A 108,480-nucleotide genomic window follows, 5' to 3' on the forward strand; every position below is an offset into this window, starting at 1 on the left:
ATCCATTGTCAGATAGTCAATTAGTGTTCGACAAAGTTTCTCCTTTCCATTTGACAAGCAGTTAACAACAATGGAATGAAAGGTTACTAGGAGCACATAACTGTTTGATGGGGCACTGCTGTGAAAGGTCAGCTTACATGAGTACAGACGTTCTCCTTATCCAGAGGCACAAGAAAGTATTAGAATTATGTATATCAATGTAATACTGGTCAAATAAATAGCTAATGCATGACAACAATGTCGGGCTAATCACTGCGTGTAATTTAAAAGACTTGTAGTGTATTCCAGTACCACGGAGAGCTCCGTCACTTTGCTCAGATTAACCTTCTTCCACCAGGAGTCGCACTTCAGTCGTTTTTTCTTTGCGGAACTATCGAGCAACAGTTTCGCAGAACAGGGGAGTGGAAACAGTGTGACACTCATACCAAACAGTGATGTGTAAAGAAGGTAAAGCTATACTTTGTCATTCCTAACTTTAGCCGTTGTGTCTTTAGTCATATGAACGTATGAATGTGCTACTTTTCAGCGTCGTGTATACATTTATTCGGAAGGGTTTTGGTCGCTCTGCACGTAGTTTGGTCCGCGAGACTAATCCATGTTAGCGTCTAGGAGACTCTAGGTCAACACCGAGCGTCATTGATTTGTTTGAGCTGTCCTGCGACTGTAATTGCGCCGTAACCGCTCCCAAAACCCACGGCAACCCATAATGTCTACGTTGCGTAAGTGTGCTTCAAAACGACCTGCGGGGGTCCCTTTCTCTGTTGCACGTAGCACGCGCCTGTCACGAGCCCAGATCAGAGACGTGTGCAGATTCACACCGGAAGTTACTTGTGATGGAAGCCGCTAAATCCGTGAACACCGGACACGTGCAACACTGCTTTTATTAGTGTCAGTTTGTTGTCGCACAAATTCAACACTTAAACAATTGTCCAATTTGGTTTGTTTGATGTCTGCCGTGCACTGTTTGCATACAGTAGATTATCAATGTTTTTATTGTTGTATAGAACTTTTTCTAGAACAAGGAGCACTGAAACACATTAAAGTGACGCCAGTGAATGAGACGTAGATGGGACGTTAAATACTAATTGTTGGTATAAAAAAAATATATATAGTGTATAATAATTTTAATTAATTATGTTATTATCATACAATGTAACATGCTTTGGGATTAAAAAGTCCCATTAAATAGTAAATAAATTGATGGGGTGCAACGAAGACGGACCTCTGCCAAAAGGTACAGCACTGCAAAATGACTTGTAGATCTACGAGCTCAGGTTTTTCTGCACAGTGTCCTGCAGAAGGTTCTTGAAGAGGACACATGTGTATGCCAGACTTCTTCAGTCTTTCCATATTTTGGGTTTCTTTTGCTTTCCCCCCAAGGTTCTATGACAGCGGTGTGAGGGGTAAACCAAGATGGCCACCCACCGTGTTCCACTCGTCCTGCTAGCCTGTGGCTCCTTTAATCCCATCACCAACCAGCACATGAGGCTGTTTGAGCTGGCCAGAGACCACATGCACAGCACAGGTCAGATCCAGACATTAGCCATGAACGCACACATTTGGTGGCCTGTGACCAATTGTGATGTCTTTATTCCATAATATATGCTGATCGTAACATTGCATCGTACTGATTGCACCTTTTGATCAGTTGTAGACATATAGTAAATTACTTTAAAAGAAAAGGAGGTTTCTGATGTGTTTTGTCCCTCATAGTCTGTAGATAGCTATGCATATTTAAAACCACGCGTATTTATGACTCATAAGAACCATAGTACCTGATTTTATTCATCCACTATAAGGTTTATCAAGACATGCCACAATGATTGATGATGTATTGTTTGACTAGAAACATAAATGCACTCAAATTAAAACAAAATAGAATACACATAAATAAATATAAAAAATAAATACCGATGCCAGCTTATTCATATCACGTATATTAATGCTGTAAATTACATTACATCAAAGTTCTTGTTGTTAAAACCTTATTTGAGGCATATGACATACATTTACAGAATTAGTCAATGGCAAAAAAAACATTTTAAACTGTAAAATGACAGTGTATTGATGAGACACGTTTCACTAGCAGGGTTTTTCCTGGGTCAAAATGGGTCTTCGGTGCTCCCAAAAAAAATTGCACGTCGGACTGTTGAGTGAGTGATCAGCAGCTGGCCGCTCTGTCCATTCGCACACCTCACAGTTCCGTATTGATCAGACAAGAAGACACGATTATCAACTCCAGTGTTTCCCCAACCATTATAACAGGGTGAAATCTGACCACCCGTCACCCTGTAATTTTCGTCTACACCCCAAAGCTGCTCTGCATTAGTGTTTCTGGCCTGGTCACATGGTCACAACAACATCCTTATACTGGTCCTAAGTCAGCTCTATTCACAAGGCAGCATTTCACTGGGGAGGGACATAACTAATGCTCTGACCGTTTATCTTTGACCCCTCACCTATAAGACATCAGCTGACTTGTTTTACCATCAGAAAATTACTGAAAGCTGCATACATGAGCTGTTTTTATTTTCCTGTGAGTGTTTGTGGAAAACTTGCAAATACATGTTTTAAACTCTTTTATTAACTTAGTTTGCTTCTGTATTCCCTGATATAAGTTTGAATCTTAAAACTTTGAGTCTAACTCTCATTGCTTGAGGCAAAACTTTCTTTCATATCGCTCTCACTGTAAAATGCAATCGTCCGTGACGTGATGAAGCGCCTTCATCACCCTGTTTTAAAAAGATCAATGGCCTTCAAATTTGAGATCTGACGAAGCGCTAATAATATTAACATCACTATCTCAGAGTTTTTTTGTCAGCTTCTGATTTATATTCCGTTTCTGTACCGGCTACCATGACCCAGAAAAACTGTATTAATCTTCTTGTCTCCCTTCAGGCCAGTACCGGGTGGTGGGTGGCATCATATCTCCAGTGAGTGACGTCTATGGAAAGCAGGGCCTGGTCCTGGCAAGGCACCGAATTGCTATGGCAAAGCTGGCGCTGCAGAGCTCCAACTGGGTCACGGTGGATGAGTGGGAGAGCCAGCAGCCAGACTGGACAGAGACTGTGGTCACCATGAGGTACACAACAAGCTTGAAGCCACATTAGTGTTGCTCTAAAAAAAAAATGTTGAAAGAAGGTTTCCATGCAAGATCATGCTAGATATCGGATCATTTCAGCTTCTGGGCTATAACTGAGGGTGCATCTTGTGTGCAGTTAGTAAAGCATTGCGACCTTCATACTGATAGTTGTCCTGTACCTTTCTGTTTCTGCTGACAGAACCAAGCACATCTTGTCCCAGTTCGTATCCCACTCAGTAGCTTTTAGTATTACTCTCTGTTGTTACATCCTTTTTTAAATTCTTGATGGGGTATAAGGCACATATTTTGTCTTTGCTGACATGTCCTAGTTTTATCAGAGCTCCAGCAGAGCTCACATGGATGTGCTCACCATTACTGCTCCTCCACCCGTACTTCTTAATGCCAACCATAACTGCTTATGGAACAGTGTGTTGCCAGGTTCTGGTCTCTTTAGGTCTGCCAGACTGGACTGCATGTCAGGACTGGGTTTTTGATGAGGTGAAATCAGGAGTTCCTGCTGTTCATTTCCCACAGAGTGGGAATTGCGTAGTTGGCAAAGGCTGTCTGGGATATGAATATGAGTGAAGAGAGTAAGTGATGTGAATAAAGCATATCCATGAGTATTGGTCCACTCCATATTGCAGTTTATTGTGGAGGAATATGAAATGTATTTGCAGCTGGGCTTTGTCATGGATTTGGCCCAATGTAATGAGTTTTGGAATGGAAAAAAGTGTTCTTCACACTGAATCATGGCACACACCCACTGTATACCATATGTTTTTACACAATTTAAGCTGATTTAAAGAAGAAGGAAAAAAAGGTATCGCTGAACTTCTTCCATTTTATTCACTCTACTTCTGCCCCACTTTGCATTCTTCACAAATCCCCTCATGAGTTTTTTTTTGCGCAACACGGGTGCTGATCAAGGCATGAAGTGGCCTGTTGTTACCCAGAGGCTGTGAGCAGGCCACGTCTCAAGTCCTGTCGCTCCTTAACACTCACACACACATGCAAATGCACTGGAGCTTTTTAAGAAGCTTTACTTGGTAAGCTTAGTTTCTGTGACTCATCGATATTTCCCTTTTCCTAATCCGGTGTTACGTCCCGCCTCCCTACTCTGCGGTAGTGGCTCTTGAGGAGGCAGCAACATGATAAAAAAAAAAAGAAAGCACAAGCACCTAGCAAAAAACAAAAAGCTTTATTATCAAATCAAAAAATGTCTGAGAGAGTAAAAAAAAAAAAAAAAAGAAAGGGACTTGGACCAGCCACCCCCAGCCGCCAAACCCCCAGTCTTCTAACCTCCCCAACACACCAACCAGAACCGAACGGGCAAAACAAAACACAAACAAACAACCTATGTAACACGCGTCAAAAGAAAAACCCAACAGGCAAGCGCCTGGCCCACGCCGGCCTCTCTCCCCAGTAAGTCCTTCCTCCTCCTCCTCCTTCCTACCTCTGATTGGCTCGGCTGATTGATGAACACCTGCCTGCTGAGTGTCAAACACCTACACCTGGAGAAGAAGAGAGAGAGGCGGGCGAGGCAAAGGCCCCAGCAAAGAAAAAAAGAGGACAATAAGAAGGGGGAGTACGGACACCCCCACACTGAGTTAGTGATTTTTTTTTTTTTTTTTTTTTTTTTTTTAAAAACAACAAAACAAACAACCAACCGGCGTTGACACCCACCACCCTCATTCCATAACTATATAACTATGATAATACAATGCATGCTAAACACAATTATCACATTATCCCGAATGTGTTTGACCAACTGAGAATGATATGTAAGCATTAACAACAACAACGCATCAACCTTTATTTTTTTGTGAAACACAAGTGTTGAAATAAAAATGTGACGTGATGACAGGAATGCGACACTGATTGCATCAGCCAAAACCAAAAACAAACCATAGCGAGTGCAGTGCCTCCTTTGGGTGAGAAGTCAATGGTGGAATACACCCTTGAGCTTTTGAGACTTCTGACCCGATGATGCTCCACCCCAAACATCCTGCGCTGCAGGCAACCCAGCCCCAACCAGCCCCAACCCCAACTGATCAACTGCCAGTTTAAAGTTTAGCACGCTGATCGCGGCTTAAGCGCTTCTACATTAATGACATTATTAATTTTCTGGATAAACATCCTCCACATCTCCATAAACATAAGGAACTTTTGCAGAATAGTTCAGTTACATTAGCAGGGAGTTGCGCAGCACAGAACCCTCCCTCTGAAGTATCAAGCCCACCCGAAAAGCAGGTCACAGCTGGAAGCACGTCTGAAAATGCACGGATTGCTTCCACCTTATTTGCCTCCTGAACACCCACCTCGTCCCACCACACCGCTTCATCCCCAAAATCCGGGACCTCCCCAGAACAGGCGCACCAAAGCACTGGCAGCACCAGAGCACAGGCAGCAGGCACTCGAGAGACTGACAGCTCACACTAGAGAACAAGCACCAAACAGAACCCAGCTTGAACTAACAACCGTCCAGCGCCAGTCGCCTCTCAGTCCTGCTCTGCTCTAGTAACCTCGGCTTCAACATATTTCGCCTCTGACAACGCAGTCACCCCGGCCTGCGGTAGCGACATCGTCACCAACATAAGTAACACTTTCTTGGTAACAACACTTGGACCACTGAACCGGGCCACAAACTGGAACCGAGGATCGGCAACCAAGGGATCGGCAACTCAGCTGGAACTCTGATCTGTCCCCGCTCTCTGTGTTTCTTTTATTTCTCATTTTTAACTTCCATTTCTTCTACAGCCTCAGGCACAACTTTCCTTCCTGAACCGAAACCCACCACCACTCCCAGAGCGCACACACCCATCAACCCACCTCACCACCTGGCCAGGCACGCATACAAGGACCACCACAGCCAGCCGCACCTATCATGGGGACGACCAAACCTTTCTTATTAGCCAAACATCAAACATTGCAAACAATCTCACTTCATCGACCCTCTCACAACACAACATTCCAAACGCTAAGCTGATCTAAACACGGCGCCCACGCCGACTCCAAACACGGTTGTGCGACCCCCAGGGCAAATGCAACACTGAACTCTGAGCCTGAGATGTTGAGATGGACTCGATGGTCGATGCATGGCTGACATTTGATTAAAGTGAAATTCACCAGAATTGGAAAAACAACCCATGGTGCCAGGCCACTACCGACATGGAAAAACCTTGCACGGTAGGGCTGATGTTACGAAGCACTGGTGATTTGGTGTTACTTACTCAGTGGGGTTGAAGATGCGGATTTTACTTTGCACACGTCATGAACAGTCACGATCACCCAAGTTTCCACACACTCCACAAGGAAAGGGCCCAGTACGGCATCACGGTAGATACAGTTCACCATTTCATGACCTGGTTCACATGGCCCGTTTTACAGTATTGGTTCAGGCTTCCTACATGCCTGGGCTCTTAGACCAGGCGCAGAAGCCAGGGCCCCTCTTTACCACAAAGGGTTTATTAACACGCCAGCAACGTAGCCCGCCCCTGATGAGACGCCAGCATCCTCATGATCATCATCCAACCAGAAGACCCCACATCCTCATTCAAACCTACCGGTCATCTTTGATACGACACCGATGTCCATGCACCTGTGAGCGCTCAAATTTCGTCGTAGCACCACCTTTTTTCGACATACACCAAGTCTGATACCTCCTGATCGCAGTGATCCCAATATCCTATCCACTCACTCACACGCACCAGACACAGATCAGGGGAGGCAATCTAACAGTCGTGTACGTTTCACCTCGGGTAACAGATCCACCGTACTTTCAGCGGGAAATACATCTAATCTACAGTCTTCATACAGCCATAAAACTACAGATCCCATCACCACATCTAACAACCTCACAAGCCCAATCCACTTCATGCGGGTAGCCTCAATGTACACAGAAACCTCGACACTACAACCTCCCCACGATATATACTACACAACTCTCCTCAAAGCTCGACCCTGTGCCCCCTGCGGCTCATCATTCCCAGATCAAATCTACCCCCTCAATACCCAAAACCGAATATTCATTTCACATTGACTTAACTAAGAAGATATGAGAAAACAAGATTGAATGGAGATTCAATCCGATATTCAATTGACCAGGGCAAAGAACCCAAAATTCAACCCGAACAACACATCAGGAGGCAACAACAGCGCCACATGTCCTTTTGTGTGATGCCTCTGCATCCTCACTATTGTCACTGGAACCTGTTCTTCCCATTCTGACCGCCACCCGCCCCCACTGAAATTGAGAACATCACCTCTGAATTGAGCAGCGTTACCGCGCTGGCATTGAACATAGATTTTTTCTTCACATTTTTTTTTCAACCCGCATAAAATCAACATCTTTCTTTCTATATGACCTCTTCTTTCAACCTCTTGGTTTCTCCTCCGTCCATGAACTCGCGATTCCTCTCCTGCAGAACGTAATGCAGCCCGACCACCCCCCGTCCGTCCAGCGAGACCAACCTCCCACCACATGCTCCGCACAGGCTGCCGGCTTACCACACGCCAAAACAGGACAAACAAACCAAAACTCCTACAATAACTATCAGCGTCTATCTTGGTCAAATTACAAAGAGCCCTGAATTTAGCCCCTTCAATTCCCTCCATGTCCAATAGCACTACTACTCTTCCTCTCAACCTCGCCTGCATCTCTTTCCTCATCCCCTCAATAAAATTCCCGTCATTTCAATCTCTCTCCTTCTATCTCAGCCTCAGCTAAGTAGCTCTCTCTCTCCGCCACCATCCTGAGGCTCAATCTCTTCAACAACTCCCCCTGTCCCTCCTCCTTTTCTCCTCCTTGACCGCAACACAACCTCATGTGCTTGTGTCTGTGAGCTTTCCTTTGGCACACCACGTCAAACTCAACCTATTTTTGACTCAGACTAAGTTTTTGACTTGCCTGATATTTGCCCTAGTTGATCCCAACAACCCAATTCGCTTTCACATCCAACAAAAAAAACAAACCCATCAAAGCAAACAACTCTAAAGCAAAAACACACATACAGCAAACGCCAAACCTTTTTGCCACACAACCAGGCCGAAAGCCTTTGGCCACCAGCCGCCCCCAGCTGTCCGAACCCCCCTGAGCGCAAGGTAACAGAAGAAACCTAGGAAGGAAACAATAAAAAAACAAGAAAACTTTGAAATCCCAGAAACAAACAAAAAATAAAATAAAGAAAAAAAACAAAATGACCAACAAAACCACAGAAAAGCGACAAGCCAACCAACTTCACAGAAGCTACCATCAAACACACGGACAGAGTCTTCCTCCACTGCAAGTTACAACAGGAACACCCTAGAACCTCCCAAAGAGGAACCGACCACAACCCAACTCCGAGTCCCTCAACCGCTCCCCAGTCCTGCCCTGGCAGCCTCCTTCCCTGGTTCCTTTCTGACCTCCTCTTCCTCTCGGCTTCTCCTCCAACCCCACTCTCGGCTGATTCCAGGAGTGAACACCCAAGAGAAGGGCTGATGTCAGTGTCAAGACATCCGGTTCAGTTTGATGAGGCTTTATTGGCACGATGTTTAGAAAACATGTCGGCTACGCTTATGCAGAAACTAGCTCCTGGTAACAAAATGTGTTAACGGGAGAATTACAGAAAGGAAAAGTCTGTGTTTTACCATTACTTAGGTTTCTCTCTCATATCTTTGGTCTTTGGGCAGGTATCATTATGGGTGTATCCTGAAGGAGTATGAGCAGAGCACAGGAACGCACACCGGCCCCGGTGGAAACACTGTTCCCCTCTCAAGTAAGAACCTCTAACTGTCAGAAACACTTTGACTGCACTCAGGCATGTCTTCTCTCGCATTTTGGGATGGCATGTCGGTTGGTTAGTCCACCATTTTGGTCCGACTATCATTTTAAAAGTAATTGATTCAAGTGAAGGGATTATCTCAACAACTGTTTGTTGAATTTTTCTTTTGCAAAGATCTGTTAAACTTATGAAACATTGTCATGTGTTAAATAGCTAATCTTATCGTGTAAACAATGCTAAACTAAGGTGGGGAACCGGGTAAACATAGAACAGACTGGCCGTGTCTCCTGTTGGGGGACAGGATCGGGCTGTGACTTTAGGAGAGAAACTGAGAAATACAGAAAAGCTGTAGTGTAGCGGGTTATGAAACAAATAACCAGAGACTTTAAGCACATAATATATGAAGGTTTGCGTGTAAAATCTTGAGATGATGCTGGTGACAGTTCATCATACAGAACGGCAGCGTCAGTGCTCTACCTGGCGATTCAGTGAAACATGTATCACGTGGAAGGGGGGAGGACTGAAGGGGCGTGGCCGATCAACCTTAATCTATCTAGGTTCAGGCAAGGTCTAAAAAGATGCATGGGATAGTTTCATAATGAGCATGTTAGCATGCTAACTTTGGCATTCAGCACATCCTTAGAGATCCACTTGCATGATGGTTGGCTCTCTCCCATTGTAAAAAAAACAAAGTACTTGAATTATTTTCAGTAAATGACTTCCTCACGTCTTTAACAAGCCCTCTAACAACATTGGGGTTCAGGATTTGCATCGGGCCCTACGGTGCTCAGCATGTACAAAGCTTAATTGTGATCTGTGGACTTGAGTGAATGTGGTTAAAGAGTATTGGGGATAGGTTTAATAAATCATTTACACAGATATTTGTTTTGAGCCCCTTCCGCTTTTTCACACAACACAGCATAAAGATCTACGATTGGCTGTGAGATCTATCCAAAATGAATCAGATAAAATATGTATTTTTGCTAAATAAAAAGGTTTGTATGCTGTTTTGGTCTCTTTTATATTTTCTTCTATGTTGAGTCTTCTAACCACAAGTCAAAGTTTAGTTCGAGTGTTATTGGAAACATTTGAACTCTCAGTAAATGGTGTTGATGTGTTTTTATTTAGCCTCCAGCACCATGTATATCTAATTTGTGTTGGGTTTAGAAGTCAGTTTTATTAATGTTGTGATATTTTCTCTGCCCGGTCCAGAGACTCTACATGTTTACTTAATTTGTCATTGTAGATTTACACCACTAATGACTCAAGTTGTTGCATTCTCTCCCCAGCAATATGATCGCTCACTCAAGAAGACATTCCACTCCTTTGTTTTGGGTCTGCCAACGTGTGCAGCTTGGTAGTGAATTAGCCAGTTGGCAAACATCCAGTGGATTGGTCTCATGAGTGAATACCTTTTGGTGTTAAAAAGAAAGGATTTTTAAGGGTCTAAGTTTAGGCAACTTGTTATCATGAGGAATTATTTAAACCAACAAGCATTATACAGCAGAATTATTAATCATGGCCATTTTATATTCTCAAAATAAATCCTATGGAGCTGTAGCTCTGGCCCCTCACTGCATATCAATGTATCCCTTCTCTTAATATTGCCAGCTAGCTTGGTGAGTTCAGCTTCAGCAGGCGTCCTCCTCACCTCTCACCCCCCCCCTCCCCCCCAGGCCCCAGTCCTCAGGTGAAGCTCCTGTGTGGAGCTGATTTCCTGCAAACTTTCCGGATCCCCGGCCTGTGGCAGGACGACCACGTGGAGGAGGTGGTTGGACGTTTCGGCCTCGTCTGCGTCAGTCGAGGCGGGCTGGAGCCCGAGCGGGCCGTGCACGCGTCGGACACGCTGTCGCGCCACCGACACAACATATTCCTGGTGAGGGAATGGGTGAGGAATGAGACGAGCGCCACAGAGGTCCGCCGGGCTCTCAGGCGGGATCTGAGTGTGAAATACCTGATCCCGGACGCTGTGATAGAATATATTCACCGGCACAAGCTCTACACGCAGGACAGCGAGAGGATACATCAGGACACAGTGCTGAGGCCGCTCGCCAAGCATGCTGTGAAGAGTCTGGATGACTGATGGAGGGATGGCTGCTGCACCGAGCTGAGCGTTCGCCCACAGATTGGAGCTTCTCTTCAGACCAGAAGCTTTGTTCACTTCCACTGAAGTGCAGCGGGGTAGAGGTTTGCACAACATGCAAACGCGTTGCAAATACTGAGCCTCATCTTCGTGTCACGGTGCCAATGAGTATTTGTTTGCTAAAAGTGTTCATTCTTTGTAGTTTTACACATTTCACATCATCGCAGAGTTGGATAAATGGAAATAAAATGATGTATATTTGAAAAGTTATTTGTGGGGTTTTTCCCTTGGCTATCTAAATGTATAAAATAAAAATCATAACCAGGATTTTGGAGTTCATGAGTCCGAGGCCTCCCAGCATCCCAAATCCCCCCTGCAGAGAGACGGAAAAATAATAATAACACAATAATCCTGCACTTAAACATTTATTGTCTCACATTTAGATATTTTAGAAAATAAGAACTTAAAGAAAATAAAACCTTTGAGCAAATAATTTATTTTATTTTCAGAGAGCAGACAAAAAAGAAATAAAACTAAATCACCTCATAACAGACTATAGTTGTGATTCATAGTTCAAGGTGCAAATATCCATTTATATGTTCAGGAGTCTATAGGTGTGATATGCTGGTGGAGGAATATGGAAACCTTTTATATATTAATTGCTGGCCTTTATATGTCTAACAATCTAAGAAATCATCCCTAATAATAGTGCCATGTGTGTTTGTGAGTTTATTGTATTGTTGGTGTTCATCCTAATCACTAGAATGCCACATCTGCAGCTTTCTAATTGTAGAAGGCTACAATGGATCATCTCTTCTGAGGATCATTGTTGGTGTCCCTACTCTGCAGCAGCCTCCCAACAGCATTTCATTGTTGATCTATTCCGTTTCCCCATTATCATCCACACACAATGTTTGTGAGCCTCTATTTTTTCCACCAAAGGATTTAAAGTAATCCTTACAGTTGCTCAGCTACAGGAGGTGTTTTCTCACTGAGGCCGATGGCTGAAAGCACCACTGTGACTGATACTGACTGGCATCATTTCAAAGATGTTTGTGTGTGTGTGTGTGTGTGTGTGTGTGTGTGTGTGTGTGTGTGTGTGTGTGTGTGTGTGTGTGTGTGTGTGTGTGTGTGTGTGTGTGTGTGTGTGTGTGTGTGTGTGTGTGTGTGTGTGTGTGTGCCTGGGTATGTGTGCGTGTGTGTGTGTGTGTCCCAGTCAGTACAGGATTTAGACAGTGGGTTTCCTGCAAAAGAGAGATTATCAGATTAATTGAGTTATTTAGGCGAAACAAAAGATATGACAGTCCTGTTGTGCTACACTAATGTTTTCCAGCCGGATGATTTTAAGCTCAGGTGATTCTGCTGTTGTGCTTTGCATATTAACCACACTTTGTAGTCCACTCTAAGTTGATTGTTGATGACTTTGCATCATAATTATAAGATGATTAAAATGACCTCATTTTATACAACAGAACCAGGCCAAATCTGCCACACGTGGAACTCCATTTAAATGCATGTCAATTAATAAAAGAAGTGCACTCATACTAATCCCATATAGGTGGCATAAGCACTCTCCAACATAAAGCTCTTATACATTATGTATGCATGCAAGCATTCAATATGTAGGAAAAGCAGTGGGAGGCTTGAGTTGACCGAGGGAGGGAAGTGGGAGGTAATCGGATTAAAGTGAATTTGGTTTTGACAGCAGGTTCTGCACTCTGCACAAGTAGCCGTCAACGGTGGAGCTCTTCATCACTCACTGGCAGTTAGCAAAGCAGCAGAACAACAGCCAACATGCCAGCTGATCTGAACGGATATTGGAAAATGATTTCCAGTGATAACTTCGAGGAGTACTTGAAGGCTCTTGGTGAGTTTGTTTCAGGCGCTAGTGGCGGACTGGCCGTGGGAAGGATTGGGAGACATCGTATCATCATCAGAGCGCCTGTAAACAATTAAATAATCCTCTACTATGCATAGAAATCCTAATAATGTCACTGTTCTGGAGGCATTGCAGTTATTCAGATTAATGTATCATGTCTCACATTGTATGACAAATTTGAGAAATCCAAATTTATAGTATATTTTGATGTAATATTTTATTGTTAGGAATACCAGCTATTTTAAATATGTCACCAGGCTTGATGGAAACATGCCATACAAACGCTGCTGCACCTAACCATTTGTAAATCTACATATGTCTGAAACTTTCTTCATATTATTTTTCCACTTTCTTTTGGCACTTGTTGCAGATGTAAATGTTGCCATCAGAAAAATCGCCACCTTGTTGAAGCCCGACAAGGACATCGTCCACAATGGGGACCACATCAACATCAAGACCCTCAGCACCTTCAAAAACTACAACATGGACTTCGATGTGGGCAAAGAGTTTGAGGAGGATCTTTCTGGAGTGGATGACAGGAAATGCTTGGTGAGTATGAATCCAGCGGGGATTTAAATGAACGTACACATGATGCAATCCGGTTGAACCCTCCCAATCTCCCATATGTGCCAAACCTGTTACTGTCTATCTCACTTTTTCTCCGTGGCAGCCCTCTGGACTATAATGAGCATATAGTGTGGTGAGATTTTATACAAAACATACCACCTACTTGCAAAAGTTTCCTCAAACTTTTCACGCTTGTGTCAATGAATTGATGTAATGAAGAGCAGTGTCAGATACTGCAGGACAAGAAGTGGGAGAAGCAGAGAAGTACGTCAAGACTCACATTCTTTATCAGATTGCATCCCTGAATACTAAATAGGATCAAAGATTATCTGTGGTCCCCCTTGAAAAAGCTTTATTGTATGTTGAAAGGCTGATTATAACTAAGCTGTAAAATGAAGGGTGCCTAAGAGCGAAGGGTCACGTGCGACTGTATCGGCAGATTTATGTCAGAATCATTACTTCTAATAGTATTGCGAACACTCATCTTATATGTTTAAACCTATATGTGTGTGTATCAGCATTGCTACATTTAATAAATCCTTCACTGCAGCATCATCATTATAATCCCATTTTCTCCCTGACCTCCGACCTCATGCAGACCACCATCAGCTGGGAGGGAGACAAGCTGGTGTGTGTGCAGAAGGGAGAGATTGAAGGAAGAGGCTGGACCCACTGGGTGGACGGAGATGAGCTTCATCTGGTAAGAAAACAGCAGTCCCTGCCATGAATATTAATGCATGCAATTTGGATATTTTAATCCAAATCCAAATTGCCTATCTGCACTGTATGTGTGCTGTATTTCTATGTGTGACTCATGAATTGACCCACTAGTGTGAGGTTCATGTGTATGTAACTCTTTTATAGCCAAGTGAACGACTATTTCTGCATAAGGAACTTTCTCTAAAGGTACTGTTCTCAGGGGAAATACAGACTTATATATTTAAGTTTTCAAGCGTCTGAGACCCACAGTGGTCCAGCTCATAGCACTGCCATGTTATAATCTTGACTTTTCCAATCTAATTTCTGTTAGAAGAACTTCAATAACGTCTAGTTAATCTCCTCTGTGAAGTTCACAGTGTGGCCCACTGTTGCCTGAAATGAAACCATTAACATCTGAAAAGACTTTAAAGTAATGACGAGCACATTACCATTTTCATTAGCTCAGCATTATCAGATTTCCCTCTGTGTGATTACTGCTATCAAAGCTAAGCAGATATAATATGCCAAATGATTTGGTTCAAATGAGGCCAACAGATGTTTTCAATCAGCAGCTGTGAAATTAGTTATTGGTTGGAAGTCTCTGCAGCTGAAAGAGGGTTTGCATGTGAAGCAACAGGGGCCTCTGGTGGCAAAACATACTTTGCAAGGTAGATGCTGGAAGATATTCAATCAAAATATTGCGCATTTAATGTCTCCATGGATTATTTACTAATAATTTACCCGTCCTCAGCCTCTTGCACCCATAGTTACTGTTTCTAAATCTGGGAGTGTAGGCTCAGGTTTAAGGGAGACGGCAGGGATAAGCTTCTGTCATCCTCCTGGTTATTCCCATTAGTCAAACTTACATTCTGAGTCTGTATGAATCAAAAAAAATGTAAGTTGTCTTTTTCTCTCTGCAGGAGCTGAGAGCTGCAGGAGTTGTTTGCAAACAGATCTTCAAGAAGACCTAAGCTGCCTTATATTGAACGAGGCGGTGTCCCCTGCTGACATCGGTTTACCGAGAGACGGCACATCCCTCTCTCTGACTTACCATCCAATCTCGCTTTGGTCCATTCATGCATCACTCCACACGTCTCTCCAATGTGTTTATTGTTATGAATATTATTTTATACGAAACACTCATTTATATTCCATCAAGAATGTATATCATGTGACATAAACACATATAATACTATCTGTCTCTTTTGATTATCACGTTTAGACGTGTTGGACTCATGCATACCGCGACTGCAGGTGTAGCTGTTCTGATGGGTGAACCACATTCAGAATGCAACGTGCTGAAATGACCAGTGGGGAGGTGAAGGCTGTTGGTTAAGACCAAGGAGCAGTGGGTTAATCCTATTTTAGAGAATGCTGTGGAAGGAAAAAGAATAATCTGAGTGTGTTTGAGGCTTTACATTCCTATTACTGATGCCTTGTCTCCTGAACGGATATTAGATATGATGTGTGTATTTATCCCTCTTAGCTCCTTTGGAAATGTGCCCTTAATAGTAAAATCAATCAATAAAGTAAACAGTACTCAATAATGTAATTTGTCTTTTTCTGAGCGGTTAAAACTACCATTTTATTTGGTAAACAACAGACAAAGTATTAAACGGGTTGGTTGCTATTTACTGAAGTTTCGCAGGCCGACACATCAGCATTTTAAACCCTTTTTATCTGAAAATGCCTTTCCAGACATGCATGAAAAATTCAGGGGGCCTCTACTTGAGAATTTCAGTGAGTTTCAGTGAAGCCTGCGGAGCTCCGGCCAGACAGCTTGAGCTACGCTGTGCTCTGAATCTGTCAGCTCACTTTGTGCATTGCCAGTACGCCTGCATTGGCCAGTTTGTATAAACTGTCCAACTTATTGCTCATTCTTAGCCACTGGTGCTGCCGCTGCTCGCCCTGCTGTTCAGCCTCCTGCCGGCGCCTACCTGCAGACTCTGTTTATTTGTGGTTCCCCAGGGGGTTGGTATTGATCTCTCCCTGCTCTTGCTCTGGCTGGTTCAGAGAAATGATCTTCTCAGGGAGGGGTTGAAACAGAGTCTGGCACCATGGCAACTTCTTTATTCACATTTATTCTCAATAAAAACGTTTCTACGAAGTGCAGGAGTGGTCTGCAACTCAAATCTTATTTGGATCAGCAATCGACAGGCAAACAGCTACAGGAGAGGATGTTCCCATCATTGCATACTTTTGAAGTTACCCTTTGCTCAAACATTAGTTTTTCTTATTGTTCCTTCAATTGGCTGTTTGACCTTCACTGCGCAGAATGATTTATGAGCAGAATTTACACATGGGAGATTGTTTTCATATGTATTCACTAAAGGAGGAACTCTTCTCTGAGCTCACCTTGAATCTGAATGTTTGTATGTGGAAGATTGTGTAACATCACAACTAATTTGCAAAGCAGACAAAGCTTTACTTATCGTTGTGCAAAGAGAATTGGCGGTGAAGGAGGAGACATCTTGTGTTCAGTCGTAAAAGTTGTAAGCCGTAAGATTCTAGTCCTGGTTGATTGGGCCACACTTGTGGTCACTGCTGGTATTGATAAGAACATATTTATAACAGGAGTCCCTGAGTTCCTTCAGATAGGAGCACTGGATGCCCTTTGAGCAGTTACATGTATAGTTGACTCTCAATCTGTTGTTGATAAGCACTTTATTTTAATCCAGCTTTGGTAACTGCGGACTCTGCCACTAACAATGTAAAGTAAAGGTATCTAATAAGAATGAGCCTCATAATTTAAGCAATATAAATGCAAAATACTCTTTTTATAAAAGTGGGTTTAATGTGATGGGAATGTCAAGGATTATAACTTTAGACTTTTCAACAAAAAACAAAGTCAGCAAGTTCATAGATTCAAGACAAGAAAAAGGGGAAGATAATTTATAACTATAATCGAATAAAAAAATGTTGAGGACTTTATATGTATAAATAAATTCCAAACTTAGTCACAAATGCTGGTTTTTTTGAAAACTTAAAAATCAGTTAAACTTTATTGATCTTCATGCAAAAAGGTAAAGTATTCTGAACAAACAAAGAGCACACACTGTTGGCAGATGTTGCAAAATAGCTTCTCCTGTCTGTACATTGTACACCTACCATCATGTCAGTGCGTATTTGTGTGTGTGTGTGTGTGTGTGTGTGTGTGTGTGTGTGTGTGTGTTTGTGTGTGTGTTGTTCAAAAACAATTGCCCCTGCCAATCCTCTTAAAGTCACTTATCAACAGTTCTCTGCCCTAATGCCCCTTGACTTATATATAAGCAAGTGGACACCCTGCACCTTTTCCTCCATCCACTGTCTAAAGTCTACACTCACACAACAGCATCACCAGCCGCCACCATGCCTGCGAACTTCAGTGGGAAATGGTTACTGGAAACCAGTGACAAATTTGAGGACTATTTGAAAGCGTTGAGTAAGAAACTTTATATTTTGGTGGGTTTAATTTGGCTTAAGATGGTATGTGTTAAACTAGTTTTTTAAGGTGATGTTACAGATGTTAGAAAAGCTGCAAGTAACAAACACACAATTTAAATATTTGTGTTCAAATTGTTTTATTGTTCATCTATAGCCAATGCAAACGTGTTTTTGTTAGGTCATTATTTCACCAGTGAATATACAACAACTAGGATATCAAATACTAAAATGATTCAAATTATTATTTTTGTAAACATATCTTTATGTAAAATTGTTTGTGGATTGTTTGATTTCTGTATGAACATAAATCAAGACCTACTTTTCAATATATACCTTCAGTATACTCTAAGACTAAACACAGAGTGAGGAAGTCTCCACATTACTTGTGTCTATTCTTGTGAAGATTTGTATATATATGTATATAATACATACTAGAATATAGCTGTTCTGAAAAGATGACATCATCAAGTCTCTCTATTCTGGCCCTAGATATTGACTTTGCAACCAGGAAAATTGCGATCTCCCTATCTCAGACCAAAGTGGTCACCCAAGATGGAGACAAGTTTGACTTCAAAACGCTGAGCACCTTCAGGAACTATGAGCACGCCTTCACTGTCGGGGTGGAGTTTGATGAGTGCACCAAGGGACTAGACAACAGAAACCTCAAGGTGGGTTGATCTCTCGTATGGAGACATTAAGGTGAAAAGAGTCGGTCTACATCTTAACATACCTAACATCTACATGACTCGGCAAGGTTGCATCTACCTGCTGGCATTTAAGCCATAATTAAGCCATCATAAAAATATGGTTTACATTTTTATTTTTTTATTTAATTAATTAAATAACTTCAGGTAAAACGAAGCATTGTCATAAGCCATTAAAATATATTAAACATTTTTTTCAGTTGAGTCTTAATTTGAAGACATCAGACATCTTTTCAGTGACAATGTCTGAAGAGAGGTACACTGACATTCAGTACATTTATATGCCAAAAGAAGAGCAACTATAATAAGTAGACATGACTAGAAGCTGGTTTTGTTCAATGTTTCGTGCACATCAAGATAAAAGAGGTGATTTGGTGAGTCTTCATGACGGCTTTAACCTTCAGATTAGAAAAGTGAGCCTGGTTAAAGTAATCATGTGAGAGGTGGAGGCAGGGAAGTCTTGAGAGGAAATGAACTCACATGGTTTAAGTAAAATATACTTTAAATGTCTACTAAATAATAAATGAAGTGTATTGTTTAACGATTGTACTATATGTGGTATCTGGTAGTGTCTGGTGACCTGGGAGGGGAACAAGCTGGTGTGCACTCAGAAAGGAGAGAAGGCCAACCGCGGCTGGAAACACTGGATCGAAGGAGACACACTCTATCTGGTGGGTTGACGGTATTTGTTGTGTGTGGCAGTGGGGGGTGTTTAGGCTCGGCTGCTGAGTGGGTGGAGCGGGGGTGTGGTTCAGGGAACGGTGTCTGATTGTCATCAGCTGGACTGATTGCTAATCAGAGTGGTAATCAGTCCAGCTGATGATATGTGTTTGTGTATCTGAGGCGGTCTCCATAAAGGAGCTGGCTGGACAGCAGATCGGGAGTCAGCGTGGAGAGCAGAGACACAGTCTGCAGTGGCAATAAAAGCGCTTACCAAATATCCCTCTGGCTGCTCAGTCCTTATTGGTGCTTAGGGGGGAGGAACCTACTGGTGACGGCAACACGCCTGTCACACTGGAGCCAAACGTGGGACCCTTTCTTTTTTTGTGTGGAAAAAAAACCAACAACAAAGAACATGGAGTGCATCCAGCTGCACCCAGCTCCGCCATGGATTCAGCTGGGGCAGATGCTGGGAGGATAGCAGCGATGATGCAGGACCAGGCGGGGGCAGGTCGGCAGACACTGGGAAGCTCCTGGCCCAGGCAGAGGAGCAGACGCGCGCCCTGGAACGGCTCGCCGCCCAGACAGCGGCGGCCACACCTGTAGCTTCCCCCTTGGCGGGGGTGGAACTCCAAAAAATGACGGCGGGGGACGACCCGCAGTCGTTCCTGGAGACTCTTGAGACGGTGGCGGAGGCATGCGGCTGGCCAGGGGGGGAGTGGGCGATTCGTCTCCTGCCCCTGCTCACCGGGGAGGCGCAGACTGCGGCCCTGGGGCTTCCCCCAGCAGCACGCCAAAGTTACGTGGACATGCGGAAGGCGGTGATGGATAGGCTGGGGCTGACTCCGGAGAATCACCGGCGGAGGTTTCGCGAGGCCACGATGGGGCCCGACGACCGGCCGTTTGCGTACGCGCAACGGCTGAGGGACGCCGCGACGAGGTGGCTGCAGCCCGGGAGCACAGAAGGGGCGCAGGCGGTGGTGGAGAAGGCCGTCGTGGAGCGGTTCATGGAGGGGCTGCCGACCAGAACAGCAGAGTGGGTCCGCTGTCACGGCCCCACGTCGCTGGAGGCCGCCATCACACGGGCGGAAGACCACCTGGCGGTGCACCCCGGCGGCCAGGGGGACAGCGACAGCGCACTGGCTCCGGCCAGGCCGATGCGGCCCCTGACGCGACCCATACCGGCCCCAGTAAACACCGGCACCCTTCCCAACCCACAGGTAGTCCCTCAAACACCAGGGCAGGCGTGTTGGAGGTGCAGACAGCCCGGACACATCCGGCGGGAGTGTCCGCTGATGGAGGTGGGCCAGGTGATCCGGGTTGCCGGCTCTCCAACACCCTCCCCAGGTCCGGGAGCGACATACCGCGTACCGGTAAGAATCCAGGGGGGTATACATCAGGCAATGGTGGATTCCGGCTGTACACAGTCTATGATCCACCAGAGCCTGGTTCGACCAGGGGCATTGGTGGAGGCATTGTGGGTGAAGATAAGGTGTGTGCATGGGGACATTCACGAGTATCCCATAGTGTCAGTGGAAATTAGACATGGGGGTAAAAAGCATAACGTGAAGGTTGCGGTTAGCTCCCGCCTTACGCACCCCTTAATCTTGGGAACCGATTGGCCGGGCTTTGATAAGTTAATGGGGAAGACTGCGGGGGTGCGTTCACGGCAGACTGGGTCATGCGGTGTGTGCGCCGTGCTCAGCGGTGACGCGAGGTCGTCCGACACTGCAGACGGGGAGGGGGAACCGGTGGAGCCTCCTATGGCGACTCCTCCGGCTCCCGAGTTTCACTCCATGGAAGATTTTCCACTCGAGCAGTCTCGGGACGATACTCTACGCTCAGCCTTTGACCAAGTGATACGAATTGATGGTCAGCTGGTGCGCCCTGACGCAGCGCAGACATATCCGCACTTTACATTGATCAGGGACAGACTGTACAGAGTGAGCCATGACATTCACACAGGGCAGGAAAGCACCCAGTTGCTGGTGCCGAAGAGCCGCCGGGAAATGGTTTTCCAGGCGGCTCACTATAACCCGATGGCTGGTCACATGGGGTATGATAAAACTCTGGACCGGATAATGACCCGATTTTATTGGCCGGGCATCCGGGCGGATGTGCGCCGTTGGTGTGCGTCCTGCCCGGAGTGTCAATTGGTAAACCCTCCGGCCATTCCGAGGGCACCGTTGCGCCCTCTGCCATTAATGGAGGTTCCATTTGAGCGAATCGCTATGGACCTCATCGGGCCATTCCACCGGAGTGCACGCGGATATCGCTTTGTGTTAGTCTTCGTGGATTACGCAACACGATACCCGGAGGCGGTGCCCTTGCGCAACATTTCTGCAAAGAGTGTCGCGCAGGCGCTGTTTCAGGTCATCTCCGAGTCGGAATCCCGAAAGAGATTCTGACTGACCAGGGCACCCAGTTCATGTCAAGAACACTGAGAGAACTTTACGGGTTACTGGGCATCAAGTCTATTCGGACCAGTGTGTACCACCCACAGACCGACGGTCTGGTGGAGCGCCTGAATAAGACTTTGAAGTCCATGATCCGTAGTTATTAATGACGATGAACGTAATTGGGATAAATGGCTTGACGCCTGTTGTTTGCAGTACGGGAGGTTCCCCAGGCCTCCACGGGATTTTCGCCCTTTGAACTTTTGTTCGGCAGGACTCCACAGGGGGTGCTCGACCTCATTAAAGAAAACTGGGAGGAGGGGCCGAGCACCAGTAAGAACGAGATCCAACACGTCCTGGACCTGCGAGCAAACTCCACACACTGGGTCAGCTGTCACGTGAGAATTTGCTCCAGGCCCAGGAGCGCCGGCGGCGCCTGTCGAACAGAGGTGCCAGGCTGAGACAATTCACACCGAGAGAAGGTACTTGTATTGCTTCCTTCTTCCAGCTCTAAACTCCTCGCCAAGTGGCAAGGGCCCTTTGTGGTCACACGGCAGTGGGGAGGTCGACTATGAGGTGGTGCGTTCTGATAGGGGCGGAGCTACACAGATTTACCACCTCAACCTCCTAAAGGCATGGAGGAGGCGGAGTCTGTTTCTCTGGTGTCCTCGGTATCTGAGAGAGAGGAGCTGGGGCCTGAGGTCCCAAAATCCACCAATCCGCCTCGCTTCTTTGTGAAGACCGTCTCTCCGGGACCCAGAAAACAGACATTGCCCGGTTGCAAAGCAGTTTGCTGATGTGTTCTCTCTCCTTCCAGGACGCACAAACCTCATAGAGCACGAGATCGAGACTCCTCCGGGCGTGACAGTGCGGTTACGACCCTACAGGTTACCTGAACACAAGAGAAAGGTGGTTCAGCGGAATTGGCTGCAATGCTGGAGATGGGGGTAATAGAAGAGTCCCACAGTGCCTGGTGTAGTCCCATTGTTCTTGTGGTCAAGAAGGATGGGTCTATTCGGTTCTCGTGGACTATCGCAGGGTGAACGAGGTGTCACGGTTCGATGCTTACCCAATGCCCCGGTCGACGAGCTCCTGGACCGACTGGGCACTGCGTGTTTCTTTACGACACTGGATTTAACCAAGGGCTACTGGCAGATTCCTCTGTCGCCAGAGTCTAAGGAAAACGGCCTTCTCCACTCCGCTTGGGTTATACCAATTCACCACGCCTTTGGGTTGTTCGGGGCCCCAGCCACCTTTCAACGCCTCATGGACCGGGTGCTGCGTCCGACGCTGCATATGCTGCCGCCTACCTGGATGATGTGATCATACACAGCACCACCTGGGCGGAGCATGTGCAGCGGGTCGGCGCGGTGCTGGAGTCCCTGAGGCAGGCGGGCTTACGCCAACCCGGGAAGTGTGCAGTTGGACGGAGGGAGGTACGGTATCTGGGGTACCACTTGGGCGCCGGGCAGGTGCGCCTCAGGTGGACAAGACCGCCGCCATCGCAGCCTGCCCGCGCCCAAGACTAAAAAGAGGTGAGGCAGTTTTTGGGGCTGGCGGGCTATTACAGGCGGTTCATCCCGAACTTTGCGGAGCTGACCAGCCCCATGACGGACCTGACCCGGAAAGGTGCCTCAGATCCGGTCCAGTGGACGGAGCGGTGCCAGTTGGTGTTTGAGGAGGTAAAGCAAGCTCTCTGTGGGGAACCACTCCTTCACACACCTAACTTCTCTCTCCCTTTACTCTGCAGACCGATCGTCGAACAGAGGGCTGGGGCCGTTTGTCCCAGCAGGTGGAGGGTTTGACCGTGCTGTACATCAGCCGCAAGCTGTCGGAGAGGGAGGGCAGGTACAGCACGGTGGAGAAGGAGTGCCTCGCCATCCGGTGGGCGGTCGACTCCCGCGCTACTACCTCCTGGGACGCTCATTCACCCTCTGGTCGGACCACGCCCGCCCAATGGCTCCACCGCATGAAAGATACCAACGCCCGAATCACTCGGTGGTATCTGGCTTTACAGCCTTTAATTTCAAGGTGATCCATAGGCCGGGACACAGATGGTCGTGGCCGACTTCCTCTCCCGCCTCATGGGGGAGGGGAGTAGGTTAGGCGGATGTTGCCCGGCCTAAGTCGGGCGGTGGAGGTATGTGGCAGTGGGGGGTGTTTAGGCTCGGCTGCTGAGTGGGTGGAGCGGGGTGTGGTTCAGGGAACGGTGTCTGATTGTCATCAGCTGGACTAATTGCTAATCAGAGTGGTAATCAGTCCAGCTGATGATATGTGTTTGTGTATCTGAGGCGGTCTCCATAAAGGAGCTGGCTGGACAGCAGATCGGGAGTCAGCGTGGAGAGCAGAGACACAGTCTGCAGTGGCAATAAAAGCGCTTACCAAATATCCCTCTGGCTGCTCAGTCCTTATTGGTGCTTAGGGGGGGGGAACCTACTGGTGACGGCAACACGCCTGTCACATTGTGATAGTTTAATATGTATTTAAATATTTGAACCAGAACCAGACAATATGAATGTGTGGGATGTATTGCATAACATAATGTGATTGTTACATCGTATGAGGACAGTTTTAACACTGATATTGTTGTCATTAAAAAAGAATAACTACCCCTATTTCCTCCCACAGGAGCTGACGTGTGAAGATGTAGTTTGTATTCAGGTGTTCAAGAGAAAATAATAAAAGGCATAAATATGTTTTTATTTTCCCTTCCTCTTTGAACAAGGTCTTTGTTTGCTCCATAATAATATATTTTCCCAAATGTGTGAACTAATTGAATGAAGGTGCTTTTTCGACATACATATCAAGTTGTGAATAAAGACAAACATGTTTTTATAACTATTCAATTTCAAATGTGTCTGTTTACAACAAGTCTTGACATCAGAAGTATTACCATATACAAAGTGGCTGCTAGGCTGCTAGACAGCCAAACCAATATCAAAAGACCAGTGAACTGACTTTTAGAAGAGTTATAATTTCACATTGTTTAATGAGTTACACATTAATTGAACACATCTTACAGTCACTACAGAGGGATTTATTATTAACTTATGGTTTAAATTGCCATCTGCTGGGAAAACATGGTATCTTGATGGTGAGATGAGACTAAACATTACTTTATTTATATCAATAACACAAAATAATCTAAGCCTCAGATGTTATAACTTTGAAATGTAATTAGTGTGTAACTGGGAAAGTTGATACAACTGATTAGCATGATTATAGAACACTATTACTTATAAACAAACGCAATAATTGAAAGCGACACTTTTAATGCTTGTGTTTATTCTTAAGTTAATTTCTAAAGTGTTCGATTAATGTCATGACTTTTCAGGAAACTAGTTGGTGGTTAAGTATATTATTATAACAGTCTTTACTTGCTAGCATTAGTTTGACTGTACACTTGAGGTATTACAAATATGTTTTGTAAAGAACTGAATGACAGCCATTCGTAATCAGGCCAATTCTGATTTGATACCACACTTGGTTTTATAATAACCTCAATAATTCATGTGTGTATTGTTTCTTCTTTCAAGAAAGTATTTGTCACAATGACATCTTACTCATGATTAATAAACACAACTTATTCTATGTTAAAACATAATGGTTTCTGGGTAAAACAATATATGTTGGTATGTAGCTACAGTGAGAAAAAGTTGGGAGAAAAAGGAGAAAACGAGAGAAAGAACCTCTTTCACAAAGTCCATGTCAGGGCAGCCCCCTCCAGTGCCATGGATGTACTTAAATCAACTAGGTGGTGATGATCGTGATGCGCTGCAATGGTTCTATTGCTCATTAAATACCAGACACGTGCCAAGTAGAGCAAATTAATCATTTGAAAATATCTTGGTATAATGGCATCGTGACGTCACACAGAAAGACAAACGGTGCAGGTTTGTTTCCGGTCACCGACTCGCACGTCGACAGGAACGCGTCATGGCGCGTCACCACTTCCAGAGCGCGACTCGAACTCACGCGAGATTGTAATCCAGGAAGTTCCACGTCAGTGTCTAGCGCTCTGCTCTCCAGCAACTGATCATTTCTCATTTAACTGATTTCATTGTGACAACACGGGGATAAAACATGGTAAGAGACATTTACAATAGTCCGAGGTATGTTTGTTTCCGTACAGGCTCATTCTTTATGTTTATAAGGACAGGGGAATTGTCAAATAAACATGCACTATTGTAATTATCTTAGCGGCTATCTAGCTTGAGTTAGCAGGATAACCTGTCGCTAACAGATTTTTATATTTTAAACAACGGATGTTTGTAAGCTTACGTTATACGTGACTACATTAGTTTTAAGTCAGTTGTCGAATTCATTATGACGGGATGTTTAGGATTATTGGAATGAATGAAATCTATATGGCTTCATGTTAGCATGCTAACGGTCATTTAGCTACCTGCAATGTTATTGTCTTCACCAAACCATTAGCGGAATGACCACGTAATAAGGAAAAGACCCTGATGTCCTCTGTCTTTACAGCCTCTGAGGCTGGACATCAAGCGGAGGCTGACGGCTCGGTCAGACCGAGTGAAGAGTGTGGACCTTCACCCAACTGAGCCATGGATGCTTGCCAGTCTATACAACGGCAGTGTCTGTGTGTGGAACCACGAAACACAGGTGGGATCAGCCTCAACGGGCCACCCGCACAAAGTTGCATTACGGAACGCAGATTTACAAAAAATATCTATCCAAAACTGACTTGACAAACCTAAACAAGCAGGGATGATGTTGTTGCAAATGGATTCAGCGATGTTCTTTGTTTCCAGACTCTCGTCAAGACCTTTGAAGTATGTGACCTCCCTGTCAGAGCCGCTAAATTTGTGGCAAGGAAGAACTGGGTTATTACCGGAGCGGTGAGTTTCATCCATTTTTCCATTGGGTTCAGGACTGTGACCTTTGTCATCCATAACCCCAGCAGTTCAACAAACTATTCGTATAAACCTGAGAGTATGAGTTTAAATGTGTTTAATTAGTGTTGTTTGTGTGTTGTGTGGGCGTGGGCAGTGAACGCTTGGGCAGTGTTGTCTGATAGTCTTGCTTTAAATTGTTCTCATTGTGTTCGACTTTAATAGCAGATACAAACTGCTTATGTTGGAATGTATTTTACTCTTGTCTTTTGTTGTGTATTCGGCTAATATTCCATTTGTTTCTCTCCCTGTGCAGGATGACATGCAGATCCGAGTGTTCAACTACAACACCTTGGAGCGTGTCCACATGTTTGAGGCCCACTCTGACTACATCCGTTGCATCGCTGTCCATCCGACCCAGCCCTATATCCTTACCAGCAGTGGTAAGCTCGTAAACTTATCATATTATCATAGGTAGCATCCTCTTCTGCATCCTCAAATGCATATGTATTGATATACGTGTTTCTGTGCAGATGACATGTTGATCAAGCTTTGGGACTGGGAGAAGAAGTGGTCATGCAGCCAGGTGTTTGAGGGCCACACTCACTATGTCATGCAGATTGTCATTAACCCCAAGGACAACAACCAGTTTGCCAGTGCCTCCCTGGACAGGACGATTAAGGTAGGGGCCGCTTGCTGATGTCTTTCCTGCGACTAATTTTAGCTTGTTATTGGGATTGTGGGACACCTAGATGCTTTTGCCTTACAGCTTTTTAATAACTATAAATTTAGCACATTCTTGCCGTAAAAAAAAAATTATAGACATATCATTTTTGATATACTTATAACGAAAGGTATTTTGAAGTGCATGCATTAATTCTCTGCTGTGTTTCAGGTTTGGCAACTAGGCTCTTCGTCTCCTAATTTTACTTTGGAGGGGCATGAGAAAGGGGTCAATTGTATTGACTACTATAGCGGAGGAGACAAGCCCTACCTTATTTCAGGGGCTGATGACCGCCAAGTAAAGATCTGGGACTACCAGGTAAGAACACTTTTCATCACTTCATTCACAAGAAGGTAAAAATAATTCACAGAACACAAATCATGGATCTAATAAACTCTGAAGTAAAACACAGGCTAATGTCCTTTTGTTAAAAAAACAATTACAGCTTGCTGAAAGAGTTGATGGTTCTAAAAATAACACTTATTTTCTTAATTGACCAGCTCCATCCTTTCTGTTTACAAACTTTGGCGTTGTGTTTATATATACATGTTTAACTTTCTTCCGTTGTGTGTTGTAGAACAAGACCTGTGTTCAGACTCTGGAAGGCCACGCCCAGAATGTCTCTTGTGTCAGCTTCCACCCCGAGCTGCCCATCATCATTACTGGTTCAGAGGACGGTGAGCAGGAATCCCGCTCATCCTCAACTCTGTACACAAACAACCCCACAATGCATCTCACCTCATGGCCTCTTTGATCATTGCTTCATGCAACTTTACCTCCCTCTGTAGGTACGGTGCGTATCTGGCACTCAAGCACTTACCGCCTGGAGAGTACCCTGAACTACGGCATGGAGAGAGTGTGGTGTGTGTGCGGCCTCAGGGGCTCCAACAATGTGGCCCTGGGCTACGATGAAGGCAGCATCATTATCAAGGTGAGCAGAAGAGAGAGCGATTCTTATATGTGTTTTAATTGAAAAGAAGCCCTTACTATATCCCCTTACAAATGAATTTGATCCGTAAAAGATATCAAGATTAATTATTATGTATGGAATCAATTATCTCTGTCAACGTCTGCTGCGTAGGTGGGTCGCGAGGAGCCAGCAATGTCTATGGATACGAACGGAAAAATCATCTGGGCTAAACACAGCGAGATACAGCAAGCCAACCTGAATGCCATGGGCGACGCTGAGATCAAGGATGGAGAGAGACTGCCGCTGGCTGTTAAAGACATGGGAAGCTGTGAGATTTACCCCCAAACCATTCAGCATAACCCGAATGGAAGGTATGCTACACACAACCCGGACCCGTTGGCTGGTTATGAATATTTCAGATACGGTTCAAACATGAGCACCACCAACTGTTGTGCATCCCTGTGTTGCATATTTATATTTTTATTTATACATTTTTGTGTGCACCAGGTTTGTTGTGGTGTGCGGAGATGGAGAGTATATCATCTATACGGCCATGGCTTTGAGGAACAAGAGCTTCGGCTCAGCACAGGAGTTTGCCTGGGCACATGACTCATCTGAGTGAGTATGCTGTTGGAAATAGGTGCGACACTTCCCTCATGTATACCTCTGTATCAGAATTAACTGCAAATCTCTTTTTTTCTATAACAGATATGCCATCAGGGAAAGCAACAGTCTTGTGAAAATCTTCAAAAATTTCAAAGAAAAGAAATCTTTTAAGCCGGACTTTGGAGCTGAAGGTATTGTGAACATTGTTATGTAGTAAACTTGTTGTTTTTATGTGTTTGATAGCACTGTCTTCCTCACTGGGTGTGTTCCCATTCTTCCTTTCAGGGATCTATGGAGGTTTCTTGCTTGGGGTAAGATCCATGAATGGCCTGGCATTTTATGACTGGGAGAACACTGACATGATCCGCCGCATTGAGATCCAGCCCAAACACGTAAGACTTACTCACTTTTCATTTTCAAGCCCTAAAAAGGCTGTTGTCCAGTCACTTTAGTAACTTTGTTTCTTTCTCTTTTTTTAATAATTGACCCAGATCTTCTGGTCAGATTCTGGTGAACTGGTCTGCATTGCTACAGAAGAGTCCTTTTTCATTCTGCGTTATATGTCAGAAAAAGTAGCTGCTTCTCAAGAGAACAATGAAGGAGTGACTGAGGATGGTATTGAAGATGCCTTCGAGGTGGGTGCTTTTAACTTTCAAAATACTCCTAAATCCTAATTAATATTGGTTGTACCCGTAGTTCTATTCCATGTCATAGCTTCAACTCAAAGAATAAAGAAGTATTTTCGTCACATTAAATATACCTTACATTCAATTCAGCAACTTTGTATGATTTTTTGAAATGTTTTTATGTCCAGGTCCAAGGAGAAATCCAGGAGATTGTGAAGACTGGACTTTGGGTAGGAGACTGCTTCATCTACACCAGCTCTGTGAACAGACTCAACTACTATGTAGGAGGAGAGATCGTCACTATTGCTCACCTTGACAGGTACAAATACAGTTCAGCTTAAATTTATGTAGGTTAGGGTTGGCTGAATAAAATGTAACACCTGCCTTTTCAAGCAACTTTATGCTTTGCTTAATGAAGTAAATGAATCACAATTGCATACAATATCTAGAAAGATAACATCTGAGCTGTAAAAGTGTATTTGATTGCTGTGAAGGATGCTGAATGTTTTATGAAAACCGCTTTCTCCATGTAGAACCATGTACCTGCTGGGTTACATACCAAAAGACGACCGTCTGTACCTTGGAGACAAGGAGCTCAACATTGTTAGCTACTCCCTGCTGGTCTCCGTCCTGGAGTACCAGACTGCTGTTATGAGGAGGGACTTTGGAATGGCTGACAAGGTGCTTCCCACAATTCCTAAAGAGCAGCGGACCAGAGTCGCCCATTTCTTGGAGAAACAGGTAAGGAAATAAGTTAGCAGTTTATTTCCTCATTTATTTCATTCGTCGGTTTAATTGCAAAACCGTTATAGTTTATGTAATGTAATATTTGTTGTAACCAACTTGATAAGATGCATGGGGAACCATCAGTGGTCTCTGATGATATTAAATTGATGAAGGATTCAGGTTTAAGGTACAGTGTGTGCTTGTAAGCTGATGGGTTTTGTTTATTTGTCTCTTCAGGGCTTCAAGCAGCAGGCGCTGGCTGTGTCCACAGACCCAGAACACAGGTTTGAGCTGGCGTTGCAGCTGGGAGAGTTGAAGATCGCCTACCAGCTGGCGGTGGAGGCAGAGGTAGGAGCATAGGAGGGAAATTGAGGCAACTCTATCAACGTATCACAAGGCAAACGCCTTCTAAAAACATCAGTGGACAATTCACAATGGCTCACAAGAGTTTGACTGTTGTTGTCATTTCAGGCCATTACTGGTCAGGTTCTCTGTCCAGTACATTTCTAATATTTGTCATTTTAACCCCTGCAGTCAGAGCAGAAGTGGAAGCAGTTGGCGGAGCTGGCGATCAGTAAGTGCCAATTCGTCCTGGCCCAGGAGTGCCTGCACCACGCTCAGGATTACGGCGGCCTGCTCCTGCTCGCAACAGCCTCCGGTAACGTGACAATGGTGGGCAAGTTGGCTGAGGGGGCAGAGAAGGACGGCAAGAACAATGTGGCCTTCATGACCTACTTCCTGCAGGGGAAGTGAGTACCACATCAATTTGACATTGGTGGACAAATTATGGAATAGATATGTATTGATCACATTGAACATACGGTAACTGTTAAACGTGTCGTCTTTTCTCCAGTCTGGATCAGTGTTTGGAGCTTCTGATCAGAACAAACCGACTGCCTGAAGCGGCCTTCCTGGCTCGCACCTACCTGCCCAGTCAGGTGTCCCGTGTGGTCAAATTATGGAGGGAGAACCTGGCCACGGTCAACACGAAGGTCAGTTCTGTGATCAGCATTATCGTTTAATGAAAAAATGTTAACACAGCAAAGACCTTTTTAAAACTAAGATCAAGAAAACAATTGTCATCAATCGAGGTGGACGCAAATATAATTTACACTAACAGGATTCTTAAAGATATGAGTGAACAGAATATGAGTTTGATGATCTGTATATTTCCTCTTGACCCATTGTCCTGGCTCGTCATTACAGGCGGCCGAGTCTCTAGCAGACCCCACCGAGTATGAGAATCTTTTCCCCGGGCTGAAAGAAGCCTTTGCTGCTGAGCATTACCTCCGAGAGTCCTGCTTGGGCACCTCTAGGCCTGCTAAAGAATACCCTCTCGTCACGGTGAGTTGCACAAGTTTTACATTGACAAATGAGCTGTTGTGGGCTGTCAATATTTCTATAGTTTTCTCTCAATCCTATCTCTTATATTTGACATAACATTTCTCAGCTCAACGAAGACAGGAATATTCTTGAGGAGGCTCAGGGATACGAGCCCAAAGGAACCTTCATTCCTGCTGTCTCCAAGGTTTGTCTGCAGTATCCAACATTTTCATTTTAGCTCACGGTTTTCAGTCAAAATAAGATATTACAAATGGTTCATTAAAAGCGAGACTGTTGTGCTGTATGTTGCTCGACCCTCTGGTTGAACTGCTCTCTTTTACTCTGCACACACATCATACACAATCCTCTCTGTAAGCATACATAGCACATACAACACTACACTGGGGTAGTGACCGTGCTTTTGCTGTTAGAGCCCCTCGACTTTGGAACGACCTACCGGAGGGGATAAGGCTCGCAGAATCAGTAACTTCTTTTAAATCACTTCTTAAAACCCATTTTTATAGAGCAGCTTTTGAGTGATCCATTTAATTTTTAATTTTAAATATACTTGTAAATGTAATATTGGTTTCTTGCTGTTCCAATTGTTTGGCTTTGACTCTTTGTGGAGCACTTTGTAAACATTGTTTTTAAAGGTGCTATATAAATAAAGTTCTTATTATTACACTCAGGAATGGACAATTATTTTTTTAATTAATTACTTTATTTGTATTTGTATTTAATTATCTTTTGTGCAATCTATTCATTACCCTCTTCTTTTCATGGAGTGAGCACCATTTGATGTTTGTCTGGGTCTCTGTGTTGTACACTGTACCTGAATACCATGTGTACCAAGACATACAACTCAAAATGACTGTATGAAAATACATAATGTTATGTTGTTGAAAACTAAATTTAAAAAATAAGTTTTTATTAAAAAAAGCGAGAGGAACCAATGGGTATTAATACTCAAACTTCCAGTAAAACTTTATTTGACAAATTTTTTCGGCAGACACGGGATAGTGAGGAGTCGGCGGCTCCAGTTGCTGCAGTTTCACAGCCTGAACCTGCTCCTAAAGCAGTGCACGAGGAAGAGGAAGAAGAGGAAGAAGACGAGGAGGAGGAAATCCCTGAGTTATCACAGTCACAAAAAGAGGTTGGACTTGTATTTCTTCGCTTTGTCTTTTGATTATAGTGTTTGTTTCTCACAATGAAACAATATATATACAATTAGATTCTTATTGATCATACAATGGTTACTGCCACTTAATCAAATAAATTCATAGTCGATCCAATATTGTGTCGTGCAATTGGTTGATTGATTTCAAATAGAAAAACATTTGACAGTTGTGCCTTTTTGTTAATATAGGAGATACAGTTCAGTTGTTTACATCAAATGAAATAAAAAACAGGATTACGGGATAAAATATGATTAAATAAATGAAACATTTCAGAGAAAAATAATTCTAATGAAAACAAAATGATTTGTGTGTGTCTTTATGTAGACTCTGGATGAGCTGGAAGTGGACCTGGACAACATGGAGCTGGATGACATTGACACCACAGACGTTAACCTCGATGAAGACTTTCTAGATGACTGAGACGCCACTCTGTTCCCCAGCACTCTGCAGAGCTTATTTAAAGAGACCAAACTCCCCTTTCCCTTTTTTTGTATTTGTACGTAAACATATTATATTGTCATGTCCGCCTACTACAGTGGCAGGATTTAAGTAGATTATTATGATGATGATGAAGATGATATCAGTAATTCTCAGAAGAAGAGTAGACGCATGTCTATTTCAGACTCCATTTTGTACACCATTTGATTGTTTGAGAAACTGTCACTAACTGTCCATTGAGTGTTATAGTATATTTACCCTTTGCTTTGCAATGTCTGTAATGGCAAATCAAAATTCATTCAGTCCAATAAACTTCAGTTGCTGTACATATTCAGGTTTGTCTTGAGTGTTCTGTACTAGATGTAAAAACACGCTACTACAGACTAGGTGTCGAGCGGTCGCTCTAGGACAGATCCTTTGCTTGAAGGGGAATGAATGTTGCATCTTCCAGTTAACTCCATATTTACATGTTTATAGTTGCGTCATGCCCTCCATCTAATGTTACTAATTAGGGGTGAATCATATTTGTGTCAGCTTGTGTATTTCTTATTGTACAAACACAGTAAACAAAAAAAGATTAATTATTAAACTTAAGCAAAAACGAACTGAACTGTTGAAACTACATTATTACACAAGGAAATATTGATATTGAACAGTTTTATGAATGTACATGAGTGAATGTTCTACTAGGGGCAGTATTGCTTGGTAAGTGTGACAGCAGCAGGACGGATTAGGAAGGAGCTCCGGTTTCTCTCACCACGAGTGAGCAGCCTGTCACAGAAGGAATGTTGTATATTACCTGCATACAAATTTACAATACCTTTCATGGGGCTTTGTTTTAGATGCACTTTTTGTAGTCCTTCTCTGTTGTAGTTTCACCATGGCAAAACTGTGACTTCCACCATAGGGTTTAAATTAAGATTCTCTGAGCACCGTGTTGTCTTTTCCTGAATCCCTAGGAATTCTCCTTCACATCTTTCATTGACCACATGATGTTTTACATCGAGGTCAATGAAAATTGGCTTTTTCTCACCAACATGTATTTGTTCAATGTATCTCTGAGCCATTAATCCCACATTATATAATACCATTTCCCTAGAGGGTGGCCCCTCAGGCTGTAGGGGCCTCATGTCCTTTCCCGTATGACCGCCTCTGGGGGCTCATGCACTGCAGTGACTTTACAAGCTGTCACTCTCCTCCTCTCCTGTGGGTGGCGCCCCTCCGAGACAGGCTCGGACCATTTGTGTTTTAGTTTCGTGTGCAACAAAGTACCGAGCTTGGCAGCTAGCGAGAAGGGAAACGCGAACCTACGGAGACTGTATAGCTTTACTGCGTTTTCACACCGTTCCACTTATTTATCAGCCTTTATCACCATATCGGAAGTTGGATAAAACGGGAACTAACGCGAACCGCGGACGTTGGTCGGACGCTTTGTGGAAGAGCAAGGTGCCTTTTCTGTTTTTAATAGCGGCCAGCGTGCTAGCTAGCTGGCGCAGAGAAGAGAACCGGGGCTACGCAGCGAGTAGCGCGAGGTCAACAAGGCAGAGCCGGGAGGACCACTGCTCAGCCGCCGCTGCCATCGCCACGGGGAGTCGGGGCCCGAGAGGGAGCCTGTCAGGCCCTCGGCTTGATGCACCCTGCCTGCGTCGCCTTAGCCGCAGTCCGAGATGGGGGAGACCAAAATCATCTACCACCTCGACGGCCAAGAGACGCCATATCTGGTGAAACTATCGGTGCCCGCGGACAAAGTCACTCTGGCAGACTTCAAAAATGTCCTCAAGAAACCAAATTACAAATTCTTCTTCAAATCTATGGACGATGACTTCGGGTAACTGAAAGGGTTTATTGTGTTTAACATGGGGTCAGCACAACACCGGGGGGTTTTCTACGCTCGTGCAGCTGGATTAACGTTAACGTCGTTGTTACGTCCCTCAGCTGGTTGTCGCCGATGCGGTCACGTTACCCGGCGGTTGGTCGTTAGCTAGCTTCTGGCTTTGCGGTTCCTTTGTTCGCTGCTAGCGACGAGCTCGCGGCGTTAGCGGGTCTGCTCAGCGTCCCGACCCCGTTTGTTTACATTGCCTGTGTGGCCAGCCTGCGCGTCGTGTGCCTCCACTTTGTGTGACCAAGTTTGGTCTTTGTCAGTTTCACGAACACCAGTGGAAGGTACTGACGTACCTGAACGTATCTTCGGTAAAGTGGCAATAGAGGTAGTTGATAACACTGATAATAAGCCGTTTATGATGTCAGGTGGGGGCTAATGTAGGGGACATTTCTGCTAACAAGCTAATGTCAATGTACACGGACAGTTCAGTGAGTCCAGCGGGACCCCGCTGTTGTCGTCTGGTAGCCTGAGGAATGCAGAGTTGGACACAGGAATGCCTTGCTCGTCACCATGGCAGCTTTATGAGTGTGTCCTTTTGTGCTAAGACATTGGTGGAAAAGGGGACGTTTTATGTTCGGTCAGTGCCTTCTGCAGAGACAAAAGGGGGGAAATGTACTATTTAAAAGAAAAGTTGTTTGGGGCTAAACACAAACTAGGGTGGGGCAACAACAATGTAACATTTGCAAGTGGGAAAGAAGTGTTTGAAAAGACCCACAGCTATTCATGCTGTGAAGAGTTAATGGACTATTGAAACCTGTACTGCAAATGGTGGTATAGATTGACCAACCTGTCAGACTGGAATAGAGACTCATGGACCCTTTTACCAAGACTTTCAAAGAACGTCTCACTGACCATCCCTATTCATTCTTGTCTGAAAGGGCACAGCTAATCTAGTCATCGCCAGTCGTCTGAGGCACTCGTTAATACATGCATGCCTGATTTGGTCTTGGTTCTTTCAAGCATACAGTCTGTTGAAGATTGATTAACTGGGAAAGTTTAAATAAATAATACAGTTGAAATTATTAAAAACACACCAGTAGGTTGTTTCCTCAACTTGATTATATATTAGCTTAAAGTTAATTCTGATATCGGCCAAAAAGTAGGAAGGAACAGGTTTATCTTTGCAGGACAGTTTAAGGGATGCATTTGAATTGTGTTGTGTAACAACAGTGTAGTGAGTGGACTATTAAATCAGGATTGGGTTTCCCAGTTGTCGGTCCCTCCTGATGGAGGTGTTGCCTTTCTCCTGCCTCATGTTTATTACCCTGAGAGTGCCTTTGTGTTAGTTAAGGTTTATTGAAACGGCTTTGTTCTCTTTACAGGGTGGTAAAGGAGGAAATATCTGACGACAATGCTAAACTGCCCTGTTTTAATGGACGTGTGGTGTCATGGGTAGGTTCAAAATACATTCCATTTTATTCAATTATAATTTTCTGGTTTGTTTATTTGTTGTTGTAGCTGTGTCTTTGTTTGCTGTATGTTTGTGGTTAAGTGGCTGTGTGCCAGCTGTCTGCATGTGTGTATAACAATGGTTCCCATCTGTTGGCCAGGAAGCACATTCAGACTCCGTCTCTATGGAGATGCCCTATTCGTCTGCCTAACGGATAATGATCCCAGGAACATGCAAATACTCTTTTTTTTATTATTATCCTTGTCTGTTTAAAGCACTTTTAAAGAAATGGAACTGCAATCATTTAAAAGTAATTTTATATGAGTCCTCACCCATGCTCGTAACAGCACGCAACACTTGCCGACCTGCATACATGTACTTGCATGCAGTATCTCATTTAGAGGATCTGAGCAGTAATTCTACCGTCTCCACAACACAAGAGACATCTGGTGCTGGTTCTCCATTCCTCTCTCCTCGTCATTAAAATTGGGTTAAAACAAGTGAAATCACAGGATAGTGGAAAAATACCCCATAACAAAGAGCCTCACTGCATGTCCTCTAATAGGAAGATTGAATCTCACAAGCTGGGTGGAAATAAAGTTAAGAGTGCTCTGTATATTGATGTGAAAGGTGAATGTATTTGGTTAACTTACTACTGTGTGGTTATAATTAGCGGTTTTATTTGAGAGTCATGTGATCTCTCGGGTGTTGTTGAAATGTTTCCATGAATAATCAAACGTTATCTCTGTTGCAGTGTATCCATTTGTTTGTCTCTGCCATTTATCTGTTGTGATGTGATTGGTTGTTCTCTGGGGTCCATGGGCCTGGCTCACTATCACCACATCATCAAACAGACCAGCACCCTCAATCTGGCCTGTTCTTTATTGTCAGCTGATAAACCAGCTGTTGTCTATCACATTATTCTGTACACTTTATCTCAGTGCACTTCTTCCCTTTTTGCACGCCAACATCTTTTTCCTATGAACTGAAAATTAAACGGAACAAACACAATGGATTTCTAAACTGGATAATTACCTCTATAATATCTGTACAAATCCAAACAGTTGAGTCTTTCTATGCTGCAGCATCTCATGGCTCCAGCTCCTCAAATGTGATTTTAATTTTAAAGTCTCGGAAATAAAATATTTTGCATTTGGCCGGACAAAGAAAAAAGAATTTTGCAGAAATCATCTGAACAACACTTTTCACAATTATCTGACTTTTCATAGTCAAAATAATATATGATATATCATTTTATGATTTAAATTATAAAAACATTCATTAATTATCCCTAATGTGTGTTATGGACAAACATAGTGGATATAATATAAATGTGTGATTAACATTATGGTGATGCTGACATGATGCATCCTGGACATGCTGTGTATTAAATTGAACTAAATTAATTATAGTCTTACCCAGCTGTGTCTGCTGCTAATAGTGAGAAACAGTTTCACATGTTTCTAACATTGACAATATCCAATATGCCAAAGAACTACACTTCTATGGCAGAATGTCAAAAATGTTATGAAATGAGCAGGACTAATGTTCACTGCAATGAGCTACAAGTAAAAGAGAAGACGATGGTCCATTGGATCTCACTTTTTCCACGCTTTAGTAAAGTGGGCAACACGGACAGGTAGACGCATATGGTGGCACACAGTCGGTCTAAACTCTTTGAATCCACAGCTGCCTTTGGATAGCTTTGCTCTGTCAGCAGGAAATTAGTCGACAACAACTTGATTTTTAAATTGAGTGAGACACTGTAGTCTCCTAACAGTCCATAATTACTGCTGAGCCTTTCGGCAGTGTAAACACACAGTGTAAACCCACTTGTTCCATGTCGTTCAGTGTTGCTTTCTTCCGAGTGTCCGTCTCATTCCTCTGACTGACCTGGCTCTTGTCTGTTGACAGTTGGTCTCTGGAGACGGGGCCCACACAGATGCAGGCTCAGTGGCAGACAGTCCAGAGGCGGCTCCGCCTCTGGAGCGGACTGGGGGCATCGGAGATTCAAGACCGCCCTCTTATCAGTCAGTAAATTCAGAAAAGTCGGGTGTATTTCTTTGTGTGTGCAATAGTGAGATTTTGTGTAACTGTGTGTGTGTTTGTGAAGGAGAAAGATGCCATGCGTACTTTGTGTTTGGCTCTGTGTAAATGATTCCTGTGTTTCCTAATAACTGCAGTAACAGAGGAAATGAAAAAGAATGACACCTTTTTACTCCCTAGGAGGAAATAAAATGTTACCTTTTTTCTTCCAGCCTTTTATCATTAGATTATCTTCATTCCTGAAGTTGATGTAGAGCACTGATCACATATCACAAGTCATATATTTCCTAAAAAAGTGTATTGTCATTGACAGTTTTCACAATTGTAGGCGCATTTTGCTTCATCTGCAAATAATGCAAAGTGTGTAAAAGACACACGATAGAAGTGAAAAATAAGCCAGACTGAAATAAGTTAAGCAATGCAACAATCCACTCGGTGTGAAACTACGGTGTGCAACCTCAACCACACTGACTAAGAGAAGGCTTCATCCTCAACACAGTTTGTCATATAATTATAACTAGAAGCATTCGATATAAACGTTTGTATAAGTGGCTGTTAAATGAGCTAAATGCTCTTGATAACCATATAATAATTTTTTTAAACACTAACTCTTGATGTCTGTGCATCGTCTCTGTCTGAAGTGGGATAGCGGCCAGTGGTCGGGACAGTCTGGACAATGACACGGAGACCGGCTCCATGGTGTCGCAAAGGAGAGAGAAGGCGAAGCCGCGACGCAAACACACTAACGACCACGGTCAGAACGATGTTTTCTGTCTTGTGTTATTGTTTTTCTCGTACTGTATGTATCTCACAACCCGGCAATGTCATTTATCTGGTGGGTTAAATTAAGGGTTTTACCGTGGAGGCAGTGGTTAGCATCAGCAAAATGAGTTGCCACAAATTAAAAACTAACCCGAGTGTACGCATCGTGGCATAGCGACACATCGCCAGCCTGTCACTATCACAGATTCTGTAAACCGGGAAGCTTGTGCAGAGGTTTGATGACTGCTTTGAGTAATGGTCGGAGGAGGGTGAAGGAAAACAACAGGTGCGCTTCAGTCGCCAATATATCATTTTGATCCTAATGAATAAGCTACAATGATGTGGGAGTGTCACAATTTGTTGAGACAATTTGAAGATTCATCTAATGTTATTTTGAAAGTAGTTTGACATTAGATAGTGATCAAAGGGAACACGCGTGGTTTAAAGAGGGACGATGTTGGATGAGCACAAAGAGAAGAATCTCACACCTGACTGACTCGAAGCTCTTATCTTTTGAAATAAAATGTGTATCTGTCCATGTGCTTGATCCTGACTGACGCTGTTCACTGCAGGTGGGAAGCAGAACGGCTACTCGTCGCGTTCAATTGGACGCGGGGGCCCCGAATACGACAGCTGCTCGTCCTTCATGAGCAGCGAGCTGGAGTCAACTTCCTGTTTTGATTCAGAAGATGATGACGCAACCAGCAGGTCAGATGTCCTGTGTAACTGCCTGGCTTGTTCATTGAGTTCAGTTCCCAGAGAGAAATGGCATTTTGCATTGAGGAATGCATCTGCAATTACTTATGATGGGTTTGGCCAGGGATTAGCACAGTCTAATTGTCTGGTGGTTTTTGTGGTCACCCCCTCGAGTTCTCCTCCAGGAGTCGTTGTAAAATCTCCAACCCACTTTAGAGACGCTGCTGCTCTCAGTCTTTAGGCATCTGCCAGGATGTTTTTTCCCCGTTGATGCAGGTCTGGATAACAGCTTCATCCGTACATGTGGTTCCCTCCAACACAGAAATAAATGGATTTTTGCCTGAACAAAATGTCTCGTATTGGTCCCACTGATATCTGTCTGTCAGGATATAACTTCTAAACTAAGTGGGTTGGATTCCATTATACAGTTAAAGCTCTTCCTGACTCTTGGCAAGCACCAGTTTCATTATAAAAAACGTGTTTAAAGGGCGTTATTTATTTATGTAGGTACCATTAAATTAGATGCTTAGACCAGTTAAATGGGGGAATTGTCTCTCCAGGTATTTCTATATACATTAGGATAGGTTGTATCTTTTTAATTTTTTCATTCAGGTTTAAAAATAAAATAAAAGATTCTTCTGATAACTGAATGTATATGGTATAATATATTTCGTTAATATGTCATATAGCAGTACATATTTGGTCATATAGGACACATTTTCATATGTGTTTAATAGTCTCTAAAACAATGAGGTTTTCTTATTTTCTTGTATTTAGATTTAGCAGCTCCACTGAGCAGAGCTCCTCTCGTCTAATGAGACGACACCGCCGTCGCCGACGGAAACCTAAGGCCTCCAATATCGACAGGGTGAGACGGCACACGTGGACTGCAAATTTACCCCAGACTTCTTTGATTCAAATTGTGTTCTAGTTTGTGACTTTTGATTCTTCTTCTCATATTTAATTTCTTTCCTCCTTATTTCCATCATTCTTCTCTCCAGTCGTCGTCATTCAGCAGCATCACAGACTCCACCATGTCTCTGAACATCATCACTGTCACGCTCAACATGGGTAAGTCACAAAACGCAATTAGATTGGTTGGGATGAATTGAGTCTACATTTCTTGAGAATAACACCTCCTTATAAGTAAAAACATTTCTTTCACAAGACAGGGTAATATGCAAATGCAGGTCACTTCATCCATATTGATCACCTCTTCCGTCTTTGCTCACTTCACTTCCCTCTTGAATAAACATTGTCTGATCCCTCTTCACAGAGAAATACAACTTTTTGGGCATCAGTATTGTGGGTCAGAGCAATGAGAGGGGAGATGGAGGCATCTATATTGGCTCCATCATGAAGGGAGGAGCTGTGGCTGCAGATGGACGTATAGAGCCTGGAGACATGCTGTTGCAGGTGTGTGTCTGTATGTGTGTGTAAGACAAAGATAGACAGCGACAAGTGTGTGTCTGTGCATAACTTGGACCAACAGAGTCTGTCGGTCGGTCGCTTTTGCAGCGATTGCTAGTGCCACCTGCTTGAAGGATAAACATGCTGCATGAGGCAGTGTTCCCATCATTTGTCTTCCCACGGATGCATGTCATTTCAATAACATTACAGTAAACTGTATAAGTGTCTTATTCTATGGCAAGATGTGTCGGTCAGCTTTATGGCTTTAATGATAATTTACCTGTTTATTATTGCAACGTCATTTCCACATTTTTTATATGGCTCGCCATGTTGAACTTCCAGCGAAGCGCTTTGTGTCGTGAGAATCGTTGGAATAACTAACTCTGTGAAAGTGTTATACATTGTTCTATAATAGGAATATAGCATGTTGGTTGACTTAAGCCTGTCCCTTGTTCACATAATGAATCAAACTGTTGTGAAAATGCATGTTTACAAATCTTGAGGGATTGTTTTTCTGTCATTTCTATCCCTGAAGGTGAACGACATAAACTTTGAGAACATGAGCAATGACGATGCAGTTCGAGTACTGAGGGACATTGTGCACAAGCCAGGGTGAGCAGCGAACTGGCCCACATTATACAAGGATATCTGTGCATATACAACCATGTTCTTTCCTTAAAACACGGATGCAAAACATGGCTGAATCCTAGTAAAGTTAAAGCTGAGCTTGTTCTTTGTGTCTGCTGTTCACCAGTACCATCACTCTGACTGTGGCCAAGTGCTGGGACCCAAACCCTCGAAGTTGCTTCGCTCTGCCCAGGAGTGAGTGCTTGTCTCTCTTATTATTTGTTTCCCTTTTTAATTCCAATAAATGAATACATGTGGAACCATCAGTTTAAGTAAGTGTTTAATCCTATGCTTAATTCAATAGGTGAGCCAATCCGGCCCATTGACCCAGCTGCGTGGGTGTCCCACACGGCGGCCATGACTGGGGTATACCCTGCGTATGGCATGAGCCCTTCTATGAGCACCGTCACCTCCACCAGCTCCTCCATCAGCAGCTCTATCCCTGAGACTGAACGTGAGTCACCCCCTGCAGCCTCATGTTATTGCTTCTTATCAAGGCACTTTTATTCAAAACCACTTACACCTCACCATAACTCTGAGGTGACTAAGAGTCACGCTCAATGTTGCAATTGACATCTTCTGCCTTTTTAAAGACATTCTATTATGTTTGATAGGAGGCAAGAAGTTTTCCAGGATTATTGTTATTCCGGATTTTTACTTTAAGATCAATCAGCTTTCATTTTGGAGCCCCCCCCCCCCCCCTTCTGCTCTACAGAAGTGCAGTAATATCAGTATCGTCCTGAGACGTGACGGTAAATCTCTGTTTAGTGGGGCCCTGCCCTCTCACTGCATTCCTCCAACCTCTCTCTGTTCCAGCTTTTACTGTGTACGGCTTCACAGCTTCCATCTGCTCAATAACCCGTGTCAAAACTAGGCCATAACTCACCACTTTCATCTTCCCTATAATCTTTGGAAGAAAAGGGAAGTTGTTTCTTTCTCTCAGGAGAAAAGAATCTTTCCTCTCAACACACTTGACCAAATTGATGATTCACATTTCTGGAGATTTCCCCTTTCAGACAGAACATACATTTCCAGTGATCCATTTCTAGCTACAATTTATGGTTTAGTGGTGCATTTTTCATATGCTTTGCATAATTGGCCAACTGTGTTGGTGCCAGAAGGAATTATAAGTGCAGCAACAGTGGCGTTTATTTGGAGAAAAATGTCTGCAATCTAAAATATCAGTTCAGTTGGTGCTTCAATTGCTTCTGTCTACAAGCAAACATCAAACAGGGAGAAGTATGTCGAGGACAAGATCGGGTCAACAGTACAACATGCAGTGCAGTCACTTAAAAGGGCGAGTTTAGCATAAATGTTGCAGCGGCTGTTAATAATGTGAATTACCTGTAAACTAGGTGGGAAGTTGGGTTAATGTGCATATTTTTCACTGAAATATTAATGCGTTTGTAAATGCGAAAAGTATGGGTGAAAATGTAAAATACTGAATGTTGAAATGGAGTCAATAATGTACTTCTGCCTGTTAACTTATTGAAAACTAAAAAGATTAAATTATTAATATTAATGGACACTTTTATTGATCCCACAGTGGGGAAATTCTTCTCTTCATTTGACCCGTTCATTTGACCCGGGGAGCAACCGGGGTTCAGTGTCTTGCTCAAGGACACTTCAACATACAACTAGCGGGGATCGAACCGGCTACCTTGTAGTTACGGGACAACCCCTCTCCCCATGAGCTACAGCCAACCCCTAATTAAGTTTAAGTATAACATTATTATACAATAGTTACAAAAGAAGATAATCGTACCCTTTTTATTGGGAAATTCTTGGAAATAAAGGCAATCACTGATTGTGATGGATTAAACGGGTTGAGGGGAAACACCTAAAGGTAGATAACAACACATCTTTTCTTGCAATGCAGCTAACCTCCTAGAGATGATATGTTACCATGTGACATTGTTCTAAGAGGACATTTTATTTGTTATGATCAGGTTTTTATTTCGGTTGTGTGAAGACCAGCTCAGTTGCGTCCAGTTCAGACAAATATCCAGCTTAATCTCTCTGATTCATGACCGGTCGCATTACAGTCCAAACCACAGAAAATCAAACATTATTTTGGGCAAATTCAAAAACTGATCAACTTTTTTGGAATTGTCAAAGATACAGTGACGGCACAAAGCTGTGCTCTGATTACATTAGTAGGAAACACAAGAGAATATACCAGCAGTTTGGATATGTGTGCAATAAGTTGTTGGTGATTCAAAGCAGGTGCAGTGGTTTTGAATCAACTATAAAACAACTTCAACTCTGAGAGGAGGATATGGTTCAGCTCCCGTGACAACATGTCTTCTCCTCTTTTTCAGGATTCGATGACTTTCACCTCTCCATCCACAGCGACATGGGAACGGTTGCTAAGGCCATGGCCTCCCCGGAGTCAGGTCTGGAGGTGCGGGATAGGATGTGGCTCAAGATAACCATCGCAAATGCCTTCATCGGTACGTCTGTCAAAGCGTGATCCTGCATTTATTCTTTCCGTCATTAATATGCTCTCCCATCTCGGTTCTTTATTAGCTCAGCATAGTTTTCTGTAAGTGTCTCAGTGAAAGCCTCTCGTAGCAATTCAGAATGAATCATAATCATCCCAATAATCCATCAATGTAGTTCCAAGTTGCATTTCGTAGCAATAATACATTCTTTATTTCATCCAGAAAAAAAGTTGGTTTTGTTTCTGAGAAATAGTTCAAAATCAGCTGTGGAGAGATAAATGTCACATAAATATAGAAGTTTCAAATCATCGTGGATATTTATTCTATATCATGAAATAGTCATTGCCTGTGGTGACCCTAAGATGTGTGTGTCTTTGTGTCCTCAGGTTCCGACGTGGTGGACTGGCTCTTTCATCACGTGGAAGGCTTCTCAGATCGTCGAGAAGCCCGTAAATACGCCAGCAACCTGCTGAAAGCCGGCTACATCCGCCACACCGTCAATAAGATCACCTTCTCTGAGCAGTGCTACTACGTCTTTGGAGACCTCTGTGGCAGTAAGTGGATGTTAAGATGTGCCTCGAGAGTTGTCATTAAAAGCAAGTCTCCACACGGTGCTGTGGTTCAGTTGTATCTCTGTAAGTGGGGTGGCCCTGTGGAAGACTAAACCCGTTCTCCTTTCTCTTTCAGACATGACCCATCTGTCACTCAATGAACATGATGGTTCCAGTGGGGGGGCCTCAGATCAGGACACTCTCCCCCCTCTGCCTCATCCTGGGGCAGCCCCCTGGCCCATGACTGTGCCCTACCAGTTCCCCATTCTACACCCATACGACATGCAACAGCCCTTCCATGGCGGACCAGGCGCTGGCAGTGCAGGAAGCCAGCACAGCGGTGAGTGCCATGAGAACGTTGTGCTGGTGTTGATCGCCAGTAGACTCAACCCGTATTGAAGAGCAATTGGTGGGGTATTGTTGGAGAACTAAATGAATGCCATATTAAAGATTTCTGTTAGCTGAAAGTGAAAATCTAAATATATTATTGGTCTCCAATTCCTTAAGGCAGAGGTCACAAGAGGGTAATACAGAAACAATAAAAATATGTTTGTCATTGTAACTGATGTGAATTCATGCTCGCTACCGCGACATTTCTTGTTATGTGCAAACCACAGAGAAATTTAACATAATACTACTCGTTACTACTATTTAACATAATATAACATTATACATGTTGCTGCCTTATCCAAAAAGAAAATCAACATAAATTGTATCTGCACACTTTATTTTCCACTTGTAGGTCCAGCTTACTTCAAAGACATGAAGAGAATAACCTAGTTATAACAAGAGTAAAACATATTCAATCCAACCGCTCCAAAGATGCTTTATTCACGTGTGTTTTCTGTTGTTGATTTAATATGTGTAGAAATGTAAAACCAGACATTGTGGATTTTAGGAACAGTTTGATTACGCAATGGATATATTTACCGACCACGAACAGCTGGACCCACTTTCTGCACAAACATCACAGCCATCCAGTCGTCATTGTGTGGTTGCAACCTGGCATTGAATGTACTGCTAATAGTTAACCAGATTATGAGATGCAACGGGGATTTTGGAGTCGCTTTATGGTTATTTTATTGCATTTTCTCTCTAGCCTTCACAGTTGGTGCTAAACTAATCCCAGAACCACCTGTCTAAAAGCTGCAGATATTAATATGCACATTTTAATCCGTCTTTGGGTTTGATGGCAACAAGTATGAATACAAATCAAAATATCAGAGTGTTCCTTTAAGTGTAGAAGCAGTAGTGGTTTTGAATTGATTTGTCTGAAGAACTTGCCTCTGACAGCGGCAGGCTGTTTGTGGTAATACAATGAAAACATGTCATTGCCTTCAGTAACGACCGAGCTGTCCGGCCTGTGGAAGGCAGTGAAGGCTCCGTTAGCATGTCTGCATTCGTCACGCAGCTCTCCTGAGAGTCCCCCACAAACTGGGTCACGTCTGCCTGCGTACACTTCTGTCACCCAAATGGGAGTGAGTGGTTCATATAGGTCACGAACGAAATGTGGTGTACATGTGTATTACATTTAGATAATCATCATGTCTTCTGCTCTGTCTACAGGAAGCAGTGGCTCTAACTGCAGTAAAAATGAGGGGCGGAAGTCGGGCGGCAGTGGCAGCGAAACTGAGATCAGAAGCCAGCGAGCTCCCAGCGAGCGCTCGCTGGCTCCCCCTAGTGAACGAAGCGTCCGCAGCTCTGGCAGCCACCGCAGTGCCAACTCCCACTCAATAGCCTACGGTTCGGGGCTCGTCTACGGCCCCCCTGGCCTGCCACCCCAGCCCCCGCTGTCCACAGCTGCACCTGGCGCCCCACCAGGCAGAGAGCTTCCCTCTGTGCCCCCTGAGCTCACTGCCTCGCGCCAGTCTCTGCGCATGGCGGTGGGCAATGCCGGAGAGTTCTTCGTTGACGTGATGTAACGCAGGTTGTAGGCCAATAAGTAGCAGACTGGGCTTCATCGCGTCATTATAAAACTGAGAAGGATAGCATGACAGGACATGGGGGAGGGAAGATTGCAAAAACCCAAGGCCTTGATTCCACTCTCCTAAAAGCAGAGATGGAACCAGCCAACCCTGTTGTGTATGTTGAGAGAAAATGTTCCTCCTTCTTTGTGCTTTTCTTCCTCGCAGTAGTGGTTACCATACTTTCTTCAGCGAAGAAACACCCTCACTCAAGATGGAACCAAAGCCCCTTTCTTAGTTTCCGCTCCTCAGTGGGCAAGAGTTTGTGTAAGGAAAAAGAGAAAGAGAGGGAGTGAGGCGGCGTAAACGGACTACTGAGGAAGATGACGCAGCGCATTTCTGTGGATGTTTTTCATTTGTTTTTCTCTTCACTCTTCCCTTCTCTCTACCTCCCTTATCTTCACATTCTCTGCTCTCCCGCTGTGCTGTCCACATCAAAACTGAGAGGAAGAAGCCTCTTCCCCCTTCTGTTCTTTCAATTCTAACTCACTGACCTCTTAACAAGAAAGAAAAACCCTGAAATGAACACTAACTGTTAACCTTATTCAGACCTGTTAAATGTTTGCTTGACTTAAGAGAGAAAGAAATGGAAAAAAATGTATGTAGTGCACGAGAACCACAGTCCTTACTGTAAGAATGTGTTTGATTTATTATATACGTAGTTGGTCACAACTAGTTTCATTTTTAAACGCTAAACGTGAGCATCCAGCTTCAATAGTCATTTTTACACTACATAACTGCATTTTCATATTAACCAGAGCATTTTCAGACTCTGTCTTGTGATAATGTATGGTGGGGGAAAAATTCAGACCATGTCTTTCACACTACTCTTTTATCAAGTAAAAATGTCTTTTTATTTATAAATATAGTTTTATGACTTAACTTTGCTGCTTTGTGTCGTGTTTTTATTTGTGTGTGTGCATATGTTTGTGAAGCCATAATATGCAACTATGGTTTATTTCTTTTGGTTGTTTTTTCATGGTACGTGAGGTCACGTTTGCATTTAAAGGAAGTGGAATCCAGACTGTCCAAGATCAGGAATGTGAAGGTTAGGCAATCTGGTGCACAGATGTGGTTGCGTGCAAAATATCAGCCTGTGCTCTTTTAGATCGGCTTCAGAACGGAATGACCCTCTGCTAAATGTACCCTGTGCGTTGAGGGGGAGATTTCTGTAGAGTTTAGAAAGATAGATAGATAAATACTTTATTAATCCCCAAGGGGAAATTTGTCGTAGCAGTAGCAGCACCAATAAACTAAACACACGAGAATAAAAAATAGAATATAAAAAACAGGGATGATAGCTATAGATGTATACAAGAGTACTTAATCAGATGTACTCTGCATGGCAGAATAGAAAAAAGACAACGCGCACAACAATTTGCTAAAAATAATAAGAAAAAAATCCTGTTTCCCCACAGAAAAAAGGGTTCCTAATTCCATTTAGCGAAGGTGGGAGTTAAAGAGCAGCTGTCCGAGGAGCGAGACCGGAAGTGGAAAACACGCCAACACGGCCACTAATCAATTGTATAATGGCTATACCGTTAGCTGTAACACACATAACCATGAATGAACTCCCTGGAAATAAATAACTGACCCGTTGCCTCTGTGGCTTATCATAACAAGGCCTGGGTGCGGTTTACACATCGCTCCAGCCGCGCCTTTTCCTGTCACAACGCAACGGCTGTGCGTGAGGACGGCGGGTCAGCTGACAGCCATCAGAGGAAGCAGCGGAATTAGCGGGTGTGTAAAACTGGGAACCTGCTGGATCTTGACATAAGCTACATCCGAGGCCAGACGGGGAGCGTTACACTGGTGGCGGTCGTGAGAGAGTTCGGGTGAGTTCATCGAGGGCGACGCGATATCGCACGTTTCTCGACAAAATGGCCAAACGTGTTACGATAACCGTTACAAGAAGCCGGTGAAACGGTTAACGCTCGGGGGCGACGCTAGCATTCGCAAGGTTAGCTGCGTCAGCTAACGTCAAGCTAGCAGCGGAAAGTTGTATCACGAAGTCGAGGCGGGTTTTCTCAAAGTAAAATCATGCAGCGGCTCGTTTCTGCAAGTGAATTTCATATGTGTCGCAATTGGGGACAGTCCGTGTTCTACTTTTAAATTGTACATGTGTACGTTGTGGATAATTAATAACGTAAGTGGTTGCATGTTAAACGAACGTCCAACAAAAAAAGCCTTTTATTTTCTCCGGAAGTCGGTTTAAAATATTCGCTGTGCTCGTTGCTAGCTGGACGAACATCGCGTCAGCCTGCCTGCTATCTGAAGCTAAACTAGCTGTAGCTTCCTCTCACTCGGTCTGTTCTCCATCACTTTGACTCCGAGCTGAAGGTCAAGCCTCCGCGGACGGCTCTCTAAAGGAAAGTGTTTCACGCTAACATGCACCTTAACCAGCCTCGGAGCAATGAAGGAAATATGAGAAATGTATGGACATGGCCCGAGTGAGCAGACATCTTGACTTGACGGCCAATAAAAAGGGCGATGTGGCTCGCTCGGGTCTTGTGCACGTTTATCCGGTCTCGACGTGGTAATTTCCATATGTGTAAATCATTTTATGATCTTGAACATGCGGTAGTGTAGTGCACTTCTCTGCACCGTCTGTATTTGAGTTGTCTGGCCTCTGTCTTTCAGGAATTTAAAGCATGTCCTTCATCCCCTGGTTCCCAGAAGCTCCCTTTTTTCATCGAGAGGAAATTGTTTTGATTTGTTTGTCTAAGGCAAGCAACGCTAACAACTGCACTGCCTCGAAATGAATATGCTTATATTTAGATTGTAATCCTACTTTGCATTTCGTGCTTTGGCCAGATCTAGGTTGCACCTTGTAGGAAAGTGCAACCCAGCACGAGCTACACATTTGTAGCTGGCTACTTGGTGGCACTGAAACTGGGGACTGCTAATCTGCTCCTAATCTTTCTTGGGAAGGAAACGAGGATTTGACTGGTGCTAGTGGAATCTCTAAAGCCTATATTGGAGTGATTTTGTCTGTGTATGCACATGCACAGTAACACAAATGAGTCACCACAGTGGGGCAGCTGCAGAGTATATTCAATTGGCATTAGTGTGAGAAAGAGAGGGAGATGCACACGAAGGAAGCGGATGTGAAGGACAAGCGCTTCCCTGTACTGGTGGTCACTCCCTCACTTTTCACTGCCTTCACTTCTCTATCAGGCCTTTTTTTTTTTTTTTTTTTTTTGCTTTCCCTGTTTCCTTCCTGAAATCTCTTGCACTCCTCAGGCGGGGTTTGGTTTCGCCATGGCCAGTTGGGACTGAGAAGCAGCCACGATGATTGGAGGATTGTTCATCTACAACCACAAGGGGGAGGTCCTCATCTCCAGGGTCTACCGAGATGACATTGGGTACGTTTCACAGGAGAGATGCTGTAACCCCCATGACTTATGTGGAACTTCACGTCAGTGAGGGGGGCATGATCCGGGGCACGGGACAGGTTGGGATTAATTCCCAAGGGATGACGAAGGATGTCCCTCTTCCTGGTTGAGTAGTTTACATTTGTCTTTTATCTCCTATAAAATGTGTTTTTTTTAAAGAATAGCTAAACCAGGATTACATTTCGGACAATGCTACGTTCCCTTTGACAAGGAATACGAGTCGGTATGATTAGAATACATGGGATTTATTTACCAAAACATAAAGCAATGATGCAATTCTTCTCCCATTAAAAGAATAATACAACAACAGGGCGACTATGGGTGAGTGGGTAGCAGGTCCGTCTTTCAATCAGGGGGTTGGAGGTTCAATCCCCGCCCTAGTCGATGTGTCCTTGAGCAGACTACTTAACTGTCTTTCCTCCTGTAGTAGTCTAATGAAGTGAATGTATGTGTAATATAAGTCGCGCTGATAAAAGCGTCAGCCAAATGACATGTAATGTAACACAGGGGACTATACATTTTTTTTAAATGCAAAAGTGCCATTATACATAACCTGAAAAAAATAGTAATATTGTTCATGTTGCTTGAGGTAATGATGCTGTTCACTTTCATTTCGTGCTTATCAAACCACACCTTGTAAAAGATTTGGCAAAAAAAAAATTTGACCAATATTCATCCAATACTTTATCTGTACCATATGGAAATGAGATACTGATAGTAAGAACTTCTTTTTTTTTTTCTCCATACATTTTCTTAACTTTGGCATGGATGGATGGATGGGGAATTAATCATTGATTGGTTGGAAAAAGCAAGTTAAAATAGTGCAACGGTTAGTAAGTGTTATAGGCTAAAAATCGAGTGTCGCTGTAAACATTGTGTCGGCATAGTCAACACGTTTCAGGGGTGAAGCTACATCCACAAGTCAGTGGCTATGTTCTGGACAGGAACCTATAGCTGAGTGACCAGAGTCACGGGCTATATACTGACGATCTGACTTTCATACCGTCTGACTCTTTTCCCTCGTCCTTGTTTGTTTTTTGATGCTTTGTTCATGTGATTCACTTTGAATGGACGTACCGGGTGTCCATGCTTACATCATTCTGTTTTATGTAAACCAGCCCAATTCAGTGACCAGAGGGACCAGTACCTTGTAGTTTTACACAGTGAGGGTTGGGACGGGGCACGATGGTAGAAATAGATTTGTGTGTGTCAATTCTGTACACCGCAGCAATTCTGGGTCAGCAGGTTTTTTTTTTTTTGTCGATCCTTATGGTATTTCTAATCCTTTTGAATGTCTTTCTGTGGTTCTAGTAAGGTTAGAGGCACAGAGGAGATGAGGGCATAGAGGAATAGTGTGCTGCTGATTCAAGATGCCATTTAATAGTCAGTTTGAATTGGAGCAATGTTCGGTTTGCAGGTTTGTGTCATACAGACTTGAGTCAGGATTGCTTTCTTGTCCGGTTTCTAAGCAGCAATCAGAAATGTAAATGTGGTTTGCTTTATTTTGTTTATCAGCAGTAGCACAAACACTGTGTGGCTGCTTTCCTCTGCATCCCGCCCGTCTGGTTGAACCTCCTGTTGCTGCCACAGGAAAGAGTAAACCAGACTTATGGTGCTGTAATGTTGTGTCCACATCTACGGTCACACCTTCTTTTATATTGTAACACCTTTTAATTATAGCTGAAATATGAATGCATCCACTAAAAATAATCACGCCGCTTTGGACCGATACGAATGGATATACAATATACGCCATGCTGTCGTGATGACAACATGGATTAAAGAGCAATATGGTGCTACTAACTTCTTCCAGACATATTCAATCACAATGACGCGTCATAATAAACACCATGTTACTCACTCTGTCTGTACATGATGCATGACAATGTCTTGTGCATTTTTGTCTCTTTCCTCTCCTTTTACTTCATCATTTGTTTCCTCTCTATCCTCTGTATCACCATTTTCCTCCATCTGTCCATCTTGGCCCCTGTAGGAATAGGTAAGAGATGCTCCAGCCTATCAAGCATGACTCCTCCCCCTCTCATGGCCACCGATCAATGTCCCCCTGAAACCCTGACTGCATGCCCATTGATTCTACAGTCAACGTCCTGATCCTTCCTCTAAGCATGAGTCACCTGTCATGACATCACGGTGGTAAACGCGCCACCAGAAACCGAGATCAGCAGACGAAGCCCATAAATGCAGCGGCGAGCCCTTCTGGGGGTGGATGCTCACCAACGGCCCCTCGAGAGCCTCGGCATGGAGTCTTGAGCATGGGAAATGATGGTTAATGAAGTCCTTTCATCCTTGAACTCTTCTCAGGTCTTTCAGAAAGAAATTAAGACTATAGATAATTTTCGATGCATCTGATTGAGTCTGGTTTGTAGAGCTGGACTTTGACTTGCGTTATATCAACTCCGAGTCTGGGTGAAGTTAAAAATGGTTTAACGTTTCATTGAATACTTGTTAATATTGTGATCTGGCAGCAGGTGGACATCATGGCAGCCACTTAGATTGACATTATTAATTTTCTCATTCAAAAGATTCATTCAAATGCAGATGTTGTTGTTTTGATGCTTTGCTGACAGTAGAAATTGTATCTTTAAACGTATTTAAGTTCAACCAGGAAGGCTGCCCCCGGTGTCTCTGGGCTGTTATTCATGGTGCTACTTTAAATGGGAGCAATCAGTAAGCGGGGTTAAATTGTTTATCCACAGGCTTTGTTTTTCTACCATTCACATGCTATTAGAATAAAGTAGTCTTGAATATCACTAAGATCGACAGTTTGTTCCAGTTTCGACCTCTGGAAGTTGTCAGGAGGACTTGGTGTTCCTGTCGTAACGCGCGGCGTCTTCTGCCGTCATGTATATCGCCACGTGAATCGGGGCTGTGGCTCCTCAGAGCATCACGGCACCACGGTATTCCTTCAGGTAAACATGATCAAAACGGATCTTAACTGGAGCATGGTCAACTCCAGATAAATACAAACATTGCCTATCTTGAATCACATTTGCACAATACCCTGTTAAACCTTATTTGTGTTCCCATGGCGTCCGTATAATTATGATGCTGTTGCCTGCGTGCCAACCTAAACTCTCAGAGCCTCCCCCCTCCCTCCTTGTAATTATTCCCATGTACACAAAACGGCACTCGTTTTCTGTCAAAAAGCAGCAACTGGAGGCGTCCTTTTCCGTTTGGTCGGAACATCTTGTGATCGTGTCTTGAAATGTGCTGTTGAGGTCTGACGGTGATATTGACTTTGAGTCCAGCGCAGAATTGGACATCAAACTCGGCAAATCTGTTCACAGGGTTGATGTCATGTAAGCGACGGCCTGACTGTTGTGTGAAGTCCTGCCCCGCGTCTCTCGCCGCCCAACTCAAATGTCCGCCTCTCTGTCTCTCGTCCTCCCTCCCCGCCTCAGGCGCAACGCGGTGGATGCGTTCCGCGTCAACGTGATTCACGCCCGGCAGCAGGTTCGATCCCCGGTGACCAACATTGCCCGAACCAGCTTCTTCCACGTCAAGCGCTCCAACATCTGGTTGGCGGCGGTCACCAAGCAGAACGTCAACGCCGCCATGGTGTTCGAGTTCCTCTACAAGATGTGTGATGTCATGACGGCCTACTTTGGCAAGATCAGCGAGGAGAACATCAAGAATAACTTTGTGCTCATCTACGAGCTGCTGGACGGTAAACCACTATCATTGTGACGTTTGTCTGGAACTCATTGCAGCATCCAAAAATATAATGGCACATTGTATATGAAATATATATACGTGAGTCGTTTGTTTACCCTCCCAGAGAAAGTTCTATTGATATATCTCGCTCTTTCTACATGTCCGAGTTTTCTCTCCTCCCCATCTTATCTCTGACCGTCGGTCATCTGTTTGTGTTGGTACAGAGATCTTGGACTTTGGATACCCCCAGAACTCAGAGACTGGAGCTCTGAAGACCTTCATCACCCAGCAGGGCATTAAGGGACAGGTCAGTGAAACCAGTTCATGCTTGTGAAGGTTTTAATGTTGCGTTTGAAAACCCTGCGTACATGACGTATTCATAGAGGAGCCATTAAAATACATTTTTTGCAGAGCTGTTAAACTGCCAATCATGATCTCAATGTAACTTGTAAAGTTTTTTTCTTTCATTTCCTGTTCTCTCTCTCGTTTCCCTCGACTTTGATCTCGAACCCTTCAGCACCAGGTAATAAGCCCAATGCGTTGTCTGCACGTATGGAAGCGGGTCTCCCTGCAGCGCTAATGATCCCTTCTCACCGCCGTCTCCTTGTGTTGGTCGTGATGCGGTTTCTCTCCCTGCCTCCAGACAAAAGAGGAGCAGTCTCAGATCACCAGCCAGGTGACGGGCCAGATCGGCTGGCGCCGCGAAGGCATCAAGTATCGCCGCAATGAGCTCTTCCTGGACGTCCTGGAGAGCGTCAACCTGCTCATGTCCCCACAAGGTCGGTCCACACGGCCGGATGTTCACGTGCATATTTGTGAATTAAAAAGAATTGTTTTTCTTTCTTTTTTCGCCGTTGTGCTGTGCTTTGGGTCGGTTCGGAGGGAGTTTTGAGTTTCATTTGTTTGTGAAACCCGACTCAAAGTCTCGTCCGTCCGCCCAGGCCAGGTCCTGAGTGCCCATGTGTCGGGCCGAGTCGTGATGAAGAGCTACCTGAGCGGGATGCCCGAGTGCAAATTTGGCATGAACGACAAGATTGTCATCGACAAACAGGGCAAGGGAATAACGACTGACGAGACCGCGAAGAGGTGAGTGACCCGACGAGCAGACGCCACATTTAATATTAATATATAATGTATAACGCAACTCTGTTTTGAAAATCACTTTAATGATTTACAATTCTGACTCTTTAAGAATTGTGCTTTCATATTTTCACCTTGAAAATACTGACAATGAAATTCATTGTTGTGTTAAAATGTAAGCGAGCACCTCGTCTGTCTGTCCGTCACGAGTGTTTCTGAGCGGCTTGACAACATTTGTACTTTTTCTTTCCTTTGGATGCATCTCCTTTCTTTCCCTCTCTTTCTTTTCCATGTGCTGTACCTCAGTGATTTAGGGGGAGGAAGGTACTGTACTGACAAGTATCCTCGCCTTCTTCCGCCTACGCACACACACACTCACACACACACACTTGTCTTGTCTCAGCCCTTTTATCACATTTAGAATCCCCTCTTGCCCAAATCAAACGCCCCGTGGAACTCTTCAGTGTCCATCTGATGGTTGTTCCCCCTTCTTGTGTTTTGTTACCTGAGCTAACGTCTGACCGGTTGTGGTTTGTGTTGCTGCAGTCGTGTCATTAACCTCCACCAGGTCTTTATGGCTGGATACCAGCAGTCGTGTCCCTTGGTGTACTTAATTTTTTAACTATGGTCCTTAATTGAGGGAGAGTAATTTTTGTGGCTTTTGGTTTCATAATCATTAGATATAATTAATAATAAACAAGTGAACTAATGGTCTATTTTCTCTATTGTGTCTGATTGTGTGTATTTGTCTCCCAGCAGTGGGAAGCAGTCTATAGCCATCGACGACTGCACTTTCCACCAGTGTGTGCGTCTCAGTAAGTTTGACTCTGAGCGCAGCATCAGCTTCATCCCCCCCGACGGAGAGTATGAGCTCATGAGGTCAGTACATGAGTTTTACAAATATTTTCAAAACCTTTGTTGATTATTAAACTGTCCAGATGAGAGTGGGAGGTCACAGGTCACCACGAGTGAGACTTGTGTGTGTGTCCTCCTGGTATTCTGAGAAGGACATGGATGACCAACAAAACAACCAAAGGCAATAATTTGGTGGAGCTTCATCAAACAGAAGGATGTAACGTGAAGCCCTTTCCTCTTCCCTCTCTGTTCCAGGTACCGCACCACTAAAGACATCATCCTGCCGTTTCGAGTCATTCCTCTAGTCAGGGAGGTTGGGCGCACCAAACTGGAGGTTAAGGTGGTCATCAAGTCCAACTTCAAACCCTCGCTGCTGGCCCAAAAGATCGAGGTGAGCGCCGATCGATGTCCCGCAAACAGCCCTCACCGCACTCTGAGGTCATATTAACAAACCGTTCCTTTTTGCTCGCACACGGCCGAGTGTCATCCGAGTGACTCGTTAAACGTTGTGCTCCTCTTCGTTATCGCCTCCTCAGGTGCGTATCCCAACGCCCCTCAACACGAGCGGCGTGCAGGTGATTTGTATGAAGGGAAAAGCCAAGTACAAGGCCAGTGAGAACGCCATCGTATGGAAGTGAGTCTCAGAAGATACAAACTCAGTTCTGTGCTCCGTCAGGTTGATGATTAACGACTTCTCTTTGGTCTGTTTGTTTAACCCAGTCCTCTTCTCTTTGGTAATCCCTTTTTTACTGAAACCTGTACAACACTTACCAAGCTTGCAATGTGTGTGTGTGTAGGATCAAACGCATGGCTGGGATGAAGGAGTCTCAAATCAGCGCTGAGATCGAGCTGCTGCCGACCAACGATAAGAAGAAATGGGCCAGGCCTCCCATCTCTATGAACTTTGAGGTCAGGACACGTCATTTGTCTCATTGGAAGCTGAAGCCAGTGACCGGTTGTTTCTCACTGACATATTTAGTCAATATGAGATTCTATTGGCAAACTGCATCACTGAGCTTTGGGAGTTGTCAACCCAACAGACGCATTAAGTGTAATCCCAGTAGCAGCCGTGCAAATCACAACCCGCCTCCTGTAACCTCAGACGCACACACACCTAAAGATCACACACACTTAAAGGTCACGCCCAGAGTAAGAACGGCGCCCCTTGTGGCCACCGACACGTCTGCCTCTCATCTCCGCAGGTTCCGTTTGCGCCCTCTGGCCTGAAGGTGCGCTATTTGAAGGTGTTTGAGTCCAAGCTCAACTACAGCGACCATGATGTGATCAAATGGGTGCGGTACATCGGCCGCTCCGGCATCTACGAAACGCGCTGCTAAAGTCCCCCCCCCCCCCCCCCCCCCCCCCCTCAGGCAGCGAAGTGACCACTTTCCTCAAAACATTTTTCTTTCTTCTGCCCCTTCCTACTCTGTCTCTCTTGTCCCCGCAACCCTTATAGCTTCTCTCATCCGCCCCACCCTGCTCCACCCCTTCCTAACTAAGTGTTGGAAATTGAATTACATCGTTTAAAAAAAGTAAATATGATATGATGCACAGATATATGCAAAATGTGAACCATTATATCGTATATATCTTGTAGTGATGAGTCAACCTGTAAACCGACTGGTGTATGAAAGATGAAGACCAGTGAGGCAGATGGGGACCAGGGGGAGATGACTGGATGATGGGTGCTCTCTTGTGTTTAAGTGTTATTATTCCACTATCTACTCTCCAGTTACTTTAGAAGTCTCACAAGTCCAAGAGGTAATCCCTTGTAAGATTATTTGTAGCTGTTGTGGTTTAACTAAATCCTGATATTGTTCTTGTAAATTAACTTCTGTCTCAGAGCTGACCCTTCAAATTGAGACGCGTTGTCTGATTCTGTATTGTGGACTCGAAAGTCTTTTATGGGATATTAGGAAACGGAAGGACTCGATCGTGGCCGAGCTGTTTTTGTACTTTCTGGCGAGTATTGGTTCTGTCCCTTGCTGTTTTGCCACGACTAGTTTTACCAGCATCCAGAAAAGTGAAAGCATAGGGCGACATTACAGTGCTGAAGGCTGATCATCATCCCAATAAGATAGTTTATGATCCAAAACGTCCTGTTGAAGCACCAAGATCAACTTTGTCACTATTTGGTCTCAACGATGCTTCGGGGGAAATGTGGCAGTGGGCGTGTGTTTGTCGTGAGGTGAAGTCTCCCCCTGGTGTTCGCCTCCTCACTGTCTGCTTCTTCATGTTTGTAGCCCTGGTGACGTTCTGTCCAATAAATCTGACAATGTAACCAAGGATGACTCCCTGGGTTGTTTTATTTAGGTCGTCTCAACTGTTGTAGTGTGTATCGTTTCTGTCTGAAACGAAGGTGTGTGTGGGAACAGATTTGGGGCGATATGGGTTACTGCATGGCTCTAGTTAGTCAGATTTTCTTCCTGTCCATTCATTTGAGAAACGTTTGCTAAAATTTCACATGTTAAAGCTGACTTGAATAAACTCAACGGTTACATAACACAGGAGACAATAATTGGTCAAATGCTTTAGCCAACATGTTTAATACATTTTTCCTGTCTTGCCCTTCCTCTACATCCAGGACATTAAACAAAATAACCCCAAACCATAAAATACACGATTAAAACATTTACATTTGTCTTCTGCAGTCGTGGCCGTTACTGGCCGGCCACTCTGGGCTCGTACTGAGACGTTCACCGATTTGAAGGAACAGATTCCACAAGAATCGAGACGAGGGTTCCCAAACTTAGCTAAACACCAAAATCACTGCTGGTTGTGTTAACTTAACAGAAGTAAGAATTATTAGCCGAGTGGAAACCTTTTGATCATTTCCCAATCTTAAACCCAGATTTTCGCCCACAGGAATGGAGGCGGTCTTTGTGACTGCAGCAAAAAAATGTAAGCCATAAATTATTTTTGGGAAAGCGAGCCGAGAACAGATCAATCCAACAGTCAACAGTTATATTAGTCATCACAACAGTATTGCATTACATCTTCAGATCACCTGTGAAGTTTAATTGTCCAGTAGCCGAGGAGACGCAGCACATGCGTTGACCGCTGGAGGCCAGAGGAGCTCACACACGGGAGCCGGGCGCACGGCGGGTCAAAGGAAACCTAATGCGCATTCTGTGCTCATCTCGGGAAACAATCAGTTCTAGGAAGGAGGTAGCAACAAATGTTGATCTGATGCATCTAAAATGGGACCGTCCAGTCTGACAAAACATCTTTAACCCTTGTGTTGCCTTAGGGTCATTTTGACCCGAATCAATATTACACCCTCCCCCCGCCTTAGGATTAATTTGACCCCATTCAATGTTTAATGTCGGTGTTCTTTCGGTAGTCAACAAACAAACATAAAGTGCCTCACACTTAAACTTGGAAAACAATAATTCTAATTTTCTGGAGGTTTTAATTGCTGGCGTCAAATTGAACCCAAAGGGTAAAATGTTAGTAAATATAAAGGTAACAGGAGGGTGAAATATTGAATCGGGTCAAAATGACCCATAGGCGGGGGGAGGGTGTAATATTGATTCGGGTCAAAATGACCCTAAGGCAACACAAGGGTTAAACCGATGTGTCCTGCAGATTGTTGCAAGATCTAGAGAACAGCCGAAGCCCCCCGTGTTCTGGATGGCCTGGTCTCTCCTGTTCGTGTGCTGCTACCAGGCCATATTCAGAAAAGTGTGCTTATGACTTCAAGAGATGTTTGAGAATTGGGGTTCATCAGGTCTGCTTTGATATATGAAAACATTACATTCTAATGTTTTCACATGTGTATCAGAGGAAGATTATTACTTCCCTGCAGGCCCAGGTGATACAGGATCTGCATTTGAGTAATTATTGTTACACACACTTTTATATAACTCCGGCCTTGCTGATGTTGATTCATTGCTCAAACTGTCAAAGCACCTCTAAACAAAGTCGATTAAGATCATTACCTGTACAGAGAATGAAAGGAAATAAAAAAATAAGTAGTACATCAACATTTAAATGGTTTGTTGCTGCAGAACTTTCTTCTCACGCCACAAGAAAGGCGTCCAGTTCTAACTCGTCTTCCAAAGACTGATTCTTCTCAACAGACACAAACTTCGAAGAGGAAATGTATGACTAAATGCAGTAAAGTCAAAGCTGAATCTGTCAACGGATGGTTGACAAGACGTATGAACATGCTGACGCCGGGGCTAGCAAGCAAAAACATCCCATGCACGAACACGCAGAGCCCAGAAGCCGGCAGACAGACGTGGGAGGAGACTGACACTCGACTCTCAGGTGCAGCTCAAACTCTGTTTACAAAGAAAAGTCAGCTTGGTTTCTTTTTAGCATAAGCCGTATATGGGAAGACCATTTAAATATCCAGTTCTCAGACCTGCTCTGAAAGACAAAGACACACACACCTGTAGATGACAGAAGCCCTAACTCGCTAAAGCCATGAGACAAAAACTAAAATCACGACCTCATTTCAACGCCGGCCGAAAGAGTCCCGTCACAGATGGAAGCCCTGCCAATATTCCTAAGTGACAGTGAGCGACTCATGAAGTCAAAATAAAGAGATAAGAGACTAGTTTCAAAGAACTCTAATGAATAGTGGTAACTTTTACTGACCATTAAACAAAAACAAAGAGGACAAAGTTGGCAGTTAAAAGCAAATGCCGTGCAGAAACCGCCTGTTAAAGTCAACGTGACACTAAAGAGCTTTAAAAAAAAGTAAAATCCTAAACAAACAGGAACATGGAAGCAGGAGCGTGATGAACACCACGTGACTGGACAGCTCGGTCATCTCGTGGCCGACCGGCTCGACGGCGGGGGAGGGCCGCAAAGCGCTCTAGTTTCCGTCGTCCTCGTCGTCGTCCTCGCTGATGAGGTACCCGCGGGCCCCGCTGTGGTGGGGGGGCGGGGAGGTCTTGGTGAAGAAGGGCAGGCGGAAGGTGGGAGACGGGGAGCGCTCCTCGCGGGCGGGGCTGCCGTTGGGGCTCTGCCTCGGGCTGATGGCCTGCAGCATGCGGCCCTTCCCTTCCTTCAGCATGTGCTTCTGTGGAGGGAAACAAGGGTCTGGGAGGTCAGCCGCTGACGCACACAGTTTAACGCACGCGATGGGAACACAGGATTCAAATAGCTGCCGTCAGAAGTGTCGATATTATTTTTGTATTACCTTCGCATTGAAAATGCGGAAGGTTATGTTTTGATCGCCGTGTATTTATTTATTTGTATGCGTGTTACTCGCATAACTCAAAAAGTATTAAACCGAATCGCAGGTCATGAAAAGGTAAAAATCTTCTTTCTACCAATTGGCATGCAACTAATGCCAACATGTTCATAATTCAATGCCCAATCTTGTGATATGTGAAGGTATGCGCTCTACCGAGTGCCCGTTCTAGTTCATATTTGGCTTTATCCTTTTAAATTGAGCAACATTATTCAAGCCAGACCAGCCGTTCCCTCGCCAGTATCCTAAACTAAGCTTGTGCTCTGCTTCGGGGTTATTAGGCAGAATGTGTGATTGCGTGTGGAAGCAAACTTTTCATTTAACAATTAAGCAAATAAGCATATTTTAGAAAACGTCAACCTATTCCATTAACAAATGTGATTGTATGAATACAATAAGACAAAAAAAACCTTCTCAAATGTGGGGGCATTGGCATGAAATCTTATAAAATGTGGGTTTGTGACCGAACCAAGATCTTAATAGAAAGTAGTTCCGTGCACAGTGCTTTGCATGTGCAGTAAACATACCAAAGGTTTTTAGGTTGACGAAGGTGTTGTATCCTCATCGTGCAGTCAGTGGGTCAGGTCATACGAGGACAGAGGCGGAGCAAAGTCCCTGGAGGCAAATCACAAGTATGTCTCAAGTTCTGCCTGCGGGGTCCTTTATGTCTCACTCACGAAGAAAAGTTATCATGGGCACTTCTATGGGATGTAAAATGGGTACTAAATGTAAAGCAGTATAGTTGGGGACTAAAATAATAAATCCTTTCCAAAATGTGTATGTATTACTATCAAATGCAAAGTCATCAGGTGTGCCATAGTATGTTATTACATTCCAAGTGAAGTGCATCATGGGTGGTTGCGTCTTCCTTCCCTCTGCAGCACGTCTCCCATGCCATCGACAGTGTGAACTAGAACGGGCACTCAGAGCGAATACCTTCACATATCACAAGATTGGGCATTGAATTATGAACATGTTGGCATTAGTTGCATGCCAATTGGATATAAATTGACCGCGCTATGGTAAAAAGAAGATGTTGACCTTTTCCTGACCTTGACCATGACCTTTGACCCGATCGATCCCAAAATCTAATCAAATGATCCCCGAATAATAACCAATCATCCCACCAAATTTCATGCGATTCGGTTTAATACTTTTTGACTTATGCAAATAACACGCACGCACGCATACAAATACACGGCGATCAAAACAGCACCTTCCGCATTTTCAATGCGAAGGTAATAAAAGATGTGTTCTTCGTCGCTCCTCCTCCTCATCAGACAGAAGTAAACCAACGTGCTCACCAGAGCTCCCTCAGGGCCGAACATCTGCAGGAAGTTGCCAATGAACTCCCTGGACTTCTCCTCCCACTTCTGGATGAGGTCGATGCTCTTCTCCTCCACCTTCTGGACAAACTCTTTGCTCTTCTCCTCCACGTCACGCACCTTCCTCTTCACCTTGTCCACGCGCTCCTGCAGGTGGTACTTCTTCTCCTGATGGAAGCGCGGGGGTCAGCGAAGGTGACAAACAGAACAACCACCTGACCGACATCACATAAACGACACACAAACGAGCGCCTTCACGCGTCACACCAACCGCCGCGCGGCACAACCAAAGCCTCCGTACGTTGATGAAGCTGACGTTGAGCTCCTTCGCCGTGTATCCTCTCTGCAGGTTGCGCCTGACGTACACGTCGTAGTCACGGACGATGCGTGTGATGATGTCAGAGGTGGAGATGCCCTCTGTCCGCTGGGTGGGAGCGAACATACCTGCAGAGGGCGATGGAAAGGTCAGTCGCCACCGGGTGCCGATGTACGAGTCGTGAGCCGTTCCTTCACGAGTACATGAAGGAAGGGCTGGCTCATGTTCTTCATGCGGCACAAGCTTTGAGCAAACCGTGAGGGAGGAGACATCATTGATAGAACGTTATGCTGGACTCTACTGACCCATGTTCCCCTTCAAGTTAGACAACAATAAGAGAATGGAGCAGACATGTTTTAGAATACAATGCATTACCATATGAGCATTAGCAGCTGGAGTAAATGATTCACCGTGTCCTGTAATTACTTATTTATTGCGCAGCACACCACCACCACCACCACCACCACGGGTTACTTTGCCACTTACCAGCTTCCTTGATGTGCCGGTACACGTCATCACTGCCTGCCGAGGAGTATGGGATGTCGTCATGGGCCACAAAGTCAATCTGGAGAAGTCATGACAACACACATGCCAGTAAATCCACACCTACATGTACGAAGACCAACATACACAAAGGAGTGGCAGCGGAAAGGCTCCAGAGGGTCAGGGAATGGTGACTCAATCTTCTCCTGGGATCATTTCATTTTCAGTTTTTGGTCTCACGACTCAAGATTGGAATGAATAAACATCCCAAGCGTCTCTAATTGCGTCGTTTTGTCTTTTAACCCAGCGGTTTCTCTACTCACGCGATGTTTTGCGAGGAACTCTGGCGATAACGTCCAGGGGGCGTTTCGCACCACTTCATCAACATAGCGGCAATGTATGATGGCGTCGTATCGCTCGTCCTCGTTCATCACCGTGAAGCCCTTGTATTCGTGGGTCAGGTCATCACTGCACACTTTGAAGAGTTAAAAAAAATAGACTGAAATTATTGTTTGAAATGCCTTTACGGTTTTATTTACTTAAAGAAGCAGCTGTGCCTACATGGAAACAGACATTCACAGACTCACCTCCGACGATGAGGTGTGTATTGGGGAAGAGGCATTTAGCCTGCATGAGTGCTCTGGCGTGACCCGAGTGGAAAACATCAAAGATGCCATCTGCATACACCCGCACCGGCCTCTCAGCTGGACAGATGAAAGATATATATACTTATCTGTTCAGAGTGAATCGGAAATGTTACTTGTTTGTTCAGATGTGCTCGATGTGTGGAGTCAAGACAGAGGAAATGTACCGATAATAAAGAAGCAGAATGTGTAAGAAAGGAGAAAGATTTCATCAGACCAAGAGAACGAACGAGGAAGGAAGACGTTAACGAATGGGACTCACGTGGCGTTCCCCTCTTGGCCTCCTCCATGTTGACCCTCTCATAAGGTTTGTCAGCTGGCACCAGCTCATCTGCGAAAGGCGCAGGGTGCTTCAATCCCTAGAAGATCCAAGATGTAAGACATCAAGAAGGTTTTCCATCTATTCACTCAAACATTTGTAGCTGTACGGCAGAGCGTTCCCTCGGTGGATGAAACGCAATCATCGTGCTCCAACTTTGCAATATTCTTTCCGAGAACTTATATGGAAATCAAGGGTTCTGCTTTTGGGGTTGCACGGCAGATGAAATGTCTTGAAGCAAACGACTCATTAGCCAACATACGGCCTGACACAGCGGATAGAAACAGATTCCAAACTTCTACAGAGAAAACTAACCTGTCGTCCTCTTGATAAATCAAGCCACACATTCAGATATGGCAGAATCAGTAACTCCTTTTAAATCACTTCTTAAAACCCATTTTCTGAGAAGTGATGTCGCCCTTTATGCAGCTCTTTTGTTCCTCTGTGATTGTTTGTTTTTATTTGCTTTCTATTCCATTTGTTGTTGTTTGTGTATAGTTTTGTTATGTTCATTGTATTTACGTTATGTATGTCTGTCTATATGACATATTCTCTGTAGAGCACTTGTTAAAAGGTGCTATATACATAAGTTATTAATTCTTATTATTATTATAAACAGCCAGGGTGGCTTGCACATGCACATCTCCTGCAACCAGCTGGACAAACACAGCTGACTCACCACAGTACATCTGGGGGTTTTCCCGAGCCTCTCTCCCTCCTCGGCCTCCCGATTGAAGCTCTCTCTTCTCCTCTTTCTGGACAGCAGCAGCCCGCTGGAGCTTTGGGCCTCCATCTGAGTCAGACGCCCAAACAAAGGATCAATTTACTCAAGCAGCATCCTCCACATACACCACGCAATGCTTGGATTAAAAAGGGACACGCAGACGCAGACATGCAGTTCTGCTCTGCATGTTGCGCCCGTGTTCTGGACACTCGGTGTTACAGGAAGCACTTTTGTTTTGCATACGGACACAGACTGTAACTCGAGACGGCTCTAAGGTCATGGCAGATGACACGCCAGCCTTGACCCTGTAACAGAAGAAACACAGCATGTGCCTCTGCTCAATGACCAGGTGGCAGAGTATCAAGACAATACTTGCTATTCCAATCCTGACGCATTCAATAACACCAATTGTTATTTCAAGACAAAACATATTGCACCAAAACATACAGAAAAGTTTGCATGTCCAGTCTTCTTTGATTCTGCTGACACTTCCCCAAATCAAAGGTTACCGAGTGAAAGTTAATGTCACATTTGTCATCAGCTGGGCTAACTTTAGATGTTGGGCTAACTTTAGATGTTGTTCATGTTTCAGCTGACTTTGTTTTGTAGGCCACATAACAGTCAGCTGGGTGACTTTGCAGTGACTCCACACAATGGTTTATGTAATGATACTTTGCCAATTACTGAATCATTTAAAGTTGAGAACAATTGTATGTAAAGAATTTCAACAAACAACATCCTGGGTATCTGTACTAGATATCACGAAGAAGGGCCGAACAACCAATATCTTGGATCAGTACTTCATTTGATGATTATTTTCTCAATTACTCTTAATAACATTGAGTAAAGCAGTATCTTCTCACATTGTAGAAGCTGGAACCATCAATGTTAATTGGGCTTTAAAACTACTTAAATTATTAAATTAAACTATTTATCAAAACCGTTTCAGAGTTCAGACATTCGACTATGCAGAACCAAATAAAGCTAGGAGTCTAAATTCAAAGAGCGGTGTTAATACAATCACTCATTGTCCTTTGTATCCTGGTAGAACAGGACTTGGAATCAAAGATAGTCTTTGAATTTTAACATGACAATAACAAACACCTTCAAAGATCTCCTTCACGGTCATGACATCCACCCTACCCGTCCATATTTAGTGCAATAATAGCAACAACTTTGTATATCCTCTCACAAGTGTTCCTGTGTTATGGGTTAAAGCTCTCTGACCTATTCCACACATTCCATCACAACACTTAAAATTAAGCCACAGGCTTTTCGGGAGGGGTTCATTATTTGTTTTAATGTTTAACCTCGTCACTTCTCTATAACTTATTAATAACCCTTGGCTGGAATGTTGCTGGTGTTCAATGATGAAAGCGTGACTCAGAACAACGAGAGACAGATGTACACAATCCTGGTGGAGATAGCTACCTGATCCAACACTGGGCAACCCTCTGCCTCTTCCTCTTGGCAGCAGGTGAGTGAGACGCCCTGCAGAGCCCTCACACTACTTCAGATGACATTTACATGACCGGCACATGTGATCAGAACCGACTGCTTGAAAAAGAAAGCAGCAAGGACAGTGCCAAGTTCAACACCTCTCAATCTTATTAAAACAAAAAACGATACGATATTATTGTGTGAATACGACTTATATTTATGGTGTCCAGTGTCCAGGGCTACATATTTTCATTATTGATTAATCTGTTAAATAATTTCTCCATTATCTTACAAAAAAATCACATACAAATAGTGAACAATGCTGGCCACTATTTCCCAGAGACCCAGGTGAAATTTCCAAATAGCTTCTTTAGGACAACCTACAGTACAAAAGCCAAATATAATCTTAAATCAACGCGCATTAAATTAATCAAAACAAATGCCAATCGATTTTCAACTGACTAATCGACTAACTGTTTCAGCTATAACTTGTCAAATCTCAATTTAGTAAAAAGGCCGCTGGAATCCGGGCTGCTGATGGTTCCCCGGACCAGAGTTTGAGAACCACATGCTTGAACTGCATTTCACACAATGTTCCCGATGCCTTCTCGCTTCTTTCAACGAGTCCCCTTTACTGGGCACAACACATCTTAAAATCAATACGCTAACAACCTCGGATGTTAACGTTAGCTTACGCTTAACAACAGCTCTGTTTTCCTGCTTAGCGTTACTTACTGTTCACTCTTTTGTCCGGAATGCTGCTGTGCAGGAGTGGGCGGCTTCCTAACGTCGCACTGCGAGCTAACAGCAGAGAGCTAGCCAACGCTGCTACTGTCGGATGCTAGATAGCAAGCTAGCTGCAAAGCTAGTTGGCTATAGCTAACTTTAGCCGTTAGCTCGCTGGCTAACGGCAACAAGCTACAACGGTGAATCCGTCACGAACGAACCCTGTGAGTCCGAGGCACCGCGGCTCGTTGTATTATTGGCGAAACATACAACTATGAGAAGAGCAGCAAAAGTATCAGCAGTGACAGCTTGTACTACAACGCTGACAGGTCAACAACCCAGGAACTACAAAACTTCGACATCCTTAAAGGAACTGATATCACAGCCGGACATTTCCGGTATTGTCTCGCGTCGCCACCTAGTGGAACATGGATATTATGTTATGACGCAGAAGGACCTGGTCCTTCTGCATCATAACATAATCTATATATCTATATATCTATTTATGTATATATCTAGATATATATAGATATATACAGTATATACTAGATATAGTCAAGTCAAGTCTTTTATTGTCAGATGCACAGAATGACACAGGGTCAGACTGGGCACTGAAATTCTTAGGACAAGGCACCACACAACAACTACCATAGCATAACATAATATAACATAACATGACATACACTCTGTACAAGTACTCTGAACATAATACTAACATATAACATATAATACACATAATAAACTAAACTACAGACAAATTGGAGTAGCAGGTAGTGAAAGCAGGTAGTGCAATAAAAAGTGTAAGTACAAGGCTGAAAGTGACAGTGTATGTAAAGTGACGAGTGCAAAAGTGTCGATCGTGTGTCAGTGTCCATTGAGCAGCCTGATGGCTCTCGGGAAGAAACTGTTCTCCAGTCTCTGTGTGCGAGACCGGATACTACGGTACCGCCTTCCAGAAGGCAGCGGGGTGAACAGACTGAAGGCTGGATGATGGCAGTCCTTTAGGATCCTGCCAGTCTTCCTGAGGCATCGTGTGGTATGTGTCCTGCAGGGCTGGGAGCTCCCTACCGATGATGAACTCCGCAGTCCTGACCACACTGCGTAGGGCCTTGCGGTCCTTGGCTGTGCAGCTCCCAGACCACACTGTGATGCACCCAGTCAGGATGCTTTCTATTGTGCATCTGTAGAAATTGGTGAGGATGACTGAATCCATGCCAAACTTCTTCAGTCTCCTCAGGAAGAAGAGGTGCTTCCGGGCCGCTTTGACCACCTTGTCTGTGTGAGCAGACCAGGTGAGGTCGTTGCTGATGTTGACCCCGAGGAACCTGAAGCAGCTGACCGTTTCCACTGCAGAACCGTTGATATGCAGGGATGCGTGCTCCTCCACCTGCCGTCTCCTGAAGTCCACAATCATCTCCTTTGTCTTGCTGATGTTGAGAGAGAGGCTATTATCCTGACACCATGTAGTCAGGGTAGCAACCTCCTCTCTGTAGGCTGACTCATCATTGCCAGTGATGAGGCCCACAATGGTTGTGTCATCAGCAAACTTGACAATGAGGTTGGAGCTGTGCGTAGCTACACAGTCATGTGTGAACAAGGAGAACAGGAGGGGGCTGAGCACACAGCCCTGGGGGGTGCCTGTGTTGGTTATAGATAGATTATGTAATGATGCAGAAGGATCTTTGTATAGATTAGATGAGATAGATTAGATATTCCTATAGTCCCACAGTGGGGACATTTTAGGACATTTTTATACCTACTATTATTGTTGTATTATTTGTTTAGAAAATGTAAACACATTTCTTCTCATTCCCCCAATTCCAACTATCTTGTGTGTTGGTCGATTACATAACAATCCAAATAAAATCCATTTAAATTCCTGGTTGTAATGCAACAATATATAACTTTTTACAGTTTGGTATCAAGTTTCCTCTAACTGATCTATTAAGTAGCCAAACACTGATAATGTACCTGCAGAATGAGTATTTTATATATTTTAAATACATTTTGCTCATGATACTTTCATAATTTCTTTCAAGTTGACTACGCTGGCCGTACTTTGCTTTGTGGGTTCTTTTTAGCCCATTTTGACTAAAGAACGAAAAAATTTCTTTTGCAGCTAGCATACGAGAAGTTTCATTTAAATATCTGCAGCGTTACAAGATTTTAGAACAGGAAACCTTAGCGCTGCCCTCCCGCATGCATAGTGGTAATTTGGTTTAAGCACGGAGGCAGAAAAGCTGTGGAATGAAGAATCTATAGCTGGAAACATCTTGAGCTGGTCCTCTTGTGTCCTGCAGAGAGCTCAAGGACATAAGCTGTAATTTTACTTGAAGATCAGAGGGGCACAAGTTGCAATAATTGATAACCTGGAGGTTTGTGGTGGTAAAGTTGTGCAACAAAATCTGTTGTGTATTGCAGTTATGCAACTATTCTGTAGTTCCCTTCATTATGAGTTTGATTTGAAGGGTATGTGTTGTCCCCATCTTTAAATAGCATCCATTCAAATATCATGACACAATTTCATTCAATCAACCAAAGAGAAGACATGATACAATATCTGAAAACATTCTCCTGCTGCTTGGATATTCCACTAACACACTTTAAAAATATATATTTCACACTGCATGACCACTGATCTTTTACAAATTGTAAACACACCCCTTCTCTAAAAATTCTTTAAAACTGCAGTTATTAAAACACTCCTAAAAAAGGCTAGTTTAGACACCAAAAAGTATAGGCCAATATCAAAACTCGCATTTTTTGACTAATAATAATAATGGAAAAAGTGTTTTTTGGCAGAAATAACTGTCTTGTTGTCTTCTAGTCTGGCTTTTGTCAGCAACACATTACTGAAACTGTTTTTGTTAAGGTTTTCAACGAAATCCACTTAAACACAGACTGTGGCATGAATTCAGTCTTACTATTACTAATTCTCAGTGCTGCAATCAACACGGTCCACCATACTACTAGACAGACTCAAGGTCTCGGTAGGACTCTCTGGTGCAGCAATTAACCGACAATACTTTGTGTCTGTAGCTAATTACATATCAGAACTGACTAGGATGACATTTGGTGTTCCCCAAGGTTCAATACTGGGGCCTCTTCTGTTCAACATCTACATGCTCCCACTGGCTCAGATTATGAAAAACAACAAAGTGTGTTATCATAATTATGCGGACAAAACACAAATTTACATAACTATATCACCAGGGACTATAATCCCAAACAAGGGCTGGTTAAATGCATTGAAGAAATCAACAACTGGATGAACCAGAATGTTTTTAAAATTAAATAAAGATAAAACAGAAGAAATTGTTTTTGGTCTCAAGAACGAAAGATTGAAAGTCAGCACTGAGCTTCATTCACCGATGTTAAAAACCACAAATCAAGACAGAAATCTTGGTGTAGTTATGGATTCAGGCCTTAATCTGAACAGTCATATCAAGACAATCATAAAATCAGCCCACTAACACCTGAAGAATATATCAAGGATTAGAGGATTTATGTCTCAACAGGATTTGGAGAAACTCTTCCATGCGTTTATGAACCATGCTGAGACCCTCAGAGACCTTCAGAGACCCTCAGCTGCTTTAAATCCAGATTGAAAATTGTTCTGTTCGCTGTTGCCTTTAATTTAAGACAATGAAGGATATTAATCAATTTCTGCATCTCACTTCTGCATTTTATTTCTCTTACTGCACTGCAACCTTTTTTCTATTTCTTGCTTTTTGACTGTTTTTATTGTTTAAGGTAATGTTCTTCTTATTTTTTTAATCTTGTTTTCTTTTGCATTATGTTTGGATGCTTTTAATGTTTTTATGTGAAGCACCCCTGCATTGTTTTTGAAATGTATAGAAATAAACTTGCCTTGCCTTGAAGAACAAAGAGAAATACTGTGATTGCCTGCAATTAAAAAGTGTTTAATGCCAACAAGGAGAATAACTAATGTGTTGCGATATCGTGTAACTAACAGATCCTTCTTACATAATTACATTTTCTCAAAACAGTGTAGATAATATTTACAATCTCATTCAACATTGTAAACCCGGTGTAGCATGTACTGCTTTGTCAATTTTAAAGACATAGACATTGCCCCAAATTAGTTTTATCTGACAAATGGCTCAATTTATTTATTAAATATTACCAATATTACTCTGATAAAGATATGAAAAGAAAATATCAGATTCTTGATTTAAAAAAAACAACAAGTTGAGTTATTTTGTGAGGCATCTGTTTGTCTCTAGGTACATGTAAAATAAATGTATATCATTTGAAAATAACAGGTACCCATACCCTTCTATTTTGGACATGTGTACAGAGCAATTACAGTATGACGTCCCCCATTAGCCACCTGGCCGAGCCCCTAGACTCTACTTGCACTCTTTGATCGTAGCCTCACCTGCTGGTTTGAAGGACAGCATAAGAATGAAATGAAGTAAAATCAGTCAGCTGACAGATTCATTCTGTCTTTGATTCAGTTTAGGCCTGATTTGACAGGCCCTTGTCCTTTGGATGTTTGAGCCAGTGAGGCAGCTAAAGCAAACACATGCAGAAAGCTTCTGACTAATGTTTTACATCATCATTTACTCAGCAATCCCTCATGCATCTTTTTCACACCTGTAGAAATGTGTGGTTTTGTACATAGCGGGGTTCCACAGGCCTCGCCACATTATATTCTGGATCACATCTAATAGTTTTACACTTGAACCCACGCTGATGTTTCCCAACAGAAAGAACACAGAGTATAAGACATGAGATGAAGGTTCTGGTGGGAAAAATACTCAACATTGGATATGTTCGAAATGTTTATCGAAACAGTAGCTTTATAACATATCTTTTTAATTGATGTCTTTTTAGCAGTTCATCAATATATGTATTGATGTGGAAACTAATGAATGTTTTGAGAACTTTAAACAACAATTTCCCATCCTGTGTTACTTGGTGTTTGGACAAGCTAGCCCATACTTCTTGCATATTTCTTGAGGACTTAAACGGCAGTTGACTGTGCTCGCCCTCTATTTTTTGACAAAGTTAAAAGGCCATATCCAGCTGTTTTGGGACAGAGGGTTAATTTACCTTTCAGGTATTCTTTTTTCAAAAAGTCGCCTACAATGGCATAGTGTGTGTTGCCATGTTATGCACATTGGGTTTAATACTCTATTCAAAATTGTTGTTTGTTTGTTTGTTTGACAGCTATATATTTAAGAAAGCATAGTGTTTTTGAATGCATGACCTCTATCTCTAATGGCTTCATCCAGGACTGACGCCGGAAACTGGACTGCCTTTGCACCAAGTAGGAGTCCTGCTGTCACAGCACTGTTTCCTGTACCTTTACAAGGAGTCCTTTTTTGTTTGAAGTTGGTCTTTTATCGCTGGTTCATGCTCGGTGCACTAATGAGCTCCTCCACGTCTCAACAGAAAATGCAAGAGGAGTGGAGTTAGACCCTCTTGCAGCTCAGTGGCCAATGGAAAGGCTCCACTATTAATGACAGTATTTATGAACACTTATGTTGTGCAGAGATTAGACCAGGACTGGAGAGCATAAACAACAGGTGAGCAGTTTTATTCACTTAAGTAGCAACTGAAGTAAACATTTTAAAAAGGTAGAGCTATACATAAAAGGCAAGCTTTGCTTTGACATGTTTATTTGTAGTAAATGCCCATAAAGAAGAATTTGGAGCCAAATTATCTGACACATGTTTAAAAGAAAGTGCTTGTGATTGGTAAATGAATATCAGACAGCTACTATAATTGAAAAAAACATGGAGGTTCCATTAAGATCAGGAAATATAATCTTATTGGCATGTGATTTTTTTTCTCAAGGTAGTTTTTGCTTTACCAGCAGCTATCTGGTGGATACTTTTGACTGTCACTGCATATTTATTAACCTTATTGTTTTTTTCAATATGCAGTTGCTCTCCTATTCAATAGGCTTTTGTGTATTCACATAAAACAGAATATAAAACATCAAGGTTTTGCTTGATATTGCATTTGCAGATGTCAAGGATGATTTCCCAGACGTCTCTGTTGAGGACGCTCTGCAACATGCTGTTAATGGCAGGTTTGTCGAAATGAAATCCATTCAATAATTTTTCTTTTCGGAGAAGTTAAAACCTTAAAAAGTTTAAAGATTGAACAAGATCGAATGGATTTAATTATCTTTGTTGATAGCACTGTTCACATAGTCACGAGTTGAGTGTCCCTTACATTTCTGTGAATTGCAGAGTGGTGTCTAATATATTATCTGCCTCCCTCCAGGTTTGCTAGAAGCAACTTCTCTAATGAAAGTGAAGCATCCTGAAGGTATTTAACCACCTACCCACAGACTATGATCATGTGATGATCTAAGTCTATTTTCTTATTTAAGTTATCATTTAAGTTGATTGAACTTAATATATAAGTGAATGTACTTAAAAGTATGAAGTTTAAGTGCAACTATTTCTCCCCCTTATCATTTCTGATTTTTCGTTCTTCCACAGGGAATCCAGTTAAGATTGGCTCTGCTCAGGCTCATGATTTCTTTACTGATTCTCGACCTAAGAGGAACATTGATCCAAAGTGGTACAAAAACACGCCTGATTTCCAGTCCTACTACCGCTTCTATGACAGTATTGGACACATTGAAGGAGTAAATTGAGATTGATTAGAGATTCTTATACAGGACTGTCTCAGAAAATTAGAATATTGTGATAAAGTTCTTTATTTTCTGTAATGCAATTAAAAAAACAAAAATGTCATGCATTCTGGATTCATTACAAATCAACTGAAATATTGCAAGCCTTTTATTTTTTTTAATATAGCTGATTATGGCTTACAGCTTAAGAAAACTCTAAAATCCTATCTCATAAAATTTTAATATTTCCTCAGACCAAAAAAAAAAAAAATTATAAACAGCTAGTTGTTGTCAAAGGCTCAGAAGAGGGTAGGTGTTTTAATTTAACAATTCAAGTAATTGTTTTTTAATACCCTACTAGTATACTTTTTCTTTTCATGATATTAGAGATATTTCTTAAGCTGTAAGCCATAATCAGCAATATTAAAAGAATAAAAGGCTTGCAATATTCTAATTTTCTGAGACAGTCCTGTATATGTGCTTGTTGTTTCTCTATCAGCTCTATGAGATCGACAGGATCAGGATGTTGTATCAGCAGATGCGTCACTTTGAGGTCACCTATGGCCCAGATGCCTCCAGTTACCAAAATGTAATGGGTGTGCTGACTACCACCGCAGCACCGACGGCTACCACTGAGCCCCCTCCTCCACCCACCACTCCTGCCCCGACACCAGACCCTCTGGAGAATGCTCAGAGGATCTACCTTTGTAACCCCAACCCCCCACCTCAGATTGTCTTGTCTACCTCTTCCCTTACCCTGATGACGTGAACTCTATGACCCTGACCCCCTTTTCGTTATGCCTCTCCAGAACCAAAAACAAAAAAAAAAAAGAAAGCGGTCTCTGTTGGTCTTCCCAATATGGTAACTACAATCCAAAATAAAAAATCAAAAAAAAAAAAAAAATAAAAAAAAAAAAATAAATATTATATTCAATCATATCATCAAATGTTGTACAGGACATGTAGACAATGTTTTTGTGTTTTTGTTTTTCACATGACAAACTTTGTATATATATATATTTTTTTAAAGTTAGCTACAAATGTCAATTTTCTTTGGAAGCTGCTAAATTAAAATGCTGCTTACATTTTAATCGTCAATTATATTAATTAATTACATTACATTAATTAATTTTAGTGAAATAAAACTAATACTGTTGTGCTGCTAACAAATCACAGATAGTTTTTCTAGCTCTGGGATCAGCAACCTTTCCTATCCAAAGAGCCATTTGACCATAAGTTTTATATATGTATATATATATATATATATATATATATATATAGTCTCAGAAAAAATTAAAATTTTGTTGATAAGTTCTTTTCTTTTTGTAATGCAATTAAAAATGTCATGCATTCTGGATTCATTACAAATCAACTGAAATATTGCAAGCCTTTTATTTTTTAATATTGCTGATTATGGCTTACAGCTTAAGAAAACTCTAAAATCCTATCTCATAAAATTTTAATATTTCCTCAGACCAAGTAAAAAAGATTTATAACAGCTGAGTGTTTGTCAAGGCTCAGGAAACCCTTGCAGGTGTTTCGAGTTAATTAGACAATTCAAGTGATTTGTTTAATAGCCTACTAGTATACTTTTTCATGATATTCTAATATTTAGAGATAGGATATTTGAGTTTTCTTAAGCTGTAAGCCATAATCAGCAATAAATCAGAATAAAAGGCTTGCAATATTTCAGTTGATTTGTAATGAATCCAGAATGCATGACATTTTTGTTTTTTTAATTGCATTACAGAAAATAAAGAACTTCATCACAATATTCTAATTTTCTGAGACAGTCCTGTATAGCAGTGGCGGGCCGTACATTTTCTACCTAGGCCTTCAATGCCGTCTTACTACAGCTGGACAACCTAATGTAAGATTAGTTCACCATGTATTTATGTATGTACATGTGTATATATCAGAGAACCCCCCACCCCCCACCCATCACCGCCATCCCCCGGTGCTAGAGCCTGCTCTATCCCCCCAGTCTACGAGTATCCAGGGTACACATCCTGGTTACCATATTCTGCTCCCCAGGACTCTCCCAGATCCTCAAGTAGACCTCTGAACAGTGCTTGAGTCTGCTCTCTATTTACGCACTCTGGTTCAAAGCTCCGTGACGTCACTAGCGAGTATCGACGTCACAGCACAGAACCAGAACGCTGCGTTGTGAGAGCCAATCAGCGCTGAGCTGCTCCGCTGTTGGATCTAATTGGCTACTGCTGCTCTCGTGGCGCTGGATGCGGAAGTCATTCATACCGGGGCGCTAGATGTTACGACGTGTGTGGCATTTCCACAAGAAGTATAACGTAGAAAAAGTGGTTAATTATTCCGTGGCGGATGGAGGAAAATATTTTTCCACGGAGCAAAGTAACGGAGATAAGCCACGCCCCCTCAACGACGCGTATGACGGGGTTAAACCAAAAACAGTCGGGCTAGTAAACTCACGCAAGTAAGCGCTGTCAGTTCTGTTTGTGACAGGGTTCACACACATGCTGACCAGTGGATCTCCAGGACCTTTCCAGGACTTTAAACCAAATTTCCATGATTAAACATTTTGTGTATACATGAAAAAGTGAGAAGATGTAGTGTATATATATATATATAGTCATATTATATGTACAAAAACTATAGTTTGCAGTATTTACGCATATTTGGTCTTTACTTTTATTTATTCATCCATTGACAGTTTAACGAAGGTGGGGCTCTGCATATCATAATGAGCTGCTCACATGCAGGGAAAGACACTTGATAGCGAATATTACATTTTCGTTCTTTTTAGCGCCACAGTAATATCTTAAACTCAAAGATAAGAGGTGTTCCTTTGCATTATTGTCCACTGGGTAAAACATAAATATATATATATTATTTTTTCATCAAAGCCTCGGGGAGCTCCAACAGAGGTGTTCCGGAGCCGCGGGTTGTCGACCCCTATTCTAGCTGAACAAAACCCATCAGACATCCCAGAAATTCTTCTGGGAAATGTAACTTCTGCCAGTAGGGGGCAGTGTTACTCTACTTTAATAGTTGTGCTGCCCACCACAGAAGAAGAAGACCGCGGAGACGATACATAGCCAACTGCTTCTTTTTCAGCATCCTCGGTCTCCACCATCGCTTCCCTTCGGGCTTAACGCCAGAAACCGGAGTTCGTTGTCATCTGTCTACGTCAACCTAATATCTGAGACCAGGTATTTCATTGTGCCTCCATGACTGTCGCGTTCATACGGGTCAGTTAACGGGACCGGAGAGCGGAGAGGCTGGGCGTTGCTTCGCGGTGCGACCGTTACTCGGTCATTGTGACAGGAGCGAGGCCTGCCGGCTGTCATGGAGATTAGCGCGCTAACGCGGCTAACGCTCAACTAGACGTCTGTGCTGAACAGGGTAGCCGTTAATTGGATTTTAATAATATTTGACAAACCATTGAGACCGAAGAAAAATCTCCACGAAATAAGCGATGTGTGATGAAAAACGCAATTAAATAGACACAATGGCGAGTTTACATTTGTATCTGCATTTTTAGTTCCGACTGCAGTTGTTGGTTGGAGCGTTTCGCTTTGCAGCCTGACACTCGCGACACGAAGCTACCGTGATGAGAGGATGAATGTGACCTGATGAAGAACGATGACGTTTGTATCTGCTGACATGACTAACCCAGCCGGGCCATCAATAAAACGCTGCTAGCTCTGACTCTTAAGAGTCAGTAATAAACGTGTATTACTGACTCTTACACTACTAATATTCATTTGTAAACATAATATATATAATGACCTCGCCCTAATAGTTTTAGGTTGTATATTTCTTCAATAATACCCCCTCTCATTCATTTCACGAGGAGAAAAGAGATAAAGATAACATTGTTATCTGCTGGTGTTCACATGTTCCCAGTATGACAGGCCCAGGGTGATCAAAATCACTGATATATGTGTAGTCTGCCCACTGGAAAAGCTGAATTACTGGTGCTAATGTTCACAGAATTACTTGGAATTGTTGAATATATCTATATCACTTAGCACCAGTCTAGAAACAGCAAGCCAGGAAAAAGCTTGCTTTCTTCTCACATGATTTTAATAATAATTGATTATTCTGACTACCATCGTTGTTGGACTGTTTGAAAATGGGTTTCGGGCTCTTGGAAATTGCGATGGGCATTTTCACAATTTTCTGACCTTTTTAAAGTCCAAACAATTAATTGATCATAAAGCAATATTCAGATGGACAATATTTGTTGGATGGAGTATAACTAGACACCCTGTGAGCTGAGTACTAATTTGCTGATATTTAGTTGAGTCGGAGCTTATTTTGAGTGAAGCAAATTGATGACTATAAGAATTTAAAGAGAAAAAAATGGTTGCATTATATCTTGAAGAGTCTCCATATTGCCCTGTAACATCTTCTCTTCCTCCTGTAGTATGTCTGACAAGAGTGAGCTGAAGGCTGAACTGGAGAGGAAGAAGCAACGGATCGCGCAGATCCGAGAGGAGAAGAAGAGAAAAGAGGAGGAGAAGAAAAAGAAGGATGTAAGTGGTAGAAACTTAAACGTTTCTAATATTGTATGTATCGCTGAAGAACAGCTTGGCTGCTGCTTTGTTTTGAGCTTGTTCTGTTCTCTGTAGGGAGACGCAAAGCGAGGAGCTGAGGCGGGAGGGTCCTCAGGTGGTCATGAAGACTCTGACCTGGAGAGGAAGAGGAGGGAGGCGGAGGTGCTGCTGCAGAGTGTCGGCATCAACCCCGACATACACCACGGTAAACACACAATGCCACATGCTTCTTCCTTTGTTATCTTTCACCCTCACTTATCTGCCATCGATTTCTGGTTTGCTTGATAGATTTGCAGTGTTTGTAAAAGTCCCCTCTAACTTTGTTGTCTGGCTTGGTTTCTGTCACTCCCACCCCCCTCACACTGTCACTCCCACACCCCTCACTCTGTCACTCCCACCCCCCTCACTCTGTCACTCCCACCTCCCTCACTCTGTCACTCCCACCCCCCTCACACTGTCACTCCCACACCCCTCACTCTGTCACTCCCACCTCCCTCACTCTGTCACTCCCATCCCCTCACTCTGTCACTCCCACCCCCTCACTCTGTCACTCCCACCCCTCACTCTGTCACTCCCACCCCTCACTCTGTCACTCCCACCCCCCTCACACTGTCACTCCCACACCCCTCACTCTGTCACTCCCACCTCCCTCACTCTGTCACTCCCACCCCCCTCACTCTGTCACTCCCACCCCCCTCACACTGTCACTCCCATCCCCCTAACTCTGTCACTCCCACACCCCTCACTCTGTCACTCCCACCCCCCTCACTCTGTCACTCCCACCCCCCTCACTCTGTCACTCCCACACCCCTCACTCTGTCACTCCCACCTCCCTCACTCTGTCACTCCCACACCCCTCACTCTGTCACTCCCACCTCCCTCACTCTGTCACTCCCACACCCCTCACTCTGTCACTCCCACACCCCTCACTCTGTCACTCCCACCCCCCTCACACTGTCACTCCCACCCCTCACTCTGTCACTCCCACCCCTCACTCTGTCACTCCCACCCCTCACTCTGTCACTCCCACCCCTCACTCTGTCACTCCCACCCCTCACTCTGTCACTCCCACCCCCTCACACTGTCACTCCCACCCCCTCCACTCTGTCACCCCCACCCCTCTCACACTGTCACTCCCACCCCCCTCACTCTGTCACTCCCACCCCTCACTCTGTCACTCCCACCCCTCACTCTGTCACTCCCACCCCCTCACTCTGTCACTCCCACCCCTCACTCTGTCACTCCCACCCCTCACTCTGTCACTCCCACCCCTCACTCTGTCACTCCCACCCCTCACTCTGTCACTCCCACCCCTCACTCTGTCACTCCCACCCCTCACTCTGTCACTCCCACCCCTCACTCTGTCACTCCCACCCCTCACTCTGTCACTCCCACCCCTCACTCTGTCACTCCCACCCCTCACTCTGTCACTCCCACCCCCCTAACTCTGTCACTCCCCCACCCCTCACTCTCTCACTCCCACCCCCCTCACTCTCTCACTCCCACCCCTCACTCTGTCACTCCCACCCCTCACTCTGTCACTCCCACCCCTCACTCTGTCACTCCCACCCCTCACTCTGTCACTCCCACCCCTCACTCTGTCACTCCCACCCCTCACTCTGTCACTCCCACCCCTCACTCTGTCACTCCCACCCCTCACACTGTCACTCCCACCCCTCACTCTGTCACTCCCACCCCTTCACTCTGTCACTCCCACCCCTCACTCTGTCACTCCCACCCCTCACTCTGTCACTCCCACCCCTCACTCTGTCACTCCCACCCCTCACACTGTCACTCCCACCCCTCACTCTGTCACTCCCACCCCTCACTCTGTCACTCCCACCCCCTCACTCTGTCACTCCCACCCCTCACACTGTCACTCCCACCCCTCACACTGTCACTCCCACCCCTCACACTGTCACTCCCCCCCCCCTCACTCTGTCACTCCCACCCCCCTCACACTGTCACTCCCACCCCCCTCACTCTGTCACTCCCACCCCCCTCACACATGATCTGAACATTTTACATGTTTCTGCATGACACCTCAAACCTGCCATTTATTTTCATTCTCTCTTCTCTCCCCTCTGTCTGTCCTTTTGTGGTTTGTCATCCTTACTGCATGCAAACTCACTCACTTCTTCCATACCTCCCTCACTCACTCCCTCACTCACTCTCTCCCTCACTCACTTTGACTTACACACACTCACAGCTCAGCCCCTGAGGGTAGTAACAGGAGATACATGTCTGTTTCACTACCTAGTCCCTGCCCCCATGTCTCCCTCCAACAAATCAGTGGGCAGCGATGCAGGAAGCCAAGATTCTGGGGATGGAAACGCAGGACCAAGGTCTGTGTGTGTGTGAATGTGACAAAGATAGGGATTGGTTGTTTACGGCCAGTTTAATGTCATTTTGGTTGTACCTGCATGCCAAGTGTGTGTGTATTAACATGGTAAATATACTTGATACATTCTGACCTCCTTTCCTCTTTGCCTTTTCACCGGCACACTGGCGTTTCTCAATTAACACACACTTCATTATCTCTTCTCTGTTTGTTGTCTTTCACATTTCTTAATTGTCTTTTGCGTTTTGTTTTCATCCTCTTGTCTTCCTTTTTCTTTCTGTCTGTCCCGTCTTTCTCTAACTAACACCACCTGGTGGTTTGGCTGTAGGACATTGCATTGGGATCCTGACCCCTCTACTCTGCAACTGCACTCCGACTCTGAGCTGATGGGGTACTGCTCCTCCTCCCTCCTTTAGCTTGTCTTCCAACTTTATTCAGTTTTTGTGGTTTCATCTTAGGTTTGTCTAAATGTGTTAGTATTATGTCTGTACATCCTTATTTATGTCTCTAGGTGTACAATGTTCATTGTGTTCTGCTTTGCATTGCAAACCTTTGTATGTGTGACCTTATTTCCACCATGGTATGTGTGTGTAGACGTGGAGCCGTGAGGCTGGGCATGTCCAAATTGACCCAAGTGGACTTTGCCCCGAAGGAATTAGTGTCCTATTGCAAAGAAACACAGACAGCCACGGAGGCACTGACGCACACCGATCAGAAAGCAGGTAAACAAACATATAAAGTGCCTTCCTAACTTCCTACCATGGTTTAATCAAAATTGAACAAGAACCAAACCAAATCCAAAAAAAATTCCAGATGAGGAAGAGGATGAGGAGATAACTGCTCGCCCAATTGGAGAGGATGCCCAGGAGGAGAAAGATGAACATGGCGAACAGCAAGAAGAGGGTAAGGACAGAAGTTTGTAACACGTAAACTGAGCGTGGTTGATGACGTGTTAGTCGTTGGTACCAATAACTTTGACAGAAAATCCACTGTGCTTTAATAATATTCTGTTTTTTTCTGATACCTTTATTGAATTCACATGTGTGTGTACAGACACTGCCAAAGAGCTGACAGAAGAAGAGAAGCTGCAGGTCCTGCACTCCGAGGACTTCCTGTCATTCTTCGAGCGAGGCAGCAGAATTGTGGAGAGAGCTCTCGCTGAGCGTGTGGACGTCTGCTTCGACTACAGCGGCAGAGATCTAGAGGACAAGGAAGGGTGAGGCGCACAAAACCTTTGTAGAAATAGTTGAGATAGAAGATTAATGTTAGAAAAAGGCCGGCTTGATAATCTTTACTTTTTTCCGGGTCGGTGGGCAGTGATTTGCAAGCCGGTGCAAAACTGGTTCTCAACCGACAGTTTGCAGATGAGCGCTGGACTAAAAACAGAGTGGTCACCTGTCTCGACTGGTCACCTCAGGTGGGTCATGTTTGTTATTGATCCTCACAGAGAAAGTCATCTTATTAAATATCCAAAACCGCACAACTGGCAGAGCACTGTGAACACTGGGCTGATGTTCCTCTCAGTATGCAGAGCTGCTGGTGGCCTCGTATAACAACAATGAGGATGCTCCCCATGAGCCTGATGGAGTGGCACTGGTCTGGAACCTGAAGTACAAGAAGGACACACCCGAGTACATCTTCCACTGCCAGGTAAGGACATCATTTAATTGCAATTGTGTGACAAACATGGCATTAGGACAGTATCTCTCAGAGAGTTTACATGGGACGTCTTCATGGCCGCGTGGTTACAGTGCAATGCTGCATTACTGCAACACAACAATGTCCCAGTTTGAATTGTAGACTTCAAAACAAACATATTTACTTTTTCTTCTTCTAGTCAGAGGTGATGTCAGCTGGGTTTGCAAAGTTCCACCCCAACCTGGTGGTGGGTGGGACTTACTCGGGACAGATTGTCTTATGGGACAACAGGAGCAACAAGCGCACCCCTGTTCAGAGAACTCCGCTGTCTGCAGCTGCACACACAGTAATGCTCTGGAGGGCTCGCGCCTCCACGCCTACACACTCTCACACACTATTTAATTCAAGATCTTCAAAACAACTGTGTGTTTGTGTGGTGGTATCTCTGCCCCTTTACATCTGGTAACTTGTGCTGGTGAGTGTATGTTGTGTTCCTGTCTCACTGTGCTCTGCTGTGCTCAGCACCCGGTTTACTGTGTGAACGTGGTCGGAACCCAAAATGCTAACAACCTGATCAGCATTTCCACCGATGGCAAAATGTGCTCCTGGAGCCTCGACATGCTCTCCCAGCCACAGGTACAGTGCACTTGTGTGGATAGATTTCTGACACTCATGCTATCATACATATCATATTCCACATATCAGATGTTAAAGTCTGACCCTGTGCGTGGCGTTCCCTGCAGGACAGTCTGGAGCTGGTCTTCAAACAGAGCAAAGCGGTGGCCGTCACCTCCATGGCCTTTCCTGTGGGCGACGTGAACAACTTTGTGGTGGGGAGCGAGGACGGCTCGGTCTACACGGCTTGTCGCCACGGGAGGTGCGTGACCTTTGACCTCGATAGCACCACATATTGGTGCTGCCACTTATGACAAATTTGGGAAAAGCCTTTGGCGGGGAAAGAAGGTAATTAGCAGAAGCCCTCTATTTGAATGTGCGTTGCAGCAAGGCGGGGATCACCGAGGTGTTTGAGGGCCATCATGGTCCGGTGACCGGGCTGAGCTGCCACAGTGCTGGAGGACCTGTGGACTTCTCTCATCTCTTCATCTCCTCCTCTTTTGACTGGACTGTCAAACTCTGGAGCACGAAGGTGAGATCGTCACAGTCACCTGCGAGCTGTTTAGTAAATCCACTTTCAGTCACAATACTTAACAACATCACTCCAATCCCCCCTAAGTTCTTCCTGTTCTTCTGTCCAGAGCACACGTCCATTGTACTCGTTCGAGGACAGCTGTGACTACGTCTATGATGCCATGTGGTCTCCAACACACCCGGCTCTGTTTGCCTGTGTGGACCTGGCCGGACGGCTGGACCTGTGGAACCTCAACAATGATACAGAAGTACGCACACACACACAAGTCACTCAATACGACCTTCAGTTCACCCCCATAACTTGATATTTTGGGAAACGCGCCTTTTTGTTTCTTCCCAAGAGTTATGATGTCAATGTTGTCTTCTACCTTGATTAAGCATATTTCCTCTGGATTAAATCACAGCATTTTTGGTGAAAGTTCCTCATATTATTCCATAACAGCACATCTACTGCTGGCCGAACATGAATCTCTAATCTCTAATCTGGTGTGTGTTTTTGTTTTAGGTTCCCACCGCCAGTGTGTGTGTGGAGGGCGCTCCGGCATTGAACCGCGTTAGATGGGCTCAATCTGGTAAAGAGATTGCCACCGGGGACTCCGAGGGGCAAGTGCAGGTCTACGACGTTGGGGAGGTGAGATGTTCTCCCACATTACGATGATATAGTTCTGTCATTTTGGCGTCACTCTCTCTCGCGTTTCCTTTCCATGCTGATTATATGTGATGTTCTTGGTCTCTGCAGCAAATCTGCGTGCCGAAGGCCGACGAGTGGACGCGCTTCGTCAGGACGCTGGCTGAGATCAATGAGAGCCGAGATGAAGCCGAGGAACTGGCCAACGTCTGATGCTATAAAGGCCACACTGACCACTGCTCATACATTTCCTTCTAGTACACTACGCCACCTATAGCACACGGCTCGACACTGCCAGAGGAGCAGCGCTCTCCTCCCTCTGGTTTCCAACTTTTCCACCTGTACATGAATTGGCCTGAGGAGATTTGCAGAGCTAGAATGGATAGAAAAGATTTCGATGTGTTTTTAAATGCGGGAGTTTTAGAGGACAATAAATGTCACGTGGAGTAGAACAGAAACAGTCAAGTGGTTGAAAATTAACGGCAAAGGAAAACACGGAAGTGATTTTCAGCCTGGGTGTGACTTCTAGCTTTGAGAAGATCCTCAGGGCTCCAGAAGCTGCTCTTCTCCTGAGGCCTCAACCAAATCAGCCCTTTTTTTAAATATGCAAACCTTTGTACTTGCACCTTTTTATTACCATTTGAGTGTTTTTACATGTTTTAATATTTTCCAGACACGCTTGTGCACATGGCTGGCGAAGTGATTCCGTCGAGCTAAAAGAAAGAAAACGTCTCCATCTGATCCACTTTATCCTCAACACTTGAATCTGATGATCAAAACAGCGACTGTGGTTACACGTGCACTCTGGCCTGTGCAGAAGTGTGTCATTCTTACATTTCAACCACGACGGTATTTAATATTTATTCTGGTGGTTGCTCTTATTTAAATATGTTATGTATGGTTTCTAAAATGCTGCTTTGTACTAAAAGCTTTAGTACATTACTAAGATTACTACACGCTTTTTACCAGGCAAAATCTGTTTCTACACTTGCCTTGAATTTATTGACACTTATGATTTAAAAATGTGATTTCTGTACCAAAGGTTATTGTTTTATACTCTGTGCCGTTGTAAATGAGTACAACAGTTTCCTGACCGTTCCTCTTTATGAGGATCTAAACATTTAGTTTTACCAGGCGGTGCAAAGCTGAGGTTGGAGGCGAATGTAGCTTTAACCACAGAACATGAATCCAGTTTCATTCTTTTCCTTTTCCATCCGATCGTTAATTCCCTCCAGTATGCAGCTGTCCAACCTCAGCAAACTGGGAGGAGTGTCAGCCTCTAACACTTCTCTTTATGTATCATATGAGCGCTGTTGCTTCCATATTTGATGACATGATACAACATGAAGATCAGTATTCTGCATTGACTAATTGTACTGTACTCTTTCCTGTTACTGATACAGTTAATGGTTGCACTTTTCCAATGGAATAAAACTCACTCATTGGTCAAATTAAAACCATATGGATGATTTATTTCAATAAAATACAGTGACCGAGTTGAGATACATTAAATGTATTAATACCTAATTCCTATCTCATGATTCTTGTTTTATCAAGAAAATCCTTAATTCAAAAGATCTGTACATCAGTCAGTGGCCAGGACCAAAGGCCCCACATTCCCAGTGACTGTATATACCGTTGTCTTGGATCATTTTCCTTCCTGTGGATGAACTGTCTCAAGACAGTTTTACAATATGTACAGTATCTAGCCTCCTGTGGAAGGAGCGATCGAGAGTAAAGCCCAACACTATGATGAACAATCTAATATTTTCTATGCCCGCTGTTCAATAAGAGAAGTCCCGCTCGCACCGAGCCGGAAAACAGAAGGAAAATCAAATCACCTAGTCATGAAAGAGGGGAGTGCCGAGGCTCCGTTTTATACGAATGCTGGAGAGAAGAACACAAAAGATGGAGCTGCCAGGAGCGTCCAGCCACCGAAGATACAACACAGCTAGCGCTCTGGTCCCGTCGCTGCCCGCGCGGTTACATCCACAGCTGCAGCCAGCTCCACCTCTGGACCGGCGGAGCACATCGTCACCTGCTGTTGCTCGTGTCTAAATGAACGACCTCTATTCCTGGAGTGTGTTACAACAGTGCGTGTTCTGTTTGTGTATCTATCAAGGTGTCTGGCTCCTGCGAGAGGAGGAGAGGGATGGCAAAGTGATATGCAGGTTCAGGCCTCTATGGGGCCTGAGTCGGCGCCGCGGCGACTGGCTCCGAGTGGTGGATGGAAACCACGCCGGAAGACTTGAATTTGGGCAGGTGGAGGCCAAATTTGTTCTCCACACCGGCAAATGTTGCTGCGGCCAGGCGGTAGCCTCCGACATGGTCGGCGTTAATGGGAGGAAGCTCGGAGATCCGAGACTTGGGTGTGGGATCAGATCCTGTCGGGCGACTGCAGAGAGGAGAGAGGGAGAGTCATCGCTGTGCTGACATAATGGCTTTGCTGAAACATACAAATAATCCAAGCAAACAAAATATTTCTTGTGAGAGTGAGATGACAGAAATTGAAGAGAAGAAAGCGGGCGATCCAGCATCAAGAGTCGCATGTCCTGCATATCAAACCAAATGTTCTGTATTTCCATGACGACCATGGATCCTATAAGTGCATGATGCATCCTCACATGTCCCCGACATCCCTCCCCCTCTACATTTGTTTTTTTAAAGGCAACATAAGTGAATTAAGTGTTCACTCTTCTTTTGAACAAACACATGAACTTACTGTCCTCCAAAATCAACGTCGAACCACCGCTGCAAGAGCTCATAAGTCACCAGTGTCACGCCAAACTGGGGAGAAGACCGGCACATACGAGCTGGAGAAAAGACGGAGGAACAAGTCAACACGGTTTCATTGCAAAGAAGCGGACACACAGTGTGTCGATGCGTGTGCACAAACACGCACCTCCAGCTCCCTTCCACAAAGCCCTGAACCCCTCCTCCTTCATTATCGTCCTGAAGCAATCAAGGACTCCTGTGTAGGAGGTCTGTCCGGCCCTCGCTGCGACCTGCAGACGTGTCTTGATGACATCGGCAGGCGTCACCAGGGAGGCTGCAGGGATACCTGGGAAATGACAGATGACACATGTCGCCATGACTTAAAGGGCAGTAAAAGGTCAGTAATAAGCAATAACAGCTAGTTTATTAGCATTGCTTATTTCTAAGGGGTGATGAGAATAGTTTACATTTCTACATTGTAATATTTCATAAAATACAGCGCTGAGCTAGGTCTCATGTCATTATCTGAGGGTACCTGCGATCGCTCCGGCACTGAGAATCTGCAGTGGTCCCAGCCTGCCTTGGTCGTCAGCAAACAAGGTCTTGAGGTGGGCGTACGAGGGGAAATAGATGGCAGAGAAGGGGATGTCTCTAAGGAAACATGCTTTAGCACCCTAGAGAGAAACAAAGCACAGACGGATGTCTGAGACTGTGCTTTAGAGTCGAGTATGAAAGAGGGAGGCAAAGAGAAAGAGCGCATACCTGCCAGACGGAGTGAGCGCCAGTAGGTTAAATGGGGCTCTTTTCTCATACTGTTGGCACTACGAGCAAACAGCCCAGGGCGGCCCGAGAGAAGATTGTGGTACACGCAAAGACACTTTACCTTGTAGAGGCCGAAGAAGCCAAGCTCGCGGACCACGTTGACTGCGCTGACCCGAGGCCCGGTGGTGATCTCGCCTGCCACCTGCAGGCGAATCTTCACAATCTCCAGCGGGTTGGTGAAGATCACCTGAGAGCCGCCGGCCTGGAGGAATGGGGACAGGGGGAGCTTGATCACGCGGCACATTAAAAATAAGATGACTGCTCTTGCATCTCACACGTACGCAGCAGCTGAGGGAGTCTTGGTCGTGAAATGTATCAAATAAAAACATTATTATCGTGATCAATCATTTACTTTGTCATTTCCTCAGACAGTAAGGTGTGCTGGGCCAATGTGTGTAAGGATAAACAAGCCTATTAAAAACAGAAACAAATGTTGCATTGGATGATGGCAATTTTACTCTGGGTAAAATGATGCATTGCTGTCTGTTAGCAATGTCATTTAGAAGTCTGCAAACAGGTTTTTACAACAGATAAACCAACTGCATGCAGGAGTGTGTTACTTTTAAATGGCCTTAACAACAAAGGAGGGACACACACTCAAATAAAAAGACTGCATTTCTTCTCATCTAGTGTTCGTGTGTACAGAAGTGTCTTGGATGTGGTACTTACACAAGCACCGGATAGAATCTCAGCAGCTAGCGGGATGGTGTTTTCCTTGTTGGTGAACTTGTCTCTGATCAAGTCATTGACCTGTGGGACAGAGACGACTCAGAGTAAAGCTACAAATCACGGCATCATTTTCATCCTGCCTTTGTATATTCCCCTAATGTGATGTTTTTAATCCTATTAAATTTAAATGTACTTAACTTTAATTTTTTTACTTAATTTAACTTATCACCAATTTTTTTTTAAAATACGTACATGTTCATGTTCTATGAATCAACATATATTTGTAACAATGTAACATAAGTGTGCATGCAAAGTGAAATTGAAGAGGAGGATTGCACGTGGTGTGTGTGTGTGTGTGTACTCACTGTGAGTTTGATAGCTTTCTCAGGTGCTACACCTATAAGCTGAGGGACCAGACCTGGAGAGCATCAGGATTCATTAGTATAGATGTGCAAACAGCAGCAAGAGAGGAATCCGAAATATAGAAGATAGAAACAAGACTTGAGGTCAGAAACATAAAGGTAGAGACCAACCTAGAAAGGTATACACATAAAAGGTTGATCACTATGGGAGTGTATTGTAGTTAGACTGATGTAACATAGCCCCAAAGAACGAGTACAGCAATAGAGATTCTGCTAAGATTAGACGGAGAAGGATACTGCATCACTTTAACAAGTACAAATAGAAATTATTTTAATTCATCTAACAAATTGAAGTCTTCATTTGAGAGTCTTAGTGGGGATAAAGTATCTGAAACAAGAAACTTAATCTGTAAAATGTATATTTTAAATTCAAACAGGGCAGCCGCGGACAGCACTGCAGTTTCATGATGAACAGATCTGTGTTCAAGAAATGAAGCTCTGCATAAGTTCAGACTGGAAGGCCTCAGCCAGGCTGGCCTCTCAGACCTGTTGAACAGCTGGGCGCCCCCAGCCAATAGCACAGAGTCACACCCACTTTGTTAGCCTATCAGCTGTTGCCATCTCCTCTAAATGTGCTGTATTCCCCGCTTCTAGCGTTGTGCTGCCGTTTCATGCAACCATCCGCCTTCTCAGATTCAGCACCCCGTCTGCATCTCCAGCAGAACCTCGAGCGCCACCACCAGAGTCTGGACTCCTGGGGAGATTAATGTATTGCTCCCGCTCAGGGCAAACAGTCGGAAATCTCCTCGTTGACTTCAAGCGCCAAACAAATGATGTGTAACTCATGAACACATCCATCATCTGGCATAATAAAGTTAACTTGCATGGAGAGGAAAAGTTATACAAGAGTGGAGAAAGATTACATTTACAGCCAAGACGACTGAATGAAGGAAACTTCACAGCTGTCTTACCTCTATAGAAGCCAAAGAAGCCCTCGTAGCGGAGCACCTTCTTAGCACAGTCAAAGCTGTTCTTGTACATCAGCTCTCCAACAAAGGACCCAGTGGACCTCTGGTTCTGCATACGAGTCTTCACCAAGTCGATGGGGTACACTGCCGTTGCTCCCGTAGCTATGCAAACACACACAAAATCACACTTAATAATATCCAATGTGAATTTGACCGATGGGATGTGGCTGTGCATCCATCAGACTGCCACCTGCCTCTGGCCACGGGGTAACTCACCTCCGGCGATGGCGCCGAGGGAGAACCTGTAGGCAGATTCTGCAACCTGGAGCCACACGGGCCTGGAACTGTCCCCATGGGCCTGATGAAAGGAAATCCCGTATGGGGGCATTATGGAAACACTGAGGACATCGATGATGCCATCACAGTACATTTGTTGTGTTGTTGTGAATAATAAAATATGTGATATGTGATTAAAAAGCTTTGGTGTTTAAAGATATTTAACAAGTAACTGCTGATCTCATTTTATATACATTTTATCTCAAATTTGGAGTTTTACGTACCTGTTTTTGTGTTTCAGCCAGGTGATAAGGCAGGCATCCTTCCTCTAGTGGAGCAATCCTCTCAATATCAGCCAGATTCAGGCGCCTGATACACATGCGTATGTCCCGTTATTTACGTCACTGTCATCATAATCTTTTTTAATAAAGTATTAAACTGAGTATCGGAGTGAGCGTTACCCTGAGGGGGAGTGCAGGCCTGACAATTGGTACAGGATGTCAATTTCCATGGGAGTGATCTGACCAAATCTGTTGGCAGCATGAACGAACTCCTCTGCAGAGATACCAGAATATTACCTTATATAATAACACAGTACTGACACACACACACACACACACACGTGACATATTTAGCTGTTAGTCAAAGACACAATGTCACAACAAAGTGAGCGCAGTAAAACAATCGGGGCACCTTTAGTCAGGAGCGTGTCCTTGCGCGTGCCAGCCAGCGTGCTGTAGATCTTGCGAATCAGCTCCATGTTGTTCAGGAGGGAGTTGAAGGCGTTGAAGTAGGAGAAGCTGACCAAGTGAGAGGTATTGCCACCTGCAGCCTGGCAGAAGAAAGGCAAATCAGGTAATGGTTTCCCGATGAACAATACATTTGTGTTTCTTATATTTAACTCTTAATGAGAAAGCAAGATTCAATTACAAATTTAGAACGATCAGAGATGCGTTTATCTGAAAACAACAATCATCCTCAAGTCAATCAGAACGGAATATTTTACGACGACAGTGAACATTTTAAAAATACTTTCAGAAAGCTCTCTGTGCACACACAAACACTCACAGAGACAAGGTTCTCCTCCACAAAGGGTGTGAGCACATGGTGTCTGATGGTGGCCATAATGTCACTGAAGTCCATGGCGGAGATGACGCCGTTCTTCCCTTTGTCCTTCTGGGCAAACGCCTGCCGTGCATGCTCCAACTGCAGCTCCTAAACCCATAAAACAACAAGGTCGTGTGTAAATACAGTATGTCAAACTTGATAAAAAGATATATTGGGGGGGATAAGTGTTTGTGTGTAATCCGCACACCTGCAGGAACTGGGTGAACTCGAGGTAGCTGAGGCGTTTCTTGCGGTCGTGTCCAAAGTGCAGACGAATGAACTCGCAGTCCCAGTTGAAGGGAATGTGATGGTGCACGGTGGTCTGGCTGAAGATGTCCCGTACATTCTCTGCAGCAAAAGAACACATTGAAAAAATAAATTAATAATGGATCGTTGATAAACTATCGTCAAATCCCATCATCTCAATGCCATAACATAATGGTGTGTGTGTGTGTGTGTAGAAACAGTGCATGAGAGAGATTATGTAAATCCATCCATGTGTAATAATTTAAGACCGAGAATTAATCTGGTTAAAGATGCCATGTTAAGAAATGTTTTCTTTGCAGAGAAAAGTGTCAAATGCTGGGATGGATTCAGTGCTTCTGTTTTTAAAATTAACTTTTTGGATTTTAGCAAATGGCTGCAATAAAACAAAGAGTGAACATTTTAAAGGGGTCTGAATACTTTCCGTACCCACTGTATGTGTATATATATATATATATACATATCACTGTTCACTGGAAAGAATGTTTTCATCTGTACTAGCTTAAAAGTGTGCTTCTACTTAATACTGAGCAATGGGTCTGAATAATTATGACCATGTGATATTTCAGTTTTTCATTTGCAAAAAATTGTCTGTCCAGATGGGGTGCTGAGTTACTTTAATGAGAAATAAAATGAATTTATTTTAGTCAATGGCTGCGATGAAACAAAGAGTGAACAATTTTAAGGGGTCTGAATACTTTCAGTAGCCACTGTGTGTGTGTGTGTGTGTGTGTGTGTATATATATATATATATACACACACACACATGACACATGTGTGTATTTTGTAATTTTGTTTTGATTCATTTAAATCATGTGAATTAAACTCAAATCCCTTGTGAAAACACAGACAACACATCGATCCATACCAAAGGAAATGTTTCCGCTTCCATTCTTGTCAAACAGCTGGAAGGCTACGATGAAGAGCGTGTCGGGCGCACACAACACCGACTCAAACGCTAGAAACTCCTGGAACGAGATCAGCCTGCCAGTGATGGTGGTGGAAGAGAAAAATATATATATTTTGTATATAATGTCAAACAAACACATCAAAGACTTTGTAATGAAGCAACTATCAGATCATACAGTATTAGTTCACACAGAACTGCAGGCACAATCTGTTTTATCTTTTCTTAAAGTGGAAATAATGGCATGTGCTAATCAGACACGGCTCAATAAACTGTCAATTAGTAATGACAATCTGTGCATGTGTGTGTGTGTGTGTGTATCAATTCAGTTTATTTGATACAGCCCAATATTACACATTACAAATTTGCCTCAGTGGGCTTTACAATCTGTTCACATACGACATCCCTGTCCCAGGACCTCACATCGGATCAGGAAGAACTCCCAAGCAATAGAAAAAACTCTTTCACAGGAAAGAAACCTCCAGGAGAGCAACAGAGGGGGATCCCTCTCCCCGGATGGACAGATGCAATAGATGTCATGTGTACAGATGACCAGTGTTACAGAATATGCCAATGAGTATGACAGAGTAGGTCAGTACATACCCGTCCTTTGTGGTGTCGGCCACAGCAGCGATCAGCTGTACAGTTTTGGGGTTGTGGTGGATCTGCGTGTGGAGCCCTAGGTACCTCTGGACGAAGTCTCCCGAGGTCATAAACCTCTCTCCCTCCGTGTCTGCTACGCTGGCATACTGAGGAGAGAAACCCAAACCACTTCAGCATGAATACCTTAACGTGACTTTATCACATAAACTATAACAATTGCTCTTTATCCGCAGTTAAAAACCCACAAACAGAAGTGTGTGGTTTAACAATAATCTGTACACAGTGTGGCCCCTTTTACATAATCTGGAGTTGATCCGTGTCAACAACATGACCTCATAAGCTGCGACAGCTTTATAAACCTCACAGCGCCCAAGCTAATGAGCTGTTTGGTCAAAGGCAAGTATTTATAATTATTACTGAAATAGTTAAAAGAGGAATATTTGTAGGTTAGTAGCTCACAAAAACATCAGCTCTGTTATTGGTCTGTTTTAAAAAGTGTGTTGGGGATCAAAGCTGCACCTGAATAACCAAGGTCATTGATATTTCAGTTATGGCGTGACCCGTCAGAACTGCAGCGAGCCACACGGATGTTTTTAGCCTGAGCGTGTGGGCTACTTGATCCATCAGGGTACCGACAACAACCGGCCCACACGACGATCACACAGTGAGTCACATGCTCACCACACTGCGGAGCAAAGTGAAGGTTAACCAGTCGCTCCTGTTACATCTCATGGTCATACACAGAGCACTCTGCCTTCATATGACACCGTGCTCTCCGATCCGGCCAGCACAAGAACATTCAGGTCCCTGCTTTTGCTGGACGAGAAGCAGTAAAAAAAAAAAACTGACATGTAACCAGAGACCCTCAGAATTAAAGTAAGAGTCTCTACTGAGCTACCTAATGTATAGTCAACCAACCTATGCCTCAGAAGCATCAACACTGTCCCTGAACATGTCGCCATGATCATAGCAGACTGATTGAGAAAAGCAGCAAACTGAACGGAAACCACAATTCACTTCACAACAAAAACTATGAACCACAATCATGTTCAAGCTTCTCTAATACCGTCTGAAAACACGATATTAGGCCAATTGATGAATACAAATAAAAAAAGACAAACTAATCAGGTTTAGCTGTAAATGCTTTAAATGTAACAACAGGAGTCTGTGCTGGACCTTTAACTGTGGCTAATGCTGTAACTCAAACCCCATGACAGACAGACAGCTGTGCCCAAGGAAAAACAGGGTGAGCCGTTTTCTGATGGATGTGCACACACACACACACACACATATATATATATATCTGACATTGACCAAAAGAAACATTTGAGAATACCAAATCTGTGCAAACCTTACCTTCTGAAAGATTGATTTCAGCTCACTTGGGTCCCCGCGTTTGGTAGATTGCACCTAAAAGAAAAGATGGCATTATTCGACTGTACTGCGTTTTCTCATCCTCTTTCCCTCTTCACAATCCTTTCACACTCCCTCAATCCCCCGCAAAAAGCTGCCGTTTAAAACCAGTTCTGCAGGCGGTGTGGTGGAGATGAACCACAACAAGCTAGCTGCTTCGGGCTGCTGTCTCCTTGAGACGGCCACTGTTGTGAAGGAGACCCGCCTCGCCGAGGCTCACACACCGGGCTGCACCACCGCTTCCGGCTCAGGCGGAGGCTGCAGCTGGGTCGCCGGCTAGCAGCTGACACCAAACGACCCTTACGAAGGGGACACACACCGCTGCAATGACACGCGACGCGTTTAAGCGACTAAATGCGGGAGCGAGAGGACAAAATAGACCGAGACAGCCGCCGTGACAAGAGGCCACGTCACTCCGGCGTTTGTGGTTGTATCCCGGCGGAGGACAGACGAGTCTACCGCCGTTTAGCACTCGCTAACTCCCGAGGTTGAGGGTGTTTCATCATCAAGGCCAGCCACCGCCAGGGCGACGGCTAGCCCCGGGGATGTTACAGCCACGGAGCACCGCGCAGCGGGGACGCCCGTTCCCGGAAGTCGAGCTTCGATCCTTCGCGCGCGAGAAAACGAGTCGAAGACACACAGACATGTTCAAAGTAGAGGTTTTAAAATCGCCCGATGCCGAAGTCACCTTGACCGCCATGCTGATTTGACGTCACGCACAGTGAGCGAGGAAGGCGCAGACGTACGCCCTCGGACTCGTCGTGTAACGTTCGCGTGAGAACCGAGCGGCGCGGTATCCGAGTACACCCGAGGCAACGCGCGCGTGCACACAATCTCTCTCTCTCTCTTGCGCGCGCGCACACTGAGACTGATGGAAAGGGCCCGAATTGCACTATTTCGAAATGATACATTCACAAACTTGTATATGGAACCTGCACGCTCTTTTCTCACCCCTTCGCCACGAATACTAGTATTACTCTAATAGGAATTTAAAATGCCGCTCGTTAGCTTACCCTATAATTATACATCATCATGTATTAGCTGATTTATATTTAGTATTAATAATGTGAATGTGCAACGTAACTAGCATACCTAATATTGATGTAAAAACTATAACATGATTGACTTCCAAAATGCAGTGGAGTAGATGTATAAACTAGCATCAAATAGAAATACTATACTTCTCCACGCTGATAGTAATTTTACTTCACTTTTAAAATCACGTAAGCACCTTCACATTGTGGTTAAGTGCGGCAGTAGTGTATTGGCATTCCACCGGTGATTGCTACTACTACTTGTGTTGCTTTTACAAAATACCAATTTGCTGATAATGTCATAGCCATTCCTGTTACTTCTACTGCTGCTGCTGCCACGAGTAATGCAGAGGCTACTTATTTCAAGTAAAACATTTTATCAGCACAAAAACAAACAATACACTTTCTCATTGACCTTAGCTATCTAGATGTCAACAGTGTTTGTTGTCACTGATAAGGCAGTGACCTGTTACAGTGTCTCCACTACCTTCACTGTAGCACTAGCCATATGTGTCATGTGACTTTAAACATCGCTGTAAAGTCACCTGATGTAACAGGTATTGTCCTATACAGCTGTTCGTACTACTTTTACTTCAGTACAAGTATCTGGTACTACACATGTATTTCCCTTTACCACTGGACCCTTTAATAATAATAATAATAATAATGATACGACATACTATAATAGAAATTAACAGCAGAAAAAACATACTGAAAGATGACCAAGCTCCATATGTGAATGTTTTCGTGCCAACTTTATTGGCCAACAGAACGATTTGTTACACAAACACAGGAAAATCATCACAGAAACATAGTTAAACAACACAAATAAGTACCAAAGAGAACTGAATCAAACGTTGTAAAAGTATAAATGAATGAGGAAAAAATTAAAGGTCATTAAAATGACTCCTTTATACTCTTAATATGGATTGGAGAGTACAAAATACTTCATATTTGTTGAACGTAGCTTTTTTAGTAACTGTGAGTCGTGCATCACGTGACTTCACCACGTGACCAATAATAAAAGAATATGGCGGCGCACTGTCCTGTGGGACTGGCAACAAGATCAGCAGGTACTGAACTAAAACACGGTCCAAACTCAGATAGACAGCGACGATACGAGGCAGCTCGGGCCACCCTTCTTCTCGTGTAACGTAAAAACGAACTAGTTGTTTCAGAAGTTTATTAAAACACGACAGCAGCAGTGATATGTAGTAAGGGTCGAGGTTGTGTTTTGTTATCCGTTAGCTAAACTGTGTATTTGGCCGGGACTTTGTTCATGGACTCATTAGACAGTGAATGATATTATATTATATACATATACACAGTTAATGTAATAGCGTCCAGTACTACACCACCATTATGACCTCTGTACTAAAAGATCCTAAAATTCTAGTCAAAGTAGACAATGGTGGATGTTTTGGATTTCCTGATCGTGGCCACTGAATGTATATGTTCCTTACGATTTCCCCCTGACCCCTGTGAACTGGTTATTTGCCCCCGTGTGCTCAAAGGTCCCATTGCACAAAGGATACTGTACTTTGTAGCTTCATTATTTATTAGCCAGTTCTCTTATGCACATGAGTGACACTTAGTACATGTTCTAATACTGCATTGTTGTGTGTGGGTCTTAGTCATTCATATAAATTACAGTCAAACTAATTTTGAATGGAAATGTTTGTCCACTGAATGTTGTGAAGCTCACATTTCTGAAAGTTTGTTCTGTAATAGCCTGAGATAGATATGTCATAAACACTTCAATATGTTAATCTTCAGTATCAGAAAACGGAAACAGCCAATAAAAACCTAAATGATTGAACTAGGGCTGTTCACTCTTAGTTTGGTCGTTTTTCTCTCAGTGGACTAGCAGTATAAGTCGATTTTTTATTATTTGCTGAACGTCTTATTTCCAAGAGATGTTTGAGCATATTTCTGGTATCTTTGTGGATCATTTACGTTAACAAATAAATGAGTCAACAAAATTGAATGTGTGTTTGTCAAACTAAGAATCTTTTAGTCAAAGTGAACCCTACATTATACTCAGCAGTCGGTCTGACCTCTATTTACATATATTATTTTATTTTATTCCCATATCATTTTGTGCCTTTATTAGATAGTAAAGAATTAAGATCCAATGCTACAAAGTTCACTGTGTAGACTCAAACTGGGAATGATGGGGTTACCCCATGCTGTTACATATTTTAGAAGAGGCGCATCCGCCACGATTGGAATCACATTTTCATTGTTGTTTATTTGACTAAAAAGACAGCACTGGTGAGGGAGGATGGGGCTCAACATAATAATTAACTTTCTAATTTGTATTCCGTGGCTCTCCTTTTCACCAGGACTGGGTGGTTTCCTGCAGAGAGTTATTTCTTTAAGAAGCTGTGGTCCCCCAAAATCCCTACTGTGTGCCCAACGTCGGCACTTCTTCTGGAGGAAGTGGAACAGTTCTCACAATGTAGTTCGTCCAGCTACTGTTAGGCCCGCCTATGCAGTACCCAAGGTACAGTGCCCTGTGTTGTTCTGGCCCTGCTCAGGCAAGTCTGCTAATTCCATACTGTAGTTTGGTCTCCAATAATTACTCAGATTTCGGATGAAGTCTTAGGACAACAATAGGAGCCACCCTTCTTATTCTGTCTTTCTTTTTTTTCTGACTGCAGCACATTGTGCAGCCTGACTATGTGAGCCGTAGACTGGTCCCTGAATGGCCAGACTACATCGAGATCAAAGACCAAGAGCAGATCGAAGGTCTTGCCAGAGCCTGTCAGCTGGCCAGACATGTGCTGCTACTAGCTGGACGCAGTCTGAGGGTAAGCACCACATCACCACGAGTAATGTTTGTGTGTACGTGTCATCAAAAACAACATAAACATTTTGACCTGTGACTTCCAGGTTGGTATGACAACGGATGACATCGACCTCATCGTGCACCAAGAGACGATCAAGCACAATGCCTACCCATCCCCTCTCAGATACGGCGGTTTCCCCAAGTCAGTCTGTACATCTGTGAACAACGTAGTCTGCCATGGCATACCTGACAGGTAAATGAGCTGGACCTTAACTCATACTTGCATAATTTTGAGATGATGGGTGTCCCAACTTTTCATGTCAGGGCTCACGTCAAGACAAGTTTGTGTCCTGTGAGCCTTTCGATTGAGAGACTTATAATAAATAGTGAGTTTTAAGCACTGTGTGCTGTTCACAATAGGAACTGCATTTGAGTCCAGTCAGCGGGCCAAATATTATTTAAAATAACCAGTAACTCTCTATATACATTTACATGTCCTGATGACACCCATTATTGAGGTGCAAACACAATATTTTTGGTTGTTAAATTTCTTTCTCTTTGTCTCCTGCCAAAACTATATTCTACCAATGGGAAAATAAACGGAGCTACTGAGAAAAATAGTTTGATCTCAAAAGTCAAACACATTTAACCACATTGTCACGAATGTTTGCCCTTAAATCTTTAAATGTTGGACCTTTTATAGAAAGCTTTGATGATTAACTTGGTTGAGAAGTTTGAATAGTTTCTTATCATCCAACATGACTACATCATTTTGTAATCAAATAAATGATTGGACAATTTGTCTTTTTATAAAAATATAATCAATACAAAATATGCTGTAAAAGTTAAAAAGTACCATGTTGATATTAGCATTAATGGTATTATTATGCAAAAGTTGTATGTTATTGAAAATGTTAAGGATTCTCTGTGTATGCATGATTGTTTTGTTATATGCCGTGTCCTGCAGTCGGCCGCTTGAAGACGGAGATATCATCAACGTTGATGTCACGGTGAGTTTCTGCAGACACACAAACAAACTTAAAGACATTACTGCAAACGTCACCAGTCAGTCAGAACAGTGCTGCCCCCGAGACTGACCTTTTCCAATTCACGATAGGTGTATTTAGATGGTTACCACGGAGACACTTCAGAAACCTTCTTGATTGGCCAGGTGGACGAGGTCGGGCAGCGATTGGTGGAAACTGCCAGGCGCTGCCGAGATGAGGCCATCGCTGCCTGCAAGCCGGGTGCACAGCTCTGTGTTATAGGAAACACGATCAGGTACACACGCGCGCTCACACATACATGTACAAAAACATACATACCATATAACCACGTTGGCGGTTGCTAGTATGCAAACTAATATTTTGTTGTTCCTCTGGCAGTGAAATCGCCCACGCCAGTGGTTTTCAAGTGTGTCCTTATTTCATTGGACATGGAATAGGTTCTGACTTCCATTGCCATCCTGAGATCTGGCACCATGGTAAGTCAGAGTCTGTGGTCAGCAGAGACTTGGACAAGAGCACCGGCACTTATTTGCATCACATGTGTGTTTGTGTGCATGTGTACTCTAATCAACTATGGACTGTCTTATTAGAATGTATATGGCATGCTGCAATAGTCATTGTACTGTAAATCGTATTGGACTCTGGGATATTTATAGCTTTGTGAGCAGAAGAGACTTTGTGAGACAAGGATACTGACAACTAAGGGGGACTAATGAGGGAACTAAAAACTAAACCATGCCCATGTGCCGAAGGGTCTTTGTAATAAATGAAGACATTTATTTTGTTCTCTTTATATTTTCAGCTAACGACAATGACATGAGCATGGATGAAGGGATGTCTTTCACGATAGGCAAGTTAACTTTCTCAGTGTTCGTGTGCACATTAAGACGCAATGGTGTATGACCGTGGTGCTGATGTCTGTTCCCATGTAGAGCCCATACTGATGGACGGGTCTGCAGAGTTTAGAATCCTGAAGGACAAGTGGACCGCAGTGACTGCAGATGATAAAAGGTTTGTGCTTGACAAACATAAATGTCTTGTTTTTTCTCAGACTAAATGGATTCTCATGCGGCATCAAGTAAAAGCCCATATAACCACACATAGTTGTTTTTACATGACCGTTTGTGTGTGGATTTTAACCGAATGAGACACAACTCAAGATGTATTTTCAAATTTCACACTCTCAAAAGAGCGAATAAGGATATTTTCCCATATGTTTAATTTGTGTTTTCTTAATTGGCATTCATGCAGGTCAGCTCAGTTTGAACACACTGTGGTCATCACGTCTGACGGAGTGGATATTCTCACTAAACTACCCGAAGAGAGCAATCTGGTACCTGAAGGAAACTAACTGAAGTTCTGCTGACATCTCTTTACCTCAAACTACCTGAGATAACAAAACACTGTTTCAAGAACTTGAGTGGTGATTCACCGAGACACACTCAAAACGAGTTTCTACCTGTGAAGTGTCTTGAAAGACTGAGCTGCTTCGACAGGAACAAGTGGCTTCTGGTGCATCTAATTGCTGAAGTAGAGATCGATGTATATCATATATTTTTATTATAAGAGATGCCGATCTTCATTAAATTTCAGTCTGTTTTTTTGTTAACTTATCAGCAGGTGACCAGTTTAGCCAGTTTATTTATTTTTTTCAGATTTGTGTGATCCTTTATGACGACTATGAACGCTTTAATGTTGTACATGCTAGCTCAATTGTATTTCTGCCACTCAAGAGAGACAATAAATTGTCCTACACAATTTGAAATCATCTTTATTTTCTTTATTTTTTGTCAAAGAACAAAGTTTAGATTTGGACATATAAAATACATTTCTTGCATGCTAAATAGTAAGGTGGTATGGGTATTGAGCAAAATTCGCTGTTTTAAAATCAAAATAGGTCATCCACGTGAACCGTGTAGATCCAAAGAGTTTTTGTTTGAGGGGGGGGGGGGCTCAGTTTATTTATTCCTCTTCAAGATGCTCAGCCATTGGTAAAAAAGTAATCAATAAGTCATGTAATAAAAAGTTATAAAAAAAAGTAATAAAGTAAAGTAATATAAAAGTAAAAAACTCATAAAAAGTAAGTTATAAAAAAGTAAATAAGCAATAAAAAGTAGAAAAGTAAAACATTATAAAAAAGTAATAACAAGTAATTCAAAGTAATTAAAAAGTAAAAAGTAATAAAAAAGTAAAAAAGGTAATTAAAATGTACAAAAGTATGAAAAAGTACAAGTTATAAAAAAGTAATAAAAAGTAAAAAGTTATGAAAAGGTAAAAAGTAATACAAAATTATAAAAAGTAAGAAAGTAATACATTTATGAAAAATTAAGTTTATAAAAAACTAAAAAATTATAAAAACTACAAAAGTAATAAAAAAGTAATTAAAAAGTAAAAAAGTTATAAAAAAGTAATAAACAGTAAAAAAATAATGAAAAGGTATAAAAGTTAAAAAATTATAAAAACTAAAAAAGTAATAAAAAATACAAGTAATGAAAAAGTAAAGAAAAACTAAAAAATTAAGAACAAAGTAAACATAAGTAAACAAAATAACTTTTTTACTTTTTATAATTGTTTACTTTTTTAGAACTTTTTATTAAAAAATATATTTTGTATTATAAAAAAGTAAAAGTAATAAAAAAGTACAAAAGTAAGGAAAAGGAAAAAAGTGAGGAAAAAGGAAAAAAAGTTAAAACAAATAATTAATCTTGCTGCATCTTGTCAGGTCACAGTTAGGAGAAAAGACGGAAAGACCACTGAGCGCGATATCTGGCACATGCGCAAAGGATAGTCCCCAATTAAACGCGTTGATATGCACACTATCTAAGAGGGTCAAAGTTCATGGTGTATGACGAAGATGTATGGCCCATTTAAGTGTTTCCTCTATTCAACAATGCACATGTAAAGGTCAGAATCAGAAACCAGATTCAGAAACAGGTTTATATTGCCAATGTTTTTTTCAACAACAAAACGAGGAACTTTTTAAGGTGCAAGATGCAAGACAGACGCCTGAACGATATCCTCGCATGTCTCTTGGAAAGGGGAATGGGGATGAAGCAACACATGGGATGAGGGGGAGAAGAAGAAAAGAAAAAAGAAACCTCCTACCCCTGAGAGGAACAGAAGAAGTGTGCAGGCAGGAAACAAAAAACACCATTGCACATAAGCACATACATCTTAGACATGACTTGGAAGGGGAGAAGGGGGAGGGAGGACCAAGGGCGTCCGCAACCATGGCGCACCGACATCCAGGGCAGAGCAAGCCAGTCGCCGGTCTCACCGCCAGCCCGCCCCGACCCCCGCGCTGGAACTCCCAACTACCCTGGGGGGGGCAACCCTGGGGGGGCAGGAGTGGGGTGGTTATTGGTGCATGTGTGGGTATTGCTGTGTGTGTGAGTGGTGTCCACAACAGACAAAGATCCACAGCAGAACAGACCAGAGATTGAGATGGAGTCCTGGGGAAGGGTCCTGAGGGCTCACAGGTGTCTGTGGATAGGGACAGGTGTCTGTGGTGTCTGTGGGGAGGGAGAGGAGTTAGGAGGAGTCCAGTGCCTTGGCGGCCTGGGCCTTGTTGGCCAGGAGGAGCCGTGAGGCCCGTCCTGGTAGAGGGGTGCAGGTCTAGCAGATAAGATTGGATTTCTTTGTCTTCCTCCATTTCCTCCGTTTCCCAATAATACTATTCTGCCCAATTCTTTTCAAAGCGCCCAATCACTCTGTTGTCATCGAATCCTTTCTGGCGGTTGTGCTCATTCCACGCAAACAACTCCTCTGTGACAGCAATGCCAAGGGGCTAGGGCTTTAACAGCTGCCATAACTGGCTTAATTATGTCGGCAGCAGGGCAGCGGGCAGCCTTAATCCAAACATCGCATAATTATAATCAAAGATAGCAGAGTAGATGTCTTCAAACCTCGCGGAAAAGCTGCTCCGCGTCTTCCACGGAATAGCTGCCTCTGCCACCACGGAAAGGGCTGGGAGGGCAGCCGTCCCAGCGTGACCCCAAACCCCCCCGTGTGCGGACAGGCAGGCGGACCAGCAGCAGGTGCCATAAAGGACCAGTTGATCCGAGTCGTTCGTTTCAAGGTGTCAATTGTCTTTAGGGACCAGCACAAGGTGACTGCACTATATACTAAAAGTAAGAAGAAAAAAATATATTGAGGTTGCCGTCTAGGTCAATAAGATCAGTGGAGAAGTGACGTACTGTGTCATCAAGTCCAGCCAGTAGATGGCAGGCCACACTACATTTTACCTTGAGCATGTTGTAGCAAGCACTGGCTTCACATCTTCCCTCATGTCACTCATAACGGCTGCAGCACAACATCTGGCCATCTCAAATCTGTTTATGGCCGAGAACCATAATTGTAAAGCACATTTGGATTATTCTAAGTGTCAATCATGAATTATTTTGTAAAGTCTACGCCTGAGGCCAACATGATTATTAACATAATGAGGACTTTTCACACGACCACGAGACTTTATAAAGCGTGACAGATTGCTTTAGTGCATCTCACTTGCTGAACAATAAAATCTGGACTAGAGGACACAAATGCAGCACGGGGGTTGTACATTCCACGCTGCATCAACCCTTTGTTCTGTGTCCTATTCCTCTTAACCTTTGCCCACAGGTGGATTTAATAAAGAAGAGAACATGCAATCCCATACCTCAAAGCTTTTTCTCACCATTTTTTGGATTTTTTACAGTAACACATTTGCACATTTCCAGGCCTTTCTGAGACATGTTTTACATTCAGGATAGATTACAGTGTGCAGTATTGTGATTCAATTCTTCCCCCACAACCTTTATCAAGTCCTTAAGAGTTATGCCCACAATTCTGTGTGGAGAAATGTGAATGTGTATGTTTTTGTAATATTACCTGCGGTTAACTGAGAATGGCGTACGGTGTAAGTTTCACAGGAAAAAAATGCATCGGTGGAGAAATTGTATTCTTGCCTACTGGGTGTGTTTTTACTTCCTGCCAATGTAGTCTCTAAGTGTGTGTGTGTGTGTGTGCGCGCGCACACGTGCGTGCGTGTGATGTGCAGTGCCAGTATGTGGGTGGGGCAGGAAGGACTAGACAAATAAAGGTGGATGGGCTACTCAGGAGTCTGGTCATGTCCAGCCAGGAAATGATTCACATACATATTGATGCAATACATACACTGATAATGATTACTCGAACATTTATTCAGCTTTGATCAAACTTGAGAGATAAAGTTCGAATTAAAAACTATAAAGAAAGAACTCCTGAAATACCGAACTAAAGCGTCTTTATTGTATCTTCTTGAAGTAAAGCAGAGCTCCTCATTTCATTCTAAGTCAGGGTGTGTGTGTGTGTGTTTGTGTGTGTCTGAAGGAGTGTGTGTTTCTTGTGGATCAGGACAAAAGTAACGTAAACAACTCTTGATTGCCATGCACCAGCATATAAATCTTTCATTTTGAAACAAACACAAACTGGTAAGATACAAAAGCAAGGAGGGGAGAAAGTGAAGGCAGAGCAGAAGCTAGATAATTGGGGGAGTAGATTAGGAAAAGCGTTTTAGGGAGGAGGAGCAGGGAGTGGCGGGGTGAGGTGTTGGACTGTGGCCATGACTTCTCTCTCCTGCCTCTCCTTCTTTTCCTGCATGTTGGGACTCATTCCCTCTCTCCTGTACAACCCTCGTCTGTTCTTTGGTATTCGATCTCCAAATAACACAACCACCATTTCAAATATAGGATCTGCTTCTATTGCTTATGACTGTGGATTGTCGTTACTTCTGCAAACAAAGGTTATGTTTGTATTCCTGTTTGGCTGTTAGTTCGCATATCTTCGTAACTCAAAGTAAGCCATGATGCATCCGTTTTTATGGGACAAATAGTACGATAATAGGATACTACATACCTTTTTTTACATTCACAATTGATTGCGAAACACAGTTTTTACGATTAATTCCGACAACATTAATATAATCTTCTGCTTGTCTTTACCATCACACACGTCTGCAGCCCTGATGCTAACGATACAGTCACATGGGAAGTTCTTATCCGCCAACTGCATTCCTCATTCATTCTAGCATGTGTGAAGTGTGTGTGTGTGTTTATGTGTGTGTGTGTGTTAACATATTTACTGTCTACTGTGGTCATTTGTTCTCTAACCAATGGATGAGTAGATTAATGTCCACATTCCAGGTGTGGACACCTACATCACTGTCTGTGTGAGCCTGAGCCTGTGATATATCACACGTATCTGGTATCTCACTGAGAAGCTGCCCAGGAATTCTTGCTTTTCTTGGTGACCTGTAAGATTGTAGGATTTACCAAGCGTGGTGTTGTTTTCAGACTTGTGGAGGCAGATCTCTCTGACACACAGGCACAGAAGGCATGGACTGAATCTAACTGAGTCACCCTCTCTGCACTAGGCAAAGCACCTAAACAGCTGAGTTTGTTATGGAATCAAACCTGCACTGTGCCAGGACACGTAGCTACAGGGTGATGTCAAGTGAGTAAACACCTTCAAGGACTTCCCTACATTGATGGGGATTTTTTTCTCCATCGTGGAACAGCAGGAAATGAGGGAACCAACAGAAAAATCACTATAATATTCTGAATGCAACACATTCTACCTTCGAATGTCCTTTCATTTTGCTTCTTTATGTTGTTTGTTGTTTCATTATGCACTCTTTTTTAGTTGGCATACTCTGAGTGTAACACTCCAAGTGTTTTTCTATTGTCTGCGTTTGACCTGCACTTGTAAGTGAATTTAAAGACCAACTTGAAATGTCATCCTCACAAATTTGTTCTCTTGCTCTTTTTGAGTTTGGAGTTGGACTTTTGTGCATGTGTCTATTGATGTGAACTAACTTTGTAAGATACTGATAAAGGTGGTACAGTTCACGATGCAAAAGAACAAAGTGAGTTTGACATTTCGAATTCAGTTTGAAATCTGTTCAGCTACTGTGGAGAAATCTAAAGTAAAGAAAATGTTTTGGCTAGTTGAAGTGTGCAGGTTTCAATGAGTATTACAATAGTGACTCAGGGAAACATACACAAAGGAAACTGACTGAAGGAAAAACATAGCTGAGAACATAACCCCTTTAAAGTTATCCATGTTCTGTCATATTAAGAGGACACTAAACCTGAGAACAGGACCTGGGAACAAAGAAACGCTCCTGTGGACATTTATCTGAGGAATGTTTTGGCGTCAAATTAGGCCACAAATGAAGTTAAAGTTAATGTGCAAGAATGCATTTGTGTGTGTCTGTGTGTGTCTGTTAGTGTGTGTGTGTGTGTGTGTGTGTGTGTGTGTGTGTCAGAAGAAATCAGTTGTAAACTCGAGTCACCAGACCGGCGCAGGGAGGGTTCCCTCTTGATTGACACTTACAAGGCGGACACTTTCTCGTTTGACCTCTGGAATCTTTCACTGCGAGGAATGCTTTTCTTCGTCTTTTGAACACAGTGGAAATATTTACGAGGAGTGATCTGGTGCTCCCGGACCACAGATAAGGACGCTATCCACTTATCCCAGTGTGTAGCTTGGGTTTCTGTGGGTATCTCTTTGGCTTCTGTGTGTCTCTTTGTGGCTTTGACACCCATCCTGACTCTAAACTACTGCAGCAGACGGACACATGAAGAGCAGGGGGGCTGTGTTGTGTGTGTAGAAGGTATGCATAAATTAACTGTCTGCCTCTGTTGTCTGGTAATGTTCCCACACACACACAGACACACACACTGGTGCTCTGCCAGCACTGTGTGTGTGTGTGTGTGTGTGTGTGTGTGTGTGTGTGTGTCTTTGGTTTGAATCAGTTGAGCTTGAACAAGCGTTTCATTTCTTTATTCCCCAGAAAAGGCCCTCCCTCATTTCTTTGAACTACACAGAAAGGTTTCACCAGAACAAAGACTTGCCCGCACAGTGCCGATGATATTAATATCATTGTCATTGATAGACAATGATATTAATATGATATCTGTGATTTTGATGTCACTGTCCTGTCTTATACAGAGGACAGATACGTTTTAATGCACAGTATAGAGCAGTAGACAAAAACGGAGGGAAGGAAGTTCTCTCCGATGAATGATGGAGAAAATTCTTAAACGATCCTCACAAGTTCTGTCCAGAATCCTCCGAATCCTCGTTAAATAATTACACAAATAATAAACTCTGTCACACGGTAGAAAAACTATATGCTCCCATGCATAATGCAACTTTTAGTTTTGCACCTGCTGCCGTCATGACACCATTACATCAACGAAAAGAGGGAGCGTCAATCATTAACATAAATGCCTTTCAATATATATTCTACATATCTTAGTTCTGGCCCAATGAATATAATTCGGAAATACAATTATGAATATTCCCGAAATTCCAATTAACTAATATATACACTTCTGGCTCGTACATGGTGTGTGTGCAGTGTGTGTGCACATTCCCTCCAGCTTTACAGAACATCTGATTTCAAAGGAATGAGGCCCATTCCCTTACAAATGAAAAGCCAAAAATCCACCACCAACAAGAATCTGTCATGGGAAAACTGAACAGAATGAACCTCCCTCAGGGTAGCTCACATCTCTTTGTGGCACACCTGTAACACACCAACACTGGGACCCCTCCCACAACTCGGCCATCTCATGTTACATCCTCTGATCAGCTGGCCTGGGACCCCTCAGTCAGGAGGGAGATGTTCAGAGGAGGGTTGCAAATGTCCCGAGGGTGTTACAGCCCTGCTGGACAAGAGAAGGCATCAATTACCACTTATTGACTGTATTCAAGAACTCATCAGGAAGGGTACAGGATCTATTACAGCACGCACTTTGTGTGTGTGTGTGTGTCTCTTTGTGGTTTAGCCATGTATAAGTACTACTAAGACATATAGGATCAATACTGGGAATCAGAGATACATAGGGGATGTTAATTAGAGATGTGTTCCCACAATGTCACTTGCTTGCTAACTGACAGCATTGATTTCTTTCTGTTTTGCCATCAATATTAACCATCAATATTAACAACAACGTATTTTGGTCTAAGGACAGCTACTCAGACATGTAAGCATTCAAATTGGGAGTTTTAAGTATTTTAGTATTAAAATGCATCAGACCAGGAAGTATCTTTGTTGGATTTGCATTATTTAAACCTTATTGGTTTAATGTATTTTTTATTTATTTTATGTCTTGTTTTTCAGGCAGTTCTGAGTTAACAAATATATTGATAGTGTCCTCCTAAAGGAATAGTATAATATTCATCCTCTGTCTGTTTTTTGTTTATGTTGAAGGCACTTTGGGGTTTTTAGCTCACAAATCTGATCATAAACTAATTCAGAGATGATCTTCTGCACACATATTTACAGGCTTACATGAGTGTTCAGGGAAAGTGCATCGATGTGTTGCAGCTGTGAAAGATCTCCAGTCCTATATGATTGTGAGACTGATTGTGAAACTGATTGTGTGTGTGTGTGTGTGTGTGCGTGTATTTATCAGTATCCCAAGGCTACTATTTCCTATAGTGTCATAAGACACACACACCCTACCACTCAGCTCATTCCGCCACACCCTCAGGTGAGTGTGCGTTTGTTTTCCCTTAGTGTACCTGGAGCTTTAAGAACAAATACAGGAAGGGATGTGGCTCGGGCGAGTCTAGGCGCTGAATTTTAGTGTGTGTGTGTGTGTGTGTGTGTGTAGGTGTGTTTTAGAGAACATCGCTTTCACTGTCCCAAGGCGAGCTCTGTGCTCTCCTGATGTTGTAATACTGAACATGCTGTTTCCTGAGCACACACGCATGACTCACTTCTTAATTCTGGTTGGAGGTAATTAAAATAATTTGCAGTGTGTGCAAATAAAACGTTTTATTAGGATTGTTGTTTGTTGAATATGAACCAAACTCTTTCAAATAAGCAGTCGCTAACAGTCGCTAATAAGCATTTACCTATTTATTATTATCCTTATTCAGCTCCTGACTCAGTTAATCAGCGATGATTCATGAACAAATGGATCAGGAAGCCAACATATGTATCTCACTAATCATTTGATGGTGGTTCATTGAACAGTCTGTCCTCAAGTATTTTTGCAAT

The 108,480-nt window shown here is 43.5% G+C and overlaps 10 protein-coding genes across 30 annotated transcripts; 8 read left to right on the plus strand and 2 right to left on the minus strand.

Moving 5' to 3' along the window:
- Positions 1-398: 398 nt before the first annotated feature.
- nmnat3 (nicotinamide nucleotide adenylyltransferase 3) lies at positions 399-11,254 on the plus strand. 3 transcript variants are annotated; one of them, XM_056420952.1, is made up of 6 exons: positions 399-447; positions 1,381-1,525; positions 2,899-3,082; positions 8,753-8,838; positions 10,521-10,720; positions 10,853-11,254. In XM_056420952.1, the coding sequence occupies exons 2-6, from the start codon at positions 1,414-1,416 to the stop codon at positions 10,925-10,927; spliced, it is 657 nt and encodes a 218-aa protein (XP_056276927.1). In that variant the 5' UTR covers positions 399-447; positions 1,381-1,413; the 3' UTR covers positions 10,928-11,254. The 3 variants fall into 3 exon arrangements, with proteins under 3 accessions (XP_056276927.1, XP_056276925.1, XP_056276926.1); XM_056420950.1 differs by having other exon boundaries at positions 10,521-11,254; XM_056420951.1 differs by lacking the exon at positions 399-447 and adding an exon at positions 576-719 and having other exon boundaries at positions 10,521-11,254.
- A 1,392-nt stretch (positions 11,255-12,646) lies between these two features.
- On the plus strand, positions 12,647-15,619 carry rbp1.1 (retinol binding protein 1, cellular, tandem duplicate 1). 2 transcript variants are annotated; one of them, XM_056420953.1, is made up of 4 exons: positions 12,647-12,794; positions 13,177-13,355; positions 13,972-14,073; positions 14,238-14,972. In XM_056420953.1, exons 1-4 carry the CDS (start codon positions 12,722-12,724, stop codon positions 14,331-14,333), a joined length of 450 nt encoding a protein of 149 aa, XP_056276928.1. In that variant the 5' UTR covers positions 12,647-12,721; the 3' UTR covers positions 14,334-14,972. The 2 variants fall into 2 exon arrangements, with proteins under 2 accessions (XP_056276928.1, XP_056276929.1); XM_056420954.1 differs by lacking the exon at positions 14,238-14,972 and adding an exon at positions 14,993-15,619 and having other exon boundaries at positions 12,650-12,794.
- A 1,801-nt stretch (positions 15,620-17,420) lies between these two features.
- On the plus strand, positions 17,421-23,934 carry rbp2b (retinol binding protein 2b, cellular). The gene is made up of 4 exons (XM_056420956.1): positions 17,421-17,493; positions 17,985-18,163; positions 18,769-18,870; positions 23,884-23,934. Exons 1-4 carry the CDS (start codon positions 17,421-17,423, stop codon positions 23,932-23,934), a joined length of 405 nt encoding a protein of 134 aa, XP_056276931.1.
- A 1,317-nt stretch (positions 23,935-25,251) lies between these two features.
- copb2 (COPI coat complex subunit beta 2) lies at positions 25,252-32,974 on the plus strand. Its single transcript, XM_056421614.1, has 22 exons — positions 25,252-25,341; positions 25,744-25,881; positions 26,031-26,117; positions 26,428-26,554; positions 26,645-26,793; positions 27,007-27,153; positions 27,413-27,512; positions 27,624-27,766; positions 27,917-28,116; positions 28,253-28,363; positions 28,454-28,542; positions 28,637-28,743; positions 28,843-28,986; positions 29,166-29,296; positions 29,511-29,718; positions 29,941-30,051; positions 30,238-30,452; positions 30,557-30,695; positions 30,910-31,047; positions 31,154-31,231; positions 32,036-32,179; positions 32,529-32,974. The coding sequence occupies exons 1-22, from the start codon at positions 25,339-25,341 to the stop codon at positions 32,622-32,624; spliced, it is 2,805 nt and encodes a 934-aa protein (XP_056277589.1). The 5' UTR covers positions 25,252-25,338; the 3' UTR covers positions 32,625-32,974.
- A 938-nt stretch (positions 32,975-33,912) lies between these two features.
- LOC130198133 (segment polarity protein dishevelled homolog DVL-3) lies at positions 33,913-47,301 on the plus strand. Of its 2 annotated transcripts, XM_056421222.1 has the most exons (16): positions 33,913-34,470; positions 35,847-35,916; positions 37,829-37,944; positions 38,602-38,714; positions 39,295-39,430; positions 40,196-40,286; positions 40,420-40,489; positions 40,695-40,834; positions 41,364-41,440; positions 41,583-41,650; positions 41,760-41,909; positions 43,777-43,908; positions 44,286-44,453; positions 44,587-44,790; positions 45,792-45,928; positions 46,017-46,283. In XM_056421222.1, exons 1-16 carry the CDS (start codon positions 34,310-34,312, stop codon positions 46,185-46,187), a joined length of 2,004 nt encoding a protein of 667 aa, XP_056277197.1. In that variant the 5' UTR covers positions 33,913-34,309; the 3' UTR covers positions 46,188-46,283. The 2 variants fall into 2 exon arrangements, with proteins under 2 accessions (XP_056277197.1, XP_056277196.1); XM_056421221.1 differs by lacking the exon at positions 45,792-45,928 and having other exon boundaries at positions 46,017-47,301.
- Positions 47,302-48,114: 813 nt separating this feature from the next.
- On the plus strand, positions 48,115-57,704 carry LOC130197686 (AP-2 complex subunit mu-A). Of its 3 annotated transcripts, none has more exons than XM_056420498.1 (12): positions 48,115-48,249; positions 49,658-49,779; positions 53,232-53,497; positions 53,709-53,791; positions 54,128-54,263; positions 54,426-54,570; positions 54,871-54,888; positions 55,321-55,443; positions 55,675-55,810; positions 55,956-56,053; positions 56,217-56,328; positions 56,622-57,704. In XM_056420498.1, the coding sequence occupies exons 2-12, from the start codon at positions 49,706-49,708 to the stop codon at positions 56,754-56,756; spliced, it is 1,326 nt and encodes a 441-aa protein (XP_056276473.1). In that variant the 5' UTR covers positions 48,115-48,249; positions 49,658-49,705; the 3' UTR covers positions 56,757-57,704. The 3 variants fall into 3 exon arrangements, with proteins under 3 accessions (XP_056276473.1, XP_056276474.1, XP_056276475.1); XM_056420499.1 differs by having other exon boundaries at positions 55,324-55,443; XM_056420500.1 differs by lacking the exon at positions 54,871-54,888.
- Positions 57,705-57,936: 232 nt separating this feature from the next.
- Positions 57,937-66,967, minus strand: LOC130197687 (choline-phosphate cytidylyltransferase A-like). 9 transcript variants are annotated; one of them, XM_056420510.1, is made up of 10 exons: positions 66,612-66,967; positions 64,680-64,741; positions 64,392-64,505; positions 63,656-63,752; positions 63,337-63,453; positions 63,073-63,224; positions 62,753-62,831; positions 62,252-62,394; positions 61,930-62,118; positions 57,937-60,451 (listed from the first exon to the last, which is right to left on the minus strand). In XM_056420510.1, the coding sequence occupies exons 3-10, from the start codon at positions 64,503-64,505 to the stop codon at positions 60,245-60,247; spliced, it is 1,098 nt and encodes a 365-aa protein (XP_056276485.1). In that variant the 5' UTR covers positions 64,680-64,741; positions 66,612-66,967; the 3' UTR covers positions 57,937-60,244. The 9 variants fall into 9 exon arrangements, with proteins under 9 accessions (XP_056276485.1, XP_056276482.1, XP_056276479.1 ...); XM_056420507.1 differs by lacking the exon at positions 64,680-64,741 and adding an exon at positions 65,868-65,927; XM_056420504.1 differs by adding an exon at positions 65,868-65,927 and having other exon boundaries at positions 64,392-64,741; positions 66,612-66,966.
- A 9,327-nt stretch (positions 66,968-76,294) lies between these two features.
- LOC130197684 (dynein, cytoplasmic 1, intermediate chain 2a-like) lies at positions 76,295-85,036 on the plus strand. Of its 4 annotated transcripts, none has more exons than XM_056420490.1 (17): positions 76,295-76,403; positions 77,624-77,732; positions 77,829-77,958; positions 79,963-80,098; positions 80,423-80,485; positions 80,689-80,816; positions 80,908-80,997; positions 81,148-81,310; positions 81,412-81,511; positions 81,619-81,744; positions 81,932-82,078; positions 82,255-82,368; positions 82,476-82,609; positions 82,735-82,879; positions 82,989-83,129; positions 83,387-83,512; positions 83,621-85,036. In XM_056420490.1, the coding sequence occupies exons 2-17, from the start codon at positions 77,625-77,627 to the stop codon at positions 83,720-83,722; spliced, it is 1,953 nt and encodes a 650-aa protein (XP_056276465.1). In that variant the 5' UTR covers positions 76,295-76,403; position 77,624; the 3' UTR covers positions 83,723-85,036. The 4 variants fall into 4 exon arrangements, with proteins under 4 accessions (XP_056276465.1, XP_056276466.1, XP_056276467.1 ...); XM_056420491.1 differs by having other exon boundaries at positions 80,014-80,098; XM_056420492.1 differs by lacking the exon at positions 80,423-80,485.
- On the minus strand, positions 84,956-94,405 carry LOC130197683 (electrogenic aspartate/glutamate antiporter SLC25A12, mitochondrial-like). Its single transcript, XM_056420489.1, has 18 exons — positions 94,304-94,405; positions 93,559-93,612; positions 92,203-92,348; positions 91,561-91,676; positions 90,637-90,776; positions 90,390-90,536; positions 90,015-90,153; positions 89,783-89,876; positions 89,606-89,690; positions 89,322-89,403; positions 89,049-89,207; positions 88,081-88,133; positions 87,716-87,796; positions 87,108-87,248; positions 86,760-86,898; positions 86,412-86,570; positions 86,232-86,322; positions 84,956-85,904 (listed from the first exon to the last, which is right to left on the minus strand). Exons 1-18 carry the CDS (start codon positions 94,313-94,315, stop codon positions 85,691-85,693), a joined length of 2,052 nt encoding a protein of 683 aa, XP_056276464.1. The 5' UTR covers positions 94,316-94,405; the 3' UTR covers positions 84,956-85,690.
- Positions 92,358-100,206, plus strand: metap1d (methionyl aminopeptidase type 1D (mitochondrial)). Of its 4 annotated transcripts, none has more exons than XM_056420497.1 (10): positions 92,358-92,866; positions 96,995-97,189; positions 97,313-97,462; positions 97,545-97,693; positions 98,408-98,450; positions 98,558-98,721; positions 98,826-98,923; positions 99,250-99,297; positions 99,380-99,458; positions 99,699-100,206. In XM_056420497.1, the coding sequence occupies exons 2-10, from the start codon at positions 97,142-97,144 to the stop codon at positions 99,796-99,798; spliced, it is 879 nt and encodes a 292-aa protein (XP_056276472.1). In that variant the 5' UTR covers positions 92,358-92,866; positions 96,995-97,141; the 3' UTR covers positions 99,799-100,206. The 4 variants fall into 4 exon arrangements, with proteins under 4 accessions (XP_056276472.1, XP_056276470.1, XP_056276469.1 ...); XM_056420495.1 differs by lacking the exon at positions 92,358-92,866 and adding an exon at positions 95,088-95,722 and having other exon boundaries at positions 96,995-97,155; XM_056420494.1 differs by lacking the exon at positions 92,358-92,866 and having other exon boundaries at positions 95,754-97,155.
- The last annotated feature ends 8,274 nt before the right edge of the window (positions 100,207-108,480 follow it).

This window comes from Pseudoliparis swirei, chromosome 8 (assembly GCF_029220125.1).
Source record: "Pseudoliparis swirei isolate HS2019 ecotype Mariana Trench chromosome 8, NWPU_hadal_v1, whole genome shotgun sequence".
NCBI classification, from domain to species: Eukaryota; Metazoa; Chordata; class Actinopteri; order Perciformes; family Liparidae; genus Pseudoliparis; species Pseudoliparis swirei.

What these genes read in the sequence shown, in the direction of transcription:
- nmnat3 (XM_056420950.1), top strand. Translation starts at nt 1,414, where the DNA reads ATGGCCACCCACCGTGTTCCACTCGTCCTGCTAGCCTGTGGCTCCTTT. An exon ending in AGACCACATGCACAGCACAG is followed by an intron (nt 1,526 to 2,898) that starts GTCAGATCCAGA and finishes GTCTCCCTTCAG; the next exon opens with GCCAGTACCGGGTGGTGGGT. An exon ending in GAGACTGTGGTCACCATGAG is followed by an intron (nt 3,083 to 8,752) that starts GTACACAACAAG and finishes GTCTTTGGGCAG; the next exon opens with GTATCATTATGGGTGTATCC.
- rbp1.1 (XM_056420953.1), top strand. Translation starts at nt 12,722, where the DNA reads ATGCCAGCTGATCTGAACGGATATTGGAAAATGATTTCCAGTGATAAC. An exon ending in GGAGTACTTGAAGGCTCTTG is followed by an intron (nt 12,795 to 13,176) that starts GTGAGTTTGTTT and finishes CACTTGTTGCAG; the next exon opens with ATGTAAATGTTGCCATCAGA. An exon ending in TGGATGACAGGAAATGCTTG is followed by an intron (nt 13,356 to 13,971) that starts GTGAGTATGAAT and finishes GACCTCATGCAG; the next exon opens with ACCACCATCAGCTGGGAGGG.
- rbp2b (XM_056420956.1), top strand. Translation starts at nt 17,421, where the DNA reads ATGCCTGCGAACTTCAGTGGGAAATGGTTACTGGAAACCAGTGACAAA. An exon ending in GGACTATTTGAAAGCGTTGA is followed by an intron (nt 17,494 to 17,984) that starts GTAAGAAACTTT and finishes TTCTGGCCCTAG; the next exon opens with ATATTGACTTTGCAACCAGG. An exon ending in TAGACAACAGAAACCTCAAG is followed by an intron (nt 18,164 to 18,768) that starts GTGGGTTGATCT and finishes GGTATCTGGTAG; the next exon opens with TGTCTGGTGACCTGGGAGGG.
- copb2 (XM_056421614.1), top strand. An exon ending in ACTGGGTTATTACCGGAGCG is followed by an intron (nt 26,118 to 26,427) that starts GTGAGTTTCATC and finishes CTCCCTGTGCAG; the next exon opens with GATGACATGCAGATCCGAGT. An exon ending in GCCGGACTTTGGAGCTGAAG is followed by an intron (nt 28,543 to 28,636) that starts GTATTGTGAACA and finishes TCTTCCTTTCAG; the next exon opens with GGATCTATGGAGGTTTCTTG.
- LOC130198133 (XM_056421221.1), top strand. Translation starts at nt 34,310, where the DNA reads ATGGGGGAGACCAAAATCATCTACCACCTCGACGGCCAAGAGACGCCA. An exon ending in ATGGACGTGTGGTGTCATGG is followed by an intron (nt 35,917 to 37,828) that starts GTAGGTTCAAAA and finishes GTCTGTTGACAG; the next exon opens with TTGGTCTCTGGAGACGGGGC. An exon ending in CATCGCAAATGCCTTCATCG is followed by an intron (nt 43,909 to 44,285) that starts GTACGTCTGTCA and finishes TTGTGTCCTCAG; the next exon opens with GTTCCGACGTGGTGGACTGG.
- LOC130197686 (XM_056420498.1), top strand. Translation starts at nt 49,706, where the DNA reads ATGATTGGAGGATTGTTCATCTACAACCACAAGGGGGAGGTCCTCATC. An exon ending in AGCAGGGCATTAAGGGACAG is followed by an intron (nt 53,792 to 54,127) that starts GTCAGTGAAACC and finishes CCCTGCCTCCAG; the next exon opens with ACAAAAGAGGAGCAGTCTCA. An exon ending in GGAGAGTATGAGCTCATGAG is followed by an intron (nt 55,444 to 55,674) that starts GTCAGTACATGA and finishes TCTCTGTTCCAG; the next exon opens with GTACCGCACCACTAAAGACA.
- LOC130197687 (XM_056420508.1), bottom strand. Translation starts at nt 64,505, where the DNA reads ATGGAGGCCCAAAGCTCCAGCGGGCTGCTGCTGTCCAGAAAGAGGAGA. An exon ending in CCGGCACATCAAGGAAGCTG is followed by an intron (nt 62,395 to 62,752) that starts GTAAGTGGCAAA and finishes CGCCCTCTGCAG; the next exon opens with GTATGTTCGCTCCCACCCAG. An exon ending in TCAACGTCAGCTTCATCAAC is followed by an intron (nt 62,119 to 62,251) that starts GTACGGAGGCTT and finishes CGCTTCCATCAG; the next exon opens with GAGAAGAAGTACCACCTGCA.
- LOC130197684 (XM_056420490.1), top strand. Translation starts at nt 77,625, where the DNA reads ATGTCTGACAAGAGTGAGCTGAAGGCTGAACTGGAGAGGAAGAAGCAA. An exon ending in AGGAGAAGAAAAAGAAGGAT is followed by an intron (nt 77,733 to 77,828) that starts GTAAGTGGTAGA and finishes TGTTCTCTGTAG; the next exon opens with GGAGACGCAAAGCGAGGAGC. An exon ending in AGGTCTACGACGTTGGGGAG is followed by an intron (nt 83,513 to 83,620) that starts GTGAGATGTTCT and finishes TGGTCTCTGCAG; the next exon opens with CAAATCTGCGTGCCGAAGGC.
- LOC130197683 (XM_056420489.1), bottom strand. An exon ending in GCCGACACCACAAAGGACGG is followed by an intron (nt 91,677 to 92,202) that starts GTATGTACTGAC and finishes CATCACTGGCAG; the next exon opens with GCTGATCTCGTTCCAGGAGT. An exon ending in CTTCTTTGGCTTCTATAGAG is followed by an intron (nt 88,134 to 89,048) that starts GTAAGACAGCTG and finishes GATGCTCTCCAG; the next exon opens with GTCTGGTCCCTCAGCTTATA.
- metap1d (XM_056420494.1), top strand. Translation starts at nt 96,934, where the DNA reads ATGGGGCTCAACATAATAATTAACTTTCTAATTTGTATTCCGTGGCTC. An exon ending in TAGCTGGACGCAGTCTGAGG is followed by an intron (nt 97,463 to 97,544) that starts GTAAGCACCACA and finishes TGTGACTTCCAG; the next exon opens with GTTGGTATGACAACGGATGA. An exon ending in TCATCAACGTTGATGTCACG is followed by an intron (nt 98,451 to 98,557) that starts GTGAGTTTCTGC and finishes AATTCACGATAG; the next exon opens with GTGTATTTAGATGGTTACCA.